The sequence below is a fragment of the Papio anubis genome, chromosome 13, assembly GCF_008728515.1.
Source record: "Papio anubis isolate 15944 chromosome 13, Panubis1.0, whole genome shotgun sequence".
NCBI classification, from domain to species: Eukaryota; Metazoa; Chordata; class Mammalia; order Primates; family Cercopithecidae; genus Papio; species Papio anubis.
The window spans coordinates 40300752-40444930 of record NC_044988.1 but is presented as its reverse complement, the minus strand read 5'-3'; the positions used below and the strand labels follow the sequence as shown (position 1 = coordinate 40444930).

The window sequence follows — 144179 nt, the reverse complement described above, 5'->3', positions numbered from 1 at the left end:
GCCAGCATGGTCTCGATCTCCTGACCTCGTGATCCGCCCGTCTCGGCCTCCCCAAGTGCTGGGATTACAGGCTTGAGCCACCGCGCCCGGCCTGAAATTGCTTTTTCAATTGATCTCCAGAAAATATATATAAACCAATGTAGAAAACAGTTAATTGGCTTTCTGAAGTCTTAGTCACATTGAATATTATCATTATTGTTTGATTCTTGCAAAGTAGATAGGTGAAAACACTGTTGTTTTATTTTAATATATTGTTTGAGTCTTGCTCTGTTGCCCAGGCTGGAGTGCAGTGGAGCTATCTCGGCTCACTGTAAACTCCACCTCCCAGGTTTAAGCGATTCTCCTGTCTCAGCCTCCCGAGTAGCTGGGATTATCGATGCCCACCACCATGCCTGGCTAATTTTTGTAGTTTTAGTACAGACGGGATTTCACCATGTTGGCCAGGCTGGTCTCGAACTTCTGACTTCAGGTGTTCCACCTGCCTTGGCCTCCCAAAGTCGTGGGATTACAGGCGTGAGCTATCGGGCCTGGCCTATTTTAATATTTTTATTAAAACTTTATTTTTCTATTTCCTCTTTCATTTGTTTTTTTTGAGGAATATTGTTCATTCATTTTCTACTCCACTTATTATAAGTTAATTTTTTTTCATAAAATTGTTTGAACTCCTTGTGCATGTAGAATGTTAACATTTTTGTTTTTGTGGAGTGGTTTTCATAATGTTTTATTTATTTTGCAAAATTCATAAATATTTTGACTGATGATTTTGTCCACAACTTTTATCCATATGCAATTGATCCATGTGTATGTTCATGTATTCAAAACTGTTTCTTCAGTGACTACTGTATTATAGGTACTGGAAATATGTAAGTAAAAAAGGAAAGGTGCAAAATAATCCACGTCATGGATTTTAGCTTTTAAATTAGGGAGGCAAATATTATGTGACACAAATAAAATATACGGTATTTTGAAATGCTATCTAATAAAGGGTTGGGGGAATCAGCACACATGGTGTAGACTAGAATTCACAGACTAAGGGTTAGCAGTGAACTAAAAAATAGATTTCCAAAGACTCTTGTGCTACAGAAAGGTGTGCAGGGGCCAGGCTTGCAATTATACAGTTTGGATTGTTTCCAAAAGAGTGCTCTTCATTACTGTTCCGCATTTTGTAAGGATTCTAGGAGACAGGTAGAATCCAAACATAGGGCTTCTGGATTTTATAATCATTAAGATGCTTTGCCAGAGAGGTCAAACAACTTTTGGCTGAAATAATCAGATCCCCACGGGAGTTGCATATCTGTACTGATAACCTAGAGAACTTCATGGAATTGAGGCTAGAAGTAAAGGAGTGGGAGTGGTATGAGGGGACTATGGTCCCTTTAGTGTCTGCCATATGTTTTTAGGCAACCAGAGAGCACTGCTGCAGCCATTCAGTGGAAAGTAGGAAAAGGAGATAGAAGATATCTGAAGGCTGCAAAAGGTTGCTATTTTGAAAAGGGTGCTCAGGGAAGCTTCATTTAAATGTTAAAGTTTAAGTAAAAATTTAAAGTAGGTGAAGGAATAAGTCATGTGGTTATTTGGTAAAGATAATTCCCAGATGATAGAACGGCACGTATTAATACAAGAGCCTCAGTCTTATAAAATTTATGGACTTTGGTATTTAATCAGAATATGCAGAAAAGCTGTAGGGGGATATGATATAGAAGTAATATTCTGAATTACATTTTTAAAAGAGAATTCTAGCTGTCTGGTTAATGAGGATTGTCTGTTGGGGAATAAAAGAGCAAGATCACTTGGAATATTACTTTAATAACAATGGTGTGTTATTCTTGATCTTGTGGGAAGCAAGCAGGTTTCAAGACAGGATTCCATGTACAAGAGATCCATGTACAAGAAGGGAATGTCTGTGAGGGAAAATGGAGACGGGACTAGAGGAGGCTGGGAGAGCCAAAAGACCTAGGTTAAGGTCTGACTATCCTGAAAGGAAGGAAGGGAAGAAGGAAGGAAGGAAGGAAGGAAGGGAAGGAAGGAAGGGAAGGAAGGAAGGAAGGAAGGAAGAAGGAAGGGAGGAGGAGGAGGAGTGGAGGGAGGAGGGAAAGGAAGGAAGGGAGGGAGGGAGGGATAGTTGGTGTTCGATTTCGGTACATATCTAAGAAAGTTTGGCAAGGCTGACAGGGAATTCTAGAGTCAAGAACATCTTGCTACGTGGATCCCACATCTCTGAGAAAGGCATGACTTAGATCTTTGTCGTGCTATCATCGGTGGGGAGCAGCCCATGGAAAGTTTGGCTTTAGCACAAAGCAGCTTTGGATTTCAAAGTGCTGAAGATAGATGTATTAATCCAGCAAGCCTCTTGAAGCAGGAATTCTTTCTTTTAATTTTAATGAGTATATAATTGTTGTATATAATTATGGTATATATGTGATATTTTAATACAGTTATAAAATGTGTAATGAAGAACATTATGTTAAGTGAAATAAGCCAGGCACAGAAGGATATATTTAGCATGTTCTCACTCATATATGAAGTAAGAATTTGAAGCGGCATATTTTTCTAACCACAACATCAGATAAGCAATAATAGCTTAGACAAGAGTACTACCAGTAGGGGTGGTAAGGAAGAAGTAGCAATATGTTTGGAAGATAGAGTAAATAATATCTGATGAAGGATGGTTATATGATGGGAGAGAAGAAAAAAGATCTATAAGAATTTGTTTAAAACTAGCTAAATTGGACTGTAGAAAATGATTGCTGTAATTCCGATATTTCCATTGAGATCAATTTATTACCTTTCTTTTTCATGTATTGCTTCTCATAACTCTCTAGAACTTTGTAATTTTTATCCCATGCAAAATGGTTTTGGGAGGCCCTCTCACTCATACAAAACATGCTGTCTTTTTCTAAAATCTCAAGTTTGCTGTTTGCAATATGCATATCCCAAAACAAGTAAGATTTTTTTTTTCATTTAAAATCTATGAAGTTCTCTAGTTGAAGGTTTTGGTTTGTTTGCTTGTTTTAACCAGTAGCTGCTAAGTTTCTCTAAATTTTTATCTGCTAGAGGCAAAGATTGTTACTCTAATTATCTTTGTACCTTTGGAGCCTAGGAAAGACCTTGGAGAGGCAACTAAATAAATGTTTCAGACTTGTATTAAATTTAGGATATTTTTCAGGGCTTACAAAAGTAGAATAGGAAGTTAAAAAATAAATTTCTGCAAATAATTTGTATAATTAAAAATTATATTTATAAAAATAAATTTAAATATTTGTGATAGAATCCATACATGTCATTATTACATATACTAGACAGACACACCTATGCACACACATCTGAAGTGCAATCTTGCTAACCCATTGGAATGTTGAGGGTATTTTATTTTCTCTGAAAGTTGTAGGTGAAACACTGTCAAAATAACTTTTTCTTCTGAGTCTTTTTTCTGGTAAAAATTTAAGTACTTTTTGTTTGTTTGTTTGTTTGTTTTTGAGATGCAAGTGTCACCCTGTCACTCAGACTGGGATGTAGTGGTACAATTTCAGCTCACTGCAACCTCCACCTCCCAGTTCAAGCAATTCTCGTGTCTCAGCCTCCTGAGTAGATGGGACTACAGGTGCACGCCAACATGCCTTGCTAATTTTTGTATTTTTAGTAAAGATGGGGTTTCACCATATTGGTCAGGCTGGTTTCGAACTCCTGACCTCAGGTGATCCACGTGCCTCAACCTCCCAAAGTGCTCGATTACAGGTGTGAGCCACCGCACCCAGCCTTAAGTACTTCTAATTTTGGTATGTTACTTATTTCTCCTGACAGTGCAATTCATTACCTAGTAAGTTTTTGTCATTACCTTAGGCTGTCAGAATTCAGTAGCTTGTATATATACACACATATATATACACACACACATATATATACACACACACATATATATATATTTTACCTACAAATAATTTGAGTAACAAAGTAATCTCTATTTTCAACAATCCATTAGTAAATGTATGAAAATTGTCATAGCCCAAATCTATTACTTTGATCTCATGATCTTACTGTTATTATAGACTAAATGTTTGTGTCTCCTCAAAATTCGTATGTTGAAGCCCTAACCCCCAGTATGATGGTATTTTGAAGTGTGGTTTTTGGGAAGTAAGTAGATGAGGTCATGCAGTCACTAGATGAGGTCATGCAGTGGATGCTTCAGGATGAGATTAATGTTCTTATAAGAAGAGCAGTAGAGACCCAGGTTTCTCATTTCTATCCACCATGTGAGCCCACAGCAAGGAGATGAACATCTGCAAGCCAGGAAAACAGTTCTTATCAGGAACCAAATCTACCAGCACCTTGATCTTGGATTTCTGTCTGTGGAACTGTAAGAAATGAATATGGGTTGTTTAGCCCCCTCAGTCTATGGATTTTTATTATGCAGCCTGAGCTGACTATAACATTGTGATTTAAGGAGAAATGTGCCCTTCTTCCCGGATTCCTCTCCATATTATTTCTTATCAACAGCATCAAATAGTAAGTGTGATTGCTGATAAAGCAATCATTACTTTTAATGACAAAAACACAATTACTTTTGTACCAAACTAATAATAAATTAAAAAGGAATGTACACCTGTGTGTATTTAAATTAGATTCAAATAACATAATAGAGATAAATGCATGCAAGCAACATGTGCTTTAATCACTTTGATTTGTGTGCAGTAATTTACACATAGATTTTCTTTACACCTACTCTTGCCTAAAACTTTCAAAATATTCATATGAAAATCTATTGTGTTTGTTCTAAACACTACCATATGACAACTAATGGCAGATCACCTGCTGATTTACTATTTAGTGTAAGCTATTTATATATTCTCTAATTTATGTAAATAAACTATATATGCATAAACATTCAAAGTTAAAAACTAAAAAAATGTATAACTATGTACCAGTTACTATGCAACAGGGCAGTAGTTCTCACTAGAGAAAATTTTATTCTTGAAAAGACATTTGGCAATATATAGAGACATTTTTGGTTGTCAAAGTTGGGGGTTGCTACTGGCATGTAATGGGTTGAGGACAGGAATGTTTCTAAGCATCCTACAATGCACAGGACAGCCCTATAGCAAAAAGTTATACCATTCAAAATGTAAATGGTGCCAAGGCTAAGGCACTCTTCTAGAGGTACAATGATAAGCATTATAGAATTGGTATTTGCTCACATGAAGTGTGTAATTTACAAAATAATATTAGTAATATTAACTTATTAACTAGTAAATATTAACTTACACAATATTCATTCACAATATTGAAAAGTAGTCTTATGTTAAAATAATAGTGAAAATTTATATTGTGATGGTTTTGGAATGGCCCAGTAAATAATATCCCATTTCTTCATTTGAATTTAGGAACTATTAAAATATTAATGAGAAAACATCATTAGTTTTTCTACTGGCAAATATTAGATTGGAGGACGTTACCTAAACATGCAACAACAAAATCTATTTAGCTTATCTTCTTGTATTTCTTCTAGTCCACTCTGTGAATATCGCCATTTGTATAAACCCTTTCCCAGTCTCTACAGAAAAAAATTGAAAACAGCAGGATGATTAAAATTACAATTTTTAGAATATTTTCATGCTATTTGTTATCAATATGACTTGAAGAGAGTTAATTTCCCTTTCTGCGAAGTTTAGCTTTTTTAAATGATAAAAATATCACCTATGTCATATAGGTGTGCAAGGATTAAAAGTAATAACATTACAAAGAGTTTAGAATTAAAACTCAAAATATGTTAGGCACCAAATACCTGTTGGTCACCATCATTTATAGTATCACTTGAAACTAAGAAGAATTTCGAAATCAAATAAGAATTAATTTTCTTTTTATTGCTTCCATTCTTGAGAAAGAAAAACAAATTATTTAAGTAAGGATATATATTTAAGGAAAGAATACTAATAAACACTTGGAAGGCAGTATATCATCTTCTTTATTTCAAACTTTATATTAGAAACGTAACTTATCAGAAAGAAATATAAGATGTGTATTGTATGTCAAGATTAATAATTACAATTTTCCAAATAATTAATTAGTTATCCTTTTATACTGAGGTTTTAGGAAATAAGCAAAACTAAAATCCAACTGAAGACTAGAAAATTAGGTGGATGGAGAAAATTCAGTGACTTAGCATGTTACCAATATTTTAATTGCAGTAAGGTAAATTATAATTGTATTTGTTCATTTGATCACATAGAGCACATTTAATACAGGTAATTTTACTCACTATTCTGTGAAAGTGGAAAAAAAATTATCATGCTATTTTTTTTTTTACTGGAGAGAGAATAAGATACCTAAAGAGAACAAATTAGTAGAGAAGATGCAATTGATAAGGCAGACATTCCTAATTGCATCATTCATTTCACTCAGAAAAGAAGTAACAAGTGTTTATTTCATTTACTTTCATTGAAACTCACTTGCTTTTTTAAAATAATTATCTGGGGATTCAGGGAAGTATTTTAATTTTCACATGCCTAAAGTATATGCATCCATAGTTCTTTATCTTAGTTGGTGTTATTGTTTTGGAAACTCGAAAGAAGAATCAATACGATTTGACTTTTAGGCAATTTTTTAAAAACACAAAATCTAGTTTCAGTGATATATATTGTTGTATAAAGTTTGAAACATATGAGAACAAATGTGAACAAAATATTTTCAGGAAATCTTTAGCTACATTATTACAATACCTTCTGCTACATGCATGTAAGTAGGAATGAATCTTCGAAATAGTAAAACATTTTAAAAGATTAAAAATTAAGACTTGAATTTTAAGATAATAGCTTTAATATTTTTAAATATAGCATAGACATTTGTGAACTCAACTTGATGTTTAATTTTATTTTAAATTGCCTGAAATGTACTTATAAACTGAAGTGAGATAAGAACACAAGGCAAAAACCACTACTCTTGGAGTCCAACTGTACTTTATTCTGCTCTTTTGACAAGAGAGGTTTATTAAACTTTTTAGTTATTTGGCATCTAATTTTTCTCATTGGCAAAGAGTAACTGTCAATAAATTAACATGTAAATATGCTTTTCAAGTGTTTTTGATATGAAATATAGTAGTCATATATTTATGAATTATAAAGCCACAGCTGAACTCAATTGTGGTAAAACAATATTTCAGTGTTCCACAAATCTCTACTTTGTGGAATAGAGAAATCTTACCCAAATGAGAAGGTACCCAGAAAACAATTCTGGTACTTTGACAAAGCATGGTTCTTTAACACCCCCAAAAGATCACACCAGCTCACCAGCAATGGATCCAAATCAAGACAAAATCTCTGAATTGCCAGAAAAAGAATTCAGAAGATCAATTATTGAGCCAATCAAGGAGTCACCAGAGAAAGGTGAAGTCCAACTTAAAGAAACAGAAAATATGATACAGGATATGAAATGAAAAATCTTCAGTGAAGCAGCCTAAATAAATTTAAAAAAAAAAAAAAAAATCATGGCGGGGCGCTATAGCTGAGGCCTGTAATCCCAGCACTTTGGGAGGCCGAGGCGGGTGGATCACCCTGAGGTCAGGAGTTCGAGACCAACCTGGCCAACATGGTGAAACCCCATCTCTACTAAAAATACAAAAATTAGCCAGCCATGATGGTGTGCGCCTGTAATTCCAGCTACTTGGGAGGCTGAGGCAGCAGAATCGCTTGAACCCTGGAGTCGGAGTTTGCAGTGAGCGGAGATCGCGCCACTGCACTCCAGCCTAGGCAACAGAGCAAGACTCCTTCTCAAAAAAAAAAAAAAAGAAAAAAAAACCCCACAACTTCTGGAAATAAAGGACACGGAGAAATGCAAAATGCACTAGAATATCTCATCAATAGAATTAAACAAGCAGAAAAAGGAACTTCAGAGCTTGAAGACAAGGGTTTTGAATTAACCCAATGCATCAAAGACAAAGAAAAAACAATAAAAAAATGAACAAAGCCATCAAGAAGTTCAGAACTCTGTTAAACATCCGAACCTAGGATACTTGATGTTCCCGAGGAAGAAGAGAAATCTATATGTTTGGAAAATATATATGAGGTAATAATTGAGTAAAACTCCCCCAGCCTTCCTAGAGATATAGACACCCAAACACAAGAAGCTCAAAGAGCATTTGGGAAATTCATAGCAAAAAGATAATTGCCTAAGCACATAGTCATCAGGTTATCTAAAGTTAAGACAAAGGAAAGAAATCTTAAGCGCTGTGAGAGAAAAGCATCAGGTAACCTATAAAAGAAAATCAGATCAACAGCAGATTTCTCAGCAGAAACCCGACAAGCTACAAGGGATTGGAGTCCTATTTTTAGCCTCCTTAAACAAAACAATTATTAGCCAAAAATTTTGTATCCAGTGAAACTAAGCTTCATAAATAAAGGAAAGATACAGTCTTCCAGAAAAACAAATGCTGAGAGATTTCACCATTACCAAGCCAGCACTACAAGAAATGCTACAAGGAGCTCTAAATCTTGAAACAAATCCTTCAAATACATCAAAATAGATCTTCCTTAAAGCATAAATCTCACAGGCCTATGTAACAATAACACAATGAAAAAAATCATAAAATCAAGGTATTCAGACAACAAATAGCACAATGAATAGAATAGTATCTCGTATCTCATTACTAATGTTGAATGTAAATAACTTAAATGCTCCACTTAAAAGATACAGAATGACAGAATGGATAAGAATTCAACAACCAAGTCTGTGCTCTCTTCAGAAGACTCACCTAACATATAAGAACTCACATAAACTTAAGATAAAGGGGTGGAAAAAAATATTCCTTGCAAATGGACACCAAAGTGAGAAGGAATAGATAAATCTTAATTTGCACAGGGATATTTAATTACTGTACATTAAGTCACATTTTTCTTTCTACCATTATTTACATATTTTTCTAAATATATTTTTGGATTTTATTTTATTTATTTTTGAGACACGGTCTCATTCTCTCACCTAAGCTGTAGTGCTGTGGCCCAACCATAGCTCACTGCAGCCTCCAACTCTCAGGCTCGAATGATCCTCTCACCACAGCCTCCACAGTAGCTGGGACTACAGGCTTACCACCACAAAAAGATGATGAATCAAGAGCAAATAAAAATGTCTTTGGCTTCCAAAAATCTCCTGAAAAAGGAGAGAGTTTTTATCAAGCTCCAAAAGCCACTCAGGTAAAGCCGGCACTTTTGTCAAGGAAGGAGCAGAGGAAAAGGACTAAGGCTTAAGTGACTGGAATCATTTCTACATGATTCTTGGTGGCAGAAATGAGGCATAGTGCATCCCAGACAACTGTAAGTGAAACTTCATGCCTTGAAATAGCCAAATAAACATTACTTGGCCATCCTTGTATGCATCCATAGGATTAATGGTATGAGTTTACTGGTGCAGAGAATCATCGCAAGACTTTACCTGAATAAGAAAATTTTCACTGGTGTCTTTGTCACCCCTGAGGGTCTAAAAACTGCTGTGAATACTAGAACCTTGTGTGACCTATGGATTTCCAAGTCTGAAGCCTGTCCAGGAACCCATGTTGAAAGATGGACAAGCCATGGTCAATAATAAACCACCTCTCTAACAGACAACAGAGTAATTGAGGAGCACCTGGGGAGGTTTGGTGTCATTTGTTTGGAAGACCTCATTCATGAAAGTGCCTTCCTGGGGAACTATTTCCAGAGATCTCATGATTCTCATGCCCTTTCCACATCTCCATGGCTCATCATAGCTACCAAGAATAGAGGGGGGCTTCCTCAAGAGATGGGCTCACCTGGCTATTAGGGCAAATGCATTAATCAGCTCATCCACTAGCTGAACTAGAACCAGTATATTGGAAAGCACAGCACATCAGTGCATGTGTTTTTGTTTTTAAGTGTTATCAAGTATCCTCAGAGAAGGTTATTTCCAGCTCTATCTTTAAAAACTGGAAGGGAAGTGTTAAAGAAAATAGAGTTGTCTATGATATTTATGGCATGGACTTCTCATCACAGTCTGGATTCAAGGAAAAATTCCAGTGTTTTCTTTGTGGGCTAATGTCTCCTCTGAAATCAGCACCTGCCATGGAGGAAGGAGTGCTGATTTGCACATCTTCTATCCTGAGGTTTAATGTTAGTGAATGCATAACTCAAGCATTTGTGTAAGACTCCCTAAGACTCCTGCAGCAGTGGACCGAGTGCAGGGGCATAATTGAATATGGGGGTTCCTAAAGCTTTGCTTTGAAAAGACTTGAAATACAATTAGGAAAAATGGCAAAAAAATAAATCAAGTGCTCGTTTGTCTCTGATGTGATTTTTTTTTTTTCCTTTTTCTTTTCTTTTCTTTTTTTTTTTGAGATGGAGTCTCACTTTATTTGCCCAGGCTGAAGTGCACTGGCATGATCTTAGTTCACTGCAACCTTTGCCTCCTGAGTTCAAGCGATTCTCCTGCCTCAGTCTCCCGAGTAGCTGGGATTACAGGCACCTGGCACCACATCCAGCTATTTTTTTGTATTTTTTAGTAGAGACACGATTTTGTCTTGATGGCCAAGCTGGTCTTGAACTCCTGACTTCAGATGAGCCACCTGCCTTGGCCTTCCAAAGTGCTAGGATTCAGGCATGAGCCACCATGTCTGGCCCTCTGCTATGATTCTGTTTTGTAAATTTTCACTGATGTCTTTGAGAGCTCTCACACTAGGCTAGCTCTAAATGTATCTATCTGATGGCTTTTGTATCCTAGCCTGCATCTGACTTAGTCTTTTTCTGCAAAAGATCAGGATTTGAGAATGAAGGCTTCCTTCACCAGGAAAACATTTATATACTCAAAATTTTGTTTGCAGTTTTCGGGTGTTTAGACCCTTTTTCTCAGGGATCTATGTACCTATGTGAGAAGTCTTGCTATTGAATTAGAATTGGTCACCCAGGCCCTGATCTTGCTAGTCTGGGGTTCCATGTCTTGTGGAAGGCCAAAGCTTACCGAGAGATAGCTTTTTCCCTTTATGAGGACAGATTTTGTTTTCCTGTGAACCACCTATAATCCTGGGAAATGCCAACCATTTCTCCCCCTGGGCTTCAGGATATAATTTCCTAGTTTCTGATTAATTCTCTCCTAAAAAACCAGATCAGGAAGGAACAAACCAGTTTCTTCATTTGTCATGGATGAAATTAGCACTGTTTTGGCTACCTAGGCTGGCAGTTTAATTAACCTTTCCCTTTCATATTCTACTCTCCAGAATGATTGCCCTTTGTCGTACTGATAATTATATAGCAGATAGTAGACCAGGAACTGGGCTTCTCAGGATTTTAATCCTGCTAAAAGTGGGTCTGATACTGCTAGTGTTTTTCATCAGCGTCTGCTCCTAAGTGAGCCTTTCCACTACTTCCTTTACTTAGTTACCTTTGCTTGCCACCCAAGCAATTGGCAAGGATGTGCCAGGCCGAGGTTAAACATGCTTGACCATTGTATTCTCTGGTCCTTTCCAATCAGTTTTGCTGGAATTGTGGCTTATGAAACAGCTCAAACAGCTGTGAAACGGAGTTAGCAGTATAACAGTGCCTTAAAATGTGCCAGCTTCTAAGATAATTAATTAGGTTGGTTGGCTTCAGAGTAAATTTGCCAGGAATAGATGCTATAGATGTTACTATTACACTGTAAAACATTGTGAAATCAGATTACTTTAAAATGATGTATTACAAAATCATGGAAAAAAGCAATCATGAGTATGGAAGCCCAAGGCTTATGATCCAGCTCTGTGTTATACTAAATATGGGTAAAGTGTTTTTATTTTTTGTCTGTAGAATGGAAGCTAATATCTTCTAGCCTGCCTTCCTCACACAGTCGTTAAAAGGATTAAGCAAAACAAGTTTGTAGTTTACAGTTCTATATAAATAGAATATGCAATTATAAGAATAAATAAGTATATTTCCCTGCTAAAGAAAAAGTCATGTAGCTACAAGACATGATAACATAGCACTTAGACCCCAAGGAGATATGTACAATTTTATATATAAAGATAATTTTCAGAAAGCTATTTATTAGATAAGAAAATAGATGATAGAAAAGTAACTTTGGTTTTTATATGGATACACCAAAAATGACCGCTTATTTGACTTACCTTATTATATCGAAAATCCATCTCCACATCAGACTTATTCTCCTGCCTACCTAACCCTTTAGTATAATAAAAAGTAGTTGATAATTCAGATTTTGATTTTTGGACTAATGCAGACACTAACAGTTTTGTCAAATGAGGAAATTATTTGAGTTGTGTTGAGCAGGTGATATGTCAGCCGAGAGACTGCACCTGAATATATAGATATTTCTGTTCCCAAAGGATTCTTATCTAAAATGCAAATAATACAGTCTCTGTAATTAAAATATTTTCCTGATTTATTATGTAATGCACTAATGTAATAATTACAAAGTAGACAATTTAATTTCTAAATCTTAGTGAAAATATTTTTACATCTCATTTTGATCATATTCACAAAGACATTACCATTTAAAAATAGACGTTTTCCCTTAGGCAACAGGTTTGTACTTTTATCTTCAATCCCAGCTCACTTTTACAGTAAATAAACTTACTCAGATTATTTTATTTAAAGGAGTATTATCTTTTTTGTCAATACTTCTTTAATTCTCAAAAAGTATTAATTCAATTTATAAGCATTGAGTGTTTTGGCTCACACTTTTGCTCAATAAATCAAAATATCATAGTTATCCTTTTTCTTTCTTGCCTGTTTTTGATATAGAAGCTGGAAAAGCAAAATCCTTTCAGATCACTTTCAAACTAGGGATGTCTGGATGACTGACAACTGGCCAGTATGATATCAACAGAATCTTTAGGGAGGTGTCTTGAGAAAGATATGCTTACATAAAGGACAAATGCTATAAAAAAAAAACCAAAAAACAAAAAACCTTGGTGGCATACTTTCATTCTTGTTTCTGCCTTAAATAAAAATGAGATATTTGACTTTGCAGTGACAATCTTACATTTATTAGGGATAAAGTGTAGGCATAAAAAGCGACTAGAAAAGAGAAACAGAAACAGAATGAGTTTTGGTTCCTTAGGACACCACTAAGTAAGTGGACTGAAATCAGAAAATGCCTTTTTAGACTGTTAGGTGAGAAAAATAACACCTTGATGATTTCAGCCTCTATAGCTCAATTTTCTGTTACGTTCTGCTAAACACATTATTTGCTGAAACAGTACCTCCTATATAACATATCCAATAAACTTCAATAAATAATCTCCACTTATTATTTTTATTAAAAATCTCTCACCATTAAAGGCACTAAATCTTCTACAGCATGTTAGGGGCCTTTTTTGTGTATTTATGGAGCTTCTAGACCATTCTCCCTTCCTTCTACTTAGAACACCTGGTCTTAAATTCATCTTCAACCATTACACCCACTATTTTTACTTCCTTAGACATTCTTCCAACCTTTACCTGAATATTTTGTCTCCTGTATCACTGTCACACCCTCTAACGTTGCTGCTTTGGTTTTCTCTCCCAGGTACAAAATATAAAGTTTTTCTATGGATAATCTAACGAGACAAGCTTAAGTCTTGGGACTATGAGGCACATGAAAAAGAAAGGTTTATGTAAGGATCTCAAAATCGAGAAGTATCTCAAAGTCTGAATATCAAAAAGTCAGAAACATAGTCCCAGATTTACACTTCTTGCAGAATTACAGCAGTCCATTTCAACCGCCTGGAGAGAAATTTATATATTTTTTTTTCCTAGAAAATGAAGTGTTTTCAAGGAAAGGATCTGCATTTTTATAAGTAGGTCCCACAAATAAAAATGTATGTTTGCCATTTCATTCATTCAAAAGTGAAGGCAGCTAAGCTCAGAGGTCCAACTATAGCCATAGACATTCTAATAAACAGCAATATAGTCCCTTTCTCTTAAGTGTAAAATGACAATCAGAGACTACCAGCCCTATGGAGAAAATTTGCAATGTATATGAAATAGCATAATTTTTAAAAAATGTGCAGAAGGGAAAAAACATGCTCCCTTAGCCCTGGAATAAACAATGATCTCTCCAAGTGAGCTTTGTGGGATACTTCAGGAAAGAGATTCTTTAAGTTATGAATCATTTCAATGTTATATTTCAGAGGACTACATAACTCACATATTCTCTAGGAAGTTCTGATTCATAAACTATTGTGTGTAGCTTACTATAAGTAATTATTTTTACCATGAACATTATACTAAGGACACTTAAGAGACAAGGTCTCCAGCAATTAAGTATCACTTGACTGCTGTTTGGATAGATATCAAAAAGACAAAAGATAACCAGCATTGATGAGGATGTGAAAAGTGCACTCTTTTACACTGTTCATGGAAATGTAAGTTAGCCCAGCCATTATGGAAAAAAAATATGGAGACTTTTCCAAAAAATTAAAAATAGAAATACCATGTGATCCTGCAGTCTCACTTCTGGGTATATATATCCAAAAGGAATGAATACCCAAAGATATCTGCACTCCCATGCTTATTGCAGCATATTCACAGTAGCTAAGCTATGGAATGAAATTGGGTCCCTCTATAGATGAATAAATAAAGAAAATGAATAAATATAAATAATATATGTAGATATTATTCACTCTTTCAAAAGAAGAAACTCATTTAGATAAAGATATTAGACCAAGTCATCTGTCCCCTTTCCCATAGAGGTTTCCACCTGGTAAAGTGAACCTATGGATGGTAGAACAGCTTCTTTATATCCTCTCTCTCACCTTCAAATCAGTAGAATGAATTATATTGAAAAGACTGACACTTACATGTACTGTTAAGTATTTGGAGGAAATTGGAACTCACATACGATTGTTAGTGGGTGGTTATAAAATATCTTTGAAAAGCCATTGATAGTTACTTGTAAAGTCAATTACACATCTACATGATAATAAGGTATTTGCACTCATAGAAATATAAATGAATTTTAAAAGAAGGATAAGTGAACATACACTTTCACAAAACACTTGTGCATAGGTGTGTATAGCAGCTTTACCCAAATAGTCAAATAATAAAAACCACAATATACAACAGAATGAATAAACAAATTATGGCATATTTATGTTACAATACTACACAACAATGAAAAAAGGGAAGTATTGATACATACAACAACATGGACAAATCTCAAAATATGATGTTGAATTAAGAATCCAGAAGCAAAGATAATATGTTTTATAGTTTCATCTATATTAAATGCTGGTATAGGTAAAATTAATCTTAATCATAGAAATAAGATCAGTCATTGCCTTGGGCAGAGGTAGTTGTAGATATTGACATGGTAGAATTGATCAAAAGAAAGCACTTTGAGATAGTTAAAATAACATAATTTTTGTGTAGTTATGCGTTATATACAGTTTTCAAAACCCATGTATAAACACTTAAGAATTATTTATATTACTTTGTTTATTTTTATTATTTATTATAGATTTTTATTGATGTATATATTTTATTATACATACATATATTTTATGATTATTGTACATAAATTAAAATATAGATAAGAAAGAAACTCAAAGTTTCTTAAAATATCTACAAAAATTTAGCAAAAATACATTTTTATGGAAGAATAGGTAAAAAGGGGCACAAACAAAAGAAAAAGAATGAGACTGAAATCATATTTCTAACAGCTTTCCTGAATGCTAAAAAAAGATTTCTTTATAATTCTGAAGAAATTATTTTTAATCTAGAATTATGTATCTAGTTACATTTTCGAGCAAGTATGAGAGCAGTATTAAGACATTCAGACATTAAAGGACTCAAAAAGTTACCTTCCTTTGCACCCTTTTTCCAAAAAGAATTGGAAGTTGGGTTTCCTTGAAGAAGGATTCCAAAAAGAAAAATCACTTTCAGGACACAAGGAATTCAACATTGTCTCCTCATTCACTGAACTCCAGACCCACCAGCCTTCTTATGCTGTCTTGTAAGACATTTGTTAGGCATACTCTACCTCAGAATGCTCACACTTCTTGATTATCCTTCAGGAAATTATTATCTCCTAGATATCTGCATGGCTTGCCTCCACAACTCATCCAGGTTTTAGATAATTATCACCTAATGCTAGAGGCGTTTATTGACCATTTTCTATTATGTAGCCACTCTACCTCTCCTCATTTACTCTCTAACCTCTTACCTTGTAGTTGGTCTTCATAGGATTCGTCTCCATCTGTTTTATGCTGTTCTCATGCTGCTAATAAAGACATACTGAGACTGGGTAATTTATAAAGAATAAAAGGTGTAATGGATTCACAGTTCCACATGGCTGGTGAAGCCTCATAATCATGGCAGAAGATGAAGGAAGAACAAAGGGATGTCTTAAATGGTGACAGGCAATAGAGCTTGTACAGGGGAACTCCCATTTATAAAACCATCAGATCTCATGAGATATATTCACTACCAGGAAAACAGTATGGGGGAAACCACCCCATGATTCAATTATCTCCACCTAGCTCTGCCCTTGACACATGGGGATTATTATAATTCAAGGTATGATTTGGGTGGGGACACAGCTAAATCAGATCATTTCAGCCCTGGCCCCTCCCGAATTTCATGTCCTAACATTTCAAAAGCAATCATGCCTTCCCAACAGTCCTCCAAAGTCTAAACTCATTTCATCATTAACTCAAAAGTCCACAGTCCACTGTCTCATCTGAGACAAAGCAAGTCCCTTCTGCCTATGAGCCTGTAAAATCAAAGCAAGTTAGTTACTTCCTAAATACAATGGAGGTACAGGCAGTGGATAAATATACATGTTTCAAATGGGAGAAACTGGCCAAAATGAAGTGGCTTCAGGCCCCATGAAACTCCGAAATCCAACAGCGCAGTCAAATCTTAAAGCTCTAAAATTATCTTCTTTGACCCTGTGTCTCACATCCAGGTCATGCTGATGCAAGAAGTGATTCCCATAGTCTTGGACAGCTCCACCCCAGTGGCTTTGCAGGGTGCAGCACCCCTCCTGGCTGCTGTCATGGACTGGCACTGAGTGTCTGCAGCCTTTCCAGATGCACGGTGCAAACTGTCCATGTATCTAACATTCTGGGATCTGGAGGACAGTGGCCCTCTTCTCACAGCTCCACTAGGCAGTGTTCCAGTGGGGACTCTATGTAGGGGCTGCCAACCCATGTTTTCCTTCCTCACTGTCCTAGCAGGGGTTCTCCATGAGGCCTCTGCCCCTGCAGCAAACGTCTGCCTGGACATCCAGGCATTTCCATGCATCCTCTGAAATCTAGGGAGAGGTTCTCAATCATCAGTTCTTGACTTCTGTGCATCTGCAAGCTAACCACCACTTGGAAGCCACCAAGGTTTGCAACTTGCACCATCTGAAGCTAAGGCCTGACCTCTACATTGGCCCCTTTTAGCCACAGCTAGTTCATAGGGCACCAAGTCTCAAGACTGCACAAAATAGCAAAGCTCTGGGACTGGCCCACAAAACCATTTTTTTTCCTTTTAGGCCTCTGGGCCTGTGATGGGAGGGGCTGCCTTGAAGACCTCTGACATACCCTGGAGACATTTTCCCCCTTGTCTTGGTGATTAACATTTAGCTCCTCATTACTTATGCAAATTTCTGTGACTAGCTTGACTTTCTCTGCAGAAAATGGGTTTTTCTTTTCTGTCACATCATCAAGCTACAAATTTTTTGAATTTTTATGTTCTTGCTTCCCCTTTAAAGCGTAAGTTCCAATTCCAATCCATATCTTTGTGATACATAAAACTGGGTGCTTTTAACAGCACCCAAGTCACATCTTCAATGCTTTGCTCCTTAGAAATTTCTTCCACCAGATTCTCTAAATCATCTCTCTAAGGTTCAAAGTTCCACAAGTCTTTAGGGCAAGGGCAAAATGCCACCAGTCCCTTTGCTAAAATACAGGAGGAGGCACCTTTATTCTAGTTCCCAACAAGTTTTTCATCTCCATTGAGATTATCTCAACCTGGACTTTACTGTCCATATCACTATCAAAGCATTTTGTTCAAAGCCATCCAACAAATCTCTAAGAAATTCTACACTTTCCCACATCTTCCTGTCTTTTTCTGAGCCCTCCAAACTGTTCCAATCCCTGCCTGTTACCCAGTTCCAAAGTCACTTCCACATTTTTGGGTATCTTTACAACAGTGACTCACTACCTGGTACCAACTTACTGTGTTGCTCTGTTCTCACAGTCCTAATAAAGACATACCTAAGACTGGGTAATTTCTAAAGAAAGAAAGGTTTAATGGACTCACAGTTCCACGTGGCTTGGGAGGCCTTGCAATTAAGGCAGAAGACGAAGGAAGGCATAGGAACTTCTTACATACTGGTGGGCAAGAGATCTTGTGCAGGGGAACTCCCATTTATAAAACCATCAGATCTTGTGATACTTATTCACTACCAGGAGAACAGTATGGGGGAAACTGGCCCCATGATTCAATTATCTCCACCTGGCCCCACCCTTGACATATGATGATTATTACAATTCAAGATGAGATTTGAATGGGGGACACAGCTGAACCATACCACCTTCTGATTTAAAATGTAAAATATTAATACATATTTAAATTGTGTTGCATCAAATATGTGTATATTACATATATCATATAAACATGCATTTACAAATAATTGATAAAATTTAATATAAAGATTGTTTGCTTACTATCTACTTATTCACAGGAATGCAAGCTCTATGTTAACAGGAATTTTATCAATTTTTTCACAGTTTTCTCAGTAATTAGAACATTACCTGATATATAGAATAATATGTATTTGTTAAGTGAATAGTTAGCTTTTATGTCAATCATATTTTTAAATACCCTACTAGTTATCTACTTTTATTCTCCTTGTCCTTGTGTGAGTAAATCTTATTAATTTTACTATTATTTGTAAAGAATCTTGAGAAGAGGAAGACAGAGAGACATGTTTAATCTTTAAACTCTTTCAGGAGTCACTTTAAAACACTCTTCTGTGGTCAGACAAAATTTCCCAAAGGAAATGCTAAGCTATGACCTGATTAATACACAGATAGCAACTCGTTAAAAAAAAAAAAAAAAAAGCAGTGAAAAAGTGTGAGTAATACAACATTGTCCATGCTGCTAGAATTTGATAGTGAGATTATTATTTTTCAAAGTGCTATCCCAATGTATTTAAAATCTGATCTGAGAAATGAAACTAGCCAGACTGCTGGGAAGATGTCCAGTTTTTGGTGTGCTAAGCACTGACAGTCATTTATTCACACTTTCATTTTAGTTGACTAAGAATATTGATTTAATTTAAACTGGATGAACTTGTATGTGTTATACTTCAGTGTACTTCACTGAGCTATAAAGTCAACAGTCCACTACAATGGTATAAATGCTATTTACTTTAAATAAGCCAAAGAAAAATAATTATTTTCTATCTCCAGTTTTTCCCAAGATAAAGTGACCTGAATTATATTACACTTTCATGTCTGATGCTTGCCTTTTGTTTTAAGGCCATTTGTGATTATTGTATTTGTTTTACAGTTCCCAAGTAACTAAAGTTATATGATTACATCAATAAATTATATCAATTTTTGTAGAAATCACAGATAACCATGACATTTTTATGTCACCCACTTTTATATATGATTTTGGAATATATTTTGCTTCACATCTTGAGAAGCAATCGCTCTGATACATATCTTTTACCACTTCAGTTATTAGTTAATAAGCATTTATTATTGCCAAGCCACCTAACCTCTCCACTATTTACTTTCCTCTTTTGTAAATTAAGAGTGATGATCTCATAAAGTGATTTTAAATTGTACTCATGGGCACTCTTCAAGTTCAACATTATCTTCAGGAAAACTATTTTCTTAGGGTGCCAGAGGGATTAAGGGGAGAAAATGGTAAGGTAGGATTTTAAAGCCCTTCAGTTTCCCTTTATGTCATTATGGAGTGCCTGAAAAATACGTCTCCAAACACAGTTTCCCATTTGTGTTTATCTATTGGATTTGCACAGAAGAGTTATTTATTTTGATGTTTTACCTGCAAAGATAACTTTAGTTATCTTAACTTTAACTTTAATTTGGAGACCTTCAAATTGGCAAAAATTATTGATCCTTTATTGCTTCTGATGTTCATAAACACAAAATGCCACCTACTCGTTGTTTTATTGTGGTGGAAATATTTAATAGCATGTCTACACTTTTAACAAAATCTTAAGTGTACAGTACAGTCTTTATAACTACACTTGGCCCTTGAACAACATGGTTTGAACTGCGTAGGTCCACGGATACACAGATTTTTCTTCCACCTCTGAGATAGCAAGGCCAACCCCTATACTTTCTCCTCCTCCTCAGCCTACTCAAAGTGAAGATAATGAAGATGAAATCTTAATGATGATCCACTTTTCCTTAATTAATAGTAAATATATTTTTTTCTTCTTCATGATTTTTTAAATGCAATTTTCTTTTCTCTAGCTTAGTTTATTGTAAGAATGTAGTATGTAATACATACACAAAATATGTATATGTTTACATTATCAGTAAGGCTTCCAGTCAAAGTAGGCTATCAGTAGTTAATCTTCGGGGAAGTCAAAAGTTATATGTGGATTTTTGGCTGTGAGAAGAGATTAGCAACCCTAACTCCCATTTTATTCAAGAACCAACTGTACAGGAAAGATACTACTAAAAAGATTTCTAAAACATGTCTAATTTGCACAACTAAAATGTTTTACTTATTGAACAACTCCATATTCTCTCTTACGCCTTTTCGCTCTGCTTCTCCAGTCCCTGGTAACCACCATTCTGCTTTTTGCTTCTATGAATTTAGCTGATTTAGATACCTCATGTAAGTGAAATCATACAGCATTTATCTTTCACTTAGGATAAGAACCACACGTTTCATCCATGTTGTTGCATATTGTAGGACTTCTTTTTTTGTTAAAAATGAATAATACTTTATTTTATGTATATACCTTATTTTCTTTATCCATTTATTCATTGATAGACACTTAGGTTGATTCCATATTGTGGCTATTGTGAGTGATGCTGCAAAGAATATTGCGATGCAAGTATCTCTTTGACATACCGATTTCATTTCCTTTGAATGTATACCCAGAAGTGTAAGCTGCCAGATCATCAGTATTTCTATTTTTAACTTTTTGAGAAACATCTATGCTATTTTCAATAATGGCTTCATGAGTTTATATACCCCTATACAGCATACAAGGGTTCCCATTTTTCTGCATCCTCACCAACACATATCTTATGTTCTTTTGATAATGGCTTTTGATAAAAGTCATTCCAACAGGTTTGAGATGCTATCTCATTATGGATTTAATTTGCATTTCTCTGCTAATTAGTGTCATTGAGCTTTCTTTTTCATATACTTGTTGGCCGTTTGTATGTCTTCTTTTGAGGAATGTACATTTAATTACTATGCCCATTTTTTGATTGTGTTAATTGGCTTTCTTATTATTGAGGTTTTTAACTTCCTGATATATTTTGAATATTAACTTCTTATAATATATATTACTCTGTTCTCACACTCTTATGAAGAAATAGGCATTGAGTGTCTGCATCCTTTCCAGATGCACGGTGCAAACTGTCCGTGAATCTAACATTCTGGGGTCTGGATGAATGAATCTAGGTAATTTATAAAGAAAAGAGGTGTGATTGGTATATGATTCCCCAGGCTATACAAAAAGCATGCTGCTGGCATCTGCTCAGCTTCTTGGGAAATCTCAGGAAACACTATCATGGTGAAAGGTCAATGGGAAGTAGGCACATATTACATGGCTGGAGCAGGAAGAAGAGAGGGGGAAGGAGGTGCCACACATTTTTAAACAACCAGATCTCATGAGAACTCACTACCACAATACAGTACCAAAAGGGAACTCCGCTCCCACCAATCACCTCCCACCCGGACCCACCTCCAACACTGGGGGTTACAACTCAACATGAGATTTGGGTGGGGACAAAGATTCAAATTATATAATTCTGCCCTGATCCCTCCCAAATCTCATGTCCTCCTCACATTGCAAAATACAATCATGGCGTCTCAACAGTTCCCCGAAGTCTTAATTCATTTCCACATCAACTCAAAAGTCCAAAGTCTCATCTGAGATAAGGTCAAATCCCTTTCGCCTATGAGTTTCTTTAAAAAAAAAAAAAAAAAAGTTATTTTTCTAAATACAATGGGAGTACAGACATTGGGTAGATACTCCTATTCCAAAAGGGAGAAATTGGCCAAAAAAAGGGGGCTACAGGCCCTACGCAAGTCCAAAACCTAGCAGGGCAGTTATTAATTCTTAAAGCTCCAAAATAATCTCCTTTGACTCCATGTTTCACATGCAGGGTACACTGATGCAAGGATTGGGCTCCCAAGGTTTTGAGCAACTCTTCCCCTGTGGCTCTGCAGGGTTCAGATCCCACAGCTGCTCTCATGGGCTAGTGTTGAGTGCTTGTGGCTTTTTCAGGTGCAGGGTGAAAGCTGCTGGTAGATCTACCATCCCAGGGTCTGGAGAATAGCAGCCCTCTTCTCACAGCTCCACTAGGCAATGCCCCAGTGGGGATTCTGTGTAGGGGCCCCAACCACACTCTTCCCTTCCACACTGCCCTAGTAGTGGTTCTCCATAAGGGCTCCACCCCTGAAGCAGGTTTCTTCCTGGAAATCCAGGCTTTCCCATACATCCTATGAGATCTAGGCAGAGGCTCCCAAGCCTCAACGCTTGCATTCAGTGCACTTGCAGGCTTAACATCACATGAAAACCACCAAAGCTTATGGATTGGCACTTCTGAAGCAGTGGCCCAAGCTATCCCTGAGCCCTTTTGAGCCACAGCTGGAGCTGGGGTGACTGAAATGCAAGAAGCAGTGACCTGAGGCTGCTCATGGCAGCAGGGCCCTGGGCCTGGTCCATGAAACCTTTTAATCCTTCTAGACATCTATCTGGACCTATGATGGGAGGAGCTGCGACAAAGGTCTCTGAAATGCCTTCAAGGTATTTTCTCCATTTTCTGGGCTATAGGCATTTGCCTTTTTGTTTTTTAGTTATGCAAATTTCTGCAGCCTGCTTGAATTCCTCCTGTGAAAATGGGCTTTTCTTTTCTACCACATGACCAGATTTTTGCAAATTTTCCAAACTTCTATGCTCCGATTTTCTTTGAAAAAATACGTTTCAGTTTCAGATCATTTCTTTGTTCATGCATGTACACTTAGACTGTTAGAAACAGTCAGGTGACTTCTTGAATACTTTTCTGCTTAGAAATTTATTCTACCAGATATCCTAAATCATATATCTCCAGTTCAAAGTTCCACAGATTCCTAGGGCAGGGGCACCGTCAACCAAGCTATTTGCAAACATGTAACAAAAGTGACCTTTGCTCCAGTTTCCAATAAGTTCCTTATCTCCGTCTGAGACCTCATCAGCCCGTTCATCTCTGTTCATATCACTCTCAGTATTTTGGTTACAACCATTCAGTGAGGAAGTTCCAAACTTTCCCTCATTTTCCTGTCTTATTCTGAGTTCTCCACAGCCTTCCAACCTGTTCATTACTCAGTTACAGAGTCACTTTCACGTTTTCAGTTATCTTTATAGAAATGTGCCACTCCTCAGTACCAATTTTATGTATTAGTCCATTGTTACACTGCTATAAAGAAATACCTGAGGCCAGGCATGGTGGCTCACACCTGTAATCCCAGCACTTTGGGAAAATAGGCAGGGAAATAATTTGAGGTCAGGAGTTCAAGAACAGCCTGGCCAACATGGTGAAACCCCATCTTTACTAAGAATACAAAAATCAACCTGGCATGGTAGTGCACACCTGTAATCCCAGCTACTCAGGAGGCTGAGGTGTGAGAATCACTTGAACCTGGGAGACAGAAGTTGCAGTGAGCTGAGATTGTGCTACTGCACTCCAGCCTGGGTGACAAAGCTAGATTCCATCTATCAAAAAAAAAAAAAAAAAAAAAAAAAAATACCTGAGACTCAGTAATTTATACAGATAAAAAATGTTTCTTTGGCTCAGGATTCTGAAGACTGTACAGGAAGCATGATGCTGGCATCCGCTCAGCTTCTGGGGAGGTCTCAGGAAGCTTATAATCCTTGTGGAAGGCAAAGGGGAGTCAGACATGTCTTATATGGCATGAGCAGGAGGAAGGAGGGGGAAGGTGCCACACACTTCTAAACAACCAGATCTCATGAGAACTCACCATTGTAGCACAGTACCAAGGGGAAATCTGCCCCCATGATCCAATCCCCTCCCACTAGGCCCCACCTCCAACATTGGGAAATACAATTCATTATGAGATTTGGATGGGGACATAGATCCAAAACATATCATCACATATATGCCTTGCAAATATGTTCTCCTATTCTGAAGGTTATCTTTTCATTCTGTTGATTGTTTTCTTTACTGAGGAGAAAGTTTTTAGTTTTGTGCAATTCTATTTGTCTATTTAGGCTTTTTTGTATGTGCTTTTGGAGTTATAGCAAAAAAAAAAAAAAAAGGTCAAGACCAATGTCAAGAACTTTTTTCCTATGATTTTTTTCTAGTAGTTTTACAATTTCAGGTCTTACATTTAAGTGTTTACTTCATTTTGAGTTTACTTTCTATGGGTTGTGATAAGGGTCTAATTTCATTTGACATGAATATACACTTTTTCCAACATCAATTATTGATGAGATTATCCTTTCTCCTTTGTGTTCCTGGAAACTTTTTCAAAATCATTTTATCTTGGACATTTAAATTAATTCTTGAGCTCTTAATTTTCTTCCACTAGTCTTTGTGTGTGTGTATTGGTGCCATGCTGTTTTGATTACCATAGCTTTGTGGTAAATTTTGAGGTAAGGTAGTTTAAGGCCTTCAGCTTTGTTCTATTTTTTTAAAATTGATTTGGGTGTTAGTGTTTTTTTTGTGGCTCTGAACAAATATTTGAATTTTTAATTATTTCTGTGAAAAAATGCTATTACAGTTTTGATCAGAATTTTATTTAACTTGTTGGCCACTTTAAGTAGTATAGATATTTTAACATTATGATTTTTCTCATCCATTAACATAGGATATTTTTTATGTCTTCCATTATTTTTGCCAAAGTTTTACAGTTTTCAGAGTACAAGACTTTCACCATCTTGGTTAAATTTATTCATATTTTATATTTTGACACTATTACAAATGAGATTGCTTTTATAATTTCTTTTACAGTAGTTTATTGTTGATGTATAGAAATGCTACTTATTTGTATATGTTGATTTTATCTCCTGCAACATAAATGAACTTATGTCTTAATTTGAACAGTTATTTGGTGGTGTCTTTTGGTTTCTCTATATGCAAAATCATGCCATCTATAAATACAGACCATTTTATTTCTTCCTTTCTGATTTAGATGCTTTTCATTTATTTTCTTGCCTAGTTGCTCTAGCTAGGACTTTCACTAGTAAGCTATACAGAAATGTGGAGAGTAAGCATCCTTTACCTGTTCCTTATCTTAGAAGAAAAGCTTTCAATGCTTTGCAATAGTGTATGATGTTTGCTGTGGGCTACTAGTGTATATTTATTGTGTTGAGGTAAATCCTTCTATACCTACTTTGATGAGAAATTTTTATAATGAAATGATGTTGAGTTTCATCAAATGCTTTTCATGCATCTGTGGAGATGATTTTTATCTTTTAGTCTGTTGATGTGATGAATTACATTATTGATTAGTCTAAGTTAAACCATACTTGCATCCCAGAGATACATCCTAGTTGCTCTTAATGAGTGACACTTTTAACATACTGTTGAAATCAGTTTGCTAATATTTGGTTAAGGATTTTTACATCTATCTTCATCAGGGATAGTGGTTCATAATCTTATTTTTTATAGTGTCTTTTCCTGGATAATACAGCCTTCACAAAATAAGTTTTAAAGTATTTTTAAAGCATTTTATCCCTTTTAAGTTTTGGGAAAGTTTGAAAAAAATTGGTATGAGTTCTTCTTTAAATGTTTGATTGAATCTACCAGTGAAGCCATCAATTTACGCTGTTCTTTGATGGAAGCCTCTTTATTACTGAATTAATTTATTACTCATTATTGGTCTGTTCAGATTTTATATTACTTCATGATCCAGTATTGGTAAGTTTTGTCTCTAGGAATGTTTTTATTTCTTCTATGTTATCAAATTTGTTGGTATATAATTGATCATTGTAGTTTTTTGTGATCCCTTGTGATATCAGTTACAATCTCTCCTCCTTTATTTTTTACATTAATTATTTTAAACATTTTTATTTTTTCTTATTTTAGCTTAAGATTTTCCTATTTTTAGCTTTTAAAAAAACAATTCTTCATTTCAATGATCTTTTCAATTTTTTATAGTCTCTATTTCATTTATTTCTGTCTTGACATTTATTATTTCCTTTCTTCTACAAGCTTTGGGCTTAGTTTGTTCTTCCTTCTCTAGTTCCTTTTTCAATTTAGTTATTGGATTTTTCAACTCTATGGTTCCTCTGTGTATTCTTTTCGGGAATTTGTATATTATTCATACATTGTTTTCTTCTGCTTGATCTACTGCTAGATCTTATCCATTCTAACTATATTTTTGTACTTACTAACCATGCCCACACGCCTTCACTACCACTCCCAGTCTCTAGTAACCATCATTCTGCTCTCCATCTCAATGAGTTTACTTGTTTTAAGTTTTAGCTTTCTAAATGTGTGAAAAGGTAAACAGTTTGTCTTTCTGTGCCTGGCTTATTTCATAATGCCTTTCAATTCCATCCATGTTGTTGCAAGTGACAGGATTTCATTCTTTTTATGGCTTAATCATACTCCATTTTATATATATATACCATGATTACTTTATCTATTCGTCTGTTGATGGACACTTAAGTTGCTTCCAAATCTTGGCTATTGTGAATAGTACTACAAAAAAACATGAGAGTGCAGATATCTCTTCAATGTACTGATTTCACATCTTTGGGGAACGTACCTTGGAATGGAATCACTGGATCGTACAGTACCTCTATTTTGAGTATTTTGAAGAACCTCCATACTGTTTTCCATAGTGGTGTACTGAATCACGTTCCTACCAGGAGTGTAGAAGTTCTCCCTTTTCTCCACATCCTCACCAGCATTGTTATGACCGTACTTTTAGATATAAGCCATCTTTACTGGAGTAGAATAATGACTTATTGTAGTTTTGATTTTCATTTATCTGATGATCAGTGATGTTGAGCATGTTTTCATATACCTGTTTGTCATTTTTATGCTAAAATAGTTGCAGGGTTGGAGAGAATTGAATCCAAATTTGAAATAATGCTACCATGGATAAAATGCTATCATATAGCATTGCATGCTACAGAGAAACTTTTCATGAAAGAAAGAGTTGATTGATGTGGCAAACTTTATTTTTGTCTTATTTTAAGGAACTTCCACAATCACTCCATTCATCAGCAATCACCACTCTAATCAGTCAGCAGCCATGAACACTGAGGCAAGACCCTTTACCAGCAAAACGTGTATGACTTGTTGAAGTCTCAAACAGCTATTTGCATTTTTAGCTATAAAGCATTTTTAAATTAAGATATGTGCATTGGTTTTTCAGATATAATTCTACTGCACATTTAATGGATTATAGTATAGTGTAAACATAACTTTTTTATGCACTGGGAAACCAAATAATGCATGTGACTGACTGTTATTGCATGATTGCTTTATTGCACTTATCCAGAACTGAACCCACAATACTTCAGAAGTATGCCTGTGTATATAATCGTGCAAAATCTTCTATTGTTTTATTTGTTCCATTTTACAATTTTGTTTTGCCTCTTTTTAAAAACACTGCTAGCACAACTGTGGTTTATGACCATGTGTTTGATTCTAAATTTATTTTATTTACATAAATTTAAACTACAGTATTAAGCAAATTATGCCTCACATTTTCCCTATATAGTATTAATATTCTTATAATTGATGCCATCTTTATTTGTGCATTGCAAAATAAATTCCCCCACACTTTTAATTAAGGCAATTTATACTGTTTTATCTATGTTTAGATTAATTAATGTTATTAAATTTGGTTTTTAAATCTTGTATCATTTATATTTAGTCAAAATTATGACAACATAACTGTGCAATTTTTTAGTCTTTATTTGTATATATTACATTCATTTTTTCACTGCTTTTCCCCCAACTGCTTCAGTGAGGTTGATTCATGCAGTTTTAATATAGCTAGAATCTCTCGTCATGTTTTGAATTCTTTCCTGTGACCCCCCTAACTCCTAAAGGAGTTTTAAAATGTGCATTCATTAGGGTTAACACTGTGTCGTAAAGTTCTATAGGTTTTGAAAAATGAATAATGCTATATATCCACATTTTAGTATCATGGAGAATCATTTTCACCACTCTAAAATCCTCTGTGCTCAACCTGTCATTACATACATATCCCTTGTGTTTCACACATTATTCCAAAGCTCTAGCAACTACTGATGCGGTAGCTAATTCTATATCCGGAGTGTCAAAAAATTATAATCACACTGCATGTAGCCTTCTCAGACTAGCATTTTTCACTGGGCTATATGCATTTAAATTTTCTCCATGTCTTTTCATGATGTGATAGCTCATTTCTTTTTATCGCTATGTAATATTCCATCACATGGATTTGCTGCACTGTGTTAATACATTTACATATGTATAAAACTCTTGGTTGTTTGGGAAATTGTGACTTTAGCAGCTATAAACATTTATGTGCAGGTTTTTATGGAGATATAACTTTTTACCTAACTTGATTAAACACCAAGGAACTACTACTGTGCAGTATTATTTTTATTTGCAATTGCCCCATTACAAATGATATTGAGCATTTTTTCCATATTTTCCTTTTTTGCTGAGGTATCTTTACCGATTTTTGTCAATTTTTTTACTTGAGTTTTTTTTTTCTTTTTGCTTTCTTATTGAGTTGGAAAAGTTATTTGTATATTTCCCATATAATTTCTTAATTAGATATATTTTACAAATATTCTCTCCCAGTCTGTGGCTTGTTTTGTAACTCTCTTAACAGTATCTTTCAGAAAGTATATTTTAATTTAGTGACATGAAACTTATCAATGTTTTTATTTCATGGGTTGTACTTTTGTTATTGTAGTAAAAACTCATATGTAAGCTTTCAACTTTCCAAATAGAAATTTACATTCTTGTGTTTATTCCTTAATGTCTTGATTTATTAACTCTTATTCAAAAATCTTATTTTTTAAAAGAGCTTAAATGTTTTTGTTTTTCAATCTTATGTAAGTCAATGTTATTGATATAGACTAGAGAAAGGGAAATGCTGGGTAGAAGAAGGTGGTTCCCAGGCAAAGGCCCCACCCTCAAGCCTGGATACCTGCAGCCCTAAATGAAAACAGGCATTCCTGTTTTCATGCCCATAAAGTTGCCTTTTGACCTGCCACATCCCCTATTCTGTACCCATATAAACCCTAAATCCCAGACTCCGGAGCAGACCAGCAGACAAGGAAACAAGACAAGCAAATGAATGGGCAGAACGACGTGGCAAAGAAAGAGAGAAGAGGAGGAACAGATTGATCACTGAGAGGATTTTGGCTGCAGGACAGCCCAACTTCAGGGGAAGATCATCTTCTCCCTATCTCTCCCTTTCTGGCTCCCCATCCGTCCTGCTAAAAGCCATACCACCACTCAATAAAACCTTGCATTCATTCTTCAACCCCTGTGAGACCTGATTCTTCTGGGACGCAGGGCAATAGCTCAGGATACAGAAAGATGTCACACTGGCCCTCTGCCCTTGGGAAATCACAGAGGGTCCATTGAGCTGATTAACACTCAAAGCTGTCTGCGGACAGCAAGGCTTATAGTGCATTGTAACATTGGGGGTTGCAGGCACCCAGACCTACACACTGTCAACGACTGGAGTCCAAAGCACTTGCCCCAGCCACTGCAACTGCCCGTCTATGTGCTCCCCCTGCTACGAGGGGTTTGAGCAGCAGCTTTGACCACATAGGTGACACACCCCTGTTGCACTTCCTGTAAGGGGAATCAGGGAATTCTCCCATTTTATTATTATTGACTGAATTATGTTCCCCTCAAAATTCATACATTGAAGCTCTAAGCCTTATTACCTTAGAATATAAATTCTAAGGAGACAGGGCCTTTAAAAGATAATTATGTTAACATGAGGCCATTAGGATGGGCTGTGATCAAATCTGACTGGTGTCCTGACTAGAAGGTTAGAACGTGCAAAGAAAGACACCAGCGACGCTCACGCACAGAGAAGAGACCATGAGTGAGGAAAGAGTAAGACAGTGGTCATCTGCAAGCCAAGGAGAGGTGGCTCACGAGAAACCCAGCTTACCAACACCTTGATCTCTGGATTCTAGGTTCCAAAATTATGAGAAAATAAATTTTGATTGTTTAAGACACCCAATCTCTGGTAAAATACAAAACGATTTTGTTTGAAAATCTTATATGAATATTATTTTAATAAAAATATGCCTGAATTTTTATCTCTTTCTTTTTCACCAGTTTTCTTTTAGATCCACAGTTCCAGTTTTTGATACTCCCGTGCTCTAAAATAAGTCTTTACTTTTTTGTTTTTGTTTTCATTAGGAAGAATCCTACATATGTATTTCTTTTTGACTAGATATCTGAGAATGCTTTTTTATTAGTTTTATTCAACAGCTTTATCTCACTGTGGACAGTCATCTCTCAGTATCCATATCCATAAGGGATTGTTTTCAGGAACTCTTGCTGATACCAAAATCTGTAGATGCTGAAATCCCTGATATAAAATGGGGTATAATTTCCATAAAATGTATGCACATCCTTTAAATCATACTTTAAATCTTCTCTAGATTACTTATAATACCTAATACAATGTAAATGCTATGATAATATTTGTTATTCTGTATTTTTTAGAAAATAATGACAAGAGGGAAAGTCTGTACATGCTCAGTACAAGCACAAATGTGTTTCCAAATATTTTTGATCCATAGTTGGTGAAATCCACAGACACAAAACTCAAGGGTACCAATGGTTAACTTCATCATGTTTCATTGTCAAAACATTTCTCAAAAAAATATAATTATAGAAGAGAATTCCTTTTTTTCTTTTGTAGCTTTGTAGATTCCAACCAAATCAACACCATACCAGGAGATTTAATGTGTGGATTGTCTATTTGTTCATCCTTGTTTGTTTGACAGCAATGAAGCAATATTTTCTTGCTGAGAACACAGACTAAATATATTATAAAAATTGGTATCACCTCTTGATTTAAATCTATTTGCAGAAATATCTTAACGTTCTCTGAATATCAGTTTTTCCCATGATATCCAGGATATGTACATAGGTTTTCTGATTTTATCAGTGTGCTTATTCTTTAAACTAATTAATTGTTTTATTACCATCCATTAGTTAATAGTCCAGGAGGAATTCTTACCCAAAACCTTCGAACAAGAGCTATAGATCTACTTTCCGTAGAGAAAAAACTAACTTATTAAGCAGGCTGTCTGGAGGATAAGAGAACCACTGAAGCAGGCAATTTGTTTCTTTCTGTCTCTCTAATTCTGAATGGAATGGGAGTCCTATTGAATGAACCCTTCAACTTTACTTGATTTTCAGATTTGTGTCTTACTACATTTCTTGTGCAGATTTTATATAACCATACTTTCAAAAACAAAAGAATTCCAATTCATCTGTTTTCAATTAGTTTCTACCTGCCCTTGCTCTGTGTGTGTGTGTGTGTGTGTATGTGTGTGTGTGAATTTGATCATGCATTAACATATGCATGTCGGGACTGGTATTTTTAGGGAGAGTAGGAATAGTCTATGGATTCCATTGTATCTAACCTTACACTAAAACATTGTTCAAATTTTCATCTGTTTTTCTCATCACTACATTTTTGAACACTGCGGATAGAGTACACATATGGTAAAGAGAACCAAGAAGTTGCAAAATAGGTAAAAATAATTATTGAAATCAGATATAGTAAGTGAATGAGAGTCTGGGAAAAACGAAAAATATATAATTTGATTAGATTGGGTTATCCACTGAACATTCCTTACAGGGTTTTCTAGGCTAAAATTTCTGTAGACTAACAAAAAATGGCTGATACATAACTGGCAACTATAAAAAAAGTATATTGTATAAAAGAACATGAAATAATATGTTCACTAAAGATGTTTTATAAAAATAATAAATTGCTTTTGAAAACAGTTTTATGAACTTTATTTATTTATTTATTTGAGACGGAGTCTTGCTCTGTCACCCAGGCTGAGTGCAATGGCCCGATCTCGGCTTACTGCAACCTTGGCCTCCCAAATTCAAGTGATTCTCCTGCATCAGCCTCCCAAGTAGCTGGGACTACAGGCGTGTGCACCACTCCTGGCTCATTTTGGTAGTTTTAGTAGAGACAGGATTTCACCATGATCCTAAACTCCTGACCTCATGATCCACCCAACTCGGCCTCCCAAACTACTGGGATTACGGGCATGAGCCACTGCACCTGGCCTGTTTTATGAACTTTTATGCAGTACAAACACAGAGTTTTCTTAAAAGAAGACAAGGTTAGACATTGCTAGTTTCACTTTTTTTTTTGTATGTAAATGAATAATTCTTTTACCTTTAATTTCTTATTCTGATTCTGTTTGATTTATGTAGACTCTCCATAACATTTTAATAAACTCTTTTGTTAACTTCATCAATAGTCACTCAAAAACAGTCATTCACCTTCTATCTAAACGTACCCAGTGGAAAGAGGAAAACAATTTTGTTGAAACTAGCTTTTGATTTAAAACTCTAAGAATAACAACTTGAATTTAGTAGACCTTCAATTTCAAAGTGACAATGTACAGCCAGCTCTCTCCCAAAAGGTTTAATCCTTCTCCCTCTCTCTTTCTCATCTGCAATAAATAAATAATCGAAATCCTTCAGATACTACATGTGAAAACTTCAGTTTCTGGAAAAATCAAGGTTTTTCCCTGGATGTTTCTAACAAATACATTTGGCTACAATTGGATATAAAGTTTCTTTCTAGAGACAGTTCTTGGGGGTAGACAGTGTGTGTGTGTGTGTGGATGGGATTGAAATTTAAATCAGATTACTTATTCCACTAGCATCCTGAATAAGTAAAAGCAAGTCAAAGGGCTGTGTTTTAATATTTTGAAAGTGTATAAAAGAGTTCAAAAGTAAGTAGGTTGGGGTTTCAAATTTTTTAAATATTTTGCCTATTTTCAAACCTAGCAACAGCAAGAGGAGATAGGAATAAGTTATATAATGGTGTATAGAATTGTCATAAAGAATCCTAAAGAGGAAATGACAACTATGTGATGACACAGACTTTAAATTATTCTTAATATTCTTTCTGGTCACTAGTTCAACCCAGTTTTTCTATCAGTACTGCCCCTGGGGCTAAATAATTTGGAGGATATCCTATAATTCTGCCATTTCTCAGCCACCATCATTAGAGTTGTTTAGAATATACACTAGAACTCTGACTGAATGCGTCATCTCTTTCTCTTTAATAAATATCACTAAAGTTGAACAGATTCCTGACCTAGAGATAAACAAACAAATGAAAACAATATGAACACCAATGAACTCAACCAACAATGAAAACAGTAACAATAACAAAACAAAGCTGCAAGTTGGAGGTCAGGAAAGGAATGATGGAAAAAACTCAGACAACATTTTTTTAATAGTCATTCGCTTGATTTCTGGAAAAATATGAAGAATAAAATATATTAGCAAGTGTTGACATATAATCTCAACTGTGTAGTAACATAAAAGAAGGAAAAATTGCCAGTTCAACCCAACAAATCTCCTGGACTCAACCTCCTTCTGTAACTTTTACAAATCCTATTAAAGGGCAAAAAGGCTTAATGGTAAAAACATTACTATAAATTCAGAAACATCTTTCTGATGAAAGTAACTTAATATTTGTTATAGACAAAATCAGGAAATATAAGATACCAAAGGGTATGAGGTGGGAATGACAATAAAATGTAGTACTACCCTACAGAGATAAGCACTGCTAATGTTTAATTTTATATCCTTCCAGTGTCTCTAATTCTATTCAGATTCTATTTACTAATTGAGTGCTGAACATGTGCCATAGACAATTATACATTCTCTGCATGTATAAACTCATTAATTCTGTTCAAGAAACTTTTGAAATAAATACTACAATTTTTCTCATTTTCATAAATAAAGAAGCTAAGACAAAATATTTAGAGAATAGCAGAACTTTTTAGACAGCTGTGGTACACATCAAATATTAAAAGGAGAGATAAAGTTTTAAAATAAAACACTAATATAAGAATAAAAAAATAGAAAACAACCTAGTCTAGATTATGTGGCAGTTCTGACTCATGCTCCCGTTTAATCAAACATAGTACATGGCCCCTAAGTTTAATTCAACCACAAATTTTTCTATCATCCTACCACCTACTTCTCCACCGTCACCTGTTCCTCCTCCTCCTCCTTCTCTTCCTCCTCCTCCTCCTCCTCCTTCCTCTTCTTCTTCTTCTTCTTCCTCTTCTTTTTCTTTTTTAATTTGTAGAGTTTTCACCATGTAGCACAGGCTGGTCTGAAACTCCTGGACTCAACGGATCTGTACACTTTAGCCTCCCAAAGTGCTGGGATTACAGGCGTGAGCCACCATGCCCGGCCAGTATTCTACTTTTCATCAGTACTATTCTCCATGGAATTCCTTAGCACCATGAGTGCTGTGATTTTTCCTTGTATTTGGTCTTTCTTTGTCTCTCTTGCACTGACCTCCTCATGCATTCTTCAGCAACCTCTTCCACCAACATGCACATGTGTAACTGCAGAAACATGCATATGCACACATTCATTCCCTTATAAATTTACACCTTCACCTGAGGTCTCTATTCATCATTGCTGGCTATATTTTGCACACCAAAGGAGGTAACTCTTCTCTCACTCCCTCTCTCTCTCTCTGTGTGTAAAATAAATTATATACATACATGTATCGTATAATTCTTGGTCATTATTTTCATGTAATTGCTTCCAAATCTATTTTGTGATCTTCTTCAGTACAAAGATATAATTTTGGTGCATCAGTGATACACCATTTATAATTTATAAATAAACAGCTTTTTTTCTCATTTGCTTTTTTTTCTCAATTGAGTAAATACAGGCCAACAATTACGAATTATCAATAGTTCAGGAATTATATCAATGTTCTCTTCAAAAGAGAAACGTTAAGGAAAACATAACAAATGAAAGTTTCATTAATTAGTAATTATTGGGAGGTTCATACTTTTTGGTCAGATGTCTAGGCTATGAAAAAGCCTTTGTATGTAATTCCTAATCTTTCTCTTTTCTTTTTGTTTTTGAGACAGAGTCTCACTCTGTTAACCACACTGGAGTACAGTGGCACAATCTCAGCTCACTGCAACCTCAGCCTCCTGGGTTCAAGTGATTCTCTTACCTCAGTCTCCCGAGTAGCTGGGATTACAGGTGCCCCCCACTATGCCTGAATAATTTTTGTATTTTTGGATTTGGCCATGTTGGCCAGGCTAGTCTCCCACTCCTGACCTCAAGTGATCCGCCCGTCTCAGCCTCCCAGTGTGCTCGGATTACAGGTGTGAGCCACTGCACTCAGCTGGCCGTATTCAATTTTTATAATACTGGTCAATTTCCTATTATTTTTATTATAATATTCATACTGCTATTATTAGTCATTTAATGGATTTTTACCGTGTTATTAGTATATACGTGTGTGTAAATGCATATAATCCCTTTCAAACTAGTGTACTCAAACTGATTGTAAAGGCAAATTTTCTCTTTTTTTAAACTTCCAATCTGTTGTGAAGCTAGCGAGAATTTTTCAATCAAATTGTAAGTCCTTTGAAGTCACTCAGATACTTGGATTTATTAATATGTTATTAATATAAAACAAGTAATGCCTACTATAGGCCAATGGATGTCATGTGCAACCAAGAAAATAAAGAATAATACAGTAGATACCACTTCATGTGATTCAGATAAGGCTTAAAGTCTTTTTAAAACCAGACTGGTTTACAGAACTAATAAATTTTGGGTTTAAACTATAGTGACTTTTTCCTTTTTATACAAAATAATAATGAATTTAAATTTACATAATCTCTGTTTATTTTCATTTCCCAAGTTGGCTGGTGTCAGAATGCATTTTCTTTTTAATAACAGCTTAAATTAAGTAAATCTTTATTGTTTTTTACAGAAAAGTCATATTGCTAATAATAATGTTTTGATATTATGGAAAAATATTTGAGGTTGTAAAAAGTTAATATGTCAGTGCTTCAAGTGTAGAAAAATACATTTGCAACTTACATAAGAGGTATAAAAATCATCTTGTAAAGCAAAGATGTTATTTTTGAATTGTTCCTAAGAAACATTTGCTTAGTTCATTTATTAAAATGATCCCTCAAGTTATTAATGATATTTAATATGAATAAATGAGATTTTATGTCATTATATTTGCTTAGAGTATCATGAAGTTTTTTTTTTTTTTTTTTTTAAATCTACAGTAGTGGAAATGTAGTGAGCACTTTGTTATTGTTAGATTTTGTTTTGAATCTGGTAGTAAATCAGTAATTGAATTGTGCAGAGTTTTCTTTAATAGTTTACTTTAACAGTCTTTAAAAGTAAATGAAACATTGGAAAAACATTAAGAGATTCTACTACATTTTAAAATACGAATTATGTATATATATACATATAAAATTTATATACAAATATAATATATATATTTAAATACAAAATATGTATATATAATCCTTTTAGAAAAAAATTATGTTGAGTAGCCTTAAGATGTTTAAGAAATTGAAGGGGCAGTTAACTATAATAGACTTATTTAAATAAACGCAATTTTTAATTTGGTATTATTTTTTAAAATACAAAATTACAAATAAACTGAAATTGATGGTAGTAAAATTGAAAATTTAACCTAAAACTCAAACCTCTTGCCAGTGTCACTTGAAAAGGGACAATTACAGTGGTGTTTGTTGCAAGATTTTGCTTTGCTTTTTTTTTTTTTTTTTAGCTCTAAAAGCTAGAAAACAATCTAAATATCAATGATAGTTTTCAAAGAAAAGAGTATCATGTAGGGATTTGAAAGAATGAAGTAGATCTTTATATATTAATGTGGATAGATATGCAAAACAGAAGTTTGGTGAAGAGAAGATGAAGATTAATCCAAACAGATTAATGCAATTTGTAACAAAAATTAAAACACTTTATGCAATCTTATACATTGCTTATGAAAGGCCTATCTAGTCATCCACATATAAGTTGTAGACTGAAGAGATATGCATATAATTTTTTCATAGTATTTTCCATATGCAAGTCAACTTCTTAAAACATTTCTACCAAATAAAGTTGAGTTTGGGTTTGGATTTGGGTTCTGTTATGGAGTAAAAAGCATTTTGTTGAAATTCATACACGAAATAATTGAAATCTAAAAATAATACCAGGTCACAATGAGTAAATTACCGAAAGGGGAAAAATGACTTTAGGGGTAACTCATCTTCAAGAAAGTCTATAGTCAGATTGCTCACTGTGCACCTTTTCACACTTTGGATGCACTTCATAATCCAAAACAAGATGTCACCAGAAATGCTAATATTTGCCTTGGGCAATATGCTTGAGCAAGAGAAAATCTGATCCCTATGCTAAACTTGTGAAACACTGGAAACACAGATATTTTGTATTATAACAAATAAACTAGACACACTATAAAAATTCCAATATTTTTGAAATGGTCCTTCAGGACAGAATCTCATCCTTTATGTTCCTGAGACAAGAAGCTTGGCTCTCATGAAGCATAAGCAATCTGCCTCTCAAACCGTGAGAGGATAGAGCTTATTTAAGATCTGCCAACAGCATATTGCTTGGACTATATTAGTTTTTGCCCTTCAGGGATGAGTGTTTCAACTCAAAGTAATATTTATTCCAAATACTACACTAAATATCTTTGCAGCCTTCAAATTGATTTTGAGAGGAATTCCTGTCTTGAACCCATCAGAATAACTTTTAGGTTAAAGGGAGCCTTGAGAATCAGGACAGACCAAGGTACTCCATGAAACAACATGACTTCAGAGGAAAACGGTTCAAATAACGAATTGACTGCAATAAGGACAGTGAAAGAATTGTCTAAGACTCACAAGAGAAAACTGAGCCTGTGGTAATGAAACTACTTTGTCTGCTGCTATAAAACTGTTCAGTACAATCTTCAGATCTCACTGCCCTTATTGCCCATAACAGGGTCAAAGAATGCCTGCTATAAAGAGTAAGTAATTTCTCAATTATGTTTTTATCAAACTTTGACACATATATGAAAGAACCTAAAGAAAATATGAACACAGATTTTTTCAGTAAAGACATTTTAAGCCTTTACAAAATCTATATGATTGAACTTTTTCAATTAAAATATACTAACTGCATGTTTGGGTCATGCTCTTAATTAGAACTCTGGCTACATAAATCTCAGCCAAGCTGCTTTTGTTTCCAAATTGAGCTTTGAATAAAAAGACGTATTGGACTTCATTAGCGTAATCTCTAGACAGGAACACTACTTCAACTCTTCTAATAAATAAGTTAGTAATAACAATAACATTAAAAAAATTATAATGAGTGTCCATCTTGCTATTTTGTAGGTGTACAACTTTGTAAGAAAACAACAAACGTAGGGCTGGGCGTGGTGGCTCACGCCTGTAATCTCAGCACTTTGGGAGGCCGAGGCTGGCGAATCATGAGGTCAGGAGATCGAGACCATCCTGGCTACCACGGTGAAACCCCGTCTCTACTAAAAATACAAAAAATTAGCCGGGCATAGTGGCGGGCGCCTGTAGTCCCAGATACTCGGGAGGCTGAAGCAGGAGAATGGCTTGAACCCGGGAGGCGGAGCTTGCAGTGAGCCGAGATCACGCCACTGCACTTCAGCCTGGGCGACAGAGCGAGACTCCGTCTCAAAAACAAAAAACAAACAAACAAACAAACAAAAAAAAACAAAGAAAAGAACAAACGTATTAATTTTAAAATAAATTTCTATCTTTTTTCCAAAAGGATAGTTTTATTAATGGCTTAATATATGTAAAGTGCTTTCCATACAAAAGGCAGTAAGTTTCAAAATGTCATTGTTGAGAAAGAAGCGAATTGCTAAGTTTCTAAAGATATATTAATGATGGCAGACCATCAGGGTCTCATTTACTTTGCTGAGAAAAGGTTAATTGGAGAAAGATACTCTACTGATCAAAACCAATAATGAATTTAACAATATGTGCACTGATATTCTTCTCAGTCATTGGGACACTCATTATATGGAACCCCAGTAGTTTCTCCGGTTACTTTACCTGACTGGATCTGGATTTCCAAGGCTTTCAGTCTGTTGAACTCACAACTTTATTGAACTTGTATTGCAGTCTTTAAAATTCTGTTAACAGTTTGCCATTTATTTTATCCAAATCAAGAATAGGACACGACTCATCCATCGTCAACTTTTATTTGAAACTCTCTTTTTAAAAAAATAAGACTTTGAATCTCGTGCTGTGTTTTACTGCTATAAGTGTAATGCTTGTAGAAAAAAGCTTCCTGTTTTAATGGCATGTTTGTTTAATTTTCCTTTCAGGAATTTATCTCAACAAGCACTTCGCTCAGGAATTTCTAAATTCCCTCCATTTGGCAGCACTTTTATTTTTCCTGAAGCAATGATGAATTATTGGTATTATCGATTGTAGTTTTAATATACATTTCTCTATCTTTAAGATCTCTCTTCTAAAATATCCAAGGCTTTTAAAAGTTCAATCACATTATTTTTCACCTCTGACTGCCGAGTTCATTTTTTTATTTAAGCATAAAATGTTTCATGTTCATTTTCTTATTTAAATCTATTTGCGTGTGTGTGTATATATTTGTATGTATACACATACAGACACACATATACATTATATACATAGACACACTAATGAAGAAATTATTTATATAGCTATAGAAGATCATAAGATTACTCTTTTTTTGAGAATAAGACTCAAAAAGATACTTTCTTGTTCATTTGTCTTATATACATTCTAGTATCCTGGTTGGAACACATTGACTAAGTATTATGTATTTATTTGCTTTTAGTAGAAGTTGTTTGTTTAAAAATAACCTGGGTACCACTTTGATTCTCATTTTAATTGTATTGTTCTTCAAGTCTCATCCAAATTCTGGATTAGGACAAACTATAATAATCTAAAATTAAGAGAGTACTTGGTAAGCAAAGTAAATAGGCCTGCAATCGCCTCATTTGGAGGAAAAAACTGTTTGTTGTTTTAGTTTTGTTAATAAATGATCAAAAGAGTACTTTCTGAAACTAATGCTGTGTATTTTATTCCCTTCATAATGGACTATGTGATTTAGTTGACATACAAAAAGTTAAACATACAATTTAGATTTTCTTACACCACAGTAAAAATCAGTCCTGCTGCTCTCTTATCCCTGCAGAGGCTACTATTCAATATAAATTTAACATGTTTTAAATTTCAATTTGAGTAGGATGTCAGTTAATTGCTATCTTATATGCCATAAAATGCACATTTAATTTACGTGTAGACAAAAATGTTGATATTTCTGAAACATGGTAAATATATGATGTCTTCGTGTGGACTTAAAGTATGAGAGGTGTTCCATTTATATATGATTTTTAATATCATTCATTTTCTTTTGACTGTGTATGCAGTCATAATCAGCATTTAAATTACTGTCCTGGTGATAACATCATGCAAGTCTGTTCATTTTATCTTGTAAACTACAAGTACAACCAATTCTGACATTTGGGTGAGCTTCACTGATTTTCACTTTGATCTTCTGTTTTCAGACGATGTGAAATATTAAGGAAAAGCACCAAGCACAGCGCTAAAATAATTTTGCTTAAAGATTTTGCCTCAGTCCAGTCAGAGTTCTAGAACAGTTCCACACAACCCTCTGTTTGAGGAAGAAAGAAGGAGAGAAAGAATATATGTCATTAGTTATTTGAAAAACATTGTCTTAAATAGATGGAGTATCAAACACATATTTTAAAAGGCCAGGAATGTATCATAACTAATAAAAACTCCATTTTCTTCTTATTTTATGTGTAGTTTGCATTCAAATATCAATGAAGCGTTCCTGAAAAATGTACAGGGCAATAACTTTTAGGCAATCATATCAGTGTGGCTTTTATAATGATGAGGAAATCAGAGTAATTCAATCAAAGCATCTTGTTATTTTTTCATGGCAATTAGAGATACATCATATAGTTTGAATTTCTCTGCCTAGCACAATACCTGGGAAATGGATGCATTCTACAAAGGTTAGTTTCAATGAGTCAATAAATTCTCTGCCATGGAAGAAGATATTAAAAGCAGATTTCTTTTAAATGCACTCTCATTGTGGAAGCGTTGGAGGCCTCTGAGCACAAATCTCCTCTTTAGAACACACACTGCTCCTTTACTATAAGTGGCTCTGCATTAATGACACACTTATTTTTCTTTTTGGTTAGGATACATAACCACGATTACTAATAAATCTTTCATTAGTTTACCTGCATTCCAGTTTTGGCATGTTTGCTGTTGCAGATCCCTGTAGTGACAGTAATAACTCTAATGGTAGTGAACAGTTCTGATATTTGTTTGTCAATTGTTTTGTCATTTGTTTTTCATATGTTTTGTTCACTTTTTACAAAGCACATTCATGTATAATTTTGAAAATCATTTTTAGGTATGCACAGCAAATGTTAACATTCACACTGTAAAGTAATTCAAACGACATTACAATTCCACTTGACTGCTTCAACAATTCAAGGTACTTCTAAAAGGATAATCCTTTTATCAATTTTTGAGTGAATATTTGTATGCATTTACATACATAATGAATATCTATAAAGATAGTTTTCATTATATATTGCTTATTTTTTTAAAGTCCTCTTATTGATTATCTAAGCAGTGTTAGCTTGTAGCTGTTTTTTGGATTGTTGGGTTAATGAATGCTCATATATATGTATGCATATATATGTGTATTTACTTATATATTTATAACAATTATTCTGCCTTGGTGATACTGAATTCACATTCTCTTAAACGGATGTATAATACTCTTTAGTACACAGTAACAGTTGTCCTTTTCAACCTCTCAATTGGATAATCTTACCCTTCTTTGGTAGCCATAGGAAGCAAGAGAGTGTCTTGGAGACAAGAAGATTCTGCCATGATCAACCACAACGATGCTAGGCTAATTTGAAAGCTGTGCTAGGGAGTGAATTTCCTGGTCTCCTAGACTAAATAAAATTCCTCACATCAGGAAATAGAATTGGTGAAAAAAAATACCAATTCTGCTGATACTTTCTTTCTTCTGATTGGCAAATAGATCAGTGGGAGAAACGACAGGACTCCCATGTTTTAATTTTTTGAAATATAGCCTTGGAATTATTTGTTTAAAAGAAACTTCAAATCCTTTATACTTAGATCCCTCCTTTTAACCTAAGATTTCAGTCAGAAAATACCTTGCAATGATTTGAAAAACCTTCAGTGTGACCTTAGAGTGTTACCTGATTCAAGCACCAATTAGTTTTATAAATTTGTTATTTTGTATTACATAATATGGAAAGCAGTTGTTTCCTGAGCTATGTGTTTGATAGCTGCATACCCTGTCATTGGTGATAAAAATACTACTAATTATTTGCCTTCCATGGGTATAAAAACAATATTCTTCTTCTATCCAAATTACATATAGAGCTGCGTGTTTACATACAAATATATCAGTTGGTAATAAACTGACCCATTTTTTCATTTCTCTTAGATTTTCTGCCACAGTTTTGTTGAGGCATACCTGACATACAATAAACCGTACATATGTAAAGAGTTATAATTTGGTAAGTTTTGATGAAAGAATATACCTGTGAAAACCTTGCCACAATCAAGATAGTGAACATATGAAAAGGGAGCACAAATTCCCGGGGCAAGATATACAATTTGCAGTAACCAGTGCATAGCAAAAATGTGGGATCCCTGTGGGGTGCAGGGAAGTCAATCTCCTCTTCCTACGAGTTCATAGTCCGGAAATCCCATCTTGGTGGTCCGGACACCTCCAAGGAATGCGACGTCTATCCTGCAGCATGCTCTATTCCTGGATCTAGATAGCTAAGAGATTCCATATGGTTCGCCTTTCAAATGTGCTGAGGTGCTGCCAACCAAAAGAGGGTGGTCTTCTCTTTACCCTTCCCTAAGACGCCTCTTGGCCACACCAGCCCTCCCTCTCCCCTCTCTGCCCATGCACGCAGGCTCCCACAGGAGCAGAGGGATGCAGCTGCACTGCATACAGCCTCCCTGCCCAAGCAACCTGGTTTCCACTCCTGACTAAAGGTGGCAGTGGTCCTGGGTAGGGTCCCAAGGTGCCAGAGTTCCGTGAGGGGGCAGCCAAGAACCAGTCCTGGTCGCAGTAGACGGTGGTATCAGGGTCTCCCTGTGAGCCAAGGCTCCAAACTCCTACCACATGTTCCGTTGTCACACATGTTCCGTTTTATGATTCCATTTATAAAACAAAAACTCAAAGATAAAATAAGAATTTCAAGAGAGTTACAGCATCGCATTAAACTCCAAGCACAGGGCAGATCTGAACATGGGCTCTGTGCATCCATAATGGTTGTAGTTCCATGAAGCCACCTCTGCATTTTCCTTTGGAATCCCTTCTTGTAGCTTGTCGGCCTTTTGGCTAAGATGAAGTGTAATCCCTTCTTTCTCCCTCTTCCCAGCAATTGTCTGTTTCTCTATTGACAGTGAATTGCATTTTCTAGAATTTCATAGGCATTGATTTTATAGGACATATTCTTTTAGGTTTGATTTCTTCCACACAGCATAATTATTTTGAGTTTCATCCATGATGTTGTACTTATCAATAGTTTATTCTTTATTACTGCTGAGCAATGTTCTATTGGATTTATATACCTGACCTGTTGATGAGCATTCATTGTTTGTTTTCCAAGTTATTAGCTATTACTAGAAAAGCTGCAATGACTATGGGTATAGTCTTTTTACCAACAGATATATATATATATATATATTTTTTTTTTTTTGAGGATACCTAGAAGAATGATTGGATCATATGTGATAAATTTGCCAAAATTTTTAAAAAATTACCAAACTGATTTTCAATGTGATTGTATCATTTTATATTCCTACCAGGAGTGTATAAGAATTCCAGTTCCTACATTTCCTTCATGGTGATTTAATATGGCCAAACTTTTAAATCTTAGCCGTTGTAATAAATAGGTTAGCATATATTATTTTATAAATTTGCATTTCCCTAAACACTAATGATGTTCAGCTTATTTACAAATCTGTGCTCTATTTTTGATATATTCATCTTGTGTCTGTTTTATTTTCTCATCCTCATATTTATTAGATAGCTTGTTTAATTATTGCATTTTAAGAATTCATTATGTATTATGGATATAATTCCATTTTCTCCACTCTGTGGTTTGTGTTTTCCTTCTTTGAAGAGTGTATTATGGAGAGCAGACATTTTAAATTTTGCTGAAATTTAATCTTTTTTTCTTCTTTTATGAATTGTGTTTTTGATGTTCAAACTAAGCTACTTTTTTTTAACCAATAGCTGTAAATATTTTCTTTTAGCATTTTTACAGGTTTAGGCTTTACATTTAAGTAAATAACTGATTCATTTTTAGTTAATTATTATATAATATTTGAGATAGGAATCAAAAGTGCATTGTTTATACATATCTCCAACTTTCCTAGTACCATTTATTAAAAATATCTTTTCTCCTCTGAATTTTCCTTGCATTTTGATGTAAAATCAGTTTACAAATACATGATTTGGTCTATTTCTGGCCTATTAGGTTCTATTGATTTACTAGTGCATATTTATGACACTACCACACTATCTTGATTGTTGTAGTCTTGTAACACACAGTGTTACTCTTCCAATGTTGTTCTTCTTTTTCAATGTTTTAACCATTGTATGTCTTGCATTTCCAAATGAATTTTAGAATCAGCTAGCTAATTATATTAGAAAAGCCTGGTAAAAATTATATTAGATTTTGTTGAAGCTATATATCAATTTGAGATATATATCAGTATATCAGTGTATCAATTCTACATCTTAACAATATGAAGACTTTAAACACATGAACAAGGTATACATATTTTTTAAATGTTTCATTTCTGTCAGCGCCCTTCCTGGTTTTCAGTGTGTATCTTTGGTTGTATTGGATTCATGGATCTTTTGTTGGACCGATCCCTTTGAAGGTGTGTTTTATACTATTTTAAATTGGTTAGGTGTTTTTGTTTGGATTTCTGATTGTTTGTTAGTATACAGAATTTCAATAGATTGTACTGTACTTATTTTAGAACCTGCAATATCTAAACTTATTTATTTTAGAAGCTGCTTTTGTTTATTTGCTTTCATTTGTTTTTTGTAAACTCCATAGAATGTTTTTGAAAAAAGAATAAAGTCATATGAGAATTAAATTCTAATTTTTCCTCTCTAACCTGGATGCCTCTTATATTATTATTGACTAATTGCATGACTAGAACTTCCAGTTCAATACTGACTAGACGTGGTGAGACCTCACATCTCCACTGTTGTCCTGATATGTGGAAGAAAGTATTCAGTGTTTCACTATTAAATATAATGTTTTTTGTCAGGGTTTCATAGATGCCCTTGATCAGTTTGAGATATTTTCTATTTCTACTTTGCTTAAAGTTTCTATCAGAAATGAAATTTGTATTTTTCCAAATGCTTTCTATGTGTCTATAAGAAATGATCAGTTGTTGTTTCTTCCTTAATCTGTTAATGGAGTGAATTACATTGATTGATGCTTATATATTAAAACAGTCTTAAATTGCTGACATAACTGTTCATGGTCATTCTTCATTATCCTTTTAACATATTATTGGATATGATTTGCTAATATTTTGTTTAGAATTCTTATATCTGTACTCACAAAGAACATGTATCTGTACTTTTCTTTTTATGTTTTTGCTTTATTTTGCTATCTATTTTCTAGCCTCAAAGAATAAGCTGAAAATTAATTCCTCCTCTTCATTTTTGGGAAAAGTTAATGAATAATTAATGTTTTTAACATATTATAAAATTCCCTGTGACTGTATCTAAGTTTAGAGGTTATTTTGTTCGAAAATTTTATATCATCAATTCAGTGTTTTTAATTGTAAGTAGCTATTTAGGTTATCTACTACTTCTTGAATGAGCTTTGGTAGTATGTGTCTTTCAGGATATTTATCCACTTCTCATAAGTTGCTGAGATTATTGACATGGAGTTGTTCATAATGTTACCTTGTCTGTCTTTAAATATATATACAGAATCTGTGGTGATGTCACCTCTCTTGTTCCTGCTGTTAGTAAGGTGTGATTTTCTCTCTTTTTTTCTTAATCTGTTAGATTAGAAATGTGTCATTTTTATTGATCTTTTCAAAGGGATGCCTTTTGTTTCATTGATTTGCTCTACTGTGTTATGCATTCTAATCATTGATTTGTACCCGCATTATTATTATTTATTTTATTTATTTTGAACTTTATTTTCTCTTATTTTTCTAATTTTATTAGGGAATTTGCTGATGTTATTAAATTGAGATCTTTCCTTTTCTAATATAGGTGCTTCATACTTTACATTTCTGTCAATGTTCCTTTTTTAATTTTTGTACTTTTTGTAGAGACAGGATTTCACCATGTTGCCCAGGCTGGTCGCCCAGGCTGGTCTCCAATTCCCGGGCTCAAGTAATCTGCATGCCTTGGCCTCCCAAAGGGCTGGGATGACAGGCATGAGCCACCTCCCTGACCTCAATACTTCTTGAATGGCTTTATGTAAATTTTGAAATGATGTGTCGTTGTTTGCAATCAGGGTAAAATACTCTCCAATTTGATTTTTTTTCCTCTATAGAATTTTTTAGAAGTATATTAGTTATGTTTCAAGCATTTGAACATTTTTTTCTGGTATTGATTACTACTTTAATTCCATACTGGTCTGAAAACATACTTTGTATGAGCTGAATTATTTTAAATGTATTTAGAGTTGTCTTGTGGTCCAGAGTAAGCAATCTTATTAAATATTTCATGTACACTTAAAAAGAATGTTTATTCTGCTGTTGTTGGATAGAGCGTTCTGTAAATGTCATCTCTGATTATAACTCTGAAATTTCTATTTTTCCTAACTTCTGTAAGTATTTTTTAGGTACTTTTAAATTTTGTTATAAGGTGTGTGAATGTTTATGATTGTTATGCTGTCTTGATAAGTAAACTCCTTTATCATTATAAAATGCCTTTCCTTATTCCTGGTAATATGCTTTACTCAGAAAACTACCTTATCTGATAGTAATAGACACACTCCAAGTTACCTTTTTTTTAGTGCTACTTGACATACCTTTCTGCATAATTTAATTTTGATATCTGTGAGTCTTTATGTTTGAAACATATTTAAGTAGCAGGTAGCTGGTTATTGTTTGTTATTTAATTGACAATCTCTGCTTTTTAATTGTATTATTTGTACCAGTTACATTTACTATGATTATCGATATGCTTAGAATTAATCTATAATCATGATATTTGTTTTCTATTTTTCTTTACTTCTTTCTCCTTTACCTTCTAATTTTGCATTCCTTTAGATTAATTGAGTAGTTATGATAGAACTTTATCTTCTTTATTGGCATATTAGTGATAACTATTTTTTGTTACAGTAGTGACTAGTCTAAAATTTATAACATTTACTTTGAAATTTTCCTAGTCCCCTCTTAGAAGTGATACCACTTCGTATATAGCACAATAACCATACAAGTATATACTTCCTTTTTCCCCTCTTGCCCTTTATATATAATTGGCATACATTTTATTTTTCATCTGTTATTTCATACGTCACATTACGTTTTTATCATTTTTGTTTACATAATTATCTTACAAAGAAAACCACTTTCCTGTATTTTGCTTTATAGACACTAATTTCAGCATTTTTTCATTCCTTCATGTTGATTCATATTTCTCTCTGCTATCATTTGCCTTTATGAAGGACTTCCTTAAACATTTCTTGGGTCTTCTGGAGATAAATTACTTTGAGTTTCTGAAACAGTTTAGTTTGTCTCCAATTTGGAAAGATATTTGCTTTGGGCATAAAATTTTGGGTTGATATTTATCTATTTATTTTAAATTTAGGATATATGTGCAGTTTTGCTATTTAAGTAAATTGTGTGTCATACGGGTTTTGTGTACAGATTATTTTGTCATGCAGGTAATAAGCATAGTACCTGATAGGTAGTTTTTCGATCTTCACTCTCCACTTTCGATCTTCACTCTTCACTTTCAAGGAGGCTCTGGTGTCTGTTGTTCCTTTCTTTGTGTTCATATGTACTCAGTGTTCAGTTCCCACTTACAAGTGAGAACATGCGGCATTTGGTTTGCTTTTCTTGTGTTTGTTTGCTTAGGATAATGGCCTCCAGCTCCAACCATGTTGCAGCAAAGGAGATAATATTTAGTTTTTAAAGATATTTTAGAAATCTTATTCCATTATCTTTTTGCTTGCATTCGTGCTTATAAGAGCAAGCAAACTAGTCCAAGTCTTAAAACTTCAAAAGTAAGGAAGCCAACAGTGTAGCATTCAGTCTGCACTGGTGTAATTGCAAGACTACTGGTGTAAGACCAAGAGTCAAAAAGCTGAAGAACTTGGAATCTGATATTTGAGGGCGGGAATTCCAGCACAAGAGAAAAATGAAGGCCAGAAGACTCAGCAAGTCTACTCTTTCCACCCTCTTCTGTCTTCTTTATTCTAGTCATGCTGGCAACTGATTAGATGGTGCCCACCCAGATTGAGGGTGGGTCTGCCTCTCCCAGTCCACTGACTCAGATATTAATCTCCTTCTGCAACACCCTCACAGACACACTCAGGGACAATAGTTTGCATCCTTCAATCCAATAAAATTGACAGTCAATATTAACAATCACAGCATAGTTGTAAAAATTTTTAACAAGATGCTAGCAAACCAAATTCAGCAGTGCATTAAGAGTCATTTACATGATTAAATGGGATTTATCACAGGAATGTAAGGATGCTTACACATACACAGGCCGGTAAACATGATGCACCCCATTTACAGAATGGAGGAACAAAAATCATGATCATCTCAATAAATACACACATCCACAAAGAATTTGATAAAATTCAACATTCTTTCATCATGAAAACTCTCAGCAAATTGCTTATAGAATAAACCTACCTCAACATAATAAAGGCCATATAGTACAAGCCTACAAGTAACATCATACTCAATGGTGAAAAAAGTTAAAAGCTTTTCCTCTAAGATCAGGAACAACACAAGGATTCCCACTTCTATTCAACATGGTAATAGAAGTACTTGTCAGAGCGATCAGGTTAAAAAAGAAATAAAGGGATTCAGGCCAGGCATGGTGGCTCACACCTGTAATCCCAGCACTTTGGGAGGCCAAGTCGGTGTATCACCTGAGGTCACAAGTTGGAGACTAGCCTAGCCAATATAGTGAAACCCTGTCTCTACTAAAAATACAGAAAATTAGCCAGGTGTGGTGATGTGCAATCCCATCTATGTGGGAGGGTGAGGCAGGAGAATCACTTGAACCCAGGAGGTGGAGGTTGCAGTGAGCTGAGATCACGCCTCTGCACTCCAACCTGGGTGACAGAGTGAGACTCCGTCTCAAAAACAAAAAAACAAAACAAAGCAAAAAACAAAACAAAACAAAAAGAGGGATTAAGGCATTCAAATCAGAAAGGAAGTAAAATGTGTGTGGGTAGGGGCAGGGATAGTGGTATATTTCTGACATTAAAAAAGAAGGAAGTCCATTTGCAACAACATGGATGAAACGGAGGACCTTTTACTAAGTGAAATAAGTCAGACAAAGAAAGAGAAATACTGTATGATCTCACTTATGTTGTATGTGAACTCTAAAAAGAAATTAAACTCATAGATACAGAAAGCAGAATGGTAGTTGCCAACAAATGTCTTTTCTCCATATATGTGTTAAACTCCAGCTTAACTTCAGGCTTGAGAGTCAACCATATTCTATGTAAAGTGATTGCAAATAAGAAAATACACTGAATTGTTAAAATGAACCTTCCCCAAATCCACTATTATAGAGTTATTTCAATTTTGTGCCTAACCTAAATGGGTTATTAAACAAATATTCATAAGTCAAAATGGGTGAATATTATCATTAGGAAAGATTCTGGCACCATAACATGTTCAGTATAAATAAGTGCAATGTTGAATCCACATATAACATAAGTGAGATCGTACAGCATTTCTTTTTCTTTGTCTGACTTATTTTACTTAGTAAAATGTCCTCAGTTTCATCCATGTTGTTGCAAATGGACTTCCTTCTTTTTTAATGGCAGAAATATACCACCATCCCTACCCCCACCCACACTCATTTTACTTCTTCCTTTCTGATTTGAATGCCTTTATTGCCTCTTTTTTTTGTTGTTTCTTTTGTTTTGTTTTGTGTTTGAGATGGAGTTTTAATTAAATGTTTTAATTATGATTAAAGAATATCTATAAATTTGAAATCAGAAATTGTCATGTACACAAAAGGATTTAAACATCATAAACATATTGTATCTAGAAATAATAAACGTTTGAAAGATATATTGCACAGCATCCTGACTTGTTAAATTATGATCCCACAGAACAGAACATGATGACCTCCACAGGACAACTGATGCAGTGATGTCTACTTAACATAAATATATTTATAAAGAGTAAATAATGTGATAACCAATAATACCATTTTATTAATTTGTTATTATATGGAGTAGAAATATTATACTGCTTTTTCTCAATTTTTTATCTACCTGTTAACATCTCTGATAATCAGATATGTCTGAAAATCAATGGCAGGTCATGAATTAATTGGTAGTATTTTCCTTAAAAATATAAAGAATAGAAGCATATCTTAAAATGATGAATTCTGTTACTTTAAAAAATATTTATTTGCAAAATTTATTGAGTTTCCAAAGAATTGTAAAATACACACACAAATTTTCGGAAAATGAAGTTTGTGAAATAGCCATATAGTGATTTGCATCCACTGTTGGAATACATGCTCAGACTCTGGTCTAATCCACCTAAATTTTTATTTGGAAACACACACATTTTATTCAGTAAAGAGTAATTACTTTATGGCAGGCACTCTCTAGTATGTCTGCTGCAGAATATGTATTTTATATTACATTTATACTCATGTAAATACAGTCTACCATAGATGATAAGATAAGCATATAATTCATTTTCTATATCAGGACTTTAAGAATAAAAATGTCTTTATAAACATTAAGGTGGCTTAATACATGTGATATGAACAAGCTATATCACAGGCAAACTAAGATGTATAGTCACTCTCTAGGGTTTTAATTTAGAAATAGAAAATTATTTATCCAGAGACATAGCATACATCCCCCAAATTAGGCAATGTCATCACTGTGTGAATATTATAGAGTGCTTAAACAAAGCCAGATAGAAAAGCCTACTATGCACCTAGGCTATATGGTATAACCTATTGCTCCTAAGCTGCAAACTTGTTTAGCATGTTACTAAACTGAATATTGTAGGCAATCATAACACTATGGTAAATGCTTGTACATCTAAACAAGTCTAAACATAAAAAGGTACACTAAAAATACGATGTACAAGATTAAAAATGCTACACTTCTGTAGAGTGCTTAACATGAATGAAGCTTATGGGACTAAAATTTGCTCTGAGTGAGTGGCGAGTGAATGTGAGGACCTAGGATATTACTGTACATTACTGTAGGCTTTACAAACACTGTAAGCTTAGACTTCACTAAAGTTATTTCATAATTTTCTTTCTTTAATAATAAATTAACCTTAGCTTACTGTAACTTTTTTAGTTTATAAATTTTAAAGTTGTAAAACTTTTGACTCTTTTACAATAACACCTTAAAAAGCAGACAATTCTATGGCTATAGAAAAATATTTTCTTTTTTGTATTCTTTTTCTATATACTTTTCATCAAGTCGTCATTAGGCAACAGATATTTTTCAGCTCCATTGTAATTTTGTGGAACCACCGTAGTATATGTGGTCCATCCTTGACCAAATTATGGTTGTATGTTACATGATTGTATCTGAAAAAGCAACAGACAAGTTATACAGACGTGGTATTTGTTAGATATTTTTCTTGCAAAAGAACAAAATTAGCCTACCACTTCAGTAAGTCAACTTGTAGCACTTATTTCTAAAGATTTCTAAATTTTTATATGCTTACGCTTTGTCATTCTCAGACCAAGTACATGTTTTCACACAGCCATCTTTCTTTTCCTGGAATCTTTCAGAATTACAGTTATGATGTCATTTTATATTCCCCAAGCTGATTTAATGTTGTGAAATATTGTCAGAAATAAATTATGCATGCTGGGAGGGAAAAGATTAACATAAAATGTGGCAAATATAGAAAATATAAACTAATATAAACACATATATTCATAACAGTATCAAATGAATCTTCATAATTAAGAAAAGTATAGACAGGTACAAAACATATGACTTAACTTGTTTCTCTACCAAGTACAATCTATATGTTTTTTTCTATGACCCAAGATACCAAATTTTTCATTTAAATTTCACATTTTAATTTACAACTTTTATTCTGGTTATCACAATGGAATACTGTTATTGTTGACATGAATGTTCTTTACAGTAAACTGTGAGCTTCTGTAGAGGAGCTATGTCTTATTCATGCCTAGCCAAGCAGAATGATAGACATTTTAGCCAAAAGAAGTCAATCAGATAAGTTCAGTGATTCAAACTTATATTGCAGGCACAGATGGAAGTGTCTATATTAATAGTAAATGAAGAAAAAATATTTTAAATGTTATCTTTAAAAATGTAAACCTTTATGAAAATTATTTTTGTGTGTTGAGAAAAATTCTGATTCAAAATTACATATATGATCTAAAATTTAGGACAAATTAAATATTAATAAATGATTATTAATCAAATTTTGTTTCTAAAAGTATTATGTGGTGGTGTGATATAGTATCTCTTGCTTCATCTTTGGCTTCCATAATGTGTTCTCAAAATTGGCATTTAGGAAAAATATTCAGGAGTGTTACCATTCTTCAATGATCCTAGGTCTTTTGATCTTCAAGACATCCTCTTTTGAAGTATTAAACATTGTTTGAAAACGAACTTGACTGTTATCCATTTTAATTATCAAAAAGTCTCCTTTGTCAAGTTATTGTAGATTATTTGAGCAGTTCTCCAACAATTTCATCAACTTCATAAAATCTTGCATCTTTTCAAGATCTGTAATTTTCATTGGCTCTTATTTTCTGTTATATTTGCACTATAATGTTAGATATTCTATATACCTGAGATTCAGTATAAGACTGACTTATTCATGTGCAATAAATTCTTTATCTTTCTTTTTTGGGGACAGGGGAGTAGCTAGGTCTATAGCCTGAACTAGGGATGTGTATCACCAACCCTGGACAATTTTTTTTTATTTTGTTTTGTTTTTGTTTTTGTTTTTTCAGCTTTTGTAGAGACTGGATCTTGCTGTGTTTCCCAAACTGTTCTTGATCTCCTGGCTTCAAGTGACCCTTCCGCCTCGCCCTCCCAAAGTGCTGGGATGATAGACATGAGTCACTGTGCCTGACCCAAGTGGAATAAACTCTAACATTAAGTGGTGAGTATTTAGTTGGTGGCTGATCTTAAGCAGTTAATTTACTAGTAAATATTTACCTAATAAAATAATTTATCTTCTTAAAATACCTTGCAGTTCTAGAAACTTGGTTAATGCATGGTTAGATAATGGGAATGACTGTATTTGGAAGTTCTTGCTTTTATTTAATAGCAGCAAAATTGATGTATTTTTGTGTATGGCTCAGAATATTTTCCTAAGCAATGTAGGACACTTTGGTGTTGTGTGTTTATGGATGCTTATATATTTAGTAATATCATGTGTATATACTTAGGTCCTGTCCAATTGCCAAAATCTGTTAAATAGCTAACCAGACTCTTAAATGTCACCTTTATAAAATGGTAATGTATATATCCTGTGAAATATGATCCTTAGGTAGAATTCTAGCTTTAATGAATTCCAACATTAATCCCATATGACTCATCTGTCAGGAAGTGTAAAAATCAAAACTGCTCCTTTTGTTGCCTTTCACTCACTGTGAAAACAGAGCAAAGAACAGTCCCTTTGGCACATTCATCAAAACTGTGATCAGGCTGATTAAAATGCAGATATACTGGAGCTTGTCTTTTATCTGTAGTCCAACAGTGATACCTGATTTATTTGAATCTCATTAACACTCTGTTTCCATGCCTTCTTTACTATTGTTTGCTGCTGTTACCAGCATCTAATTAAACAAGCACAACTGGGAATTTTGCACGCCCATTTACTCTATATGTTTCTCTGATATTATCTGAAACCTGTCTTCCTACCAGTAATGTACTCCTCAGGCGTGGGATGAGGGCAGAATGGTAATTTGGTGTTGTTCTGCACCATATTACATTTGTGTGAGGAATCATAGGATCTTATAAATTTTTAAATTGAAAAATACCCTCTATCTGGAATTTGCTTTCATTTCTTATAAAGAACTTGCCACTTGGTTTAAAGGCTTTTGATATCTTAATGGCAAAGCCTGCGTTTCACAGAATATTTATTTATTATTGGTCTGATTTCTATGGTGATAAAATGGTGTGTTTCATTTTTATTGCACACATTTTCACTATTCTGTTTTCTGTATAGTTTTTCCTATTCTAGTAGTTCAGACTCTGGGAAAATCCGGTTTTCTAGGTGTCATCTTTTAAAGCCCCATTCGCTTTACATTGCTTGAGGCTTCTCAATTACTCTACTACATCATGTTTTACAGACATTTCTCTTTTACTCTTTCTGAAAATAATCAATTAGTCCCTCACCCTTGCATACAAAAAGATGAAAAGTAGCAAAGAAAAATAGAAGTAAATCAAAGAATATGGTATTATTTTCAATCACAATCAACTTCATTCCATGTTAATTTTTATCCTAAAGAATTTCAAATGCAAATCTTTGAGAATTAACGTAATGTCCTCTGTATTAGCTTCATGCTGCATAGTAGTTGACACAGTGCCATGAACAGCAAGAAATATATTGTTTATTTTTGTGATTGTATCCCACTACCCATCTTAATAAAAATAATTAAATTCAAGCCTCATAATTGTGAAAGCAATTTGAATATATTCATATTTCAATTACTGTGATGGTGTAAATCCAAATTACACCATCTGATGCCTCTAGAGGGAACAATATGAACAAAAAGAGAACATTTACATTACATATATTTTGAAAGGTTAAAAAGGGGCAATGTAATTACTGTGTTTCCTAACTGAAAGTTAACTATATATAGCACACACCAACTGTTAGTAACTATTACCCTACTTTATGTTATCTGAGTGAACTTGCATATTTAAATAATTCTCCTCACACTTTTTACTTAGAGATGTCATGTGTATCTGTATCTGATATTGGCCACTTGCAAGAACTTTAATCATATTCTGAAGATGAAAACCTAGCATCTAGTGGTGAGAGTGTAGAGAATGGACATTCTAATATATTATTTGTGGGTCCAACATTTCGGGGGGGAAGATTTTAGTATAAATTATGCTTGCCGTATTCAGAATAACAATACTATGAATCTAGCTACAGAAATAGTTGCTTGAGCCGGGCGCGGTGGCTCAAGCCTGTAATCCCAGCACTTTGGGAGGCCGAGGCGGGTGGATCACGAGGTCAGGAGATCGAGACCATCCTGGCTAACATGGTGAAACCCCGCCTCTGGCTTCAAAAAATACAAAAAAAAAACTAGCCGGGCTGCGGTGGCGGCTTCTGTAGTCCCAGCTACTCGGAGGCTGGGAGGGGCAGGAGAAATTCCATGGAACCTGAGAGGCGGGAGCTTGCAGGCCGATCGCTGGCCACTGCACTCCAGCCTGGGTGATACAGCCGCCAGACCAAAAAAAAAAAAAAAAAAAAAAAGAAATAGTTGCTTGAGTACATAAATACGTATTAATCTATATACACACCTGTGTACAACTTATTAAAACATATATTGTAATAGAAAATACCAATAACAATCTAAATAACCATGATAAATGGCTATTCCACTATTTGTAGAGGAATAGAATAAAATACTAAGCAACATTTCCACAAAAAATAGAGGTAGAACTATATGTACTGAACATGGAATCTGTCCATAATATTTTTGTGAATAAAAAAAAGTTATTTAAATATTATGACTTACATGATTTTATTATGGAAAATTGCATGTGCAAGTATGTATATTTATAAAATAAAATGTACTTCTGTGAGCCGGGCAAGGCTACCTGTGGGATGAGTGTATAATGAGAATCTTGAGCAACAAGGATAGGAATTTTCTTTTCCAAATTTGTGTAAATTAGGAAAAATTGTATAATTAAGAAGAAAAATGGAAGATTTTAGATTATTTGCAGCCCTTTCCAAAAAGATTATTTTATTCTAACTTACAATTAATAATACTTTCCAATCAGGCTTTCTTGGGGACAGTTAATGGTGCAAAACTTTCAGCCTTGCATGTGAATGTCATTGTTATTGGTGATCATCGACAAGGCAAACACATCTCAGTCTCTTTCCTTGGAATTCTGATTCAACTAAGAATAAAGCTTGCTTCAATAAATATATTATTATTATTATTTCTTTAATACAATATATTATTATTATTATTATTTCTTTCCTTTCTATAACAGTCAGTAAAGTCTAGGCTACAAAGAAAACATTTTTTCCTGAGGACATTCAAGGAATATTTTTTCCATACTGTTGGGTTGCTCTTTCCAAGGTAATTGTGTCTTCTATATAGTCAGAACTGGGTGACTGCATATCCACATGAAGGAGAGAAAGCCCAAAGAGACATTTCCTATAGATAGAAGAGGCCCTTTAGTGAGTGCATATTTTATTTCTACTCTCATTTACTGAGTGATAACTTGGTCACATGGCCACACCGAGACAAAAGAAGTGTGTATGTGTGTGTGTGTCTGTATGTGTCTGTGTGTGTATGTTTGTATCCTGGCCCATACACTGCCTATAGACAATCATTTAATGTGTTTTGTGTGTATGCTTATATTTGAAGGTGTTAAAAAATGTGCATTATTTGTGTCAAAATGTCTATCAATGTGTTAGAGTGAAGGACAGTGTGTTTGAATTAAGTGCCAGCTGCCCCAACATGAAAAAGTACGTGTCTTCTGTCCCTTAGAAAAATAATATTATAAATATTAATAAATAATGAATTTTCTTCCACCTTTGTGGGCCATATCAATTGAAATTTTGCAAAATACACCAATGTTCTATCTCATACTCTAATATGTTTAGTTTCTTCAAAGTTGGGATAATGTTGTCAAATTAATTAGAACTTTCAATCAAAATATCAGTTTTACAAATCTACTCACAAGTGACCTAATAGTGGCTCTCAGCCAGACACACTTTGAATGATGTTACTATGATATATCACACTATTATAAAATTACTCATATATTGGAAGAAAAAAAATATAATTAAGGCTCTGGTCATTTTCTTTTAATTTTGAAAGGCACCATCCCAGGCTTCTTTATATGAATATGTATATATTTTCAGATTTTTATAACTTATATATCTGTGCCAGGAAGTGAAAGAGTCTAAAGTTTATGGATACTAATATTTCTTAAACACAACAAGCAGTATTTTCTCTAAGATTAATGTAATTCATTTTTATTTCTGCCTAGTATTTTAGCATTTCACTTTCTTTAATGTCATGTATGTAATTACTTTTAACAAGGGCTATCTAATTTAGGTCATTTCCCAGTGATGCATCAGTGAGCATAAATTGCTATTCAATTGTGTCAGCTTTCATCTCTGAGTCGATGACCCACAGAACTACCATATTACAAATGTAAAACGATTCTATTAACACACAGTGATTTTCTAGTTTCCTTAATCATTAAAAAGAGAGAGAAAGAGCATTTAATATATTTCCTTCGTTCTACTCGGCTAACCCATCAAACTGTCTATTTCAGGGCCAAATTTCTTGTCACTCTCTACAATGTCTACTGTGCATTCACATCTGATTTATTTGTCACTAAGCTTCTATCCTGATAGATATCCCCAAACTACTCTTTCAAAGATCACTGTTTAGTTAACACACACTTTGACCCTTTTTCATTCTCAATCTTAGCATAAAGTCAATTTTTGAGATAATGTAGATAAGTGGTTACATCACATTCATACAGCCTAAGATTCAAACTCCAACTTTGTTAATTTCTGAATAGTTGCCCTTGGGAAACTCTGAGACTTACTACTTTGTGCAACTAATGCTTCTATTTTAAAGAGATGTTCTGAACTTTAAATGAGATAAGGTACTTACTTAGTAAAGGGTCTAGTGCATATTAATGACAGCTGTTAATACTAGACATGACATCTCTTTTTAATATTTCTGAACTCTCATTTTCTGTGAAATATGTGACACTAGTTCTCACTCCACCTCCCAGATTACTCCTTTTTAATCTCTTTGGTCATCATTCCTTTCTCCCATTTCTTATGTTTGCATATTTCTCTTTTTTTTTTTTTTTGTTCACTGGCACTCCTGGTTCATCTTATCCTCTTTTTGGGAACAAAAACTTACTTCTCAATTCTACTAATTTAAATTCTGAAATATAATTCTCTAGACATATGTATTCTCTTAATGTCACCTCTAAAATGTCACATTATCTTCAAGATATTTCTAAATATATTTCTGATAACTCAACCTCAGTATATTCCATTTGAATTCATTCTGTTTTCTAAACCTCTTCTAACTATCCTTAGATTTCAGTGTTTCTTTTATACTCACAGTCATTCAAACTTTTGGATCTGTTACACAGTTCTTCCACAGGTAATCATATGCCTAACGGCATGAATATCGCATTTAGTCCAACCCCATGTACATCCTTCTGTTTCCACTCTGCCTTGCTAACACTGAGGCCCTTAATAACTTTCAGCCTCTTATACATCTTTTTGCATCGATGCCAGATGAAACCTCTCAACTCGAAGCACAAAGATTCAGGGGTTTCCCACTCATTAATTAATGTATAAGTTCAGCCATAGTTCAGTCTTACCTATGTTATCATCAGTAACTGGCTTTCAATATTGATAATTCTGGGAGGCTGAGGCAGGAGGATTGTTTGAGCCCAGAAGTTCAAAGTCAGCTGGGGCACCATGGCAAGACTCCATTCCTACAAAAGACATAAATAAATAAACAAATAAAATTAGCTGGGCCTCATGAAATGCACCCATAGTGCCAGCTACTCAGGAGGCTGAGGTGGGAGGATTGCTTGAGCCCAGGAGTTTGAAACTGCAGTAAGCTATGGTTGTGCCACTGCACTCTAGCTTATGCAATAAAGCTAAACCTCATCTCAAAAAACGTGTGTATTGATAACTGGAAATAGGTTAAATGAAAAAACATAAAATCATTTCAGATGAAAAGGAGAAGGATGACTTGATTAGAAATTATCTTATATGAAGATCTTGGCAATGCTTTACCTAGATAGGAAAGGTCATAAGTAGTATACCAACAACTGTATAAAATACAGAATATAAGAAAGCATACAGTTAGTGAAAGTGTACTATCCAGATGTAACACTGAGAAAACCATAAAAATTACAGAAGAATAGTTTGTGAAATGAAGTAAAACTTTTAAAATGATCAAAGATATTGTCACCCTCCAAAGTTATGATATTTTCTTCCCTGAAAGTAATCAATTAGAATAAATATGAACAAGGTCAGTAAAATACTTGTCTGGCAAGTTTGTGCCATTTTTCTTTGGTTAAGAAATCACACCAATTTTATTCATATTAGTAGGAGCTAAGAATCCTATGCTAGCCATGCTTCAATTTTAAATATCAATTAAGGTTACTGATAGTCATTTTGACTTTTGAAAGAATTGACTGAAGGAAATAAAGGCAATTATAAGTAGCTCTGCATGATGTGGTCCATATATCTATTTTTTGGCCACTGTTTTGTTTTGAATGTTGTTCATAAATAGTGCAGGTGGAAAGAGGCTCAGATTATGGGAACTGATAGATCTAGTTATAAATATGTTTATTTCACCCTAATTACATGAGTTGAATATTCTTCATGAATATTCATAATAAATAATATTAAAGATGGAGCATTGAAAATGGAAAGAACAAAATTAGTATTTCACCTTTCAAAGTCCCTGATTAAAGTGTAAATTCACCAGGAGGCTTATATCTTAGACTGTGTCAGCTAACACCTTAGGCTTCAGCTATCATCTTAATTATCAGCTAACACTTTCACAGGGACTGGTAGACATGTGCAGCCTGCCCTTGGGAGCCCAGGAAAGAAAAGGTGAGATGTTAGGAGAGACAAACAAGGCTGAGTCTGGAGACATGCCAAAGACTGAGAAACCTACTGCACCATTTTCTCGGAGCCAGCTTGAGATCTGTAATACATTGCTCTCTTAAGAATTATTCCTCAGATATCAGAAGTAAGTACAGCAGGAAAGCATTTTGTTTTGTCACCCCAACCTACTTTTGTCACTTTCTTTACTTCTGTTCACCTGTAGAGGGAAGTGGTCTTTGGTAAGACGGTGACAGATAATTATTCATAGTTTGCTGTGAGGGAAGGACCCTATTAGGAGAAAAGCCTGGTTGATGCTCCATTGTAAAGAATTCTAAATACTTTGCAATGGTGTTTATGATAGTGGCAGGACATAGACAAATCCTAGGCAGACAGGGGTGAGTGACCATTGAAACAACACTTTCAAGCCAAAGAGAGTTTAAAGCCTAGCTGCAAGTCCCAGGTAAATCCAAGGACTGGATTGAGAACCTCTCTTCCCATTTGGTGCACTTTCCTCTGATTGATTCCCATCCTTCACCTGTTTTATATATACCTACCCTTCTCTAATTGATTTTTTACACTGTTGTGCCCACTTTTGAGTGGTGCCTTTGTTTTAACTATTTTTTGCATAGTCACAAGCCAATCATCATGCACTCCCCTATTCCGAGCCCATAAAAGCCCCAGACCCAGCCACACTGGAAGAGAAACCACCTGACTTTGGATCCCTTCTCCACGAAGAGCTGTTCCATTACTCAGTAAAATTCTTCTCCACCTCCCTCACTCTTTGCTTGTCAGCGTATCCTCATTCTTCTTGGACGGGGGAAAAGAATTCAGGACCCAACAAATGTGGGTACTCAGACAGCTATAACATTGTGGTCATCTGTTCTCCTCCATAGGAGGGCAGCCACTCTACACCATGGGAAGCAATGGCAGGGCTGAGCCAGCCTTGGAGCTGTGGGCCAGAGCAGGGCAAGAGGCTGACTGTGCTAACATGCCACTGTCTATCAGGCTGTGGATGGTAGAACTAAAAGGGTTAATTAGCATGTTGTAACACCCCTCCAGTCTCTTTGGGGTCATGTGCACCCCTGCCTGGGTGCCATCACATTCCTTTTGGGGAAACATGCCTGGTCCAGCAGCAAGTCCTGCATGAAGTTCATCACTGTGCTGGCATTTCAAACAGCTGACTGGACCCTACACTTGCTCTTTCACACACCACCACCTGCCAGGGGCTGAGCACATAGTTGCAGTAGCTGTAAGAGCCATGGGCTGGAGCACAAGCTGGACACGGCCCGGTGGGTGGGGTAGACAGGGCACCTCCTGCTGTGAGCTTGGCAAAGGGGATGAGAAAAATCCTGCATCATTTGTTTTACCATAAAGAAATCTCTGAATACTCTTCAGGCTCAAAAAACACCACCATGAATGTAAAAACATTATAGCCAACTACCAGAATACAGTAAGAACTGGTAGGAGAGGAAGTCAGAACACAGGACAAAAGAGATTTCTATTTAAATGACAATAGAACCAAAAGGAGCAAGATGAGGAACAAGAGACTGTCTGATATTCATCCCAATGGAGCTACACGTGGATTTAATGTGGGGAAATTTTTCAAATATACCTACTTCTGTCTTCCCAAAACTGCCTTTGTACCTGTCTAAAAGGAAAGTAACTATTTTTGGTAAAAAATATGTGACCTGTCAACCTGAAGGAAGAAAGCATGGCAACACTGTTATAGAGCATTTATTTGGTCCAAGGTTGGCAACTGCAGCCTGGGAAATGTTTCCATGTTGCCTTGGGAGTGCTCCATCAGGCCTTCCTTACAAGCATGTTTTTAAAGGAAAAAAGGGGACAATGAGTGGGCTGATGCAAAGTTGTTTGACAGGAATTCTAACTGGGCACAGAAATAACAATGGTGTGATTGGCTACACATTGTTGAACCATGGAGTACAAGCTTATGGTGTCCAGTATATGGCATTTTATGGCTACTTAGTGTCAGTCTAGAACCCAAGAAGCAAGTGGCTTCAAGAGGTGACTATTTAGCTCAAGAGGGGAGTGTGATGTGGACTGCTTCTGCATTTCAATGTCTCTCTGAGCCTGACAGCTAAAGGGTGCTGACTTTCCTCACATAAAAGTTTTTTCTCTCAATCCCATTATGCAGATGCTGTGGCTGTGGGGTATAACTGTAGTGTCGTATATACAAGCTTTCATCTGACTTATTTTAGTTTGTCATATTTATTTTTGGCATCATCTTTATATTAAGATATAATTTAGTTAAAGTTAAATATGTAGATCTGGGTTTTGAGAAATATATGCATTCATGAAACTCACCTCCAGAACATTCTGTAATCATTCTTCTCATTTAATCCCAAGAAGCAATCACTGTGTCAGAGGTGTTTGAACCAGAGTGACTCCATCTTGATTAAGAGCTGGGTAAAATAAGGCTGAGACCTGCTAGGCTGCATTCCCAGGAGGTTAAGGCATCCTGAGTCACAGGATGATATAGGGGGTAAGCACAAGATTCAGGTCACAAAGACCTTGCTAATAAAACAGCAAGTGGTAAAGAAGCTGGCCAGATCCCACCCAAGCCAAGATGGTGATGAAAGTGACCTCTGGTCACCCTCACTGCTCATTTTACACTAATGCATTAGCATGCTAAGAGACACTCCCACCAGCACCATGACAGCTTACAAATGCCATGGCAATGTCAGGAAGTTACCATATATGGTCTAAAAAGGGGAGCAACCTTCAGTTCCAGGAATTGCCCACCCCTTTCCCAGAAGACTCATGAATAATTCATACATTGTTTCCCATATAATCAACAAGTAATAAATTTAAGCAACTGAGCAGTCCATGCTGCTGCTCTGTCTAAGGAGTAGCCATATTTTTTTGTTTTAAATTCTCAAATAAACTTGCTTTCACTTTACACTGTGGACCCACCTCAAATTCTTTCTTGCATCAGATCTGAAAGCTCTGTCATGGGGTCTGGATCAGGACTCCTTTCCAGTAACAACTATTCTCATTTTCTTCAACATCTGTTAGTTTTACTGGTTTCACAAATTTATATAAATAGAATTATACTGTATGTATACATTTGTGCCTGACTTCTTTCTCTCAGGAGAGTTAAAAAATCGTTAGAATTGCATAGCTTTGTTCTATCAGCAATGGTTTTTTTGTTTGTTTTGTTGGTTGATTGGTTGGTTGTTTTTGTTTTCAGCTGCCGAGCAGTATTCTATTCTATGGATAAACCAAATTTGTTTATCTGTTATCTTTTTCACGGGCATTTGGGTTATTTTCAGTTTTATTCTATTATCAATAAAACTTTTGAGAACATTTACATGCAAGTTGTTTTCTTGGACATTTCTTGTCATTTCTTTTGGCTATAAATACAAAAAGTGTAGAATTTCTGAGTCACAGTGGAAGAATTTATTTGATTTTATGAAAACAAAATGTGTACTGGTTTCCAAAGTGTTTATGTTATTTTACACATTCACTAGCAAAGTATGAGAGTTTCAGTTGTCCCAGATTCTCACTGACAATTGACATTATCAGTCTTCTTAAATTTAGCACTCCATTGGGTACGATTGCCTCCCACTGGAACTATATTTGTTTGAAATAATTACTTTTTTTCAACGTGTAGCGTAAGTCCTGGTTTGTACTCTTATGAACACTTAATGTTCATGCAATGTCATAAGTGATTCAGTTTTGAATTATTAATGATTTTAGAAGTTACAAACATATTAGGCACATTCTTGTTACTGGTGCATAGAAGCTAAACATTTAAAAATTTTTACAAATTGATGAGGGGTGATTAGAATGGAAGGTGATAGGCAAAAAACAAAAAAACACTTCAAGGATAAGATCTGGAAAGGTAAAGATCACAAATCCAATTTGTAACATGATTGTTTTTAAGAAAATTTGGGAAAACTTAGGAATATATAAAGTAGAAAATTGCCAATATGAGTGTGGCAATTATATAAATAAGTTTGTAATTCCCTTTGTTTATGTTCTTAAATAGTTGGCATCAATTATGTAAAATGATATTTCATACTATATATTATAGAATTAGGTTGAGAATATTTATCTATTACTCTGAAAATATGTACTTTTGTAGGAAAATAATATGTTAATGATGTTGAAGTTAGAAATTTTCACAACAATATTTGGGATTTTTCCCTTCATACTTGCTGTTTATTGAAAATACCATATTATTTGAAATAGCAAATGCCTAAGTTAATGCAGAATTTCTGAACTCCACCTATGACTTCTAATTATTAAGGTACACCTAATGCCTTTAGGATTTTGATCATTTTATAATACTCAAAATTAAGAAGTAGATAGCTTTTAATTCAGAATTTTGGATTCCTGAGAGAGAAAGCCTCGAATTAAATCTTGTCTTTTTCGCTAGAAATGTAAACATAGATAATATTATTATATAATGTTTCTCTATTTCCCTGCTTCAAAGAATTGCTATGACAACTAAATGAATTAATAATTTTAACGTGCGGCCAGGCGCCATTGCTAACACCTGTAATTCCAGCACTTTGGGAGGCCAAGGCAGGTGGATCAGCTGAGGTCAGGAGTTAGAGAGCTCAGGAGGTCAGGAGTTCGAGCCTGGCCAACATGGTGAAACCCCGTCTCTACTAAAAATACAAAAATTAGCAGGGTATTGTGGTGCATGCCTGTAATCCCAGTTACTCTGGAGGCTGAGGCAGGAGAATCGCTTGTACCTGGGAGGCAGGAGGTTGCAGTGAGACAAGATTGTGCCATTGCACTCCAGCCTGGATGACACAGCGAGACTCCATCTCAAAAATAAATAAATAAATAAATAAATAAATAAATAAATAAATAAAATTTTAAAGTGCTTAAAACAGTGTTTCACAGAAGCCAATAAATGTGTCTAGTAAATGTGATAACAATAATTTTGAACTCCACCATTTACTGTACTTTTGGTAAAAAGCAAGAGTTGTTCAAAGATATTGCAGTCATTTTTATGATTTCCAAAAAATATTATTATCATGTCAGAAACTACTATAATTTACAATATTCTTTTTGATTCTCACCCCTTATTAGACTAAAAAAAAAGTACATAAAATAATAATAAAGCTAGCATTTAGTGACCACTTTCTATGTGCTTAGGACATTTTAAGTCTCTTAACTATCCTATGAGATGATATCCATTAGCCCCATTTTAGATGTGAAGAAGCTGAAACATAGAAAGACAAATTACCTTGCCAACGTCATATAGTGATAATGTCAAAAGCAAATCTAAGTTGTATGACTCTGAATCTTAAACCATGTACACTGACCCTCCAACTGCCATTTTCAAAAAACTGATATTCAAATTCTAACAGTGACTGGTAAATAATATTGGTAAAGTAAGAAAAAAAAAAGTAGAGCTTAGAAGTTTTCTTTTACTTACAAGTCTTTATGTACTCCCAAATTCAAAGAAGCAGTACTTTACAGACAAAAATCCCAAATAAAACACAGGGAGAGTTGGAAATGATTCCCCCAATTATTTGACCCATTTTATTAACATAAATCATGGTAGGTAGTAGATGTTCAATAAATTATTAAATGTATGAGTAAATAAAAAGTAACACCCTCAAGGAACTTTTCCCCAGACTTTTATAGAACCTGGTCTCAATTAAGACATACTACAAATGTATAACAAATGTTGTTGAGTCAAAAAATTTTTACCACTATGTATAGATTCAACAATAAAATAAAGTTGAGATTATTAGGAAATTGTTCATCCAGTCTGGGTTTGATTTCCATCTTTACAGTAATAACTCCAGTGAAAATTTACATTTCACTTTTTCTACTTTACCTTTTGTAAAATAGGGTTATTATCCTGTGTGAACTCCTTCTCCCATCTCCAAAAAGAATGATGAAAGTACTGACCAAGCACTTAGAAAATGCTATTAGTTGCATTTAGTTTACAGTAACAATGAGAAAATATTTCTCATATTATGGAAATTATAATTATTGAGAAATCTGTAAAATTTTTAAGATACTTTATAATTAATGTTGATTTAAAGAAAAGAATAATGAATATTCATAGTGCATTGAAATTTTATAGTATTTGTTTCATTCTTTACAAGCAATATATTATTAACTAAGAACATAAAAGATGAAACTATATATGATATGACCAATGTGCTTTTAATATCATTTGAAAAGATTAATTACATTATTATAAATTAAAAGATAAATAATTTATTTTTTACTCCTGGGTTTTTCTTTTAAATGAATATGTAAGGATGTCCAAAATGAATTATTTGATTATTTCCCATAATCATTCTTAATTTGAAAGAACATTTCATTTTGCTACTGATCTACAATTCTCTATTCCTAGTACAAAGTTTCAAGGTAAGCCAACATTAGTGTAGACCTGTAGGGTATAATGCTTAATGTTGTCTTTAAAATGTATTTTCTTGAAATTATATTTTATATAGACAGATAGATAGATAGATAAATAGATATATTTATCTTTCTATATAAATAGATATATCTATCCATATATATCTATCTATAGATAAATAAATAGATATATCTATCTATAGATAGATAGATAATTAGATCTATCTACCTATATTTACCTTATGGTGCCCATTAAAAGATACAGATGAATATCTATGCAAATAAAATCTTGTAGACTTTTTCTTTTCTTTTCTTTTTTTAACCAATAGCAACACCAAGATCTAGCTAGGTGGTCAATCATAATCACCTAATTCAAATACAGTCTATCTACTTTATCCACAGTTCCTCTTTCCATGGTTTCAGATACCCATGGTCAACTGTGGTCTGAAAATAGGTAAGTACAGTACAATAAGATATTCTGAGAGAAAGAAACCACATTTACATAACTTTTATTATAGCATATTATTATAATTGTTCTATTTTATTGTTATTTTGTTAATCTCTTACTGTGTTTAATTTAAAACTAAATTTTAACATAGGTATGTATGTATTTAAAAAACAATATATTTAGGCTTCGGTACTATCCACAGTTTGGCATCCACTGGGGTTCTTGGGACAAATCCCTCTTAGATAAAGAGAGACTACTATATATGACTGCGGTTAACTCCTAAAATGTCTCCTCTAGATTTCTCACTAGAATCCAGAGAACTGGGAGTATGATGAGAGATCATCCTCTGATTATGCCTGGTGACATGGTAAAATGAACTTTCTGCAGATGATTTGAAAGTCACTAATCAGTTAACTTTCATTCAATCAAAAGAAAGATTATTTGGATAAACCTAATCTATTCACATAAACCTTTTAACAGCAGTGATACTGCTTCAGTGGAGGTCAAAGAGATTAGAAACAAAGGAAAAACTCAACCTGTCCTCCTTAGTTTGAATATGGAGGTCAGTGGCCTGTAGAGGCAGAGAGAGCTCCTGACCGACCTCCAGCAAGGAAATGAGGTTTTAGTCCTCCAAATGCCAACAAACAAACTCTACAAAAACCCAGTGAAATTGGAAACAGATTTGTTTTCTGAGCCTCTATAAAAAAGCCCAGCAGATGATGCTGACTATGGTGTTGTGAGAACCTAAGCATAGAACAGACTATAAATTTGTGTCGTTATGTAGCTAAGCTTGTGTTACTTTGTTACTCAGGAAAACTAAGCAGATTACTCAGTAATAGATAGATATTTATCAAAAATATATTTACAAAGTAATACCTGCTTTCTACCTTTTGTCCTAATTAATCCCATTAAGGATAAAGTACTAATGACTTTGAAAATTATTATGTAATTACAATCTCTCGATCTTGCTTTTTAAGGTCAGTAAGAGCACATACTGCATCTACCATTATTACTTCTCATATGCCTGATATATATCCTGATGTATCTCCTAATTGCTCAATAATTGGCTAAACTTACACAAGTATTTTAAATCAATTTTTATAATCTAATCATTTAATACTACAAGAAAGTTTCTCAAGTGCCCACATCAAATTCCTACAGGAAGTCAACAATGCATAAGAATCTGATATTATCCTCAAGTAACCTACAGCCCCAAAATGCGATTCATTATTTACTAAGTAGATCTTCACAGATTAACCTATAGGATGTTTCTAATCTTTATACTTTCAGAAAGTACAAGATTGATCTTTCCACACCGTACAAATACACCTGTTGCAATTGCCCAGCCCTAGAATTATAGAGCCCCAGTGTTCATGCATTTTAATTTTGATGGATCTTGCCAAATTACACTCCAAAATAATTGCCAGGTATATAAAAATGGTTTCTGATCCTATCATTATTTATTACTTCACAGTGAGATTGAATATTTCATGTTGATTTTCCTTTACAGTTTCCATTTTCTCTTGTCTCTTTAAAAATGATTTTTAAAAACACGTGGAAAGTCAAAGAAATTCTTTGCCTACTTATATGTTGTTTATATTTCTTAACTTTGTTGAATGTTTGCTATATATATATTTTCAAATTTTGTGTAAATACATTTGCACTTTTTAACAAAGGCTTTAGTTTTGTATTTTATACACTCCTGAGTTTTTTCTTAACTCAAGGATTCAAAGTGAACATGAAAACTGCTGAGGATGGAGAGAGAAACTCCCTATGTATTGGAATATCACTACCCAGAGCTATATTAATGTTGAATATATACAAAATCTGGAAAACCTTGAGGCAATTATCAAATGCAAAATACATCTCCAAATTTTCTTGACCATATTTTTTATGTCTTAGTTTTTAAATTTTAGTTTTTCAGAAACAAATTTTAATTTCAATTATAACTAGTAGTGATTCCATGAATGATCACTTTGTACACAGGAAAAGTAGTTGTAATATTCAATAATCAGCAATCTGTACTGTATCAATACAAATTGTGAAAAACTCAGTCATCTGTCTACCGATGAAATAAGGTGAAGGAAATACTAGTAACTCAATCCTGCTATATGTATGTCACTGAGGGAGTGCAAGAAGGCAGGTATGTTTTAGCCAAAGTATAAAGAATGAGTACACAAGGAAGAGGAGGAGGGGAGGGTCACAGGTGTTACAGTTTCCATTTTCCAGGATAACCTTGGTAGTTTGCTTGGAGAAATTTAGGGATTGAAAGTATTGTGAAACTCCATTGTTTTCTCTTTTATTTCTAACTACAAATAGCGTTTGATATGTTTAAGATGGGGATTTATTACTAGTGAGCTCTAATACATGGGAGTTTTTGTTTCCGTTTTGTTTTTTAACTGCTCACTAACCATAATACCTATTTCTAGTGGAAATGAATATCTTGAAGAATATATGATATATTTGTGAGTAAAGCTAAAGAGAAAAATGAGGGGAGTTTTTAAAAGGGGAAACACCAAAATCCTTTCAATAAAGGATTTTTTTTTTTCTTATAGAGTATGATTTTCCTGAAAGCAATCTGTTCCCAAGGTTTTCTTTCTTTACTAAATCTAGGAGCAGCACAAATAGGTCCTTCTGTGCTACTGGATGATGAAATCAGAGCTCTCAAAGTCACCAATGTTTCAGGACTAATGGGAGTCATTGAAACTAGAAATCTTGAGGAGTATGAGGTCAGTATTTGTCCTGAGCTATCCTGGCGTGTGTAAAAGGGATTCAAGGATAAAACGAGTAATTCTAGTGGTGTTTGTGAGATCAGAAAGATAATAGTGGCCTATCTAACTACAGCCTGACTGGAAGTCTAAGCTGCTTTTAGAAAAAGTGGCCAAAGTAAGTCAATATTATACAAAGCAGATGCAGGGTAAATTGGCAAGAATGTCACATATAGGAAACTAAACTCAGCATAAAATAACATGCTATAATTGCCAGGATGAAGCAAAGTGTACAATAGTAATACCAGCCTCAGTATGAGGCATAAAAATGTTCTAAGGTTACTAGACAGTTACATTACAATTATCAATAATAGCTTAATATTTGGAAATGTTAAGCAATTATCCCCTGATTTCTTATTTACCTGTTGACTTTTCTCCCAAATACATCAGTTATTCTCCAAGATATTCATTGCCACTAGAAAGAGGTATCATGGTAAGCGAGCAGTTAAAACAATAATAACAACAGCAAAAAATACCCTCAAATTTCCAAGGTTTAGTTCACAGTAATACTAAGTATAAAAGAAAAAAATACCTGAAACCTCTAAAACAGACCAACCACTCTTACAACAAGATAGAATCACCATGGGATAATTAGACAAGAAGGATGCAAGGCATTATTAGGTGTCGGCTCTGAGAGAAATTAGATTATACCTGGCTTTACTGAACTCCTCTAAAGGTAGCATAGCAAAGAAGCAGTTGAGTATTGCTTGTGCTATGTAGATTGCTCTAGAAGTTGTAGTGTGAAATGAGATTAAAAGCAGTCTTTGAGGAAGGAAAGAGATGCTACAATAATGTCCATAGGGACCAAAACTGGAATGTCAGAGGTGACCAGTGGAAGCCAACATGGACTGATGATCACATATAAGTGTATTTACACATGCATTTATAAGAACCTTTCCCCTTGCCCTGACTCCACACACCAAAAACTTGCATCTAATTTGGAGCAACAGAGATGTGCTGAACTGCCATGTTGGCTAAGTCAATGTTTCTGCCACCTAAAATAATAGGGTTCAAAACATAACTGTAGGTAAATTATATAAAACATTAAATTTTAAAAAATATTGTATTTTCTGCATCCCTAATACACATTTTTTTTAGACAGAGTCTCACTCTTTTGCCCAGGCTGGGGTGCAGGGCCACTATCTCAGCTCACTGTAATCTCTGCCTCCCAGGTTCACTCGATTCTCCTGCCTCAGCCTCCTAGTAGCTGGAATTACAGGTACACATCTCCATGCTCAGCTAATCTTTTATTTTCTTATTTTTTTCATATTTTTTATAGAGATAGGGTTTTGTCATGTTGCCCAGGCTGGTCTCAAACTCCTGGGATCAAGCAATGCCCCTGCCTCCGCCTCTCAAAGTGCTGGGATTATAGGCATGAGTCACCATACCTGGGCCCTAATATGCAGTCTTAATAAAAAAATTTTTTAAACTGTGTAAATGTAAAGTGAGTCAGAGAATCCCTTGAGTCAAATAGAACAAAACAGTTGTGAGACAATAAAACATGTAATGCAGGATAAAAAAAAAAAAAAAAGGAAGAGACAGTAGAAACAGGACTGAGACCTTCATTCACCTGCTAGTGGCTGGAAATTGTGTTGGCCACATTATGACGATGGATTAATGATCAAAGAAAGATGTGCATTATCTTCACAGTAATTAGTTATACATGAAATGAATTAGTTATATCTACATCTGTTATTTGCCTGACAATTCCTCAAGTAGTTCACAAATGGTCTTGCTAGGTCTTCCAAAAGAATTTTGTTCAGTTTATTCATTTTTTATTCAAAAAACATTTACTGAGAATCAAATACTATGTGAGGTACTGAATAAGATAAAAAAGAGAATTGGCTTCTTCTCTCATGAGGCTTACAGTCCAAATTGGAGATACACGGTAAGCAAGTATTTGCTTGAGTCAGTTTTACCTGTCAACCATGGTAAGTGCTAATAAATAATACAAAGTAAACAAGCAGGCATGTAAGAGGAGGATCTGCCAGTCCTGGAGGTGGGACAGAAATTAGTGGTGATGGTGAGTGAAGTATCCCTTAGGATAATGATGTTTAAACTGAAACCTTAAAAGATAGAGTCATTAACCAGATGGGTGAGATAGAAAAAGAGAGAAAATATTTAAGACAGAGAGATCGGTGTATATTTAATTTCTGAATGTAAATGTTCATTATTAATATTAAAACCACTATACAGTAGTCCCCTCAAACTGGCAGGAGATATTTTCCAAGACACCTAGTGGATGCCTGAGATTGAGGGTAGTGTGTGGAACACTATACACACTATGTTTTTTTCTATATATACCTACCTATGATAAAGTTTAATGTATAAATGAGTCACAGTAAGATATTAACAATAACTAATAATATAATATAATAATTGTACCATAATAAAGGTTATGTAAATGTGGTCTTTTTTTCTCTCTCTCTGTTAAAATATCTTATACCATACTCGCATATTTTCAGATTGTGGTTAACCATAGGAACTGAAACCGTGAAAAGCAAAACCACTGTACCTACTAAATTAAGAGGACTATAATCAGTGTAACTCTAGGGAGATCCTGATATCCTTACTTAAAAGATTTACCTGAAACCAAATAATCAATAGTTATAAATAGTAGTGTACTTTAAACTAGGTTTTAGGACCTATAAAGGGTCCTTATTACAATATATATAATCCCTTAAATATATTTACATATCTGCAAAAATATTTAAGACCAATAAAAAGGAGAGAAAACCTGAATGTGAGATTAATTAGATACAGAAGGCTAGATTTTGCCTAACAACAGGAAAATCTGGAGACACCTAAACTTAATAAGGTTAATTTTTTAAAATCATGCAATTTAAACTCACATCATGTAGTGTTAACTCACATGTTTACAGCACATGCCCTCTTGTAGCTATAGAGAAGCAATGAGTTTAGAACTTAGGTTGCAAAGGCATATACTAAAACTGAAAGCTGCAGGATGGCCTACATTGTTAATAGCACTCACATAATGAATTGTAAAGCTGATCTCCAAATGTTTTGGGGCTGAATACTTTGCAGCAATATTTCTAGTTGAGAAGCTAATAGGAAAAATTCAATTAAAAAAAAAAAAAAAAAAAAAGCTTGTGACTTGAAGTACTGGGATATATTACATCAGCTTCCATTTCTCACATTTGTTTTCTGCCTGGGAAATTTTCATTTTCCATCAACGATTACCTTTGGTGCTACCTTATAAAAAGCAACTAATCCAGTGGTTCCCAACAGATCTAATACTTCTCCTTGGTTCTATTGCTCTGTATAAATGTTTAAATTGAAGTCCTTAACTTCCAGAATCAAAAATTTTTAATATATTTTAATTGCCTCATTTTTTGCAAACATCTCAAGAACAGGAAAGTGCAGTTTTATTTGTTTCCATAAATACTCAAAACTAAATAATATATGCATAATTTCTATTTTGTGAATAATTGGCTAACTACTCAAATACTTTTTTGATTATAAAATTAGCCCACAATGTTAGATGTAGTTTAAAAAACAAGTGTGGCTTAGGCATTCTCTGACCTTTGGAGGAATCCTCATTTGTATGTATGGATATTTTTGAGGGGAAGATACATGTCCTTACTACCATAGCTGAAATGTAGAAGATATCACAATTCAGGCCTGATCAATTAGATCCATCAATTTGTGAGATTGACCTTTCAAAAAATAACTCAGACTCATGAGAGCATCTAGGGGATGAGGCTATTTTTGTGGTGTGGCTTCTTTGTGTCTATAAAACATTCTACTGGGATTTTGAGTGAAATTGTATTACATTTATGTAATTTAGGAAAAACACCCAGCAATAATAAATTACATTTTGCATCCATAAATGTAACATATATGTAATTATTTTATGTATTATTAAGCATTGCCCAAATTTTTATATTGTTTTTCAATAAAAATCTTGTACTTCATTTGTTAAATTATTAAAAATATAATTTGTTGGCCAAGCACAGTGTCTCATACCTGTAATCTCAGCACTGTGCACTGACAGGCCAAGATGGGAGGATTGCTTGAGCCCGGGAGTTTGAGACCAACCCAGACAACATAGTGAGACCCCCATCTCTACAACAATAAAACAATTAGCTGGGCATGGTGGCCCAAGACTGTGGTTCCAACTGCTCAGGAGGCTGAGGTGGGAGGATCACTTGAACCTGGGAAGTTGAGGCTGCAGTGAGCTGTGATTGCACCACTACACTCCAACCCGGGCAACAGAGCAAGACCCTGTCTTAAAAAATATATGCATACATATAATTTGTTAATACGTTTATCTTTTTAATTTTTCATTTTTTACCATCATGTACAAGTGTTAAGTTTTGTGTTTTCATCTTATAACCATCAAAATTCATAATTTTCTTCTGAGAATCACTTGAAGAGATTCCCTTACAAGGTATCTATCAAAACTACAAAATTAGCATTGAATAAAACTATTATCTAATTTGTAAACTGTACTTACGTTTTGCCAGTTGTTCAAATAATTTCTTTTAGAGTAATAGAAAATCTGTGATCATGAATTGCATTCAGTTTTTTGACATGTTTCTTTAGACACATTTAGTACAGAAATGTTCCTAAATTTTTCCTATAAATTTCATGAATTTGCCATTTCTGAACAGGACAAACTACACATTTTATAAGAGTTCCTTCAATTTGGTTTGTCTAATATTTCCTCATGTGTAAATACCAGTTGTACATTTTTTGGCAGGAATACCAAAGAAGGGATGCTGGGCTTGCCTCAGTGCATCATATCAGGAGCTACACTCTGTTGATTATTCCCATTATTGACAATGTTTAACCTTAATGATTTGGTCTAGGTAATGAGGGCCAGGTTTCCTCACTGTGGTTACATCACTATTTCACACTTTGTAAATACCAAATGTCTTGTGGGCAGACACTTTTAAGACATATGTAAGTATTTTGTTACTCGGCAAATATTTATTGAATCAATTATTGTTGTTGCCAAATTATGATTTCCTCTCTCCATCATTTTTTCTCCTTGATTAGTTGACAATGTACTGGAAGAAATCACTTTCTCCTCCTTCCTTTGTTTGTTTCACTTATTCATTTACTTTTTTTGCATTATTATGGATTTATTGATTCTTATTTTATTCAACTGGTTATTTTTTTTTAGTTTTACATGTTTTTTCATGCTCAGATTTTCCCAGATTTGTCCAATAGGTCAAAATTTCCCAGACTTGACATCTTCAGGTTAACTTGTTTCTTTTTGATATGTGTTGCCATTCTTTCAGCAGTTCACCTCTTTGGAAAAAGAAAATGCCCCAGACTAATTTTATGCATTTTTCTGCCTTAGCTGGGTAATAAGCCATTTATGTAAGGAACTATGGCTCCTCTGGGGAGAACAGTATTCAATAAGCAAAATGTCAGTCCTAATTGGGTTCACTCTTACTAAGGTATCATTGCATCTAGACCCTCTCAATGAACAGAATTAGGAAGTAAAATATAAATGTATACTCACATTCATGTGTCCATAAATGTGTGCATGCACAGACATATGGGCACACTCAGGGCCAACAAGTTTACATTGTTTAGGGATTTGTACATTGACAGCTTAAACCTAGTCAAACTTGTAGACAGCCTATTCTGCTTAAATAACAAATGGAGCATTAAAAAATATATACTAAAGCTATCTACCTGAGCTCTACTGAAGTAAAGATTATGCAATAGTTGGTGGTTCATAATCTGGAAATAAAGCTTATTTTATGAAACTAATAAAGCTCAGTAACTCTGAGTGGAAGTCTTTATGTACCCCAAATCTTGCCTGTGACTGATTTTCTTTACTTGCTATACCATAGCCTTTACCTCTGTGAAAGTCCTGCATATTTATGCTCTCTGGAGTCTGGTGATTCGTTTCAGCCATCCAATATATGTAATCTTTGCAACATATATTAACCTAAATAAATCTATATTCAGTTCTATATTATACTATCTAAAAATACACAGACAAATCATCAGGTTATACTGATAACTTCAATCCCAATCTAGCAGCACCCCAAACGTGTTGCTATCCTTTGTCCTTTCCCTACTCTAAGAGTAAGAAACCGTTATCCAAAAAAAACTTACTTTTTTGCTCAAATTTTGAATGTACAAAAAGTGTTTTCAGAAAAATGTACTAATTAGAGGTTCTTATCTATTTCAGTTCTTTGTTGCCTTTTTCATAAAGATGTGTAATTCTAATACTGTATTCAAAAGTTACTTGAGTTAATGTTGTTTTTAATCCTACAAAAATGTGGTTTTGTTACTCATTTGATATCTAGGTTTGTTCATTTGTGTCTATATTAAATTTTGGGTATTTTCATTCCATCCTTGCTGATAGTATTTATTTATTTATCTATATATCTCTGTATTCATTTATTTGTGAGAATGTGAACACTTAAAAAGCTTTGAAAATGCAGGACTGTGTAAAAAGATATATTCAAAGAAGTATTATCTTCCTTGATTCCCCAGATCCTTTCCATCCCATTTCTACCTGCACTCTAAAGGTAATCAACTTCATTAATCTCTGTGATACCTATTCTGAGATTTTTTTTGGTTCAAAATTGCAGATATATATGCATGTTCTTATTTCTCCTTTTTTTCTCACACAAAAAGTAGGAAGCAATATATTAGGCGTAAGCAAATATTTTCTGTAAAGGGCCAGATAAGAAGCAGTTTAAGCTCATTAGGCTAAGAAGCAAATCAATGATATGTAGATGCTGATGTAACAAGAGAGAAAGAAATGCAAAAATTGTAATTGATACAATTATAAATACATATAAAATTTTATTGTATATATTAAACTTGCATGCAATTTGTTTGCAATACATGTCTACTAAGTAGAAGAATGGTATTGTTTGGACAGATGTTTTTCAATTAAGGTTCAAAGTTAGCATTTCTATTAAATAAATTGCAAAACAACTTCATCTGTTACTTCTGATCTGTAATCGCATTTTACATAGGTCATCTTTGAACATGTCTTTGCTCATAGATAAATTCTGCTATCAATCTATGGGCATATGGTTTTAATTGAGAATATTTACCATTTAGAGGACATTTATAGACATATTAAGCTCTTCTATTGTTGTGTATATCATTTAGCATACCATCACATTGCAGATCCATCACTTCCAAATGAATATTAGGTAGAGGCTCCTCAATTACACAGTTAAGTGGATTGAGAAATATGGAAATTGTATTTGCACTTGCATTGATGTCTGAAAAATGTTGCTGGAATGTAATTTAAACTTTGAAAATATATTTGCTGTATTTATTGTGGGAGTGGAAATTTTGCATCTTGTTTTAACTTTGACAGCATGGAAAGTGTGTTAAGGACTTAGACATCATTTGTAATTCAAACAGCAGTAATCTCTGTCAAAATGACACTGTCACAGTGTAAGTTTCACACATGAACACTGTTTTACCTTATGATTTTAGATTAAATTCACTAAGAAACGTTATCAATATGTGGCAAAGCTAATTTCCAAAATATTCAGTGTTCAATAATAGTAGTTGAGAATGAATCTTCATAGTCAGAAGAAGTTCAATCTTAGCCTTAAGTTCAAAAGCTTAAAACAAAAATTTAGATGGTAAGACATGAAACTGCTATGATGTAAGGCTATTCAGTACGTTAAGTCTATTATGGCAAAAACTTACAGAATTAATCATGGTTGAGTTCACAATTCTTAATGACACTGTCCCTTGACACTACTAATTTAACAACACATGCTATGTTGTTCCAAATACCTGCTGATACATAATACAATGAACACCGTAGGCTTTAAACACCTTAAAATTTCACAATCTTTGTAAATTTGTCCAATTGAGCCTTTCTTCTGCCCCACATATATTTTTACTATCATGAATTTTAACACTTCTTAGCAGATTCCTCTTCAGGTTATACTAAATTAGTATTTTCTCAACTTTTTCTAAAACATTTTGGCCTGTAATTGTTCCACATACACTATTAACAGAGGCTGACTCTCTAATTGTTTAGTCACTTCATCCTTTAATCATTTATTGACTCTGAATAAATGGGCAGTATCACTTTCTATTCTTTAAAACTCAATGCAAACAACTAGAAAAGCAATTGCTTTGTTTTTTGATTGACTATTGGCATTGCTCCAAATGTTATAAACCCTTTAAAGAACTATTTCTTACCAAGAATCTTATATTCTTACACAAATTTATTTTCTTTGGACATATTTCTTAGACTGCTGTAATTGTACAGTAGTTCATTAACTTCCTATTAATAAATGCTTTTTATAGTATGGCTAACAAATGAGCCACTTGAAACCTTATTTTCACTGTGGCTTCTCTTTTAATTTTAATTTTCATAAAAATTCTGTTCTAATAAAATATTCTATTATAAATGCCTTATTTTATCTTACCTTTGCTTTCCTGCAAATTGAAAACATTATGATGAGTGCTAACACCTCAAAAACAAACAATTCAATTGGCAAATGGGCAAGTTGAATAGATATTCTCCAAAAAAAGCTATAAGCTTATTTAATGACCAATAAGCATAGTTAATGATTTGACATCATTAACCATTAATGAAATGTAAATCAAAACTACAATGAGATACTACTTCACACTGTCTAGAATGGCTTTTTTTTTTTTTTTTTTTTTTTTGAGATGGAGTCTCTCTCTGTCGCCCAGGCTGGAGTGCAGTGGCGCGATCTCGGCTCACTGCAAGCTCCTCCTCCCAGGTTCACGCCATTCTCCTGCCTCAGCCTCCCAAGTAGCTGGGACTACAGGTGCCCGCCACCGTGCCCGGCTAATTTTTTGTTTTTTTAGTAGAGACGGGGTTTCACCAAGGTCTCAATCTCCTGACCTTGTGATCCGCCCGCCTCGGCCTCCCAAAGTGCTGGGATTACAGGCGTGAGCCACTGTGCACGGCCGGCTTTTTTTTTTAATAAAATGAAACATAAATAATGGCAAGGATGTGAAGAAATTGGAATATTTGTAATGTTTGTGGCGAGAATATAAAATAATGTATCACTTTGTAAACAATTTGGCAGTTTCTGAAAATGTTTAACATAATTTTACTGTATGATGCAACAATTCTACTATTAGGTATTTATTTGCGAGAAATGAAAACTTATATTTACACAAAGACTTGCACATGGATATTCTTAGAAGCATATTCACAATAACAAAAATTGACTTAGGTTTGACACTAATTCCTTGAAATCAAAATGTCACAGTGTTTTATTAGTCATAATGAGGCTTACACATCTCAATCTATATCAGAAGCCTTGCACCAGTCTGCCTCACAATGAATCAAATGTGATTATAGACTCATTCTGTGGTTACTTATCTGGTCCTCTCAATGTGTTGTGGGAATAGTTAGTTATATCTAGAAGATGAGAAGATTCCCAATTGGTTTCTTAATTTATGGAACCAAGGCTATTATAATACATAGGGCAAGTGGAAACCCTTCAAACTACTGACTTTTGCCAGGAAAGTAAGACAAGAGCAATATCACATCTCTAGGAGAATTGCAGAGATTAAAGAGGAATACAGGAGATGATTCCTAACATATCCCTATGAGAATTATATTTTGCCTAGTGCAAATAGCACACAGATAATAATGATTAGGTTTTGGAAATGTAGACACATTCATATGCCAATCACAGCTGTGGTTCCAGATGAAGTATTCTTATTCTAACAAATTAATGCAATATCTGATACTTAATACACAGATATATGCAGTTATTGACCTAAATTACGCTTTAATTCCTATTTATATCAGAAAAATAATCAGAAGCAGTTGGTTTAAAAGTGGCAGAAGGCAGTCAAATGCCTAGGCAGATAGGGGCAGGTCCCCAGTGAAACCCCACCTTCAAGCCAAAGAGAGTTTAAAGCCCGAAAGCCAAGCTACAAGTCAAATCCACTGACCAAACTGAGAACCTCTCTTCCTATTTGGCACACTCTACTGCGATTGATCCTCATCCTTCACCTATTTTACATATACCTACTCTTCCTTAAATGTTTTTTTTTTTTTTTTTTTTAACTGTCCTGCCCACCTTTGCATGATGTCTTTGTTTTAGCTTTTTTGCATACTCACAAACCAATCAGCACACACTCCCCCAATTGGAGCCCATAAAAGCCCAGACCCAGCCACACTGGGAGAGAAATCACCCAATGTGGCTGGCGAGGGTGGAGGGGACCACCCTCATGTCCCCTCTCTGCTGAGAGCTGTTTCACTGCTCAATAAAATTATTCTCCACTCTCCTCACCATTCAATTGTTAGAGTAATCTCGTTCTTCTTGGACATAGGACAAGAACCTGGGACCTGCCAAAGAGCTGGGGTGAAAGAAGCTGTAAGCTGTAGCCCTCTCCATTGCTGGCACCAGGTAGGGGTGGAGCTGGGCCAGTCCTGAAGCCATGGGTCAGAGCAGTGTGACGGGAACAAATAAGCAGAGGCCTGGCCAGCCACAGAAGTGGAATTCTGGCTAGCAAAGCAGGGCCAAGAAAAATCCCATTTCATTTCTACATGGCAAGAGCAGCATAATACCTCCATTATCTTAATTAAGGTTTAAGGTAACTCTTCTCTTTGTCATAATGTTATGTGGGATATCTTTGATCATCTTAATATCTCAAAAAATAAAAAGTTGAATATTACAATAATTATATTTCACTAATTTTCCTGGTGAACTGAAAGTAGCAAGCAATGTAGATACCTTGGTAATAATGTAGATATAGCTTGGTAAATGATTGCATGTCAGAGAGAGGAAGATATATCCTGAAAAGTTCCTGGCTTCCCATGTTAGCAAAAGTTCTAGAATCCAGTAGTTGTGGGGATATTGGAGTATTTTTCTAAACAGAGTATATTCTGAACTTTATACCACATGATGCAAAAAAGGCAAATGTTTGTGGTTATGCCTCTGATATTTGGAGGCAATATATGCTATATTCAGGTATATTGTTCAGATTCACTTATTATATATCCTAGAAGTCTAGCTATTTTCAGTAATATCTGAGGCAAAACAAAAGCAAACAAAAAGCTCTATAGTAGGTAGAATAGCTCTTTTCCCACTTGGGCAACATGGCAAAGTAGTTGTTCTTTTCCCACTTTGGCAACATGGTAAAGCAGATCCAGTGCTTTCGGTAGCATTGTTGTCAAGTGTAAATGCCAGAGAAAGCCTTTGCCACACTCCAATAGAGAAGTTCAAAATTTTGTAACTATAGTTTTTTGAGAAAGATCATGCTAATGTATTATAACTTTCTAATCTAGAAAATCTACCTACTGGGTACTATACTCACTATCAGGGTGACAAGATTCACATTTCAGACCTCAGTATCACACAATATTCCCATGTAACAAATCTACACATATACCCCCATATCTAAAATAAAAATAAATTTTTTTCTAAAGTAGTTTCTGCCCAATACTGGGCACTAGCAGACACTAAATATCACAGGATATCACTGTACCTACCAGGAGCTGTATGTTATCTGATCAAATAAATCACAAAATTAGACATCGATAGCAGATTTTTTTTTCATGTAACAGAATGGAATAAGTGAGACCAGGCCTAATCAGGTCCAGAAGGTGAAGCAAAGCACATAAGCAATTGGCTGAAGCTTCCTAGGTCTTTTCTCCTATTTCATTCCCTTTCTTTCAAGCTACATTTATGGCTTCATGAGGAATTTAATCTTAACAAGAAAATGGAGAAGATAGAAAGGCAAATTCAAAATGAGAAAGTAGTGATTAAGAAATTAATGTCTGACAAAATTGAATTAAAAGTGAAATATATTAATTTAAAAAAAAAGACACGTAAGAGTGACAAAAATAAAATCCATAGCAAAGTTCTAAGTATCATGAATCATTTAGATAGCCTCAAAAATTCACTAAGCATAGCAAAAGAAGTCTAAGGGAAAAACAGTGTGAGCTTAATTGTAATATGAAAGTTAAAATCACCTCTTAGTATATGGAATATCATGTAAGAAAGAGTAGACTAAATTACTGAACTTAATGAAATTAGTATATCTTTGGTTCTGAAAATAATAAATATATCTACTTTCAAGTTCCAAACATGTAAATAACAAGGCATACGTTTACCAAACCAGAAAAAAACTGGAATAGTTAAATTTATCGTTTAAATTTAAAGCAAAATATTCTGAACAAACACTTAATGTAAAGTTATAGCTAACAGAAAAAAAGGAAAAGGACTAACCCCAAAGGTATCAAAATATTTTTAAAAGCTTTATTAAAACACTTTTGATTTAAAATTGGACTTTCTAATTTAAGTTCCAAAATACATATAGTAGAGCTATATCAACCTAAGAGGGAAAGCCACACCTTAACATACTTAATTACTACTTAATTAGTAAATATATAATATAAAATGATGATTTTATTGACACAAGTTGCAAATACATATCTGAGTGTTTTCATTTTGTGTTACTTCTGTAACAAATTACCATAAAGTTAGTGGTTAAAACAATAGACATTTATCATCTCAGAAGTCTGCAGATCAGAAGCATAGATGGACTTAGCTAGGTTCACAAGGCCTAAATCAAAGTGTCAACTGGCCTGGGCTTTTATCTCGAGTATTTGAGAAATAATCTGTTTCCATGCTCTTTACATTCATTAGCTGAATTCAGTTCCGCAAGATTGTAGGACTTGCTGTCAGCTGGGATTCCTTCTCATTTTCTAAAGGCTGACTGCATTGCATCCTTGGCTTGTGGCACTCCCCATTTTGAAAACCAGCTGTAATACATCAAATTCTTCTTGTACTTCAAATGTCTCTGACTTCCCCTTCTGTCACATCTCTCTGACTTTTATTCGGTTCTCATCTGGGAGATAACTTTTATTTTAAGGGCTCATCTGATTACATCGGTCTCATACAGATCACTTGGGGTAATTGTCTAATTTTAATATAAACTGACAAGCAACCTTAATTCTATCTGAAAAATCCCTTTTGCCATGTGATTGAACATATTCATGAGTGTGATACTGGTTATGAGAGGTGGCAGAGGTCTGGGGCCAAAATTCTGCCTACCACATTGGACAAGACAGTATTTATTTTCATCATTTCTGCTCTGAAAACTAGGCAAAACTAAATAAATTATGAAGAGAAAAAACAACGAATACCTTAGCTAGCTCAGAAAGCATGATGTGATTTCTCCATGGATGAGAAATTGAAAATACATGCAAATCAATGAGCACGTCTGAAAGCATAAAGCATTCTGGGCTACAGTTCTGCCCTATTATGAAGCTGCCGTCATTCAAGCATTCAGCTGTCATAGAGTAAAGGGGATATAAACTGTTTCCCTTGAGAGGGGAACTGTAGTCAAGTTCACTTTACTATAGCAAATGACTGTGTTCATGTTTCCTTTTTGAAAAATTGCTGATAAAATTATACAAAGATTACTGTCTGGCACGTGGCTTATAGCAACTTTTGTTCTAGAGGGTTAGAAGACACAGATACCACTTCCTAATGAATCTAGCTATCTCTTAAAATCCAGTTTGTCACTATGACTTCTAGTTCTGAAAAGGGTCTTAGAGGCTAGGAGAAGATAACTTGGTTAATTATTTTTTTATATTTTTCAAATAAAAGAGTAGATTTGTAATTTTCCTAACACAAATAAATAATAAATTTTTGAGATGATGGATATCCCAATTACTCTGATTTGATCATCACACCTTGTTTGATTGTATCAAAATATCACATGTTCCTCATATATGTACAACTATTATGTATCCATAAAATTAAAAGAAAAAAACAATATCTCATTAATAAGAGTTAATTTCAGGTCAAATATAATGAAAAATGAAAAGTGGATTACCTGAGGTCAGGAGTTGGAGACCAGCCTGATCAACATGGAGAAACCCCATCTTTACTAAAAATACAAGATTACCCGGGTGTGGTGGTGCATGCCTGTAATCCCAGCTACTTGGGAGGCTAAGGCAGGAGAATCGCTTGAACCCGGGAGGCTGAGTTTGCAGTGAGCCAAGATCATGCCATTGCACTCCAGCCTGGGCAATAAGAGCGAAACTCCCTCAAAAAAAAAAAAAAAAAAAAGACACATAGAAACTCTATGCCCTAAATGATGAAACAAATGTAAAATTCCAAAATGAATGAAAAAAAAAAAAAAACATAAAGCCAAGATAATTCAGTGGAATGGTTTTATTAAAAATGTATCAAACAATGTAAAATAAGTATAATCCATATTTTTGAAATTAGTGATGACACAACTCCCTTATAAATTAAAGGACTTGTACAATAAAAACAGGCAAAACTAAATAAAGAACTTATAAATTTGTCTAAAAGTCTAAAATGTGATAAATAGTAAAAATTTAATAAAGGGGATGAACTTTAGTTTAAGCACAGGGAGAGAGAGAATTTATGAATTAGAAGATAATTTTGAGAAATTCATTTAAAATTCAATAGCAAAGTTTAAATATAATATGAAAACATCTGGCAAGAAGGAGAAACTGATAGACTACAGTACGTTTTACAGGATTTCGAGAATAAAACATCAGAAAGAATAAACTACAGGCAATATATAAAAAGGTAATTGGCAAAACATCTCTAGTATTTAAGACCTTTGTGTTCTCAAATCAAAAGTTTGCCCCAATAACTTGGAAGAATAAACTTATAAACCCACCCCAAGAAACTTTATACTGAAGATACAAAAAGCAGGAAAACCAGAGACATTTATAGCGATCAGAGAAAAAGCAAATTGCCTGTAAATTAAAGGTAATTTAGTTGACAACATATAGCTTATGAATACCAAGACAAGAATTTTAAAATATTTTCGAAATAGTAATGGACAAATAACAACCTTCAAATTGTATACTTTATATAAAGTGTAAAATTTTATTTTTATTCATGAGAAAATGAATACAAAATAATAACATCTATAATAGTAAGAGACAAGAGTTCTTTAGCCACAGACTCTGACACAATAGGCTATTAAAGATATTTTTTGCAGGTATGAAAATGAACCACAAAACAGAAGAAATAAAATAGAATCAAAACTTCAGAAACTGACATACTATTTCAAAAAATTGTCACCTATTGAATGTAAAAATAATCACTAATTTGTTTTGTCTTCAGGAAGATAGCATAATTAAAACTCTAACAATAATATGAGAAATTGGAGATATTTACTGAGTAATTAAAGCACGCTATGTTTGGAAGATGTGACATAAAAACAACCTAAGTGTCAATTCATAGACAAATGAATGAATAAATAAAGAAACTGTGGAATATATATTTACACATATACATAATGATATATTATCCAGCCTTATAAAAGAAGATCCTGCCATTTGCCACAGTATGTATAAACCTGGAGGACATGATGTTAAGTGAAATTACCCAGACATGAAAAGAAAAATATTGCATAATCTCTGTATTTTAAAAAAGTATAATATGCAGAGATAGAGAATAAAACAATGGTTAGTAGATTAGGTTCCTGATTAGATTAGATTCTCATGAGGAGTGTAGAATGTAGATCCCTCACATGCACAGTTCACAATAAGGTTCATGCTCCTATGAGAGTCTATTGCCTTCACTGATCTGACAGGAGGTGGAGCTCAGGCAGTAATTTGAGTGATAGGGAGCAGTTGTAAATACAGGTGAAGCTTCCTGGCTCACTCACTGCTCACCTCCTGCTGTGCAGCCCAGTTCGTAACAGGCCTTAGACTGGTACTGGTCCAGGTTTTGGACTTCTGCCATAACATAATAGTGTATATCATAAGTATATATAGTAAAATTCATTTAAAAAATAAATGTTGAAAGATGAAATATTTTTTAACAAAAAATTAAATCTGTGCAAATATATGAATGTATGTGTGGTACCCAGTGTGTGTGGTAAGTAGGTAATGCCTCCCTTTCCTCCCCTAACTTTGCAGGTTTTAACTGTAGGAACCTTTGAATATGTTCCTGCAATAAAGGCAAAAGGGACTTTGCAGATGTAATTAAATTAAGGATCTTGAAAGTGAGAGATATTTCTGAATTATCTGGTTGACCTAATGAAATTCCAAGGGTCTTTTTAAGAGAAAGAAGGAATCAGAAAGGTAAGAGAAGGAGATGTGACACTGGAAACCAGGGGTCAGAGAGAAAGACAGAGATGTAAAGATACCATGCTGTGGCTTTGAAGATGGAAAATGGGTTTGAATAGAGATTCTTCCCTATAGCCTCCAGAAGAAATTCAACTCTATGAAAACCTTAGACACATTCAAGCTTCTGACCTTCAGACCTATAAGATAATAAATTTGTGTTGTTTTAGACCACTAAAGTTTATGGTGATTTGTTATAGCTGCAATAAGAAACTGAGGCATTTTAACTCACCACCCATTAAATATGGGCTAGGCATTATGATTTACTTCTAAAGAGTACAATAAGGAATTAGTAGTGGGGGGGAGGGTGTGGGAATAACTTCACAGTGAAGACATCAAACAAACATTCCCTCTGCTTGTGACCAAGCTTAACAAAACCAATAACAATAAGTCATGTTGATAGCATGTACCCTTAGTATGATATAATAATAACAGCATGTAACCTCTGTGGTTACTTCTCCAGAGCCTGTATCTCCAATCTAATTATGAAAACTATTATGAGACAAGTCCAAATTTTAGGAAATTCTACAAAATATTAACCAAAAATCTTAAGGTCATCAAAAGCCAGAGAAAAATCTTAAGGTCCCTCAAAAATCTTAAGGTCATCAAAAGCCAGGGAAGTCAGAGAAACTGTCCCAGCAAAGAGGAGACTAAAGATAATTGACAAAACAATGTAGTATTGTATCCTAAATTTGATCCTGTAACAGGAAAATAGCATTAGATAAAAAGTTAGAAAAAAATCCTCATAAAGTACCGGCTTTACTTAATAATTTATCAGTATTGGTTCATTAGTTATGACAAATATGTTATATTAATGTTAGATGATAACTATAGTGAAAACTCGGGTGTATATAAACTCTGTGTCGTGTTATCTTTGCAACTTTTATAAAAATCTAAACTATTTCAAAATGAAATGTTTATATACATACATGGCATATGAGATAAATACCCAAAATAAAACAAGGAAGAAATTTTGTCAACCATGTGTCATGCAAAAACTAGCTAAATACCATTAATGCAAAAATAATTATGTCAGATTTGGAAAATATAAAGAGTAAGTAATTAATAGGTATGAAGTAGAATAGCATATACACACACACATAATCACCTGAATGTTTATATAATTGTAGGCAGTATGAACTATAAAAATGAGTATAATGCTGACAAATTGAAATGAGAAAATAACGAAACCTCTAAATCCGTTAGATACTTCCATAGTAATACTTCATAAAATCCAGCAATGGAACTACAGTGGCACATAATAAGAACTTGTTTCTCTCACAGATGTGGGTTGGCTGGAGATCAGCTAATTCAGGGTGAATTTGTAACCAGACCAAAGTTTGGTTGCAGAAGCCAGAGACAAAGTTTGTTGAGAGGAAAAGCAGTTTTAATCAGAGAGCCAGCAAACCGAGAAGACGGCCAACTAGTGTTCTAAAGTGCCATTTAAAATTTTGAAATGTATCATAGTGTTTATAAAGAGAAACTTGGTATGGGAGACATGCTGGAGATGTGCGGAGTACAGGGGTTATGTGCCTTGTTCCTGTGGCTCTCGGGTAATCACACATCCAGAGATCTGGTTGATGTTATCCACGATGGTGAACTAATTGCTTACAGCAGCCCCTAAGCAGGAGGATTCTGCACTGGGAACTCAGTTCTTGGTTTGTTTCATGATTATCCTCTTGGATTTCTTAAGCAAGATCATAATTAGATAAGCACGCATTGCCATAAAGAAATGTCTAGAGAAGGAAGTAATGAAGAGGTGAGAGTGGAAGGAAGAAAAAGTAAGTGGATGATTAAAGTATGTATTTAAAAACTATGGTAACCCATTACAGGTTCAGTGTGGCAGCTCTGTTTGAAGCTGCAATTGCAGCTGAGCTTGCATTATACAGATAATCAAGTCTAGTGTTCTCCACAAGTGATCATTCTAGTAACAGCAGTTACCTGGGAGAAGCACTGTTCTTGGAAAGGCGAATAATTAAGGGGCAAGCCCCATTGTACAAGCCTATTACAAGCTCCTACTTATACAATATCTGCTAACATCACATGGTTTAAAGCAAGTCAAGTAGATAAAGTGTCACAAAAAAATTTACTTCCCTCTACAGGAAGACCTACAAAGTTACAAACTCATGGAAATGAAAAGGGCAAATTATGGTTAGGCAATCATTCAATTTTCCATAACTTCCAATATAGCCATTCAGAGAGAACTTACCTCTCTCTGAAATGCATAGTGATAGATTAACTCACCTCTCTCTGAAGAAAACATACCAAAGACAAGGAAGTATTGAATACTGCAGTTATCAAACTTGACTTAATGGAACCTATAAAACATAACATCAAACAAATTTTGAACTTTGAGGTAGTATTTTTATAGTTCGGCCATTTATGGAGACATATAGAAATCAGCAAGTGTTAAACAATGAGAGTTCACAGGCCATTTTTACAAAGCAGTTAAACTATACAGCAACAATAAACAGAAAATTTGAAACCCCCAAGAAAACAGCTTCAGGAAACTAAAAGTGGATTTTCAGAAAGTGTTGTCACTAGCAAACCATATAATGTAAAAAGAGAAAAGTACAAAAAAATTAAGGAGAAAAAACAATAGTTTTAGAGAATATTGATATTTTAAATATGATTAAAATAAATTATATTATTTTAATTTCAAAAACAAAACAAAACATTTTTCTAGACAAAATTGAAAATTTATTCAAGAGGATATAGACAATATGAATAAGTAAAAAAAAAAACACTAATAAAAACAAATCAATGTCCTCATATTTAATTGAGGACAATGCAGATACAAATTTATATGATAACATGAAGATGAAAGAAGATAATTCATAAAAACTCTTAACTAAACTATTGGCACGAAGTATGTGCTTTACCAAAATATATCATTATTGTTTATTGTCACATGGGAGTAGGCCTGGACATTTGCACTCATAAATTCTTATTTTTTTTCCACACAGTTTCCTTCTTTCTTGGTCAAAGACGGTAGGCAGAAGTCCTTTAAGTCTCAGCCCTCTTGGTCTTAGGTTCCATGGAATCTAACAGTGTCCACGGGCTTCACCATTCTGTTTTTGTTTTGTTTGTTTGTTTGTTTTAGTAACTAAATCAAAATGAAGTATCTTGTTCCTTTTTGCGTTTGTCCCTATACATATTTAATCTCCCCCTAAAAATAAGTGACAAATATGATTCTTGTGTACAATTCAGGGATTCATCAGTTCTGGTACCATAACTGCCAATACTGTCAAAGTTACACACTGGTTTCTCACAGCAGAAGCACATTGCTATCGGCAAACACATAGCCAGAGCCACTGGGCCGGAGTAAAACAAAGTGCTTATCGTGGAGTTAGGAGATAAAGGGAGTGTTTCTCTCTGAAGGCCTCCTACAGTATATATTTTTTTTTCAGGGGGGGGGAAAAAGAACATTATGCAGTTGTTTGGTAAAAAGAACTACCATCACATTACGCTGTCTGGAGAAAGTTAAAACATAATGCTATTTAAGAAACAGTCCAGAAAGCAAGAAATAATGATAGTCATATGTACAACATTCTCCTTAATGTTTATAAAATATAATTAGATTTAAAAATAATTATTTTATCTTCAGTATAACTATATTCATATTACATGTTATATACTGCATATAACTATACATATATTTGTATTATATAAGTATAATTCAGACTATTTGAGTCTCTTAAATATATGGTTACTATATGTTTGTTCTCCTGACCCCAAGCCTTAACAGTGATTTAATGTAGACTAGAAACAAGGACTGTCTTCCAAAAAGGACATTAACAATGATAAGCTGGGAAGGTGATGAATCACACAAATTTGGTTTTACTGCTTCAAAAATATGCTTAATAAAAGGAATCAAACACTATCTTCTTGAAAAATTACTCTCCATTGGGTAATTAACTATGAGTTGACAGTTCTAGCATCTAGGGTTATTTGTAATTTACTGATTTATTATCAATTTTTCTTGCTGGTACAATCACTTCAAAAAGCAAAACCTCAATTTGATCATGTTTAAAGTCCCAAAGGTACCGTAGTCATATTATAATTTATCTTAGCATGCCCAATTTTCACACCAATTATTCAGACCTACATTTTCAATCCAACATGAAAAATGTCCATAGGCCATATCAGTTTTTAGTTGTCTTTACCTTATCTAGAGATAAGACCCACCCATGTGGTTTTAGAATTACATTATGTAAGTGACCATGTTAATGAAGCAAGAAGTCAATTCTATCCATTTTAAAGCTTTAACTGGTAGAGTTTGTTCAAGGCATTTAAAATGTTCTTTGCTGTTTGAGCAAAGTTAAGCTATGGAGCACGTTACAAATAAAACATATTAAGTAGAAATAAACTTTTTAAGAAAGAAGTTTAAATGCAGCTAAACTATAGTGAAGGAAAAAACTTTTAAAGCTACCCTCAAGATTTTTGTAAAAGATTTTAAATTTGTGAATACAAATACAGTGGCAGGCATGTCTGTTTCATGTTATTATATGATCATTATTATTATTGTATTCTTGCTAAGTATATCTAAGAGTTGCTCATAGCATGTCTTTTTTTTTAGTATAATATAAAGGTGTCATTTTGATCCTGGGAAATGTGATACAAAAGCTTTGCCAACATTTGAGTCAAATGGTACAAAATTTGTAATTCATGTGATCACACTTTCACACGGAAAAGAAAGGCAGTTCAAAATCTTGACACCAAGATGAAACATGAAAAATCAACTCAGGATATGTTGATGTATAGTAAAAATTTATTGCATTATCATTTGCAATTGGAAGACAGATATCCTGAGAGTAGTATATATACTAGACAGTTCTGACAATATTTCTGATCAGTTTATTTAGAAATGTAATGTGTTATTTTAATTAGATCACAAGTTTGTTCTATGATGAACAAACACACAGATTGGTATTATATTCTATATTTCTCTACATTGGAACATCTGCAAAATATGGAAGTATGAAAGACAATTTATGAAATTCTCGTGGAATAGCAACATAGAAGTGATTGTGTCCAAGCACATGAGTGTATGAGATTTCGTGACAAAGCTTTCTACAAAGAAAGATGTTTTATGAAACCAACAATGCCTGAATAATAGCAAGGCTGTTTATTGATCTTTGGGAAATACAGGTCACAAAGAATGTTTTTTTTTTTTTTTAACATTTGTAAAATGAAGAAAGAAAGTCTTAACTTACACTGTTGATAATAATGCACCTAGCATCCCTATGTTAGTAACAACATCTGAAGTTCTAAAAGCAATGTTTTTCTATTAGAAATCCTTTATAATATTGGGTGATAAATGTGTAATTTTCTTTCACATTTAACAAAGCCAAATGTCTAATCTTTCAGTGACTTAGTAGATATTATACTTCAGAAAAGAGATATATTTATTATTGTAAAGATATTTTGCAGAGAGATAGGCAAGAAAAAATATATGAAAACAACTGTTTGTCTACAAACAACAGATGTGAGACACTTCTAACTTATTACCTGAATCAGTAATATCCAGGCTTAAGAATGGTATTTAAACCATACTTTGCATTTGCTTATACAAATAAACTATTTCAGTGGAGCATAGTTAGCTATCTGATCATAATTAGAGTCAGAATTTTTTGTATCCACAGACTCAGGAGCTACAGGTGTACATCTATTATGCCCTGTTTCTCCACAGCATATGTTTGTGGTTGAAATGGACAATGAGAACACATGGACACAGGGAGGGGAATATTACACACCGGGGCCTGTCAGGGGTTGGGGGGGTAGGGGAGGGATAACATGAGGAGAAATACCTAATGTAGGTGACGGGTTGATGGATGCAGCAAACCACCATGGCACATGTATACCTGTGTAACAAAACTGCACGTTCTGCACATGTAACCCAGAACTTAAAGTACAATAATTTTAAAAAAAGACAGAAATGGAAATGTGGAGTTACTGGATCTCAACATAGCAAGCTAGCAGATAGATATCTGTCAAGAAAATATTTAAATATTCCATCGCAGTTCTGCTGCTTTGGACAATGCACCAGTGAATGCTGTAATAGCATGAGATGTTAAATGTAATGCTGCAGCATATTACAGTGGGGCTAAGTTATTCCAATAAAATTTTTAGAGAATGAGACAGAGGATATTACAGGCACTGGAGATGGTTTTCTTTGAGAACCCTATAACTGGTTCTTATTGGTTATCCAGGTAAACTCATAACAAAATTAGTCCATACCAACTTGACATTTTTCATGCTCTTTGACTAAGGACTAACTTAAATGTCTCCTAAAATTTAAATTATGATTCTTTTATTTCCATTTCAATTAATTTATTTTTATGCATTTCAACGTTTTCTTTTCACATGCCAAGAAATATTTTCTCATCATAATTTTGTTGAATGAGTAAAAAACAGTTGAATGATCAAATAATAGGAGTGTGAGTATCATTATTCATTACATCTTCAAGGTTCTAGGCTGTAAAATCCATGAAGAATTTGCCATAAATAGTGAAACACCTAGCTGTTAAGGAACATCAGTGTGAGATATTCTGCAATCTGGTTATGTGACAAAATTGACTATTTTTTTTACCTTAATTGACATGATTGCTTCATTGCTATGTAGAAACGGACATATTTTCTCAAGGTATACTGTTCAGGAATTTGAAATTTTCCCTATCTACTTAAATAATATTTGTTTCAAATTCCTTAAAGACTAACTCTCTACTTTTGTAAGGCTCTCAGCATTTTAACTCATGTTTATTTATGTACATAACATCTTCCTCTCAAAATTGAAAGCATTTAACATATAGCATCTATATCTGTTTTATTATTTTAAAGTCAACACTGCCTTACAGCACCTTGAAGAAGGAAAGGGAAGAGGGAGCAATATTTTCCTATGCATTTGTCAGTCCATGAAATTGTCTCCACATTTAGTCTCATTGTAATAAGGATCAAATACCTGACATCAGGAGATACACAATACTATTGCCATTATACACAGAGTAATTCGTTAGTTACACAAAGAACAGAGTCATTATTTTCCAATAAAAGTATATTTTACTTTGTCTTTTATATTTGGCCTACCCTTGTTATCTTTAAAAGATATTTTTTGGAAAAAAAAATGCCAATTCATTTGAAAAGTAATAGTAATCATGGCTAGTTTAGTATAGACAACTTTGTCAAAAAATTTGTGTATTTTCTTTTAAATAAATGGTATTTTTCTAAGAACAGATACTGAGGTGAAGTGAAGTTTAGTTCTTTTATTCATTTTCCTATATATTTTAAATTAATTTCTAATAGAGAATCTGTACCGTTGTGCTAAATTTTATTTTAAAGAGAAAAGAAAGTAATTATGCTTCTACATGTTTTAACAAATGAAGCAATTTTATCCTTGTGTCTTAAGCTGTAATCGTTGAGCCACTATAGTATAATGAATACTTTTCTTCCAGGCTATTTAAAAGATCTTCTCAGTATATAGAAAAGGAATTACAAATGCAGACAAGTTCCTGGGAGATTCTATTTAGGGAGACGATAGCACCTGTTTCTTTCCCCCTTTCCTCTGTAGTCACAATAACAAAAGCATGGTTAAAAGAAATGAAGACTGCACTATGAGAAATGTATCTAACAGGACAAAACATGAAAAAGTTGGTTTTACATGTGATGTGAATGAGGTCTAGAAGAATAGATGCAAACCAGTCTGAACTTTATAAAAAATAATGAATGTTTCCGCAAAAAAATGCAAAAGACATTGGATTCCGAAGCTACAAGTTTTTATTGCCAGGAGGACCGCTTTTCAGAAGAAGCTTGCATCTGTTGTAAACAGACCAGACGGATATAACCAGAAATAGAAAGCTTCAAAGAGACAGTGTGATTCACATGTTTTGCTTTAATAGAAGTATCAAGCTTTCTTTTGAAGTAGATCGGTCTTCGAAGCGGGTGTCCTAAAGGTGCCATCAGACTACTGAAAGTCAGCCATTGTTTGAAAGCTTGCCAGCTTGAAGGCCATTAATTGACAAGCTGTGAAAGTCCAGCCTCACAGGAAACGGAATTACACAAAGGGTTGAGCCTTGATTCCTCGCACCTCACCCAGAGAAACAGTAGAGGGAGCTGCCAATCTTTCAAGACTGAAGTGTATGCAGTGTGCAGTTTTAACGATCATCCTCTAACTGATAATTTCACTAGGCAAAAATCACTATAATGTCTTTAAATTGCCTTATGGCTTTTGATTTATATTATTTTCTCAAACTATCAACGCAGAATTATTTTGGAGAAGAAAAAAAGAAACAAAATAGTTTCTTCTCACAGACGATTCCTGGTTTCCGAATTTGTGTGGTGGCCGAAATATGACCCTGTGCCTTTCTGGTAAGGGCAGAAGGCAGAGTTAGGTTCATCTGAACCATAGGTATTGCAGGGCTATTCCAATTCCTTCTTGTCTGTAAGGATTATATTTTAGGTGTAAATATAGTTTAATTTCTCCTCCATTTTTGAGAATGAGCCTCAGAAGTGCTGCAGTATTTGAAATAGGGCCCACTGAACGATTGTGAAGATTTTGTTACAGATATTGTTAAACACAGCAATATGATTATTACACAGTACCAGAAATATTTATTCAGTGTCAACTGCAACTTGAGATGAGGTGCATATCATCCCTGTCTTCACTTGACTGCTAATTGCCCCAGGCAATCCTTCTGGAAATACAACAGAATTGTAAACTACAAAACGGCAGAAAACTTGGCAATGCTAAATGGTGAGAAAGCCTCCTAAGAATACAAAATTGGTTATTAGAAAATTCGTCTGTCTCCCATGGAGCAATTTAATGTGGTGCCTTGACATCAAGCATGTTCTCATTGTATTTGCTGATTGAGAAACTATCTTGGTAGATTATGACCTTATTGCTCTGACTTCTATGCTATAAATAGTTTTAAAATTAACAGGAAAATGGTCATTCCTCATTCCCACTACTAGCATTTTATTTTATTTTATTTTATTTTATTTTATTTTATTTTATTTTTCAACACTATGACCCATTTCTCTTCTCTGCTGCATCAAAGTAGGACCAGGAATAGTAAAGATATGAGATTATTTATATTTATATTCATATTTGTATAAAAGAAAATATTGAATAATCCCTTTTAAAATGTCAGAACCTGAAAAGTTCTGTGTGGAATGTTTTAAATAACAGGTACACCTGCAAGCCTTGCACACAAAGTGTACACTTCTGCAATATTTCGGGTAATGGTGCCATATCGTTTGAAGACCTATTTCTAACTTGAAAGTATCAAGATAATCTATTTGAAGTGCAATTTTATTTTTAGAATGAATATAAGCAACCATAAACTGAAATATTTTCAAATCACAATTTAAGATTGTTTTTTCAAGCAAACATTATCTGTAATATCTTTTGGATCACAGAGCATTCTCAAGTCATAGTTATTCTGGTTTTAAATACACTTGAATGATTTCTTTGCAAATGGTATCTATTTAAATTTATATTTTGAAACGAATTTGAATTTCTTTGAAGAAGAGTTGCAAAGATAGTACAAGAGCAATTCACTTACCCTTCACCCAATTTTTTCTAATTTTAACAGTTACATAATTATGGCATATTTATCAAACCTAAGATATTAACACTGGTGCAATACTATTTGCTAAACTACAGACTTTATTCATAATTCCCTAGTGTTTCCACTAATGTCCTTTTTTCCTTCCAATATAAAATGTAGGACATCATTTTCCTATAGTGGTCATATCACCTGTCTCCTCAACCTCTCACAGTTTCAAAGTCTTTCTTTTTCTTTCATGACTGACATTTTGAAGAATACTGCTAAGTTACTTTGCTGAATATGAGTATGTCCGTTTTTTTATGAATAGAATAAGGTTATGAATTTTAGGGAGGTATACTTCAGAGATTATGTGCCTTTCTCATCATATCATATCAGAGAGTGCTGGGAAAATGATTCATCAATGATAATGTTTACCTTAATCATGGAGTAAGGTAATAACTACTAGGTTTCTCTACTGTAAACTTACTATTTGTTTCTATTTTCATTATCTGTTAGAAGTGAGTCTCTAAAGCCAGCTATACTCAACGGGCTGATTAGATTACAGTATTTCTTCGTGCAGTTTCTTCATGAGTTTTGTGCTTTGGATTCTTTGAGTTTCTTGGATCCAGAAAAATTCAGTTATCATTTCTTTAAGTATTTCTCCCCACTCTTTCACCCCAATTTGGAGACTTCAATTACAAGGATGCATAAAGTTGTTCCATGGTTCACTAATGTTTTGTGTATATATAGTTTTTATTACATATTATAGGAGTTATATAATATACTGAAATATATATTTATACATAAAGATGCATATTTTTAACTTTATTTTATTTTAGATAGCTGATATTTCTACAATTTTGCATTTACTAATGTTTTATTTTGTAATGTCTAATCTGTTATTAACTCATCTAGTTTTTTTCATCAGTCATTGTAATTTTCATCCTTAGATTTTCATCCTTAGATGTTTGAATATATGTATTCTCAAGTTATAATAACTCTTTCTAAATATCCTTGTTGGCTAAGTCTAGTGACTGTGTCAGTGGTGAATCTGTGTCACCTGATTGATTTTTCTTGCAACAATGGGTCATACATTCTTCCTTGTCTGCAAACCTAGCACGTTTTTATTGGATGCCCAACATTGTATATTTTACCTTGTTGAGTGTGGGATGATTTTGTATTTCTGGACTTATCTTTGAACACTTTTGTTCTAGAACACTTTTATCCACTAAGGTTTTGCTGAACATATTTTTCAGACAGGACAATATTGTTTAGTCTTGAGCTAACTGTTCTCTTTTAAATATTCTTCCCAATAGCCTGTGAATTATAGGTGTTCCAGAATGTTTGGTAGAAATAAGCAAACAGGAATAAAAATGTTAAAATAATAATAAATATATTTTTAGAAATTCTGTGTAAGTAATCAGGTACCATTTCCTCTTATCATTTTGCATGATTTTCTTCTTGGCCATAGATACTTTCCTCATCATGTGCATGTGCTTATCAATATTTTTATGAATAATCTAGGGACATCCTTTGTTTACCTCCTGAGTTCTGTCTCTGCAGCCCTCCTTTCTTCTACTCTGATCTATAGACTCTTTCTAGCTACTTTCTCTTTCTTAGATGTCTAACCCTTTTTTCAGTTCATCTGCTTCATTTGCCCAAGCTCCCTTTCATTGCATTATGGTTTGAAAAAACTCTCAGGGAATGAAACTGTTGCAATTATAGGTTTCAGCTCATATATGTTCCATCTCTCAGGGTCATTATGTTTTGTTTAATAATTCCCAGCTTTTAAAAAATATTTATATTTGTATCATTCTCTAGTTGTTTCAAGTAGATAGATAAATCCAGTTATCTTATTCCAATATGGTCAAAGGTAGGATTTCTTAAACTTTTCTTGATTCCACATTAGATTGTCCTCTGAATGTATTTTAAATCTGTTATTAACTCTTTCTTTTTGTCCCAAAGTTGAACATGTCTCTATAACCTCTCTCGAGTTCCAAGTTCACTTTATCAGCTGCTGATCTATGCTGCCTTGTGAATATCAAAAGCAGTTTGTCATAATATATATACATATCTGAAAAAATCCTATAAATCCAGCTTAAAATATTGAAATCAAATAAAGTCTATTGTCTGAGCATAAGTGAATTAAACCAGAAATCAATAAATAATGAAATCTAGAAAATCACAAATATTTGAAAAAAGCCACAACAGATTTTTAAATAATTCATTGGTAAAATAATGCATTGGTCAAAATTTCTAACTTAATTTAGAAGTTAGAAAATATTTTGAGCTGAGCACAATGAAAGCACATCGTATAAAAATTTGTGATATGTTACCAAAGCGGTGCTAAGAAGAAACTCTAGCATTTGTGTAAGTCAGTAGTGGATGCTACAGTAAAAATACCATAGCTTGGGTTACTTAAACAACCGAAATTTATTTGTCATGATACTAGAGGCTGGGAAGTCAGAGATCAGGGTAACAGCATGGTTGAGTTTGGGTGAGAATAATCTTTCTGCTTGTCAAATAGCCATCTTCTTGTTGTATCTTCATATAGCAAACAGTAGAGAGAGAAAACTCCAGCTCTAGTGTTTATTTATAAAAACGTATTAATCTTATCATGAGGGCCCAACCTTCATGACCTAATTATTTCCCAGGGGCTCCATCTCCAAATACCATTGCATTGGGGTTTACAGTTTCAATAAATGAATTTTGGGGGAGACACACTCAACCCATAGCAGCATTACATTATTATATTAGAAAAAAAAAAAAGTCTTAAATCAAGAATCTAACCTTCTATCTTGACAATAAAAAATATGGAAAAATAAAACAAAATTAATAAAGAAAAAAGTATCAAGATAATAAAAATAAATGAAATTGAACAAAAGAAAAACAATAGAGAAAACCATCTAAAGAAAAATCTGGTTTACAGTAAAAGAATCAATAAAATTGACAAGCTTTTTCCCAAATGACCAAGAAAAGATATATAGAGAGAGAGAGAGAAAAGAAGAGAACAGAAAGTACCATGGTAATGAAAGAAAAATATCACTGCTGGCCCAATATAAATAAAAAATAAAATAATGGCATCTCTCAAGTAAATCTCTGTCCATAAATATGACAATTTATGACTGACACATTGTTTGAAAGATGCTATTTATCAAAATTTATAAATAAACACACCAATAATTTATCCAGAAAAGAAAGTAAATTTGTAATTAAAATGTTGCAATAACAATAAAACATGTTCAGGCCTAAGTAGATTCACAGAAAAATTGTGGCAAGTATGTACGGAAGGAATAATATTCATTTACATAATCTCTTTCACAAAATAGATGAGAAAGGGTGCTTTCTGAAACTTTCTATGAGACCAATACAATCCACACAATAAAACTAGAGAACATATTATAAGAAAACAATATTAGACCAATATTTCTAATTAATATAGAAACAATTTTTAAGGAAAATATTAGCAAGCCCAAAGAAGGAACATATGAAAATATTGCTGTGTCATTACCAAATGGTATCTATCCTGGGTGAGCAAGGATAAATGCAATAGAAATGATTTAACATTCAAAAATCAGTATAGTTTACCATATGTAAAGACTCTAAGAATAAAAATTGCATGTGCATCTGAACAGATGCAGAAACAGTATTCAACAAAATTTAACATCCATTCCTGATGAAAAACTTAACATGCTAATACTTGAAAGATGATTCCTAAACCTTTTAAAAGTTATCTACACAAAACTTACAGAAAATACCATGTATAATGGTAAACACTGAACGTTTTCCCCCTAAGATCAGAAATAAGGAAATGATTTTTCTGACTATAGCTCCTATTCAGAATTATACTAGAAGTCATGGCTAGTCCAATTTGAAATAGAGCAGAAATAAAAGACATTCTGCTTTGGAAGGAAGATATAAAATTTTCAATATACATAGACTAAGCAATTGTACACATAGTAAATCCGAAGGAATCAAAAAATGTCTTAAAACAAATAAGTCAGTTTATAATGTGTAAATTTTCAATATACATATACTAAGCAATTGTACACATAGTAAATCCAAAGAAATAAAAAAAAAAATCTTAAAACAAATAAGTCAGTTTATAAATGTAGGAGAATAAAAGGTCAGTATAATAAAATAAATAGCGTTTATATATACTGGCAATGACTAATTGGACTTTTTGTCAATTTATAAACAGTACTACTTAAAATAGTACACAAAAAAACTTGAAATATGTAGATTTTAAACTAAGAAAATACATGTAAGATAGTGCTCAAAACTAACAAATACTAATGAAGAAAATCAAAATGTTCCTAAATAAATGAAGTTATGTCATATGTTGGAATTAGAAGATATATTATATTTAAAACATCAATTCTCTGAATATTTATTATATAGATTCAGCATAATCCAATCAAAATACACTAGGGTTTTATTTTGGTAGATACTGACAAGTTCATTTAAAAATTGTATTAAAAAAGCAATAGAAATATAATAGCTATAACAATTTCAGATAGAGAGGGGGTGGAGCAAGATACCCAAATAGAACCCTTTAGGAATTACCCCTCCTGCCCCAGAACACCAAATTTAACGACTATACACATAAGAAAGCACTTTCATAGGAACCAAATATCAGGTGAGCAATCATAGTACCTGGTTTTAACATCATATCAAGGAAGGAGGCACTGAAGAGAGTAAGGAAACACAGTCTTGAATTGCTGACACCTCTTCTCTCTCTGGCAGCCACCACATGGCATGAAGAGAGAATCTGAATACTTGGGGAATGAAAAGGAAAATGACTGTGGGACTTTGTATTGGAACTCAGTGTTGCACTGTCACAGTAAAAAGCAACACAGAGCAGAATTCATCCAGTGCCCAAGGAGGGAACATTTACACCAGGCCTACACAGAGGGGAATCGTCCTTCCCAGTGGGCACAACTTGAGTTCCAGCCAACTTCACCACTATGAGCTAAAGTGCTCTGTGATTCTAAATAAACTTAAAAGGCAGTCTAGGCCACAAGGACTGCAATTCCTGGACAAGTCCTGGTGCTGTCCTTGGCTTACAGCCAGTGCACTTGGGGTGCACATGACCTAGTAAGAGAACAGCTGAGATGGCCAAGGGAGTGCTGTCACCCCTCCCCCAGTTCTGGACAGTGAAACTCACAGCTCCAGAGAGACACTCTCCCTCTACTAGAAGAAAGGAGAGGGAACTGTAAAAAGGACTTTGTATTAGAGTGTGGATAAAAGCTCATCCACAGTAAAATGAAGCACCAAGAAGAGCCTTAAAGCCTCTATTCTAGACTCTAGCTCCTGAATAGTGTTTCTAGACTCATACTGCGTCAGAAAGGATCCTGATGCCATGAAGGGAAAGATTCAGTTCTGGCAAGATTCATCACTTGCTGATAGAAGAGCTATTGCGCCCTGAATAAACATCAGTTACCAGCCAGGTAGTAGTTGCTGTGGATCTCGTGTGAGACCCAGTACTGTGCGGGCTTTGGGTTTGACCCAGCACATTCTCAGCTGTGGTGGCCACAGGGCCAAACTCTTTCATTTTGAAGAAAGAAGAGAGAAGAATATAAAGGATTTTGTCTTGCAACTTGGGTTCCAACTTAAACACAGGAAAATAAAACACTCAACAGACTCCTAAAGTCCCTAATTCCAGGCCTTAACTTCTGAATAGAACTTCCAGACATAGCTTAGGCCAGAAGGGAACCCATTGCCATGAACACAGAGACCAGGCCTCGCAGGATTCACCACCTGCTGATTCGAGAGTCCTTGGGCCCTGAATAAACATCAGTGGCAGCCAGGTAGTAGTTGCCACTGGCAGGCCTGGGGAGTTTCTAAACTACTACTACTACCTGGCTACCACTGGGAGTTAGCAACTACTACAACTACTCCCTGGCTACCACTGAGAGTTGACAACTACTACCTGGATACCACTGGAGTTCTCCATTGGGAGAAACTCCTGCTGGAGGAAAAGAAAAAGTTAAAAAAAAAAAAAAAAAGTATTTGTCTTAAAATTTGGGTACCAGCTCAGCCATAGTAAAGTAAAGCACCAAGTATATTCCTGAAGTTCCCAATTCCAGGACACAGTGCCCAGACAGCATTTCTAAACACACACTGGACCAAAAGAGAACCTGCCTGCCCTGAATAGAGAGATACAGCTTTGGCAGGATGCATCACCTGCTGATCGAAGAGCTCTTGCACCTGCACATTGGTGGCACCCAGGTATTAGCTGCTATGGACCTTGTGAGAGACTCAATACCATGTTGGCTTCAGTTGTGATCCAGCACTGTCCCAGTGGTGGTGACAACGGGAGTGCCTGAATCACCTTTCCCCCAACAGCAGGCAGTTCAGCATGGAGAGACAGACTCCATTTGTTTGGGGGAAAGTAAGGGAAAAGAAAAAGAGACTGTGCCTGGTAATCCAGGGAATTCTCCTCAGTCTTACTTAGGAGCACCAAAGTGCTGTTTCTATGAGTCTACAAGAGTCACAGCATTACTGGGCTTGGGGTACACTTCATGCAGATATGGCTGTAGTGACCAAAGACTTAGACCACAACACTCAATTCCTTTTGAATACTTGGAAAGTTTTCTCAAGGAAGATAAATGCAAATAAGTACAAAGTGCAAGGATTAGAATAAATGCTTAATTTTTTTAATGCCCAGATATTGAAAGACATCCAAAAGCATGAAGACCATTCAGGAAATTATGGCCTCACAAAACGAACTAAATAAGACACCAGTCCCCAATCCTGGAGTGACAGAGATATGTGACCTTTCAGAGGGATAATAAAAAATAGCTGTTTTTGAGAACGCTAAATGAAATTTGAGGTTAAACAGGGAAAAAATTTAATAATCCTATCAAATAAATTTAACAAACAGATTTTTAAATGTTTTTTTTAAGAAATAGAGCAGAAATTCTGGAGCTAAAACACAATTCATGTACTGAATAATGCATCAGAGTCTCTCAGCAGCATAATGATACTTTCAAGCGAAGAAAAAAAAATAAGCCTGAAAAGAGGCTATTTGAAAGTACATGGACAGAAGAATCTAAAGAATAAATAATAATAAAAAATAACACCTACAGGATCTAGAAAATAGCTTCAAAAAAGCAAATTTAAGAGTTAGGAGGTACGTATGCAGATTTAGCTGAGTATATTGCATAATGCCGAAGTTTGGAGCACAATTGATCCTGTCAACCAGATACTGAGCATAATAGCCAGTAGTTTTTCGACATTTGCCCCACTCTATTCCTCCCAGCTCTACTAATCCCCACTGTCTGTATTTGCCATTTTTATGCCCATGAGTACCCAGTGTTTAGCTCACTTTTATTTATTTTGTTTCTTATTTTTATTTACTTATTTATTTTTGAGATGCAGTCTTGCTCTGTCACCCAGGCTGGAGTTCAATGGTGCAATCTCAGCTCACTACAGCCTCCGCCTCCCAGGAGGCGGAGCTACTCAGGAGACTGCCTCAGCCTCCTGAGTAGCTGGGATTACAAGCACCTGCCACCACACCAGGCTAATAATGTATTTTTAGTAGAGACAGGGTTTCACCATGTTGGCCTGGCTGGTCTTGACCTCCTGACCTAAGGTGATCCGCTTGCCTCAGTCTTCCAAAGTGCGGGGATTACAGGTGTGAGCCACTGTGCCTGGCACATTTCTCATTTATAAATGAGAATGTGCAGTTTTGGTTTTCTGCTCCTGCATTAATTTTCTTAGAATGTCCTTCAGCTGCATCCATGTTGCTGCAAAGGACATGATATGATAATTTTTACATGGCTGTGTAGTATTCCATGGTATATTTCATGGTATATATGTACCATTTATTTTATGCATCCACCACTGATGGGCACCGAGGTTGATTCCATGTCTTTGCTCTTGTGAATAGTACTGTAATGAACAAACAAGTGCATGTGTCTTTTTGGTAGAATGATTTATTTTCATTTGGATATATACCCAGTTATGAGATTGCTGGGTCAAATGGTGGCTCTGCTAAAAATTCTTTGAAAAATCTTTAAACTCCTTTCCACAGTGGTTGAACTAATTTACATGCTCATCAACAGGGCCTAAGCCTTCTGTTTTCTTCACAGCCATGCCAGGATCTGTTGTCTTTTGACTTTCTGCAAATAGCCATGCTGATTAGTCTAAGATGATACCTCATTGTAGTTTTGACTTACATTTCTCTGAAAATTAATGATGCCAAGTATATAAAAAGATACACAGAATCACCAGACTTATAACCAGACTAAAAATAAAAGAGAAAATAAATAGAATCTGAAGTAAAAAAATATTACAGCAGACACTGAAGAAATTCAGAGGATCATTAGAGAGTACAGCAAATACCTATATGCCAATAAATTGGAAATACTAGAAGAAACAGGTGAGTTTCTAGGCATATAAAGCCCTACCAGTATTGAATCATGAAGAAATCCAAAACATGGGCAGGCCAATAACAAACAATAAGATTGAAGCAGTACTAAAGAGTCTCCCAGGAAAGAAAAGCCTATGACCCAATGGCTTCACTGCTGAATCTTACCACACATCTAAAGAACTAATACCAATTCTACTCAAATTATTCCAAAAAATAGAGAAGGAGGGAATATTTCACTCATTCTCTGAGGCCAGTTCTACCCTAATACAAAAACCAGACATATCAAAAACAGGAATCTGCAGGTCAAAATGTCTGATGAACATTGATGCAAAAATTCTCAACAAAACGCTAGCAAACCAAATTCAACAAAAACATTACAAAGATAATTCATCTTGACCAAGTGTGATTTATCTCAGGGATGCAAGGATGGCTCAACATATGCAAATCAGTGAATGTGATACATTTTATCAACAGAATGAAGGAGAAAACTCATATGTCATTTCAATTGATGTTATAATAGCATTTGATAAAATTCAACAGCATTTATTCATGATAAAAACCCTCAAAAAACTGAGGAAGGAACATGCCTCTACACAATAAAAGCCATATATGACAGACTCACTGGTAGTATTATACTGAATAAAGAAAAATTTAAAGCCTTTTCTCTGGAATCTGGACTATGACAGGATTCTCGGTTTTTTTTTTTTTTTTTGAGACGGAGTCTCACTCTGTCTCCCAGGCCGGAGTGCAGTGGCATGATCTCAGCTCACTGCAAGCTCCACCTCCTGGGTTCACACCATTCTCCTGCCTCACCCTGCCAAAGGATTCTCACTTTAATCATGATTAAACATACTACTGGAAGTCCTAGCTAGAGTAATCAGATAAGAGAAAAAAAAGGCATATGGATTGGAAAGAAAAAAAGTCAAATTATTCTTGTTTGCAGATGATACTTTTGCAGAATGTTTGTTTCTTAGTTAAGCTAAAAACGGGTTCTTGTCACATGACCAGGAAGGATTAGGAATGAGGGAATATTGAAGGGTGAGTGGAGCAAATTTATTGAGAAAAAAAGAAAACCTCTCAGCAAAGCGAGAAGAGTTCCTGCCAATGGGCTCCCACTCCACAGACTGAATTCCAGACCACCACACATGAGATGAAGAGGCCAGGCTCTTCCCCTGCACAAGGCATAAAATTCCCATGGTTTTACCCCATTTTCCCAATGTGCAGGAGGGTTGGAGATTTTCCAAGCATCCTCCCCCTTATCTGCCTCCTGCATTTATCATTCCTCCACCTAAAAATGTACATCTGACTGCCATTAAAATAAGGAAAAGGATAAGGGCAAAGACTGATCTTAACTGCTTCCTGCTGACAGGGGCTGCTGTTTTTGGAAAAAGGTAGTCAGATTTCCCTCAGTGGCCTGTCCAAATGTCCCTGGTAAAAGGGGCCCTCATCTGAGGTCCCATTGCATGATCATTTGGAGTTTGAAGGCCTGAATGCAAGAAGAGACAAACTGGGTTATAAGGAGACATGTATAAAAATGAAATGAGGGGAGGAGGAATAAAGGCAGCCCCAAAATCCCAAGGACTTGCACCAGTTTTCACAGGGAGAAGGAGGCCAAAAGCTTAACGGGCAAAATAAATAAATAAATAAATAAATAAATAAATAAATAAATAAACAAACAAACAAATAAAACTTTAACCCTTTTGCTGGCATGTTGGGCTTCTGGGTTTTCTTTCCCTGAGCCCGATCCTAAGCCAACCAGTTTAAGGTTTGAGAAATTAACTTTTTCCAGTTTGGAGGGGAGTGTCCCGTAGTACAGCAACACAATAACATATCAGTGAGGAAAGGACAGAGGAGGAAGAAGGAGAAAGGAGGCATTTTTTTTCAAAGGAGTTCGAGGGGTTCAGGATGCATTTGAAAGAGGTACAGACTGAATATGAATGGCTACTAATCTAGAAAAAGGGAAGCAATACTTTCCAGGTTTCCTTATTTTTCTAGCAAATACCTGGGGTATGTATGGAGAGAAAGTGAGGCATTCCTCTTTCTTTCTTTCATTCTTATATACCCGAGTCCAAGCAATGATGATAGGCTGCAGCCCATGGGTGTTAAAGTGGCTTTCACCCATGTTAACAGAAGGGCCATACTCAGATTTGCCAACATATCCCCTAACTTCCCTGCGGTCAGTAGTCTTTGAATTCCCTAGACCTCATTTATGCCATGGATATTAGCATGACCTTTATCCATGAAATGGGAAGCTTGGCTTAATCAGTAGGAATTAGTCATGCTCAACTGCACTATGTGTTTTAACTTCCATTATCATCTGCCTATGGATCCCTCTGATCCAGTTCTCTTTCCTAGGGCTTCCACCTGAAACTTGGAATTGAGTTTGGGACCAAAAACATGTCTCAGGGAGGGGGTTGCATGGATTCTTTATTATAAGCTCAATGCTAAGTTGAAGCTGAGGAATTCAATTCTCCTCCAACAAGAGAAAAAGGATGTCCTGTGACATGCGCAGATGACCGGTGACTATAATTATGCTTGCTAAGATTTAGGTGCATGGGGCTTGGCTTTGATTAGCTCTCTTCATCTTACTTTCCTAAAAAGAAAACCTCCAGGTGATGGGCATCCTATTTATACCCATCACCAGACAAGATTTGCAGATAATTGGTCAGAACTAGAATATTGATCTCAATTTTTACATTATCCATCATTTTTTATTCCTTATAAGCTGCAGTTGGAGATCACTGGATGGTTCAAGGGATAAGCAGAGTTGGTCTAAACTATAGGCAAGGACTTAAAAACAACCAATGAGTCTAGAATTTAATGACAAATGTATAAGATTTATAGCATAATTTCTCTCTCTCCAGTCTTCATTTCTGTTAAAAAACAAATCATGATAGTACTGAGTTATTGGAAAAATAGACTTTAGTCTTATACTTGGCCTGATTATTTGCATAAATTACGGGAAGAATAATTATTTCTACATGGGCCTTTTAGATTGGCTTTGATGGAACTCCGTTCCACAAATAATCTCAGATAAGACCTTTTAAAGCTGAGCCCAACTATGGGTTTGTACCCTCAAATACCTGTGAGTTGGCTAAAGTTCTCTCTTCTTGAGATCCAAAGACCATAAAGTTCCTGGGCCTGTTTGAAAGTGACATTATTTACACACTACAAGTTAGGAACCCTGTACAGGGACTGTGCACACAAGGTATGAGGCCAGTTTTCCCAAGGGGACTTTATTGGCTCTGTAAGTCAAGCTTGTGTTCTTAAAGGGAAGCATAACCTTCTAATCAAAACCTTAGTAAAATAATCTGTTTCTCCAATTGCATCCTGTTGCAAAAGAAAATGAATTCTTATTGCACTGATGCAAACATAAGTTAATAATACTCACAACTAGTTTCCGAATTCCAGAGAAGCCCAGCAGAGAGAGACAGCAATGTTCCAAATGTTGTTCATAGGAGTATACTCACTCAAATATTAAAGGCCATAAATAGCTCAAAATAAGTTTCCTTGACTCTGGAAAACAAAACAAGGATCAGCAATGATCTAAGCAAAAGTGAAAAGATTGTTTCAGTTTCCTATTAGTTCAGTCCATTCCATTAACTCCTATTTATTTATTTATTTATTTTATTTTATTTTATTTTATTTTGAGACACAGTTTTGCTCTTGTTGTCCAAGCTGGAGTGCAATGGTGCGATCTCGGCTCACCACAACCTCCTCATCCTGCCTCAGCCTCCCAAGTAGCTGGGATTACAAGCATGGGCCACCACACCTGGCTAATTTTTTTTGTATTTTTAGTAGAGATGGAGTTTCTCCATGTTGGTCAGGCTGGTCTCGAACTCCCAATCTCAGGTGATCCTCCCACCTTGGCCTCCCAAAGTGCTGGGATTACAGGCGTGAGCCACGGCGCCCAGCCCAACTCTTGTTTTGCTTGATGTTCATAAATATTTCAGCTCTTCATGAGAACTGTACATTTTTCCTTTATTCCAATGTTACGATCTCCAAAGTTATCAGAAACCTGCATTTGAGAGCACCTGTCAAAGTTCTATATCTGATTATAAAACATCTTTTGAAGAAGATCAAAACAAGACAACAATTGTATGTGAATGACAAAATATTCAGGGTAGTTACAGTCAAAAACATGATTGACAAAGATATTTGGTTATCTCTGTGGTTTGTAACAACTTAATATAATAACCTTAATTATGATTAGAAACATAAACTCAGGCATTAGAATTACAGAAATTCCATACAATTTTGGAACGTATATTAATATTATTTCCTAAAATATAACCTGAAGAAAATTAAACATCACTTTGGCAATATCATGTACCTAAAGAAGTAAAATAATCCTGTTTACATTTTTTTTGGATGCTCCAGGGTCCCTCTGTACCATCCAAAAGCCAGGCATAAAGAACAACATTTTTGAAACTGAAGTTTGATTTTTGGGAAGCCTGTTAAATGGCTGAGATTTAAAACACTTTATATTATAAAATAGAATTCCAGATCACTGTAAGTTATTTATTTTGCCAAAATGATGACTCAGAAATTTTTAAAAAGCATAAATCTTTTAACCTTCACACATTTTGCTAAAGAGAAAATTACTGTCTTAAGAGTACCTTGTTGTGTTTTTATTTCAGTGCTCACTTTGCAGAAAAACCATATTATACCTTTTTGAATTTAGTCAGAATGTTAACACATGGAATTTCCTTTGCTAGATTAATTTTTATAATCCTTCTACAACTTGTTTGAACTTTTAGCTTTATCCTATTTCAAAATGATTTTTAATCCTATGCAACAATTTACATTTCTATGCCTACTTATAATATTTAATTAAAAACACATTTTAATGTTCTTACATACCTCACATGTAAATCTATTTTTAGTAGTCTCAATTACATGTCATGTGGTAACTCCTAGCAATTTTTAACTTTAATGTAAAGCTTGGTAAGTTGTTTAAATTATGTGCACATCACAGCCAAGGTTTGACTCTTTCCAGCGTAATTAAGGGTGCAGTTAATTCCATATGTCCCAGGCCTTACCAATTGAAGCAGGCAAGTCAAACACTTCTCAAAAACCAAAAAAAGAAAAAAACAATTTATAACCTTATAACGTTTTGCAAACCTATTATCTGACATGCATAATTTAGTTCACCTATTTACATTTTGACAACATCCGCATTTCACCAATAATCTTTAAGGCTGTGTTTATTTCTCAAATATTAAAGTCACAGGAGCTAAAAGGTACCACAGCTTTTGTCTCTGTTTTAAAAAATATTTGGTCCAATCACTTATCTTCCTTTCGGCTAGTTAATTAGAGCTCTCTCTTTTTTTTTTTAATAGACATCAGCACACAGCACATATATAACTACACAGACAGGCAGGAGAAAACCCAGTAGCTATATGATTTTTCATGTGCCAATCTCCCAATTGGATTATTGGCCTCCATGAGGAACCCTGTAAGAGATGGGCCTAGGAAAACATGTAGTTTCTAGGGCCTACTAAACAGGCATACCTGGGAGAGAAAAACAGATTTTGAAATGGATCTATCCAATTTTAATTGCTGGGGTTCCATGAGGAAAACAGATTTCTTCCCAAAACGGGACCAGTGGCACCTTCTCTGTTTATTCCAAGGAGTCCCGTGACCACAGAAGTTATCTTAGAGCCTCTCATGTGTGCATTAAGAGTGGTCAAGACAAAATGGAGAAAAATAATTAAGTCAACTGAGAAAAAAACCTTTTCAAGCAAAACAAGATCCAAGAAGAGAAAAAACGTAAAGGCCTTTTAAATATACCTATAACTTGGATATCCACTTTTGATTAAGATATGTGCTCTTTAAGGAAATTCTTTTAAATTCCTGTTATCCAACTTTAACTGCAGTATTTCTGGTTTTCAAACATTACTAAAGGCTCAGAGAAAGGAAAAACCAAGACAGTTTTTGGAGAAGAAGATAAACAGCAAGTGGCAAAAGGTCATGCAGATCTCAAACCAGAAAGGACTAATTTCCTAAGCCAGAAGTGAACCCTAGCTGCCATTGTAAAATGATAAAGGCTAAAACAAAGCATTGCCAGGTGGTTACAGGTCTTATTCTTATGTAAATGGTTGTTTCAACTGAGTGATAAACTTAATTGCTGCCTGACTGAGCTAGACCCTTCAGCTGAGGGAGAGGAAGACTCTGTGGACTGCATGGCTTGAAATGCTGGCCAGCCTGCCATGCAGCGCCCTTGGGCCATGTGTCCCAGCTTTGCCTAAAAGGGGTTGGGGATGAGGAGCCATTTGCTTGTCTGTCCCAGAAAGAAAAGAAAAATGCTGGCATTCTTGACCCGTGGAAGTGACAGGAAGCGGGGCAAGGAGGCACAATTTCCTTTACCCTCAGAAGTAGTCAGAGGACAAAAAGTCTTAGAAGTGAAAGGGAAAAAGCTTTTTTGGTTTGCATCTTACTCACTCTTTCTTATATTCCTGCATAACCCGCCAAAATATTGCAGAATACTTGCTCCTTAGTTCAGCTAAAACTCGGTTCTTGTCACACAACCAAGAAGGATTAGGAATGGGAACACATTGAAGGGTGAGTAGAGTGGAATTTATTGGGGAAAAAAAAAAAAAAAAAAACGAATAAAAAACTCTCAGGAAAGTGAAAGGGGTTATTGCCAAAGGGCTCCCACCTCACAGATTGAATTCCAGGCCACCACACATGAGCTGAAGAGGCCAGGCCCCTCCCCACTGCACAAGGCATAAAATTCTTCTGGCTCCACCCAATTTTTCCAGTGTGAAGGTGAGTTGAAGATTCTCTGGGGACTCTCCCTCTTATCTGCCTTCTGCATCTATCAATACAATCATATTGGAAAAACCTGAAGACTCCACCAAAAAAAAACTATAACTTGGAATTAATAAACAAATTCAGTCAGTTGTAGGAGACAAAATCAACATAGAAAAATCGGTAACATTTTTATGTGTCAGCAGTGAACAATGTGAAAACAGAATAAAAAAAGTAATCACATTTACAATAACTGTAAGTGAAATAAAATACTTAGGAATAAACTTAACCAAAGAAGTGAGAGATATCTATAATGACAACTAAAAAACATTGATGTAAGAGATTGAAGAGGACATTAAAAAATGAAAAGATATTCCTTGTTCATAAACTAAAAGAATCAATATTTTTTAAGTGTGTCTACTACTCGAAGCAATCTACAGATTTAATGCAATCTCTATCAAAATACCAATGACATTCTTCACACAAATAGAAACAAATTCTAAAATTTATATGTAACCATAAAATAACAAGAATAGCCAAAGCCATCCTGAGAAAAAAACAGTAAAAGTAGAGGAATCACATTACCTGAATTCAATTTACACTAGAGTGCTATCATGAAAAAACTCTATGGTACTGATATGGTTTGAGTGTGTCTCCACCCAAACTTGAATTGTATCTCTCAGAATTCCTACGTGTTGTGGAGGGACCCAGGGAGGTAATGGAATCATGGGGGCCAGTCTTTCCCACGCTATTCTTGTTATAGTGAATAAGTATCATGAGATCTGATGGGTTTATCAAGGGTTTCCACTTTTGCTGCCTTCTCATTTTCTCTTGCCACCACCATGTAAGAAGTGCCTTTGCCTCCCACCATGGTTCTGAGGTCTACCCCACCACATGGAACTGTAAGTCCAACTAAACCTATTTTTCTTCCCAATCTTGGATATGTCTTTATCAGCAATGTGGAAACAGAGTAATAAAGTAAATTGGTACCAGTAGAGTGGGGCGTTGCTGAAAAGATACCCAAAAATGTGGAAGCAACTTTGAAACTGGGTAACAGGCAGAGGTTGGAACAGTTGAGGGGGTTCTGAAGAAGACAAGAAAATGTGGGAAAGTTTGGAACCTCCTAGAGACTTGTTGAATGGCTTTGACAAAGATGCTGATAGCGATATGAACAATAAGGTCCAGGCTGAGGTGATCTCAGATGGAGGTAAGAACTTGTTGGGAACCGGAGCAAATGTTACTCTTGTTATGTTTTAGCGAAGAGACTAGTGGCATTTTACCCCTGCCCTAGAGATTGGTGAAACTTTGAACTTGAAAGAAATGATTTAGGATATCTGGCAGAAGAAATTTCTAAGCAGCAAAGCATTCAAAAGGTGGCTTGGGTACTATTAAAGGCATTCAGTTTTAAAAGGGAAACAGAGCATAAAAGTTCAGAAAATTTGCAGCCTGACTATGAGATAGTAAAGAAAAACCCATTTTCTGGGGAGAAATTCAAGCCAGCTACAGAAATTGGCATAAATAGCAAGGAGCCTAATATTAATTCCCAGGACCATGGGGAAAATGTCCCCAGGTCATGTCAGACACCTTCATGGCAGCCCCTCAAATCACAGGCCCAGAGGCCCTAGAGGGAAAAAAATGGTTTTGTAGGCAGGGCACTGGGTCCCTATGCTGAGCACAGCCTAGGGACTTGGTGCTTTGTGTCCCAGCTACTCCAGCTATGGCTGAAAGGGGCAACATAGAGTTTGGGCTGTGGCTTCAGAGGGTAGAAGTCCCAAGCTTTGGGAGCTTCCATTTGGTGTTAAGCTTGCAGGTGCATAGAAGTCAAGAACTGAGGTTTGGGAACCTCCACCTAGATTTCAGAAGATGTATGGAAAAGCCTGGGTGCCTTGGCAAATGTTTGCTGCAGGGGCGGGGCCCTCATGGAGAATCTCTGCTAGGGTGAAGAAAGGAAATGTGGAATCAGAGTCCCTACACAGAGTCCCTGCTGGGGCACTGCCTAGTCGAGCTGTGAGAACAGGGCCACCATCCTCCAAACCCCAGAACGGTAGACCCATCAACAGCTGGGACCGTGCACTTGGAAAAGCCACAGACACTCAACACCAGCCTGTGAAAGCAGCAAGGAGGGAGGCTTTACCCTGCTAAGCCAAAGAGGTAGAGCTGCCCAAGACCATGGGAAACCACCTCTTGCAACAGGATAACCAGGATATGAGACCTAGAGTCAAAGGAGATAACTTTGAAGCTTTAAAATTTGACTGCCCCACTGGATTTCAGACTTGCATGGTCCCTGTAACCCCTTTGTCTTGGCCAATTTCTCTGATTTGGAATGGCTGTATTTACCCAATACCTGTACCCCTTTTGTATCTAGGAAGTAAGTACCTTGCTTTTGATTTTACAGGCTCATAGGTGGAAGGTACTTGCCTTGTCTCAGATAAGACTTTGGAATGTGGACTTTTGGGTTAATACTGCATGAGTTAAGACTTTGGGGGGCTGTTGAGAAGGCATGATTGGTTTTGAAATGTGAGGACATGAGATTCAGAGGGGCCAGGGGCAGAATGATGTTGTTTACCTGTCTCCCCACCCGAATTTCAACTTGAATTGTATCTCTCAGAATTCCCATGTGCTGTGAAAGGGACCCTACCTTAGGGCAGGTCCTAATCCAACCTTACTGGTAATCGTATAAGAGGAGATTGAGATGCATAGAGAGACACCAAAGGCACAGCCACAAAGCATAAACACCGTGGGAGGACACAATAAGCAAGCGACTATTTGAAAGCCAAGGAGAGAGGTCTCAGAAGCCAAACCTGATGACACCTTGATCTTGGACTTATAGCCTCCAGAACTGTGAGAAAATAAATTTCTGTTGTTGATGCCATCCAAGCTGTTTTTTTTGTTTGTTTGGTTTTTGTTTTTTGTAGTTGTTGTTGCTGTTGTTGTTGTTGTTTTTGACACTGCGTTGGATTCAGTGGTCTCAAGTATCTTAGTTAACTAGTCCTGGTCATGAGACAAGAACCCATACCCAGCTTAAATAAGGAGCAAAAATCCTGCATCACATTCTTCTTTCTTTTACTGTACACCAGGCTTATCTAACCAAGGGCCCACAGACTGCATGTCGCCCAGGACAGCTTTGAATGTGGTCCAACCCAAATTCATAAGCTTTCTTAAACCATTATGAGATGTTCTGTGATTTCCCTTTTTTGCTCATCAGCTATTAGTGTTAGTATATTTTGCATGTATCCCAAGGCAATTTTTCTTCTTCCAATGTGGCCCAGGGAAGCAAAAAAAAAAAAAAAAAAATGTATTTTAAAATATATTTTTATTTATTCATTTTTTTTGAAACAGAGTTTCAGTCTGTCACTCAGGCTGGAGTGCAGTGGCACCATCTCGGCTCATCACCACCTCTGCCCCCTTTGTTGAAGTGATTCTCCTACCTCAGCCTCCTGAGTAGCTGGGATTACAAGCAACTGCCACCCTAACTGGCTAATTTTTTGTATTTTTTCTTTTTTTTTTTTTTTTTGAGACAGAGTCTGGCTCTGCTGCCCAGGCTGGAGTGCAGTGGCCGATCTCAGCTCACTGCAAGCTCCGGGCCCTGGGTTTACGCCTCATTCTCCTGCCTCAGCTCTGTCGAGTAGCTGGGGACTACAGGCTCACCTCGCCCAGCTGCTTTTTTTTTTTTTGTATTTTTTAGTAGAGACGGGGTTTCACCGTGTTAGCCAGGATAGTCTCATCTCCTGACTCGTGATCCGCCTGGCTTCGCCTCCCAAAGTGCTGGGATTACAGGCTTGAGCCACCGCGCCCGCAATTTTTGTATTTTTCATAGAGAGGGGGTTTCACCACGTTGGCCAGGCTGGTATTGAACTCCTGACCTCATGATCCACCTGCCTTGGCCTCCCACAGTGCTGGGATTACAGGCATGAGCCACCACGCCCGGCCTAAAATTTATTTTCTTATTGGCTATCTTGACAAGCACAATCAACATGTTAAACATATAAATAAAATCACATTTGAATAACACAAATTTCATTTTAATAGCATACAAGTACTCTTTTCCTTCACATCTCTGTCCTTCCACTTTTATATTGTTATTGTCACAGGGTATATATTTTTCCAGTGAGTGGACATCACCATAGACTTATAATGATTGTTTAGTTTATTTTCCTTTTAAATTATATAGAAAAGAAGATTCACAAGTCAAAATACAATAATATTGGCTTTATATTTACTTATACAATTAACTTTACCTGTGTTCTTTTGTTTCTTCACATGTCTTTTGTTTACTGTCTAACATGTTTCATTTTATACCGAACACCTTCCTTTAGAATTTCTTTAAGAGACTCCTTTAGCTTGTTTATCTGGAATGTCTTAATTTCTCTTTAATTCTTGAAGAATCCTTTGGCCAGATATTGAATTATTGGTTGACAGTTTTTTTGCTTTTTTCCAGTGCTGAAATAGTCCATCCCACAGTCTTTTATTCTCAGAGTTTGTGATAAAATATCAGTTGTTAACTTTATGGAGCATACTTTGTACTCATTGAGTCCTTTCTTTTTGCCATGTGGTCTCTTGCTCTTTGTCTTAAGGTTTTGGTAATTTGACTGTAATGTAAATCTCTGAATTTATCCTGTTTGGCATTTACTGAGCTTCTTATAAGGATATTCATGGTTTTTATCAGATTTGGAAAAATTTTGGTTATTACTTCCTAAAATATTTTTTCCCTTTCTCTCTGTCTTCTCTGGGACTCTTCTAATACATATATTGGTATGCTTGATGGTGTCCCACAGTTCCCTTAGACACTGTTTATTTTTCTACATTTTTTCATTTCTGCCACAATGCTCTCACTCCTTAGAGATTGCCATTGTTATTTTTTGAGGACTTTACTCATACATTTATATAGTGACTTTTTCAAAATATCTTTGCAAAGTTTGAATTTCTCGTATGTGGTCACCGAAATTTTTGTTCTATTATCTCAGTAGTCAGCCTGTGACATGAAATAGATTTTCTTAAATATCTGGATTTTGAAACAAGGTATGTTTGTAATTTTAAATCTTAGGATAGATGCCTCTTGGGAATTCAGTGCAGCGTTAAGGTGTTTCAAACAAAGACAAGTAGGCAAGTGTCTCCATTGTTTCCCCTAAGGGACACCAGACTGACTAAAACTTACAATGCTAAAATTTTTGGAAGAAAAGAAGGTTACTTGTCCATCCTGACACCAGATGACATAGTAGGACACCTATCCCATGTTTGCTAGGAGGATAAAGAATAGGGGAAAATACCTGATTCAAGTGAGTTGCTTCCTTTTGAAAGTTTAACAGCCTCTGCTTTCTTTCATGAGGGACTCCCCACTTGCTGTGTCTAATTAGATTCCAGAGTTCTGAAGTAGTTTATTATGATAGTCTTCTTCTTCTTTTTTTTTTTTCTTTTTTTCTTGTTAAATGGTTATTTTGGTGGCAGGACCAACTCCTGGAAATTCCTACTCTGTCATTTTCTGTGACACTCAGTTAGAAATAACCTAACTGAGGTTATTTCTAAATAGTCACTTTGCATGGTCACACTTTTAGATGATATATAAATTAGCGGAGAGGAGTAGAATTTGAAGCCTAAAGACTTGTGCTTGAGTCTCATCAGTATCAGGAAAAACTGTATTTCCCTGGAAAACTTTCTGAATTATTAGAAAACTTTTCTTATTCAAAATATAGGGGGAAGTCAAGATGGCTAACCAGGCACAGCCAGGTGGATCATTTCTTACTGAAAGACGGAGACGTCAGGAAGACTGGCACACTCTGAGTAGATCTTTGTGGGGAAGGCATTGAGAGTGGACAGAGGGAAGACACAGTCACTGTACGGAAAGGGGAGGAAGCTGGGAATCCTGCCTGGGATTGAGGCAGGATATGTTGAGCACCATAACCCACTCTTGGACCACTGCAACTCCTGGGGAAGGGATGAGTTGAACAGATGAGGAGTGGCCTGCTCTCAGCATGGACCCCCAGAATCCTAGCTGCAGGGGAATCCACAATCCCCATGGACACTTGAGCTAGCACAGAGAGATGCTTAGAGAGTTGGCATAGGCAGGACTCCAGCATGTGTGAAGCCCAGAGTTTGGGGTAGGAATTGCTGAAGTGGAGCACGGCCAAGAATGCCTATATTCCCAGGCTTGTCAAACTCATCTAGGTGGCTTTAGCCTTTGAATGACTGCCAGACATCAACAGAACAAGGTGGTGTTGCCCATGGGATAAAGTCAGTTTGATCTGATCTCTGCTGGGGCTCCAGCCTAGCCATATCTGCTTGCAGCACCGCCTCAGATGCCCAACCACCATTTTTTTTTTTTGACCGAGTTTTGTTCTGTTGCCAGGCTGGAGTGCAGTAGCATAATCTTGGCTCACTGCAACCTCCACCTCCTGGGTTCAAGCGATTGTCCCGTCTCAGCCTCTGAATAGCTGGGACTACAGGCATGCGCCACCATGCCCAGCTAATGTTTGTATTTTTAGTAGGGACGGGGTTTCACCATGTTGGCCAGGATGGTCTCGATCTTTCGACCTTGTGATCTGCCCGCCTTGGCCTTCCAAAGTGCTGAGAATTACAGGTGTGAGCCAGCGCGCCCGGCTCCCAACCACCATTCTTTCCGAGATTCTCATCATACACTTTTGCTGGCTGACTTTACCTCAGCATTGGAAAGCTCAAGCAGACTGGTGCCTGCCAACATGACCAGTCCACCCACAGCCTCGCCTCACCACAGCTTTCCCCTGCTGTTTTGCTGGTTTGCACTTGCTCATGGCCCTCACTCACCACTTTGCTGTGTCAGGGCGTTGGCAGATATTGCATCTCCTCTAATGATATGCATGTATGCATATAATCCACCACTGCCAGCACAATTGCACCTGACTTCCCTGCCCACACCCACCAGCATTCCACTCCTGCTCAGGTACAGTCAGCCCACCATGCTGCTGTTGCTGCTGCCAGTGTGAGTGCATGCACAAACACTGGAACCCCTGCCCTGCTGCACTGCAGCTACTGCCAGTGTAAGCACATGCAAGGATGCCACCACCCTGCCATTGCCCTGCCCCTGACAATGCACAGGCACTCTGCTGTGCTGCTGCCACCAGCACAAATGCATTCCTGGATGCCACTGCCCCACTTTCACTGTTGTCCTGCCCCAACCAATGTGTGTGTACCCTGCCAAACCTCTATAACTGCTGACACATGTGAGTGATCATGGTTCCCACTGCTGCCACCTCCATGAAGTGCTTTTAACAGCACCCCCCACCCCCCCCCCCCCCCCCCCCCAGTCCCATGAGAGTGTTGGAGCTAGTGGACAGGTCATACCTTGGCCCCTCTAGCACAAAATATTTCTAACCTCTAGGAGCAGAGAACATGCTCAGCCTAGGAGTGCTACAGTGAGCCTTGGCCCCTTGAAATCTTCCAGAATTGAAACCAGTCAACTGAACCTACTTTATACCACACTAAAATTCCCCAAGGGCATCAAAGAAGATAAAAGCAAAAACTCCATCTACAGGACAGCAACTGCAAAGATTAAAGGAACATCAGCCCATACAGATGAGAAAGAACCAGAGCAAGAACTCTGGCAACTTGAGAAGCCAGAGTATCTCTTATTTCTAGTCAAAGACATTAATTCTCCCGCAATGTTTCTTAAGCAGGCTGAAATGGCTGAAATGACAGATATGCAATTCAGCATATAGATAAAAATGAAAATCATCAAGATTCAGTAGAAAGTCAAATCCCAATCCTTAGAAAGGAATTTAAAGAATACAATAAAAAATACAGGAGCTGAAAACAAAATAGTCATTTTAAGACAGAATAAAACTGATCTGATAGAGCTGAAAAGTACACTGCAAGAACTTCAGAATATAAGTGCAAGTATTAATAGTAGAATAGAACAACTAGGAAAAGAACTTCAGAGCTCAATGATTTGTTCTTCAAATTAACTCAGTCAGATAAAAATAAATAGAAAAGAATGCAAGAGAATTAATGAAACCTCTGAGAAATATTGAATGATGTAAAGAGACCAAATTTGCAACTCATTCATGTTCCATGTTCCTGAAAGAGACGGAGAGAAAGCAAGCAACTTGTAAAAATGTATTTGAGGACATTATATACAAGTATTTTCCAACCTTTCTAGAGAGGCCAACATTCAAATTCAGGAAATGCAGAGAACCTCTTCAAGATACTGTACAAGATGACCATCCCCAAGACACATAGTCATTCAATGTCAGCACGAAAGAAAAAACGTTAAATGAAGCTACAGAGAAGGGATGGGTCATCTGCCGAAAGAACCCAATCAGGCTAACAGCAGAACATTCAACCAAAACCGTGCAAGTCAGAAGAGACTGGGGGCCTATATTCAGCGTGCTTAAAGTAAAGAAACTCTAACCAAGAATTTCACATCCAGCCAAACTAAGTTTTGTAAGCAAGAGAGAAATAAGATCTATTGAGATGATTGTATGGATTTTGCTTTTAGTTGTGTTTATGCAATGAAACACATTTATTGAGTTGTGTATGTTGAACCAATCTTGCCTACCAGGCAGAAAAAGCCCAGGGATCAGATGGATTTACAGTTGAATTCTACCAGACATATAAAGAAGAACTGGTACTATTCCTATTGAAACTATTCCAAAAAATTGAGGAGGAGAGACTCCTCCCTAACTCATTACATGAGGCCGGCATTATTCTGGTACTGAAACCTGGCAGAGACCAAACAAAAAAAGAACTTCAGGTCAATACACTTGATGAACATAGATGCAAAAATCCTCAATAAAATACTAGAACATCGAATCTGGCAACCATCAAAAACCTAATCCCCCATGATCAAGTAGGTTTTGTCATTGCGATGCCAGATTCGTTCAACATACACAACTCAACAAATGTGTTTCATTGCATCATATAACTAAAAACAAAATCCACACAATCATCTCAATAGATGCAGAAAAGACTTTTGATAAAATTCAATATCTCTTCATGTTAAAAAACACAAAAAATTAGGTATTGAAGGAACATACCTCAAAATAATAAGAGCCATCTATAACAGACCCATAGCCAACATCCTACCGAACAGGCAAAAGTTGGCTGCATTCCCCTTGAGAATCAGAACAAGAAGAGGATGTCCACTCTCACCATTCCTATCCAACACAGTACTGCAAGTCCTAGCCAGAGCAGTCAGACAAGAGAAAGAAATAAAAGGTATCCAAATATTAATAAAAAGAGAGGAGATGAAGCTCTCTCTGTTTGCAGATGATCTGATTCTATACATAGAAAACCCTATAGTCTCTGCCCCAAAGCTTCTTGACCTAAAACACAACGTCAGCAAAGTTTCAGGATAAAAATGAATGTACAAAATTCAGTAGCATTTTTATCCAACAACAATTTTCAAGCTGAGTGCCAAATCAAGAATGCAATCCCATTCACAATAGCCACACACAAAAAGTAAAATGCCTAGGAAGACAGCTAACTAGGGAGGTGAAAGATCTCTGCAATGAGAATTACAAAATACTTTTCAAAGAAATCAGAGATGATGACACAAACAAATGAAAAAACTTATTCTATACTCATGAATGGAAATAGTCAATATTGTTAACACTGTCATACTGCCCAAAGCAATATAAAGATATAATGCTCTTTCTATTAAACTATCAATAACATTCTTCACAGAATGAGAAAAAAAAAAATACTCTAAAGGTTATATGGAACCAACAAAGAGCCTGAATAGCCAAAGCGATCATAAGCAAAAATAACAAAGCTGGAGGCGTCACAATACCTGACTTCAAATTATGCTACAAAGCTACAGTAACTAAAACAGCATGGTAACAGTACAAAGACAAACACATAGACCAATGGAACAGGTTAGAGAACCCAGAAGTAAAGCCGTACCACCCACAGCTATCTGATTTTCAACAAAGTTGACAAAAGCAAGCACTGGGGAAAGAACTTCCTATTCAATATATAGTGCCAAGATAACTGGCTAGCCATATGCAGAAAACTGAAACTATACCCCTTCCTTACACTATATACAAACATCAACTCAAGATGGATTAAAACTTAAATTTAAAACCTATAACTATAAAATCCCTTGAAGAAAACTTAGAAAGTACCATTCTGGATGTAGGACCTGGCAAAGATTTCATGATGAAGATACCAAAAGCAACTGCAACATAAATACAAAAAAAAAAAAAAAAAAAAAAAAAAAAAGACAAATGGGACCTAATTAAATTAAGGAGGTTCTGCACAGCAAAATAAACTATCAACAGAGTAAACAGACAAGACACAGAATGGGGAAAATTGTTTGCAAATTATGCATCTGTTAATTTATTTAAGTTTATAGATTCTGGATTCAGGGAAAAAACAATCCTGTTAAAAAGTGGGGATAAACAAGACGCTTTTCAAAAGAAGACATACATGCAGCCAACAAGCACATGAAAAGCATTCCCAACATTACTAACATTTAGAGAAATGCAAGTCAAAATCACAATGAGATACCATCTCACACCAATCAGAATGGCTATCATTAAAACATTAAAAAATAAGATGCTGGCAAGGTTGTGGAGAAAAAGAATGCTTATACACTACTGGTGGGAATGTAAATTAGTTCAGCCACTGTAGAAAACACTTCAGAGATTTCTCAAAGAATGTAATAAATAACTACTAATTCACCCAGCAATTCCATTATTGGGTATATGCCAAAGGAATATAAATCATTCTACTATAAAGACACAGCATGCGTATGTTCTTCACAGCGCTATTTGCAATAGCAACCTAAATGCCCATCAACAACAGACTGGATAAAGAAAGTATGGTACATATACTCCACGTAATACTATACAGCCATAAAAAAGAGTGAGATAGTGTTCTCTGCAGCTACATGGATGGAGCTGGAGGTCATTACCCTAAGCAAACTAATGCAGAAACAGAAAACCAAATATCACACATTCTCATTTATAAATAGGAGCTAAACAATGAATACACATGGAGAAAGAGAAGGGAATAGGCACCAGAGCCTGCTTGATGTTCGAGGGTGGGAGGAGGATAAGGATTGGAAAACTACCTATTGGGTACTATGCTTTCAGAATGTCTGTATCTTTGTTCCTGATCTTACGTAAAAAACTCAAGATAAACTTAAAATAGACATTAAATATTAAAAGTATAAACCAAAAATAGTTTCTTTTTCTCCCTGGATCTTTTTAAGGGGCAGAATCTTTCTCACAGCAGTGTTTGTATAATTCATCACTTATTTTCACTGAAACTACTATCATACACGGATATTTTAGCGCATTCCCCCTCTATCTGTCTACCTTTTAATCTGTCTGTCATTCTCTACTTTAATCTTCCTCTTTCTGCTTCTCACAATGATTACAGCAATACCCTTTTTCAGAAAATGGCTTTCAAAAGGATTAAGGTTTTTCTTTTGTCCTACAAACTGTGGATGAGATAATTAAAAATATAAAGTATTATGTATTAAATACTAACATTATGGTAATATTCTTGAGAATATGGAGATTATGTAACTGCCTCAAGAGATAATTATATCAACTCATAACACTTCTTTTCATTTATTATAGGGGTCAAATATCTGTGAAGCAGAAAAAGTAAATTAAAAAGAAAGGTAATGGGAGGAAAGCATAAAGTATTCAGGGTAAACACTCTTTTGAGCCTAATGCTAAGCACCATCTGGCAACAATTTTAAAATGACCCTAAGGTTTTAAAAATCAGATGTCTCATCTTTTGACAATGAGGCAGCTAACACATTACTTTTTCTTGTTTTATTCGGTTTTTGACTCCGAAAGGGTTGTAGTTATGGCACATATTTTATGAAATAAAACATTCTGTGTTACCTTTTGGCAGAAATATAATAACGTCCTTATTATTTATATATGATTTCACCTATATTACGTGTTATGCTTGAATTATTCAGACCACCACTAAAGTGTGGTCTTAACTAATTTTGTCCACTGAATGAATTGCTTAAGAAAATGAATCAATGGGGACCATATTGAGGAAAACTACTGCTAGCAGCCTAGAAATACTCAATCAAGTATTTAAAGTTTGCATTTAGTTTCTCATGTTGCATATGCTTTAAAAAATTTTATTGTATTAACAAATATTTAGGGACAATGTTTGTAGACACGAACACATTCCCTTTTTCTTTCTTTCTTTCTTTTTCTTTCTTTCTCTTTTTCTTTCTCTCTTTCTTTCTTTCTTTTCTTTCTTTCTTTTCTTTCTTTCTTTCTTTCCCTTCCTTCCTTCCTCCCTTCCTTCTTTCCTTCCTTCCTTCCTCTCTGCCTCATATATATAGCTCCTCTCATACAATAAGTACAAAATAAACATTTAATAATTGCAAATAAATTATATAATTAAATATTAAGTTATGCAATTTACTCCTCTTCGCAGCATAGTAATATGGTAACTACAGCAGATAAAAAATAAATAATTGAATATATTTAGAGTTGTGTCACATAAAAAATCTATACTTTTCTTTGTCTCTTTGTCTTTTTTTTTATAATCTATGTCCCATCCAAGGCTCCTCTGTCAAGGAAGAATACATATTCTCCAAATATTGGGCATCTGTTCACTTGTAAATAGCCAAGCAGAGGAAGAAGGACAATTATTATGCATTTAATGACTTAGAAACATGATACCCTTAAATGCTGATCAGGGATTCTCCATTGTTTCATACTAAGATGTTATAATGAGGGTCTTGCAAAGAAAATCATCAAGTTGAATTCTGAGTGTCGTAAGCAGAAGTCCTTGAGTGCTTTTTATTTCTTAAATACAAAATCTCTCAAGTCTACTGGGTAGATTTGGTGCCATATCACCAGAACTATGTTGCCAGATTTCAAATAATACCTTGACTTATGTATAATTTACTCCTATGTACTATATCATGCATTTTTATCAAAAGTTATGACTCAATAAGAGTCAGAATTTATTTGTTATTACTATAATATCTCATACTTATATTCTTATCTTCCTATTTTTTTCCATATTTCTTTCTTCTTTTTTAGATGTTTTTATGGGCTTAATGTTGGGTAGCTATAAGTCATAATAATAAGAAAAATGAGCTTTTTGGTCTTATAGATAGGAATTAGAGTCCTGACTCAACCTGGCATTACTCTGAGTTTTCTACATTGAGAAAATAGGTGGATCAGGATACCTATTTTTTTTAGATTGAGTTAATTATTAATATACAAGTTTTGGGAGTATAAAGATAAGTTTAATCTTCTGTTTGCTGGGTATATAGTAACTCCTGTGAAAAATCAGAGTGGAAAAGTTGAAAAGGCAGTTGGATATATAGGTTTTTTAGAAGTGAAATATGGGCTGTAATTATAAATTTGGAAGTTATTTATAAGTCAAGATCATGTTAGGAAAGAACATGAAGCAAGAAATTACAGACCAGGAAGAGCAACAGTTGACTTACTCAGAGAAGTATCTACATAAAGAAAGTGTTTCCAGAAGAAAGATTGGCATAGTGGGTAGTCGCATAGTTATATAAAGCTAGAAGTGAAAATTTCCTTTGTATTTATTGGTATTACAGTATATGTCAGAAACTGTTTTCTACCCAATAATATTTTACAATTCTTCATTATGATGATGTAGAGAATAAAAATACGCAATTTAAAAACTGTATTCTTAATGCTATCTTACAGATAGGGCTGGATAATTACATGTAAGCCAAAGTCCTTGGGTGGGGTTCACTCAGCAGGCAATTGCCATGGTGCCCTTCTTTCCTCCTTCCTGCCTGGAATATAAATGTAATAACTGAAGCAGATTCTCGTATAGTAATGACATAACCTTGAGCATGGAAATTACTCAATAAGAAGTACAGAGCAGAAAATAGGAGTCTGAAATTCTAGTAATGTCTTTGAACTTCCATGACAAACCTGGTCTGCCTTTCTAATACATTTTGCATATGACAGAAAAATAAAACAACTGAAAAATAGTAGGGCTACCATGAATCTGGGTCTCTGTTACCAGAAACTGAACACAGGTCATATCTCATTCAAAGTAATTAGTACGGTTCGTAAGACCTGTTTCTTACGAACCGTACTAATTACCCTAACCCACCCAGTGACTTCTCTTCAGGAAAAAGACTGAAGAGAAGTCACCGCGAAGGTTACAAACATTAATTTATTCAACCACTGCTAAATGCATAATATGGAATTATATTAGTCATTGACAATTTAGCGGCAGAAAGGCACACTTGGTCTTGTCACTGTTGCAGTTATGGCCTAGCCACTGGCCATAATTCATTATTCTTTCAGCTAAAAAGGCTGTTACCAGAATCCTAAACTAGGATCATTTCATAAATTAAGAGCACATAAGTCTGCTATGTATTTTAGAATTTGCATTATTCTTCCTTGAAGGTTTCTGTTTTTCTGTTTTTTGTTGTTGTTTGTTTGCTTGAATTCCAGTTGTCTCTCTTCTCTCTATATTCGCTGATTGGTAAATATATATTACAAGAATAGATTTTGCTCCATATCCACTTACTTGTCAAGCTAGAATAACTTGTGTATAACTGAAGTCACAATTGACTTCTACATGTTATTTTAACACTATTTTTTATGGTCATGATGTCTAATCTTTCTCCAGCATATGACACTGTTGACTACTCCCTCTTTGAAGCACTGTTCTTTTTTGGCATTTGCAATGCTGTTCTACTTGGGGATTATTTCACCCACTTGGAGTGCTCAATATTTATAGATTAACCTTCCTTATGTTAGTGTCCCTCAATTTCCAACCCAAGATCTTTGCTGTCTTCACTGCATTTATTCTTCCTGATACATGGTATCAGTGTATATGGCTTCAACTACTACCTTTTTCTTAATGAATTTAAAAATCAGTACCTCCAAATCAAACCATGATTTTAAGATTCTTTTATTACTTCATATGGCTTATTGTTACTGTTATCTCAAGCTAGTTGTCCTATGAATACCTCAAACATATTTTAAAAATTCCTATCTACATCTGCACATCAAGCTATCTCATATTTTTCTATAGCTTTTTCTTATTTTGCCTTTCCTTTTGTAAGTATGTACATTTCACTTTTTCTGATCAATTTCTTATCAAAGTAATTGGCACTACCAACTGCAACTTTTTCAGGATAGACATATCAAAATTACCTACGAGTCAGTTTCTCTACATAAATCCTTAGCATCCAGTATGTTACCAATATATTACAGTTCTGCTTACAAATGTATCTGAAATCTGTTCTCTATTCTCCAAAATAATTTCCATTATCTTTACCCCTCAACTCTCAAATATTTAAAGTAGAATTTAATGAGTGCCTCTGCTTCTATCTATCTATAGATTTCCATAAAGATATATCAAGTCTTTTTTTCTCCAAATGGATTGTGTGAAATCACATATTTTAAAGGTATTTTCTGCATCAAAATGATTTTTAATGTATCTCTCCCTCTTATTAGACAAATCTTATCTGCTTTTTTCTGAACTTTAAACTCTGTACTCATCTAGATAGCCTTGAACTGAGGGAGTAATTCCTCCTAATTTCCAAAACAGTTAAACTAAGAAAAGTTCTAGAAAAATACAGTATCTGCTTTTCTAAAATCAGGGGCAGCTTTCTTCATGTGGCTTAAGGCTAATGAAAGTGCGTTAGGGGAGGTGAACAGTTTCCACCACCAGCGCTGTTTTATGAGGGCAGGGACAATGTATTTAACTCTTTAATTTCTTGTATTTAGCAATGTATGCACAAAAATGCTCCATAATTGTTAAACAAATACATTGTAATGACACCCCATGTTTTTATCTCACTCCCAGGAAAAGGTGTATTTGGAGAAATCATAGGGGCAGATATGTTACATTGCCATGCTTTCAACTGACTTTTAATAAGGGTCCATTCATATTTATTAGATGAGCATTATCAGAATAGAAATAAACATAATTTTTACCATTAAGAGGAATTATCTTCTGCCATTTTGTTCAAAATAAAGCACATGTTAAAACTATTTTTTACTAAAGTAAATGTTTATTATCTGTTGTGCTGATATTAACTAAAGATATTTGTGAAATATATAGAATAGAACTAAAGTTTAGTCTTTGAGATATTTTTGTCAACTGAGTTTTAACCCAAAAAAAAGCTAGAGTGTATTTGCCCCATCATTCTTAGTTTATTGAACATCAATTTAAATTGTATATTCATTCGGTGACCTATAGAAACACACTCTTTGGAATTATTAGTAAAAATGGAACTATGAGTACATAAAAATGAAAGAGAAAGGAAAGGAAGAATAGACTATTATTTACCAATTTCTACACTGCATTGAAAACTAGCTTCTCTGATAAACCTGTAAAGCAACAACAATCAGGATAAAGAAGATGATTTATGCAGCTGTTACAGCAGTGCTTCAATCACATTTATTCCTCATTTTACAACAACTCATATATGGATAACATTGAAATTTACATGCTGAACTGTCAGTTTTTACATAGGTTTTCACATAATGAATAATATGAAGACCTTTCTCAAAATGTAACTTTTTTCTGACAAACCATATAGGAGAAAATATAATTTCAGAAACTTTACATGGTAGTTAAAATAGTAATATAAAACTGCCTTAATTCATTTACTCTGCTTCTTAATTTAACAATTTATCACACATTTTCATCTTAAAAATTAAATAAAATTAAGAAAATTTTCTAATTATTAGAGTAAACAGCATTGCATTTTACACACTGAATTTAATGTGTACTATTGGATATTTCTGAATTTTATTTATTTTTTAAATTTTTTATTTATTTGTCTTATTTTTTGAGACAAGGTCTCTCTTTGTCACCCATGCTGGAGTGCAGTGGCGCAACCTTGGCTTACTGCAATCTTGACTTCCCAGGCTCTAGTGATCCTCCCACTTCAGCCTCTCCAGTAGCTAGGACTACAGACACATGCCACCACGTCTGGCTAATGTTTTTATTTTTGGTAGAAATTGGGTCTCGCTGTATTGCTCAAACGGGTCTCAAACTCCTGAGCTCAAGCGATCTGCTTGCCTCAGCCTCCCAAACGGCTGGGATTATAGGTGTGAGCCACTGTGCCCAGTCTCTGAATGTTAAATGTACTATTTTGTGGTTAAAATTTTAACACACATCAGACATATTAAAGTAGCTATCTTTTGAAAAATAACATTTCCTGTTGTAAGATGAATATTAGTAAATTACATTTTTACTAGAGTTACATTTGATAGGAAAGCTTAAAGTGAGTTTAGATCAATGTTCAAGCTAATAGTTGTCTAGAGTTTTGTAATGCCTTTTAGAAGCTATCTTGCCTCTTTATTTCAGAAGCTGCTGTAAGCTTGGCAAAAAATTAATATTGTGTAATTAGTGCTATTGAACTGATCATTTATATAACATGTTTTGAAACTTGTGCTTAAATGCCCTCTCTCAAACTCTATTTAACCATAGACCTTGCAGGGTTAATATCCATCCCTTTCCCCTGACACGTAATCTAATCTCTATTGGCTCTGATGCTAGGCAAGCACTTTTTCTTTGCACAGATGGTAATTACTAGGATTCATTGTAGAGGTTTTGTGAATTGAAAAATCTAGACAGGAAAGAAAATAGTCGCAATTGCCTGAAGGTCAGGCTTGTGGGAAAGGAGGAATGTAAAATCTAAAACAGCTCTAGTGATATACTTTATTTGCCAGTCCAGCAGTAAACACACTTTGTTTCCCATTCTAATGTGAAATGCTGATGATTTAGCTATTCTGAGATTTTCTATGATGTCTGCCATCAACTTCAAATTTCTGCTCACACAGGAGTTCTGGATTCTGTCCTGTCTATGGGTGACATTTATCCTCTGCTCCCACTACCAATTACTGACTCGCTCTCATTTCTTGTCCAAGCTACTCCTAAAGAATGTTTCGTTCATTTAGTTTTTCATTAACCAATTTCAAGAGATTTAAATAGGTAGTACTTCCATTCCAGGTTACGTTAAAATCCTCTGGGCCTGTTACAGAGAACTGCTAATGACTAAAGAATCAAATCTTATTCCAGTCATCTGTGACCAAATAAGATAAAGTATTCAACATTTATCAGAAGAGGTTGTGGGGTAGCAGCTTCCATTCAGTGTGCACATTCATTCAGTCTCCTTAGTTGTACCTATTCTTTGGAGCACCTTGAAAAAAATGACTCTGAAAATACTCCAAACCCAAAGACAGCCATTATAGTAGGTTGCTCCCGGGGGCAGTTTCTACCCTGTCTGACCTGACCTCTGAAGTGAGACACAGCTATCTCTCACCATCTCACACTGTTTATAGCATTTACATTACAAAGAAAAAAGCATATTTATCTAGTAATAAGTGGGCATTAGAAAACAATTACATACTTATATGAGTCATATTTAAAAATGTAAATCCTCTTACATAAAAACTGCATCATTCTGCAATGCAACTAGTAAAATAAGATTTTAATTCTTTAAAATTAAGAAGAATTTCAAGGCCAAACATCTTCTGAAAGATACCTATATACTACATTAAAGGGAAGATACTAAGCTTATAAAAAGGAAATCTTGAAATTTTCAATGAAATGTGAAATTTATGTTGCCAAACCAAAAGTGGGAATCAAATTCTAGTCATAATCTAAATTATAGCCATAGATTTATATTTATTTATATGTCAGGGAGAATACTGGTCAGCATTATGAGAGCTAAGGTGTATGATAAACATTTCAGAAAATAAAACTAAATGAGTAAAAAATTTAATAGTGAGCCTTTAAGTGCTAGAGCAGATATTCCTAAATCAGTCCTACTGTAAACAGGGTATCTGTTGGGGAGAGGAGGAGAAATTTTCAGTTTTGTGATGGCTGAATCTTAAACTACCTTTTATGGCTTCTTTTTCTCTCTTTTGGAAAATCAAGCAAAGTGGCCCATCAGGCAGTATAGTCTAGAAGTTAAGGGCTTGAATTTTGGCATTGGAAAAATTTGTATTTTCATTCCAAAGGTGTCTTATGTTAACTTTGTTAGGTAACTTCATTGAATCTAACTTTTCTTATCTGTATAATCAGAATAGTGTTGTTTAACCATAGGGTGCAATTTTATAGTAAAATAAAATGCTAAATATAAGACATCAGCTGTAATCCCAACACTTTGGGAGGCCAAGGCAAGCACATTGCTTCAGCCCAGGAGTTTAAGACCAGCCTAGGCAACATGGCAAAACCCCATCTCTACAAAAAATACAAAAATTAGCTGGATGTGGAGATGCATTCCTGTAGTCCCAGCTACTTAGGAGACTGAGGCAGGAGGGTGGCTGGAGGCTGGGAGGCTGAGGTGTAGGAGCCACGTGAGCCATGTTCACACTACTGCACTCCAGCCTGGGTGATGGAACTAGACCCTGTCTCAAACAAAACAAAACAAAGCAAAAAAACAAGGCCGAGTATATGACACATTGTATATGAACAAGAGTGGATAGTTATTCCCATGGTATCTTAAATGTAATACTACACTGGGAATCAGAATTCCCATTTGTAATGTTACTAGACTACAAGAGATAGAGTCCATTTCCCCTTCCCATTGAATTTAGGTTGGTCTTGTGGTTAGATTGCTTTGACGAATATAGCAGATGTGACACTGTGCAATGTCTAAGAGGTATTGCAGCTTCTGCTTACCTATCTTGATATTCTGAAATTGAAATATAAAGAAACTCAGACTAGCTTCTATGAAGATGAGAGACCTTATGGCAAGAGAATTCCAGCCTACAGGTAGCACAATCAATAAGTTTGAAAATGAGGTCATCTTGGATCACCCAGAATTGGGAGTGAGCACAAATGAGATCAGCAGAATAACTGAACTGAGCCCAGTCCAAATGATTAACCAATGGAATCATGAGCAAATAAAACGTCATTGTTTTAAGGCTCTGTGTTTTAGGTTGGTTTGTTATGCAGCAAACAGTGACTAAAAACTTTTGTCTGTGTGTGTGTGTGTGTGTGTGTAATGCAAACCCATAAGCATGTACATAAGTGGCTTTTTCCTACACATCTGCACATCAGTTGAATTTTTTGGAAAAAAGCAAGAAATTACTAATTTACCACTCAAATTCAAAATATTTTTAATATGATTATCTTGACTGAGACATGTTTTTCTAGTAGTGAAAGTCTTAACTGTATATTTACAATCGTGTACACTTACAGCATAATAAAGTGAGGTGAGTCTTAGCATCACATGGTCTTGCTATATTTAAAATAAATTCATTTGAACTTCATACATAAAGAATATATTGAAAAATCCCATAATACAGGCATCCATACTGAATGCCTGCCTTTTTTTCTTTTTCAACATATGAAAGTTGAAACCATTGAGCAAAGTGATGTATTATTTCTGGAGACATTTACCAAATGAATGAATAAATAAATTATTCAAAATATAAGCATAAAAAGTATATTTAATGTGATTGTCATGTAAGTAAATATTTTCTTTTTCCAGAGGTAATTTTAAGATATTCTGTATAGCCAAATAGGTATATTAAAGAAAATCAACAAAAATAAAATTATCTTTATCAAACATATTTTAGTTGGAGGTCACTACTATAACAAAACTCAGAATACAAGTCAATGCCAATGGCAGAATGAGGTTGAATGTATGAAGCCAAAACAAAACAGAAGAGATTAGATAGGGAGATATATATATATATATATATATATATATATATATATAGTTCCAGAGCTTGATTATTTTTTCTCTTTTTGTAGTTCTGATCTTAATAAGATCTGTGTTGCCTTCAGCTGAGGGTAAAAACAGAGACATTGCAATGTAAGTTATCACCATTCACCTTGGAAAAGTCAGAAACTCTATTAGGGTGCTGTTAATTTAGCAGATATATGGGAAGCTCAGTCACTAATAGAAAAGTGAGAAATTTACCTGAGATCTGTCAAAGAGTTTACTGGAAAAACCCATTCTTCAGATAAACACATATGTTATCCAATATTATCTGCTGCTATTGTCATCATATATTAATTTTTTGAGTCAACTAGGTATAAAATAGAGACTGGTATCAAGAATTAAATACTTAAGAGAATGAATCCTTCATTATGTAATAACTATTAGGCCTAATTATAAGAAGTATTCTTCCTACACTACAAGCCTCTACATTCATTCTCCTATGATAGGAAGGTGACATAACTATTTTATGGGATTTCATAATATTAAATATTAAAATATATTAATATTTTTAAACATGATAATTATGACAATGATACGAATAAAACTGTTGTCATCACTTCTAATTCTAACTACTAGCAAGAGTTTTCATTACTGATCATAATCTTGAAAGTTAACCTAAAAAGCAGTTCTTAGTCTTGTCCACATTATATAGAAGGAACTGAATCTTAGCAAGCTTAAATGGCTTCCTACTTCACTATCTTGGTGCTAGCTCTGATTTTGGAACCTGATATTTTGATTTTAAATCACTGATGTTTAAATGTTTTATTAAACTAAATGCTCAATATTTTCTGAATTATGTGACTCTTCAAGACCATTACCGAAACATACCTACAAAAGAAATGCAACTCTGCTATACAAACAAAGTAATTGGAAAGAAGGAATCTCACCATACAATGAGTGAGGTTCAGTAGAACATAGAATTCAAATTATTTACATGCAATTGAAATAACAAACATTTCCAAAGTAAAAGGGCAAAAGTAGTCATTGAAAAATGATACAATGAGGCATTGTGAAATTGTTCCCCATGTCAGGTAACCAAAAGCAAACATTCTATGACAAAATTCTGATGTAGAATTTCTGATTATCACAAAGTACTCTATATGGTGAATCCAAAGGAATAACTGTGGGGAAGGGGTCAATCCCACTGTTTTCATAGTAATCCATTTTAACTATGCTTTAGATCAAAGAAGATGGAGAGATGAGAGATGATGATAAGGGCTTAACAAATTTTCTGCTTGGATCATCACATGTCTTTTTAAAGCCAGATACTAGGCATGCTTAATTTAATTAGCCTCATGCAAGTTAGTGTTAACTTGGGAATTAAAAACATATCATTCATTAATGTTTTATTCCCTTATTTAACATATTTATTGAACATCTACATATGACAGACACTGTTCTATAACAAATGATATAAACTGGATTGACAGAAGAGAAGGTGGAGAGCTAAAAATAATTTACAAAGTAGAATTAAACTGGGTTCATTCCAAAAGAGTGCTGCAGAATATAATAGAAGTAACACATTAAAGACAGGACTCTGTGCATTTTGAAGAAGCTTTGAAAGTTGAGGTTTGAACTTTGCCTTTAAGAAGAAGTACAGTTTGGGCAAGTAGAAGGAAAAAGTAAGCTGCTTTATACTAGAGGATTCATGCTCAAGGCAGCATGAGTTAGGGATGAGAATTTTTGTTTGTTTGTTTTTATTTGTTTTCTTTTTTTTAAATTTTTGAGATGGAGTCTTACTCTGTGCCCAGACTGGAGTGTAGTGGTGTGATATTGGCTCACTGTAACCTCCACCTCCTGGGTTCAAGCAATTCTTCTGCCTCAGCCTCGTGAGTCAATGGGATTACAGGTGCACACCATCACACCCAATTATTTATTTATTTATTTATTTATTTTTCGTAGAGATGGGGTTTCACCATGTTGGCCAGGCTGATCTTGAACTCCTGGCCTCAAGTGGTCTGCCCGCCTCAGCTTCCCAAAATTCTGGGATTACAGGCATAAGCCATCACACCTGGCCTGTTTTATTTTATTATCTTTTTGATATTGAAGCCATCTAGGGTCAATGAAGTAGTCTCATTGTCTGAGGTGTTATTTGAGCTCTTTGTCTCATGAGCAAGAAAATTAAGGAGCATAAACACCAAGGGTGAGTTTGGAGTGAAAATTTACTGAGCAAAAGAACAAAGCTCTCTGCAGTGGAGAGGGGGTCCAAGAGGGTTCCCGTTTTTACAGTTGAATGCAAAGGTTTTTATAAGAAATTTTAACTATCTGTGTAACTGCCCTTATCTGTGCAGCTTCAGGCACGTCTCAGACAAGCCTCCCTCTCATGAAAGTTCCCAGGAAGTCCACCACGTACGTGTCTGTACATGTCTGTAGAAGGGAAGGAAACTTTTTTTTACCGGAAGCCCACTGGTTACACAAAGAACAAAGGTGTTTCTATGTTTGGTTTTGCTCCCTTATCAGTGCAACTGCAACTTGATTTTTCAGGCTGTTTTTATGTTTAAAAGAATTCTACCAAGAACCTGTCTTCACTGTCTGTCAACTTTTTTTTTCCCCCAATCTCATTCCCCATTTCCCAGGAATGAAAACCGTAAGTGAAGTTAGGGATGTGAAGCATTGATCATTCTGGCTACTTCATGCTGGAGAGGACATTATATGGGGGACAGCAGCTGGGATTTCTCCTGGGGTCAATCTAAGGGTCCTCATAAGAAGAGCACATCCATGCGTGGTTCTATTTGTGTCACTATTTGGAGGGTGATAGGCTCTAGGCAAAAAGAAACAATTTGGGTTGTAAGAGAACAGGCGTTAAAACAAAACAACACTGGGGTTAACGACGCTTTAAAAATTCCAAGGCTGCTGACACAGTTGGATAACTGGTGACTGTAGTTATGTCTGTTAAGATTTGGGTGCATGGACTTGACTTTGGTTATTTCCATTGGTTTTATTTTCCCCCCAAAAAACTTCTGGGTTGTGGGTATCATATTTACTCCTATTACCTGGCAGGATTTGCAAGATAATTAACCAGTGCTAGAATATTGATCCAGTTTTGTTGTTGTTGTTGTTGTTTTCATTACACATGCTTTTTTGTTTCTTCTGAGCAGCAGGAGGAAATCTCTAGTTGATTCAAAGGAATAAGCAGGAATAGTCTAAAATGTAGGAAAAAAACCTTAAAAATAACTAATGAGAATAGAATTTAATAACAAATATATGATAAGTTTTGAAGTATAATTTTTCAAATATTTGAAAACTACTCATCTTAAAAAGGATTAATAACCAGAATATATAGGGAGCTCAAACAACTCAATACAAAAATAACTAACAATCTAACCCAAGAAATGAGCATTTCTCTATAGACATGTCTCAAAAGAAGATATACATAGGGTAAACAGGCATATGAAAGTATGCTCAACATTATTGATTATCAAAGAAATGCAAATCAAAACTACAATGAGGTATCACTATAACTGCCCCATGGGTTCACCTTGCCTGCTGCCTAGACCAAACTAGCTTATCAGGACAGGGGAATTGCAATGGAGAAAAAGTAATTCGCAGAGTCAGCTGTGCAGGAGACTGTAGTTTTATTATTACTCAAATCAGTCTTCTGGAGCATTTGGGGAAGTTTTTTAAAGATAATTTGGTGGGTAGGGGCTTGGGAAGTGAGGAATGCTGATTGGTCAGGTTGGAGATGGAATCACAGCACGGTCAAAGGTTGTCTTGCTGTCTTCTGTTCCTAGGTGGAATTGCAGAACTGGTTTGAGCCAGATTATGGATCTAGGTGGAGTCAGGTGATGCACCGAGTCCAGTGTTTGCAAAATATCTTAAGCACTGATTTTAGGTTTTCCAATAGTGATATTATCTCCAGGAGCAGTTTGGGGAGGTTCAAACTCTTGCATCCAGAAGCTACATAAACCCCTTACCATGATTTCTACTCTTGTAGCTAATTTGTTAGTCTACAAAGGCAGACTGGTCCCAAGGCAGAAGGTCTTTTCAGGAAAGGGTTATTAATCAATATTGTTTCAGAGTCAAACCATAAACTAAATTTCTTCCCAAGGTTAGTTTGGCCTATACCCAGGAATAAACAAGGACACCTTAAAGATTAGAAGCAAGATGGAGTCAGTTAAGTCTGATTTTGTTCACTGTCATAATTTCCTCCATTATAATTTTTGCAAAGGCAGTTTCAGAACCTCATTCCAGTTAAAATGGCTTTTATTCAAAGACAAGTAACAACAAATGCTGATGAGGATGTGGAGAAAAGGGAACCCTCATACCCTGTTGGTGGGAATGTGAATCAGTACAATCACCATGGAGAACAGCACGGATGCTCATTGAAAAATGAAAAATAGAACTACCATACATTTCAGCAATCCTATTGCCAGGTATATACTCAAAAGATGAAAAATCGGTTTATCAATGGGATATTTGCACTCTCATGTTTTTTGGTAGCACTATTCAAAATATTCAAGATTTGAAAACAACCTAAGTGTCCATCAACAGATTAATAGATAAGGATAATGTGATATGTATACACAATGCTATACTATTCAGCCATGAAAACAAGCTGAATGCTGTCATCCACAGCAATGTTGATGGAACTAGAGGACATTGTTTTAAGTAAAATAAACCAAGATACATTCATTGTGTTCTTATTCATTTGTGGGAGCTAAAAATTAAAACAATTTAACTCATGGAGATGTAGAGCGACAGTTACTAAAGGCTAGGAAGAGTCGTGGGTGTTGGAAGATGGGGTAGGTATAAAAATATATAGATATAAAATAGGTATAAATAGGTATAAAATATAGGTATAAAATAGGTATAAAATATAGTTAGATAAAGTGAATGAGATCTAGTATTTTATAGCATAAAAGGGTTCACATAGTCAACAATAATTTATATTATAATTTTTAAAAAAATAACAGTATAATTGGAATGTTCATTACATAAATAAATGATAAAAGTTTGAGGTAATGGATACCCCATTTAACATGATATGGCCATTACACATTGTATGCCTGCATAAAAATATCTCATATATTGCATAGTTATATATACCTATTATGTAACCCAAAAATTAAAAATTAGGAAAACAAAAAATATTAGGAAATACAAGTGTATTAGGAAATACAAGGACTTGCACTATCTGATTTCAAGACTCAGTATCAATCTAGAGCAATCAACAGAGTTTGATATTAGAGAAAGGGCTGATACTTTGATAAGTAGAACAGAATAGAGACTATAGAATTATGCTAATACTTAAATGGTTAATTAAATTTTGGCTATTCTATAAAGTAATTATAGTCTTAAAAAGAAATTTTCCTGGAACAATTGAACACACACGTAAATAAATTAACCTTAAGTCATATCTTTTACATAAAAGTTAACATGAAATGAATAATCTAAATAAAGAAGTTAAAACTATATAACTTATAGAAAAAATGCTAAAGAAATATTTTTATTATATTATACTAGGAAATATTTATTATATACTACACCAAAAGCATAATATAGTATCTTAGAAAATAATATTTTTATAAAGTAATGTATTAATAATATATTAATAAATTTGACTTCATGAAATTTAAATTCTCCTGCTCTGTGAAAGGTACTATAAAGATCATGTAAGCAAATATTGGAGAAAATATTTCCAAATTATTATTATGACCAAGGACTTAGATCCAGAAAAAGAAGAAAAAGAATAAATATGTATATATTCTTTTTGTTTAATGTGTGTGTGTGTAAAAATTCTAAAACTCAGTAATAGCAAAATAGCAAGTTCATTAGAAAAGGGCAAGATATTTGAACAGATACTTTATTAAAGCAAATATATATGGCTACTAAGCACATGTAAACATGCCTAACATAATTAGTCATCAGAACAATGTTACTTATAACTACAATGAAAAATTCAAATGCTGGTAAGGATTCAAAGTGACTGGTATTCTCATATTATGCTACAACCACTTTGGAAAACATATTAAGAATTTCTTAGATATTCAAACATTCACTTATGTTATGACCAAGTAATCCACTCTTGGGTGTTTAAATAAATGAAAACTTATGCAACCACAAACATCTATATGTAAATATTTATACTGGCTTTATTTTTAATAACCAATAATGAGAAACAATGTGAATGTTCTTTAGCTGGTAAATGAGTGTGCAATCAATGATACATTCATTATACAATGAATGCTGCTTAGCAGTAAAAAAAAATACTACTAATAGATGCAACACATGAATTAATCTCAAATGTATTATGTGAAGTAATGAAAGCAGGATTCAAAAGGCAACATTCCATTTATATGACATTTTGTAAAAGGCAAATTTTTATGAACAGAAATAGATAAGTCATTCCCAAAGTTGGTTGTGTATGTGGAAAAGTGGGAAGAGCTGACTGTATAAAGTATTTTCAAGATTAAATTTCTTTGATGTGGTGTAGTTTTTGTTTTTTTTTTTCATCTTGAGTGTGTGGTGATTAGACAATTGTAGGTGTTTATAAAAACTCATGGAAATATTCACTGATATAAGCGACTTTTACTTTCTCTAAATAAAAATTAAATTTAAAAAGTGCATTGAAGAACATGATAGAAAATGTATTTCAGACTTACGTTTTGAGCTTAAATAGTTTACAATGGGATTTGCAGCTTCTCATATATATAGTCTTGTTACTAGCTCTACTCAAGAAAAAATATATAAAATAGGTTTGATTATGTAAATTTATGCTCTATTGAGACAAGAGAAAAAGAAATGGACAGTTAAGACAGGTCCTTCACGTGGGGTTAGGAGGTCCTGGGGAAACCAAAGGCATCTGGCTAATGCCACACCTCAGTGTTACCTGAAGGCCCCTGGACTAATTCAGGTCTCCAACAGTCATCAGGTGTCAGCACCAGGATTTCTTGACTTTCCTATCACATTCTCTGTTCTTTTTTGTGGCTATCATGTCTCTTATCCCTTCTTTATGCTATATTGGGGGAGTTTTTGCAGCCTGTGGAGATAATCTTTTTGGGATCATTTAGAAAGTTTCTTAGTAATCAGGAATGTAACTCAAATAATTGCAGCTTCTGTGATTTTCTTGAGATGGGGGTATTTCAACGTTTTAGCCTAAACTTTCACCTAGTAAGGGCTTTTATTTTAATCTCCCAGTGATAGTCATTCATGGCACTGTATAGAGGAGTATTTGATCCCAAATGAATATCCTACTCTCCATTTGGATTGTGTTTTCCTCCATGTAAGAGTGCAGCACTGCCAAATGAATTAAAACCGTTCCTCTATGAGGCAAATCATTTTTTCCTACTAAGTGGCATATTGTGGGAACAGCCCACCAAGCCCCACACCTCTTTCTTTAACCTTTGCCTGAAAATAATTTGGAGTCAGAGTTTTTAACTAACATTTTAGTTCCTCCTATACCTTCTAGTGAAATGGTATTTTCTCTGTGGGCGGTCCTATTGGTCCTTAGCCCAAAACCTCTATTTCCTCAACTCCATTCCCTCTGGTCAGACCCCATGTCCTATTTGTAAACAGAAAAACTCCACTTTGAACAGTCAGGAGGAAGCTTCCCTTGAGAGACAAATTCTAGCCCAGTAATGTCCCCATTGAAGGGAGGATAGCCATTAAATCCTTATGTACTTTTGAGATACCTCCTCTGCATCCAGCTACATTGGCATTTAAACAAAAAGTGGATTTTATGCTTAGAAGTCAATTCATCTCATTCTCTGGGAATTCAGTGCTTCACTGGGGTCACAGTAAGAGAAGCCAGAGATAGAGTCAGGACACTTCTTCATTAAATTGGATTTTCTTCACCAAATCCAATTACTGCACAATGTCTCTTGGGCCCCTTGGGTAACTTGGAGGCCTTTTGGGTCAAGTAAGACTGAGAGACCCAGAGACAGGTGGAGCGCTAGGGCATGACTACTACTGCTAATCTGGATCCATGGGTGAAGGTGATGCTTGCATCCATGGACAGCACCTATGACAGTTGCTGGAACTCAGAGGAGACCAGAGGAAAAAGGAGAAAGTGGAAACCCTTTCTATCTTTTTCTCCACCCTGGGTAACTCTGAAAGGATAAAAGAGACTAAGGAGTGCTTTCTCTTTACTCTTTTCCAGATCGGTAACAACATATTTTCAAATTTGCATTCTCTTCAACTGCAGCCTGGATCTCCATTAATCCTCAGACCCTGAAGTTTTCTTTGGGCAAACCCCATCTTCGCTCACATATGGTGGCCTTCCAGGATTTAACACAAGCATTCAAACTCCCCTGGAAGGATATTATGTTACTCTTAAATCAAACCCTAACTGCTACTGAGAAACAGTCAGCCCTGCAAACAATGGAGAAAACTAGTGATGAACTTTGTGTCTCATACAGAGTGCCAAGGAAGGGAAAGAGCTTTTAACTTTGTGTCTCATACAAAGTGCCAGGGAAGGGAAAGAGCCTTATCCAACTGGGAGAGTAGCTGTGCCCTTGGAGGACCCTAAATGTGACCATGATGATAGCATTGGAGAATGGAGAAAACTCTTTTAAATGTATACATTGGAAGGCTTGCAAAAGACTGGAGCCAAGCCTATTAACTACTCCAAGATTTCCATGATAGATCAAAAACTAGATAAAAATCCTTCAGGCTTTTCAGAAAGGCTGAGAGAAGTTTTAGTGAAACACACTGCCTTGTCTCCCAATTCAACTGAACGACATCTAATCTTAAACAACAAGTTTATTACTCAGGCAGCCTCTGAGATCAGAAGAAAGTTGCAAAGACAGGCCCTGTTCTTTTGGACATGCTTATTACCCCTCTCTGATTTTTCTCACCCTCATGTTGAAGCTTTGCAGTATGTAGGTAACATTCTCCTCTGTATCCCAACTGAGGAAGTCTCAGGAAGGCACTGAGGCTTTCCTCAATTTCTTAGCTGAAAGGAAATGTAGGGTTTCAAAATTTAAGGCTCAGCTTTCCCAGACTTCAGTAAAGTATCTAGGTCTAGCCTTATCAGAAGGGACCAGATTACTAGGTGTGAAAAATATTAGGCCTATTTCCTCCTTTTCCCTTACCAAAAACCTTAAACAACTGAAGGGATTCTTAGGCATTACTAGATTTTGCAGACTATGGATACCTGGGCAGTGTGAGATAGATTGCTCTTTATATTAACTCATAAAATAAACTCAAGCAGCTAAACTCACTATTTGACTTGGGAACCTGAGGCTTAAAAAACCTTTAACCAGTTAAAATAAGCCTTGCTGAAGTCACCAGGCCTTATTCTTCCCATAGAGAAGGCATTCAGTCTCTATCTATCAAGAAGGAAGGAAATGGCTCTGGGAATTTTGACTCAGGCACTAGGTCAAGCTCAACAGCCAGTAGGTTACTCAAGCATGGAGCTTGATTTGGTCATTAAAGGATCACCAGGCTGCTTCCAAGGAGTTGCAGCCATGGCTTTGCTGGTGCCAGTAGCCACCAAGTTCACCATGGGAAATAATTTAACTTCATATACCCCACAAAATGTGGAAGGACTGTTGTCCTCTAAGTGAATCTCTGGCTAACAGATAATCACCTTCCCAAATACCAGTCTCTGGCATTAGAGGGATCTGAAGTCCAGTTAAAAACCTGCCATTGCCTGAACCCAACCACTCTCCTCCCAAGGAAAGTGAAGTCTCAAGTCATAAAAATCAGAAATTAAAAATGACACTACTGACTTTACAGATGTAAAAAATTATAAAAGAATACTATAAACAACTGTATACCAACAGATTGGATAACCTAGATAGAATACATTTCTAGAAACACATAAATTACTAAACTAACTCAAGAAAAAGTGGAAAATCTCAAAAGAACTATAACAAGTAAGGGAGTTGAATCAGTAGTTAAAAAAAGTCGAACTCATGTAAGTAGAGAGTAGAATGATGTTACCAGAGAGTAGAGGATGAACAGATAGGGGTATGTTGGTTGAAGGGTACAAAGTTTCAGTTAGACAGGAGGAATAAGCATTTGAGATCTATTGCATGACATGGTTAATATGGTCAATAATAATGTTTAGCTAATAATAATAAATTTCAAAATCGCTAAAAGAGTATATTTTAAATGTTCATACTACAAAAAGTAAGTATTTAAGGTGATGAACATGTTAGTTTGATTTAATCATTCCATAATATATGTATATTAAAATATCACATAGTACTTTATAAATATTTACCGTTATTGTTTGTCAATGGAAAAAAACACAAATATTAGGTCACAAAGTTTTGAACCTGGGCTTGTCGGACTCCAAAGCCAGTGGTAGTCTTTATACCGTTTTGCTTCCCAACTAGTTCTGTAATTGTAACCCTCGAGAGAAGAGGAGGAAGAGAGAAGTATTTGGCGCTCTAAAACAAAACAAAACAAAAAAACTCCCAATATAGACAAACTCAGGAATAGACAGCTTCACCAGTAAGTCATATCAAACATTTAAATAACATTTAGATTAACAACACTCTTCCCAAACTCTTTCAAAAGAAATGGAAAGTGAAAAAATACTTTTGAAATCATTGTATGAGGCCAGCTACAAAGACACTACATGAAAACAAGATAATAGACCAATAGATTTTCTGAATTTAGATGTATGAATGTGGGAAAATTTCTCACATCCATGGATTAGAAGACTTAATACTGTTAAAATGATGCTTCTACTCAAAACAATATACAGTGTCAATGCAATCCCTATCAAAATCTCAATGGCCTTTTTTTTAGAAATGTAGAAACCCATTACGAAATTTATATGCTATTTCAATGCATCCCAAATAAGCAAAACAGTATCAGGGAAAAACGTTGGAGAATTCACATTTTTTATTTTAAAATGTACTATAAATCTATAGTAATCAAACAGTATGGCTCTGGAATAAGGATAGACATACAGGCTAATGAAATAGAATTGAGAACCCAATAATAAACTCTTACATAAACAGTAAATTGAATAATCCAGACACGGTGGCTCACACTTGCAATTCCAACACTTTAGGAGGTCATGGTAGGAGCATCACTTGAACCCAGAAGTTTAAGACCAGTCCAGTCAACATGGTGAGACCCTATCTCTACAAAAAATTTAAAATTTGCCAGGCATCGGGGTGCACACCTATAGTCCCAGTTACTCAGGTGGCTAAGGCAGGAGGATCACCTGAGCCTGGGAGGTCAAGACTGCAGTGAGCCATGGATCATGCCACTGTACTCCAGCCTGGATGACAGAGGAAGACTCTATCAATAAAATTTAAATTAAAAAAAAGTGAAGGTCAGTTGAATTTCACAAGGGTACCAAGATTATTTAATGGAAAAAGAACAGTTTCTGCAATAAGTAGTACTAGAAAAACTGAATATGCACATGCAAAATATGAAGTTGGGACCATTATACCATATACAAAAATTAATTCAAATTGATTCAAATAGAGTCATTTCCCCTTATCTGTTGAAGCTACATTTCAAGACCCCAGCCAACAGTTGAAACTGTGGACAGTACCAAACCCTGTAACTGTATATACAATGTGTGTGTGTGTGTGTGTGTATACATATACACACACAAACATATATATGTGTGTATATATGTATACCTATACACATATATATGTATACATATACACACACATATATATGTTTAATACATAAGTTAGGAAGAAATCAACAACAGTAAATAATAATAAAATAGTGCAATTGTAACAATGCACTGTAATAAAAGTTATGTGAATGTGGTCTGTCTCTCTTTCTTTCAAAATGTTTTATTGTACTATATTCATGCATAGTATTTTCAGACCACAGTTGACTAGGGGTAACTGAAACCATAGAACATAAAACTGCAAATAAGAGGGTGATGACAGCTACTGTATTTAAGAGCTGATAATATAAAATTTTTAGAAGAAAACGGGCAGATATTTACAACCTTGGGTTTTACACTTTTTTTAAAAATTAAACATGACCCCAATAGCACAGGCAACAACAAAAACATAATATATTAATGGAACTTTATAAAAATTAAATAGTTGGAAATAATGTTCCCAAGTCATACATACAGTGCAAATTGACATAAATTTCACGTATACAGAATCTTTTATACCAACGCTTAGCAAAGAGGTCTTTGCTGTCCTTTAGCTATGTACAAGATAGCAAATTTTACCTAGTTTTCATGTTCAGGTTTTACATTTCAAAAATATGTACATTTCCTTTAGGAACACTTTAAATTAGACAATCAATTTAGTCATCCTTTCCCTCAGATTACATATCCAGACATAATCAAAACTTTTTCTTTTAATGTTAATTTGGAATCAAAGGAGAACAAAGTATACCAACCTATTCCTGTTGCAATCTGTGCCTTCCTATCATTTAAGGTATTGGTGTAAATCCTTGGAAGATGTTAACTATATATAACAACAAAAGATTTAAACCCTCTTTTATATGCAATACTTGAAAATAATGTTATTTAGTCCGTGACTAACAAGCTGAGAAGAGACACAGGATATATCAAAATGAACATTTTAATACTGCTTTTGCCAGTGTCAACTGCTGCTTTACTTCTACATTACCAAGTGAAAGATTAACAGAGATTAAAAATGAGCACATTGGTTCTCAGGATATGGTGAATAATAAGGGGATGCTCTCAGAACAACACAAAATAATCTCTAAATTAATTTCATGATTGACAAATGAAAGTTTGAGGGAGATCCATAGCTATTAAGTAAAATTCTTATAAATTAGAAACATAATCTGCAGAGGGATTACAAGTCATTTAGAAAGGCTGCTTGGCAATTGTGAATATATGTGGCACACGATGCATTGGCATCAATTTGGAAAATAGATTCCTTACTTGGCAACCAGGCCTCCCATTGTCAAGCATTCCCGATATTATACATCCCCAGTCATGAG

The 144179-nt window shown here is 34.9% G+C and overlaps 1 long non-coding RNA gene across 2 annotated transcripts; it reads right to left on the bottom strand.

Annotated features, from left to right (window-relative positions):
* Window positions 1–39403: 39403 nt before the first annotated feature.
* Window positions 39404–102831, bottom strand: LOC103878335. Of its 2 annotated transcripts, none has more exons than XR_638496.4 (4): window positions 100192–102829; window positions 88235–88308; window positions 59082–59198; window positions 39404–40879 (listed from the first exon to the last, which is right to left on the bottom strand). It is a non-coding gene; the product is annotated as an uncharacterized LOC103878335 (long non-coding RNA). The 2 variants fall into 2 exon arrangements; XR_001895876.3 differs by lacking the exon at window positions 39404–40879 and adding an exon at window positions 49608–52066 and having other exon boundaries at window positions 100192–102831.
* Window positions 102832–144179: the final 41348 nt, after the last annotated feature.